Source organism: Callorhinchus milii, unplaced genomic scaffold (genome assembly GCF_018977255.1).
Source record: "Callorhinchus milii isolate IMCB2004 unplaced genomic scaffold, IMCB_Cmil_1.0 Scaffold3, whole genome shotgun sequence".
In the NCBI taxonomy this organism is placed as follows: Eukaryota; Metazoa; Chordata; class Chondrichthyes; order Chimaeriformes; family Callorhinchidae; genus Callorhinchus; species Callorhinchus milii.
In genome coordinates this window covers 27,875,521-27,986,496 of record NW_024704744.1, presented here as the reverse complement: position 1 = coordinate 27,986,496, position 110,976 = coordinate 27,875,521, and the positions used below count along the sequence as shown (strand labels likewise).

The 110,976-nt window shown below is 41.5% G+C and overlaps 2 protein-coding genes and 1 non-coding gene across 4 annotated transcripts; 2 read left to right on the top strand and 1 right to left on the bottom strand.

Moving 5' to 3' along the window:
* Nucleotides 1-5,174: 5,174 nt before the first annotated feature.
* enpp4 (ectonucleotide pyrophosphatase/phosphodiesterase 4) lies at nucleotides 5,175-26,296 on the bottom strand. The gene is made up of 4 exons (XM_007903278.2): nucleotides 25,847-26,296; nucleotides 12,346-13,237; nucleotides 8,900-9,070; nucleotides 5,175-7,338 (listed from the first exon to the last, which is right to left on the bottom strand). The coding sequence occupies exons 2-4, from the start codon at nucleotides 13,175-13,177 to the stop codon at nucleotides 6,968-6,970; spliced, it is 1,374 nt and encodes a 457-aa protein (XP_007901469.1). The 5' UTR covers nucleotides 13,178-13,237; nucleotides 25,847-26,296; the 3' UTR covers nucleotides 5,175-6,967.
* A 10,285-nt stretch (nucleotides 26,297-36,581) lies between these two features.
* Nucleotides 36,582-109,931, top strand: LOC103184988 (chloride intracellular channel protein 5). 2 transcript variants are annotated; one of them, XM_007903276.2, is made up of 6 exons: nucleotides 36,582-37,352; nucleotides 94,065-94,174; nucleotides 96,240-96,365; nucleotides 98,249-98,355; nucleotides 103,791-103,972; nucleotides 104,644-109,931. In XM_007903276.2, the coding sequence occupies exons 1-6, from the start codon at nucleotides 36,810-36,812 to the stop codon at nucleotides 104,809-104,811; spliced, it is 1,236 nt and encodes a 411-aa protein (XP_007901467.2). In that variant the 5' UTR covers nucleotides 36,582-36,809; the 3' UTR covers nucleotides 104,812-109,931. The 2 variants fall into 2 exon arrangements, with proteins under 2 accessions (XP_007901467.2, XP_007901468.1); XM_007903277.2 differs by lacking the exon at nucleotides 36,582-37,352 and adding an exon at nucleotides 72,972-73,356.
* On the top strand, nucleotides 38,167-38,238 carry trnaa-ggc. Its single transcript has one exon. It is a non-coding gene; the product is annotated as a tRNA-Ala (tRNA).
* Nucleotides 109,932-110,976: the final 1,045 nt, after the last annotated feature.

The window sequence follows — 110,976 nt, the reverse complement described above, 5'->3', positions numbered from 1 at the left end:
ATAACCCAGATAAAGGATTCAGAATGTTAGAATGAATCTTAAATACCTTAATCCGAGATTTGAGTGTGATTTTAACTCTATACTACATATTTCGTTCAAATCTAATATTTTTGTTATCTTGCTGTTAAATGCTATCTGTGCATTAATAGGTCTAATGTTTAAATTGGGGTCTGATGGTGGAAGCAGCATCATAATGGGTTGGTTTCTTAATCAGGCGCTTTTCATAGGTATTTAGGATGATTTTGCCTTGCAGTTCCATTTATGTTTGCTGGTTTCATACATAAATACGCATATACATACAATGGTGTGATACCACTCGACGTGCATAATTGAAAGGAATACATGTTTGTTGAAGGAAGTTGAAATAGTGTCAACAATCACTTTTTTTGGAAGGAGGGTTGTTTTAGAAATCACTGGGTGCAATGCACTTTAGAAGTAGTTTTGAGATATTGGCCACAAGGTACCTTGAAGTCAGCAAATGCTGAAGCCTCTCTGAAAACACCTCATGATGCTTCCATCAAAATGAGGTCAAGCTGCTTTCAGAGGCAATTTGGTGAGCGGCTTTAAGACAATACATCCACAGATTCCCCAAGTATGTAGACTAGTGGAGGTGTTTTTATAAGGTTAAGAGAGCATAACGTAGGAGCAATAGAATACAACTGATTTTAGCATTTATCCTGTATAAACCATTGTGTAATGGGCACAGAGGTTTTTATATTTTATTTTATTGGATTTGTGTGTTAAGCTTATTGTAACATTGTAAACAGCTCCAGAAAGCTTTGCAGAAAAATAAAGTATGGCCTCAACCAACAATACAAGCACAATGTTACAGAAAGGTTGTTAGTAGCTTTTAGTGTATTCATTATTGCTCATTTTTCACATATTGACATTGCTATTATTATATTATTGCTAACACACACAATTTAGATAAATAAGGTTCTACTGTTTGTTTCATTTTCAGGAGTGGTTTCTTTGCCTCTTTCTTGAGATGTAAGCATGAGTCTGCTATCTTTTAGCTGCAGCTTATAAAAAAATTCAAGCTGCTGCCTTTATATCAGTATTAATGAAAATACAAATGTGTGTGTGGTGGTGATAAGCTTATTCCGGTTAATGACATTGGCCTTAAAGTAGCTTATGATACTTGCAGTTAAAAAGTGATGCAATATTTAACGTCTGTCAGTAGTAGAAATGATTATTCACTTTGTTGTTCACTGGGTGTAAAAATCTTGGTTGTTGAATTTAATTTCTGATTAGTAAAATTACATTAACACTAATCTGTTTGTATTACAGATAATACTAAGCTTACAAACTGTAGCAATGTACTGTATGCACCATATTCAAAGTATACAATTTTAATTTAAATTGGGAATTACTGAATGTTAACTGTATTTCCGTAATAGTTCAGTAGTGGGGTGTAGATATGCTGGAATGCACTAACGATAAACTGTTCTGAAATAGTTACAGTTGGAGATCAGTGTGATACAGGATCCAGTTGAACCTACAGAGTTTGGGCTAGGGTAGCGCTTTATATGAAGTAGCAGAAATTTCTGTTCTATTAGAGTTTAAAGCTGAGCCATGATTTCATTATACATTTATGCTTAAATTTATAAGTAATAATTTCAGTGGATTTTGGAATGCATTTGGATTTGAACAAAATAAGGACTATTCATTGCTGTTAAATACTTTTGTGTTACAATGTTTCACTTTGAACAGTTTGAAGGATGGTATAAATAACTCAGGAAGCAGGAAGGGTATTTCTAGATAACTACAAGTTCTCCAGCACAGGTGTGTTGAGCCATGAGTGTACTTCACCGGGAGCAAAAACTTATTTTTAATTTGAACATGGCTTGGCTGACCAGTTACTGTATTTTATGTAGAGTACTTAGAATTTTTCTTACAGAGGGAACCAGTAATTTACATTTACATTTTTAAAGAAAAGGTCATGCTATTTCAAATAGTTGAAACTTCATCATATTGCCACCTTTGGCAGTGATACAGCTTGCATTTGTGCACAGCAATGTCCCACAAATAACCATGGAGTGAATGGCCAAATTTTTTGGGGGGGATTGTTGTCCAGGATACTGGGAGAAACTCCCTTCTCTTTTTGAATAGTGCCATGGGATCTTTAACGTCCACCTGAACAGGTAGGCGGGACTTCAGTTACCATCTCACCTGAAGGACGGCACCTCTAACAATGCAACACCCTCCCCAGCACATTGAAGTGCCAACTTTAGTCTAAGCCTTAGACGATGTGAGCTCAAGTCCCAATGTGGGGCTTGAATCCACAACCTTTTGACTCAGAGGTGAGAGTGTAATCACTGAGCCAGCCTGACACACATAAGAGTGCAACTTAAAACTAAAAGCCTTGCTAATGTTTTTAAAAGGCATTGCGTTGAGGAAAGGAGCAGTCATCTTAACAGTTAAAAGTAGCCTAGTCACCTGTTTATGAAGCACAGCCTCAGAAGCCTCTGCCACTTTTTCCCTGTAACGGATGTCAACAGCTGTTAAGATAGCACCAGCCCCCAAACCTCTCATACAGTGCTTTTTTAAAAAAAACGTTTAAACTTCCCCAATCTGGATGGTAAGAGGACTTTTACATAGCATAGCATTTCTGTCTTTGAATTTCTATTCTAGACTTTTATTTCCCTTTTTAAGCACAACTGGATTCCTATTTCGTGAGCACTTGAGTTATATAACATGGAAAACATTATAAAACACTACAATATTGGAAGATATAGGGATACATGCAAAGTGAGATGAACATATACAGGGCAAGCCTGTTATTAAGTGCCTTGCTGGAGAGTGAGTTCACCTGAAACACCTGAGATCTCCTGTGGACCTGCAGTTATTAGAAGTGCAGTACACTTCTCGCTTCTGCAGTGATCGCTGCAGCAAGCGTTTCTAGTACTTGAAACAAGAGTGGTTGTGGTTGACCAGCTAGCTTCCCATGCTGGAAACCAGATCAAAAGTGAAGTCAGTTACCATCTGAAAGTGGGACCTGTTATATTAAGGTGTTCTTTTGTTTGATCCAAGAGCCCACTCTATAATGGGATTGCACTCTACTCCACGACACAGTGGTTTTTGTGGTGGTGGGATGGATGTGAGAATAAATGTCTGGAGGAAAAGATGCCAGGTTTGAACAGTGCAAATGTGGGACTGTTAAGATTTTTTTGGTTGCTGCAGAGATCAGTATCTTTCAACTCCTCCACTATCCCTCCCCCCCGCCCGAGATAGAAGTAGTGGAGTGAATGAAGTCCGTGTGTGAATTGGGCAAGAATAGATTGGTTTGTGGAAGAAGTGAGACAAATAATAAAATGTTTCATGTTTCAAGTTTTTGACTGGGATTTGATTAGCTATCTTCTAGCAACAATTTGCATTTAAATAGCGTCCTTCATTTGGCTAGTCAGGGAGCGCTTGAAAGACAATCAAGAGTTGGTCTTTTCGTGGCTTCTATTGCCTTCATCAATCTAGTTGCTCAACTGATATGATCGGCAATGTTGATAATAGAATCCGCAGAAAAGACCACAGCCTTGATTATTTTTCATCCATAGAGCACAATATAAACCTCATTATCCAGTGTAACCGATGTGAAGTCAAGATTTGTTAATAGCATTTGTTGCAGATTTGTAAACAATTTTGCTGCAGAAAAGTTTCATGTGAATTGCAAATTTTGCAGCAGGAAAGTGATTGAAATAGTTGGATTCTTTTGTAAAATAAAGGTAAAATGGGGAAAATCTGCAGAATTTGCAATTTGAGTTGTTGAACTGTGTTGTAATATGTTTCTTGTCTATCTGCTATGATACTTTATGAAAGGTAATTGAGAAGAAAAAGCACTGCAACTTGATTGTGTGGACTACAGGAGTTCTTTCTGCTCAATGAATTGTGTAACATTGAAATAAAGTGTTTTTTTGACAGTGACTTTCTGTAATTTTCAATTTTCTCACCATGAACAACAATTTGTTATGGTATTTCATACACCCTCCAGTGTCACTTAAATTTTACAAATGTTTTCTCTTGATTTTTTCTAACTTTATAATGACTTGTCATGAGAATATCATTGTATCATGACAATCATTTTTCACCCACAAAGTGATTAGGATATAGAAAGCCTTGCAGTTGACCAGCTAGTACCGTATAGTACAATCCATCCTTTCATTGTTTCTATTTGTGATTCTTAATTTTGTGATTCTTTACAATCTTTACAATGTTCCCTACACACGTCATAACTACATTAGGTCTTCATAGAGCAATGTAAAGGTGATGGAGTATGACAATTGGGTAGCACTCCGACTTTCACTAAATTTACTTTACAGTTGTGTAAACATGAAACGTGCACACCAGGATGTCATCATGACACACTGCTTTATTTTTGTGAAAAATAGCAGAATGGATAGCAAGCTGGCTACAAGACATAAAACAGATCTAGGGGTACACTTATAAATTCACTAAAAGTGGCAACGCAAGTTAATAAGGCCATAAAAAAGGCAAACGAGGCATTGGGGTTCATTTCTAGAGGGATAGAAATGAAAAGCAGGGAAGTTATGGTAAACTTCTATAGATCCTTGGTTAGACCACACTTAGTACTGTGTGCAGTTCTGGTGCCCACATTATAGAAGGGATGTAGAGGCACTGGAGAGAGTGCAAAGGAGATTCACAAGGATGATCCCAGAACTGAGAGGTTATACCTATCAGGAAAGGCTGAACATACTTGGACTCTTTTCTCTTGAAAAGAGGAGGGTAAGGGCTGACCTGATAGAGGTCTTTAAAATGATGAAAGGTTTTGATAGGGTGGACATAGGGAAGATGTTTCCACTTGTGGGGGAGACCAAAACCAGGGGCCATCAATATAAAATAGTCACAAATAGATCAAATAGGGAAATTAGAAGAAATTTCTTCACACAGTGTAGTGGGAATGTGGAACATGCTACCAAAAGGAGTTGTTGAGGCAAATAGCATAGATGTATTTAAGGGAAAGCTAGATAGGTACATGAGGGAGAAAGGAATAGAAGGTTATGCTTCTTAGTTGAGGAAGGGAAGGAGGAGGCCCATGAGGAAATTAAACACCAGCATAGACCAGTTGGGCCGAATGGCCTGTTTCTGTGCTGTATATTCTAATATATTCTAATGAAATGGACCATTATTCCAGTAGTCAACAAAAGACAAATTACCCTTTGTAAAAGGAAAACAATTTATTACACACACAAACCAAACAAGAACTTATGACCAACGAATGAAGCGATATATTACAATCCATAAAAAGTGCAAATGTACAACCATGAACAATGCGCAATTTGATTATAAAACCAGCAGACAGCAGGCCGTAGTCCACTGAAATTTTAAATATAAACTTTAAGATCTGATCCTGTTAATTACTTAGACAATAATTTTAAATTAACTAGAGTTTTAGACCAAAAATCTCCCTGCCCCCATACCCCAAAATGGTTTAAAGCATTACCCTGTAAAATAAAGATAAAGTTAAACCCCACCTTTCCCACAATTCCATTAACATGCACCAAAAATAATGAATATGAATAAATGTGAACTCACTTTCAATAAAATAGTCTCAACTGCACACCAAGAAACCTGATGAAAATAGAGTAATAGCCTCTGTACGTATGACAACCAGTCATTTTAGCAATGTCTGTTTTTCTTATTTTGACAAGGACAAATAACCAGTGGTGGTGTTAATTCCACATGTACATTTAGAAATAGTACATCATTTGATGGTCTAGTTTTCTCACATTTTACAACACAATTTCAGTTGGTTTGGAGGAAGAGTGAGAGAGAATGCTATATACTAATTAAAAAAGATTAAAATGAGAATCCCTTATCAAGTACAGTACCACTGAGATACAACTAACCAATAATGAAAGGCTGCATTTATAGGTTTACAGGTAAAATGCTAAATTGTGCTGATCGCATTCAGAAGTTGTTTATGTGAATGTTTAAAACAGCAGAAAGCATACACAACCATTTTACATTATGAAACCTCACTGTCTGATCACAAGTGTCACATGATTACATAGCATTCAGACATCACAAATTAAAGGGTCACAGTAATCCTGAACACTAGAGACCAGAGAAAACTACTGAGGCATGCAGATATAGTGAGGTTTCAGTTCTCTAACTTCATGTGCAAAATGAAAACAACCCACTTTTATAAATATATTTATAAAGAGTTTGGTCACCTATTGCTACATAATTTTGGTATATCAGTTTCTTTGACAGTATGTGCTCTCGGGACTTTATTTATAGCTTCTAAGGTCAGACGATCCTGAGGTTGCATTCCAGAACAAAACTAAATATAGACGAGTGATATGTTAGGATTAGATTCTCCTGACAAGTCTATGGATATGTCAAGCTCCTAGGTCAGTCCTTATCTCACACAACACAATGCTGACATCAAACATTATTGTAGTAATAAAAACATTGAATAACTTGACCCTCGTAGGATCCTCATCCTTCACATACCTCACTCACACCCAGTGTACTCAGTAACATCCACCTTTAGGATATGGGGATAAAGGATTTGTGGTTTCTTCCCTCGACCTTCATCCTCTCTCTCTGATAGTTATTCCCTTTCTCATTGAGATGGGACACGTTATGTACTTTATTTCCTCACCCCCTTCAAAATCTTTAGGAATTATTCTTTACAATGCTTTAATTAGTGTGCACTCAGCCACCTATTATAGTTTATATAGAATATTTGCATAGATGGAAACGGGCAACATATGAACCTATACGATGAACTCAAAAGTGCAGGGATCTTTTAGACATTTTCCATGTTAGGAAAAAACAGAGAATAAACAAGAACTACAAGATAGGCAACCACACTTTCTGTTAATAGCTGATATTTACATATTTTTAATTTAAAAATAAACTTCAAAGCCTTTCTCCCATCATTAAAACAATGCAGAGATTCCACTATCACCAGCTATACAAGGTGTTCCACACTTGTAGGTTTAGTCTAGTCTATTAATGGATCATCGTCGTCATCATCATCTTGTAACTGGAGACGAGAAAATGGACGTGTGGGGGACACCCTCCTTTTCATTAGTAGTATAAGGCACAGCAAAGTTACCAGTACCATTAAGGAACCGATCACAATGCCAATCACATCAGGTAAGTTAATGCACAGCTCTTTCACCAATAAACACCTCACATGTGCAAATGTTCCATTGTTAGACTCCTCCTTCAGTCCCAGGATGTGGCACATCAATGGGTAGACATCAATACTGTCGATCGTATTGGTTTTGTAACCCTTTCGAAAAGCTGGTCCATGGGCTACCAAAAGGGGATGCATACTGGGTAAGTCATTATCATAACCATGGTCACCCACTGGTGGGAAAAGAATGTAAAAACATATTTTCAGTCTTTGTAGAGACAACTGCAACATAATTAGTATGAAGTCAAACAAGCAAGAACTTCAAATCTAAATGAAGCTTATTTTTATAACCCTCCCCTCCAGCCAGATTTAACATTTATGTAATACAGATTAACATTTTTTGTATCCCACCTTTCACATTAAAAGGATGTCCATACGTGCTGTTTTTAATGTAAGAACTCAACTAACTACCAGGAAAGTCTGATATGAGTTACATGGCGTGAAAGGTCACATTCAAAACTAACTTTTCTTCCTCTTTCAATGTGACTTAGTTGGCAGCATCAGTGACTGAGTCAGAAGGGAGTTTGAACTCTCATAGACTACACTGATGCAGCAATACAGTGCTGGGGGTGTCTGCATCCCTGACCTTCAGATGTAATGTTAAACCGGTCCAGTCTGCCTCTTTAAGTGGATATTAAAGTTCCCATGGCATTTTGGAGTCCTGTAGCTCAGTGGTTAGAGCACTCGCCTCGCAAGCGAGAGACTTGGCAGGGCAAAATGTTGGGCAAGTTTCCTTACTCCACACGCCTCGGTTTACCAAGCAGTAAGTAGGAACCCGGTTGTCAGCCGACAGGCAGATCACTTTTCCGGGGACAATAATTACTTTAAAAAAATTAATCCATGACTGTGTGGACACTGCTGTGCACAATTGGTTGCTGCATTTCGCTCATGAAATATACAGTCAATTCACTTTACAGTATATTCTGTGAAGCACTTTGAGACCCCTTGAAGATGTGATAAGGCGCTATATCAAATACAAGGTTTATTATTTTTCAATAAGATTAGGGAGTTTCTCCCGGTTTCCTGGCTAGCAATGGCACATATTTACTTCAATAGCTGTTTGTGAGACATTGCTGTGCAAAATTTGCTGCTGCTTTTGCCTACAGAATACTCACTTACTGCACTTTACAGAACATCCTGTGAATGGCTTTGAGACATTCTTCCGATGTGGAAATGTTGTAAGTATTATGTAAGTATTATTACTACAGCATTAGAAACAATTGGTGGATCAAAATTTTACATCAGATCAGGTATTTTTAAAAATGTGGCATAACTACTAAAGTGGAGTAGCTCAGTGGTTAGAGCACTCGCCTTGCAAGCGAGAGAACTGGGTTTGATTCCCAGGTAGGACGAAATGTTAGGCAAGTTTCCTTACTCCACACTTCTGTAAGTAGGAACCCGGTTGGCAGATCGCTTTCCGCGGGAAATAATACCTTCAAAAAATGTTTAAAAGAATAATAATAATTATAATGTGGTCACTCAATCAACGACTGTTTGTGGGACACTGATGTTCGCAATTGGCTACCGCATTTCACCCACAAAATGTACAGTCAATTCACTTTACAGTATAATCTGTGAAGTGCTTTGGGACATCTCAACGATGTGTGATAAGGCGCTATATCAAATACAAGGAATATTATCATTAAAGTGATGTTGGAAAAATAACTCAGTATAACATACACGTAGTTTTGGGGGATTTCAAAAGCATAAACATTGTTTTAACCCTGAACTTACACATATAAATGGTTCCATTCTGAACAATGGTCCATCCTTCCTCAGCAATAAGAATGATGGGCTGAATTCTTTCATTGTACTTGTAATGAAAACGATCTGGGATATCTTCTTTTAAATATGCCTTCATGTGAGGATCACACTTTGCTAACTTTTCATAGACATAACTTGTATCTGCAAAAAGAAATATAAATAAATAAAAATAGATTTACACCAAATCTTATTTCAAACCTGACCATAATTTGTAACCATCCTGTGCAGCAGTAGAATGGGTTAGAATTCCAACAGGTCCACTCAGGTCTTCTCCCTTTTGAGATCAACAACACTCCTCACGGAAGGCAGTGTCCCACAGTGCTTGACATTTGCGGACATCGCTGCAGGAAGTTGACCGTAGGCACAGTCGAAGAGGAAGGACTTCAGGCTCGACCTGAAGATGGAAAACGAGGAGCAAGGCAGGTCGGAGAGGTAGGGAGGTGCCACGGCATGAGGGATTTGAAGATGCGTGTGAGGATCTTGAAGTCGATCTGTTCAGTTATAGGAAGCCAGTGAAGCCTGGCAGGAATAGGTGTGATAGGGATATGGAGTTTAGTCCAGGATCAAATTTAAAAAAAAACATGTTCATAATCACAGTCACGATGCCTTATAGTAATTCCTGTCAAGCACTTTGAGACGTCCTCCCGATGTAAAAGGTGCTATATAAAACTACAAAAATATATAGTAGACAAACATAAAGCACTTTACACTCTTGCAGTATTTATACATGTCCCTAGATGTCACTGAAGCAACGGGTTGCAAAAAAAATATATCTATAAAGTTACTAATATACTGTACCAAAATAAGATTCACATGCCTTTAATTTCTTGTGATCTAGTCCCAATAACTCAGAACTTACACCAAAGGAATTTCTTCCATTATATTAAATATTACTTAATCCTTTCATTTGATACTGCGCCTTTTACATTGGGAGGATATTTCAAAGCGCTTCTCAGAATATAATGTAAAGTGTAGTGACTGTGCATTTCTGTAAACAACTTGGCACATAATTTTCAGTGATCAAAGTCCCACAAACAGCAATGATATGAAACTGGGTTACCAAGTTATTAACTTTGACTGAGTTAGCTAGTTATTGACATGTACTGTTCAAATATAATACTAATAATTTCAGGTAAAATTAGACAATCACCAACCCATTGGATGTCCCACAAGATTCATTCAATATATCTATCCCGAATTCCAATAACCTCTGATCATTTTAGTTCCTGACTCAATTGGTATTACTCTCATCTCTGGGTCAAACAAATATGGTTCATGCCCCATGTCTGGACTTTGAGCTCATAATAATAATAATTATATTAATAATGATAATAGTACCCTGCTAATCCAGTACAGTTCTGGGGGAGGTCTGCATTGTCAGAGGTGCCCACCTTTGGATGAATTTTTAAACTCCTGTTCTGTTTGGCTGTTCAGGTGATGACTGAACCAAGTTTCTAGCCAACAATTCCCCAGTTAAAAAAGTGGTCATGGACTTCATCATAATAACAATCCTTGCATTTGATATAGCACTTTATCACATTTTTGAGACGTCTCAAAGCGCCTTACAGAATGTACTGTAAAATAAATTGACTATATTTGTGGGTGAAACCCAGCAGCCAATTGCACACAGCAGTGTCCCACAAGCAGTCGTGGATTGAAAATGACCAATTTATTTTTGTTTTGGAGGGGTTATTATTAGGCGTGTGGAGTAAGGAAACTTGCCCAAGGTTTCGCCTGCCTGGAATTGAACCCAGGTGTCTGGCTTGCAAGGGGAGTGCTCTGACCACTGAGCTACAAGGCCGATTAAGAAAATAATGAATTGTTTCACACAGGTACAGGGCTAGGCTGTATCATGCTATTTCTTGAAACATGGTCCTTTAAACTCAAGAGTTAGATTCAATTTCAGCCCAGTTACAGCTAAGCTTTCCTGCCTGCCAATAAGAACAGACTAGTAACTTAATCATTCCCAATCCAGCTATTTTTGGTTCAAGTCCACACCACCAAATTACTCTTCTATGGTAAATCTAACCACCAAATTGGTAGTTCCATTCAAAAGACTGACAAGCATAAGCAACCAGCATGCAATAATCCCTTATGTACACATTCTGTTCCAGAAATAGGGGTGACAGCGTCATATATACATCAAACTTTCAGTCTTGTTTGGCTACTCTTAAGCACGATGTGTCAAGACATCCGTCTGACAAAAACATTTTTACATTTAATCCCTTGTTCTTAAATGTTTTAGTCAGAAAAAGATTTCTGCATCAAAATTTTCAAATCTCTTCATAGTCTTAAAATTGTTTGGAATAACCATATTACTTATATTTATTGATGATAAATAAATGCACTTCATCAGACAATGAACCCAATTCCTGACTATGTTAGGTGAGGCAGTGTGACTTCACAGGGCAGGAATGGCTATACAGCATATAGTCATTAAAATGCTCCTCTACTGGTGAATCATCTTATAGAATGCTACTAGTCTGCTATTAAGACTACACCCAATGACACTCATTTATCTCTCTGAGTTTAAAGCTCTGTACAAAAACTCTCTGAGTTGTGACCTCTCCACGTAGAAAAAGCATGGCAGCATGAAGCTGAGTTTAGCGCTCTGAAAATGAGTGCAATTGTGAAAATCAAACAGTGGGCAGATCAGCACTGGGAAAATCAGTCACCAAGCAACAACAGTGTGCAATGCAAAACCAGGAACTGGCAACAATCATGGGCAAGTGCTATCCTGGTGGCTTCACTAACCGAGCCCTCTAGACTTATGACTGGAGGCTACCTGCATGATTTTGCCCCCCCACCCCACGGCCACCCTGGGGGTTCAGCTGCCATTAGCCAATTGTACCAACAGTTCTGGTCTCCAATAATAATATTTTTATGCACATCTCAAATGGTTTGCATTTATTGTGCGGCTCTTGTTACCGTCTATGCAAGGTTTTGTGAAAAAATGGTTTTCCCAAATGTGGTTTGTCAAATGTATAGAAATAAATGAAAACCATTAGATGTCTATATTTCCTTTATTTTTCATATTGTTTTTAGGAAAAATCTAGCACTGTGGCCACCAGTAAAATTTGATAATTTTATCGAACCACTGGTCCAGTTGATCCCATTTTGAATGCGTTTCTGAAATAATGTTGTTCTGTGCTCTCTAAGTTCTGCACAACAATATCCACCATGAAGGACTAACAGTTGTTACATTATCACTTTTTGAACCAATACTGTAATAAAAGTCAATGAAACTTTCCCTAAGATTATGCCATCAGGAGAACACAACATTTGAATAACTTTACGTTTAGAATACCAAATTTCATTTTTGGATCCCTGGATCACCTACTACCCATCATAAAAATACTCAATTTGTTTTTGTGCTGAAAATACCAACTTACCAATCTGAATGTTTCACTACTTACTTTTAAGAGGCAATATAGATGCAACTGGCGATAGAGTCACCCAATTATAGTATTCACGTTGAAGACATTTATCAAGCCTGATAACTAATTTTTCAGAAAGCTGGGTCATTCCATGATCACTGGTTATAATCATGTTAATTGTATTCCAGAGTCCATTCTTGTTAAGTTGATCTATCAAATAGCCAATGTGGTTATCCGTTTGTTTGAACACATCATTCATTTGCGGACTGTCTGGTCCATAACGATGTCCACTGGCGTCTGGCTCTTCCCAGTACAAGGTACCAAAGTTGATGGGTTCAGATGAGTTGGTAAAGCAGTTTATAATATGGTCAACACGTTCATTAAATGAAATATTATGGTCATACTTCATGTAACAGGAAGGGACTGTATTATTTATCGCCACATCGGTACCAGGCCACATTGATGCACCGCTCTTGTGTCCTTGCTGTTCATTACTCACCCAAATTGGAGTGGCCTCATCCCACCAAAATGAATCATGAACTCTTCCTCCATACACTGAAAAGTTCTTGTGGGTGGCTGCGTCATACATGTCATTGGCTACAATACCGTGGCTCTCCGCGTAGCGGCCTGTGACAAGGGAGTAATGATTTGGGAAGGTTTTGGTAACAAATACATTTTTTAAATGATCAACGTAGACTCCATCAGCGATTATTTTCTGAAGATTTGGAAAGCTGTAGCGTTGAATGTAATCTGCTCTGAAGCCATCAAAGGACACCAGAAGTAGCCTAACCTCTGAAGTATTTAAGTTATTGCAACAGCAACCCAGGAATCCAGATCCAACTAGGAAAAGAATAAACCAGAAATGTTGCATTGTACGACGTTGTCTGAAGACTTCTGATCTCTTGATTTGCTAGGAGGTCAGTCTGATACACTAGGAGACAGATACAAGACATTATTTATGTAAAGAGAAGTGACTGGAAATTTGTAAGAAAACGTGGCAGATTATTTGTACACAGCAATGTTCCACAAACAACCACAATGTGAATGAACAATTTATCTGGGAGCTTGTTAGGCAGGACACCAGGAGAACCTCCTTTTCTTTTTTCAAATACTATTATGGAATCTTTAATGTCCAGGCAAACAGGACCTTGGCTTAACATCTCATCCAAGAGCAGCACTTCCAAAAATCCAGCACTCCCCAGCTGGAGTGTTTGCCCAGTGACTATGATCTCAAAGACCTGCACATTGTTGCTTCCTAAAAGCACTTGAAGGTCATGTTTTACCATAGCTGACATTGCAACAAGACATCAAGGGGTTAATGTCTGCTGCTCAGTGAATTTCAGCGATTGCAATAGCTGCATGTTGTCTCTCAGTAAATTACTGACAAATGGAGAATACCTCTCAACATGCTGTGTTGCAAACAGAATTAGCTGCAGTGCACAACTCACAGAATTAAGAAGTGCTAGAACCGAGCTGGATATGGAAGATGTGCATATGTGGAATTAAGGTGCAGACAACATCAGGTGTCCTTACAATCAAAGCTTGTCAACTTTCACATTTTTTAGTACACCTTCAGTGTGGTATCAGAGGGTGGATATTGTTGTTGGAACTGCAAGCCAGGTTCAGCTCCCTCAGGATAACATTATTGATGTACATGGCACATTTAACATTTTTAGGAAATATAACTCGTTGTACGGGCAGTGCAGGAGGTTTGAACTGTGTTTACTCCACACAATACTGACATTAAAATACTCCTTTACTCTCACTGGAGCAAGGATATTAAAGAATTCTGAAACATAATCAAAACATCTTCTACAATTGTTATTTTTAACAATTATAGTTCACAGATCTGAACTAAGGGGCATTCCACCCTGGAACATTCTATCCCCCCAAAACTTGTCAATCTGTGGTTTTGGATTACAACAACAACAACAACAACAACAAGATTACATTTGTATAGCGCCTTTCACGTCGAGAGGACATCCCAAGGCGCTGGACAGAGTACAGCATTTTAGACCTGAGCTGGGGTTGGGGGGGTGGGAAGGGAGGGGAAGGGGGGTGGCCGATGGCATGGTCGAAGAGGAGGGTCTTGAGGCGAGACTTGAAGGAGGCTAAGGAGGGGGCGAGGTGGAGTGACTGGGGGATGGAATTCCAGAGGGTGGGGGCAGAGTTGCTGAAGGCTCTCCCACCAATAGTGGCGTGGATAGGTCGGGGGACATGGAGCAGGCCAGAGCCGGCTGAGCGGAGGGAACGGGCGGGTTGGTAGGGGGTTAGGAGGTCGCAGAGGTAGGGTGGGGCGAGGCCATGGAGGGCTTTATATGTGAGGACCAGGATTTTGAACTGGATCCTCTGAAGGATAGGGAGCCAATGGAGTCGGGCGAGAGTGGGGGAGATGGCGTCACGGAGTTTGGTGTGGGAGAGGACACGGGCTGCAGAGTTCTGGATTATCTGCAGCCTGTGGAGGGAGGAGTTGGGAAGGCCGACAAGCAGGGGGTTTGCATAGTCGAGCCTGGAGGTGATGAAGGCATTAACAAGAGTTTCAGCGGCCTGAGGGGTGAGGTAGTGGCGGAGTCGGCCGATGTTACGGAGGTGAGGGAAGGCAGAGCGGGTCATGGGTTGAATGTGGGGGAGAAGAGACAGTTGAGGGTCGAACAAGACACCGAGGTTCCTGACTGGCTGGTGAGTTGAAGTGTGCAACCATGGAGGTTGATGCTGCCAGAGCCTGAGGTGCTGAGGCGCTGGCGCGACCCAATCAGGAGGGCCTCAGTCTTGTTCACATTCAACAGTAGGAAATTTGCACTCATCCAGGACTTGATGTCCGACAGACAGTCTGTCAGGACAGCAGTGGTCCTGGAGTTGAGGGTGGAGGCAGAAAGATAGAGTTGGGTATCATCCGCATACATGTAGAAGTTGACCCCATGTCTGCGGTTTCTGTCACCAAGTGGGAGCATGTAGATATTAAAGAGGAGAAGGCTTAAACCTGGACTAAACCTGGAATGGATTCTACCAAGAGGAAAGGATCTTTAGTGATCATTTTAACAAGTTTTTTTTATATTTAACCACTACCTCTACAGCAACAACATGCAGGAATATACAGGACCAGAAAAGTCTACTGTGGTCCATATGGCAGGTCACAAAGTTAAAAAGATAAAAATATCAATAAAAAAAATTACTAAAAACTACACAACTATCTCATGCTCCTCAATTTCTGTGCCTAATTCTATCTAAAATGTTGACACAAATCTGACTCCATCGCCACTTCAGGTATTACATTTCACATATTCACCGACAAAATACACAGTTAATTAGCTTTACAATATATTCTGTGAAGTGCTTTGAGATGTCTCAACAATGACAACAACAAAATTACATTTGTACAGCGCCTTTCACATTGGGAGGACGTCCCAAGGTGCTGGACAGTCAGAGTTTTGGACGTGAGCTGGGGGGCGAGATTGGGGAGGGTGGAGGGCAGTGGGGGAAGTAGGGTGATTAATCCTTGCATTTGATATAGCGCTTTTCACGTCGGGAGGACGTCCCAAAGTGCTTCACAGAACTCACTGTAAAGTGAATTGACTGTATATTTGTGGGCGAACGCGGCAGCCAATTGCGCACAGCAATGTCCCACAAACAGTCGTAGATTGAAAATGACCAATTTTTTATTATTGTTTTGGGTTTTGGAGGGATTATTATTAGGCGTGTGGAGTAAGGAAACTTGCCCAAGGTTTCGCCCTGCCTGGAATTGAACTCAGGTCTCTCACTTGCAAAACGAGTGCTCTAACCACTGAGCTACAGGACTCCGATTGAAAGCACGGTCGAAGAGGATGATCTTGAGATGCGTCTTGAAGGAGGAAAGGGAGGTGGCAAGGTGGAGCAACTTGCAGGATGGAGTTCCAGAGGGTGGGTGCAGAGTGGCAAAAGGCCCGCCCGCCTATGGTGGAGCGGGCGAGGCGGGGGACGTGAAGCAGGTCCGCTGAGTGGAGGGAGCGGGCAGAATGGTAGGGGGTGCGAAGTTCTGGATGATCTGCAGCCTATGGAGGGAGGAGTTATCAATGACATGATAAGGCGCTGTATCAAATGTAAGGATTATTACTATTACCTTCCCCCTGGAATTTTTTTTACATGGAGTTACATAGAGTGATTTGGCACAGAAAGAATGCCAACTAATCCGTGTCAGCATTTATATTCAACATAGTTTTCCTCCTCCCCCCACTCACCACTCCTACTTTTGCCTCATTGCAGTTATGCATTACGTTTATTAAGTCACAAAAAATTGCACATTAGGATACTCTTCTGTCCCATGTAATGCAGCAACAGAAAATCTCAAAGGACTTGGAGGGAATGTGTCAGAAAGCAGAAATTTCGAAATGGTGAATGTGACAAAAAAATCCCATAAATCCCAAAGAGGAGAAATTGGAGTTTAATCTGCAAAAACAATTCTGCTAAGCATTAACCTTCACTGTCTCTGCTTCTTTCTGAATAGTAAGGGATTAACTAAGACCGCAACATCAGCTTTTAAAAATCATTCAAATTCAATGCTCAAACTGTGCTGTGTTAGCTGATCACAGCAGGAGTGGAATTAGGCCATTACAATTTACCTCAGCACCCAGGCTCAGTGGGAGGAGTGATGATATAAACCAGAGTTCCTTCTTTAGTAATAATGGTCTTATTACTTTACCAGCATCAATTCTATTTTAACTCAAATGACGTTGGGAGGAGATGAAGCACGTTTGGCTTCATTCACTCTGTTCCGTACAGCAACATTTCAAAACATCACAAGATATAAATCCAGCAAGCAACAAGATAAAACAGCATAACTCCTAGAATTATAGGAATACGGGCAGTGTTCCAAGCTGGAAGCATCACAAATTCACACAACAAAATTACCAGCTGGTGAGCAAGGCATTAAACCCTGATAACCAGCTTGGTAAATAACAGCAGCAACTTGTATTTATTTAGTGCCCATCATGTGAGCGGAGTCTTGGAGCACTTAAGAGTGGCATGGGTTGACGCTGAGCCGGAAAGAGAGGGGAGGTGACCAAAGGCACTGTTGAATAGTCTTCAGGTGTAATCTGAAGATGGTCAAAGAGGGGGCAAGATGGAGAGATTGAAGCAAGGAGTTCCAGAGATCAAAGACAGAGTACTAACACCAATTATCAAGAAGAGGGGATGAGGGATGTGAAGGAGACCCAAGCCAGCTGAGTGGAAGAGGTGGGTAGAGGAGTGAGCAGATCAGAGAGTTAGGAAGGTGCCAAAGCATAAAAAAAAACGTGTTTGGTGTGGTGCTGACATATGAAAGCCAGAAGGCCCCATATTCAAGCTATGTTCTGTACTACATTACCTCTGGTGCCACACCTCCCTTCAAGATCCCCGCACTAGGAAGAGGAGGTATTAAGCAGCATCTTGGCTTTGTTGGTAGCACTTTGACCTCTGAGTATCACAAGATGTGGGTTTAATTCTGTAATCTAAGGCTACATTCCAGCACTCCAGTGCCGTATTGAAGTGCAGTCATTGTTTGTGATGCTGTCATTCCAATGATATGTTCAACTGCGATCCTACTCATCGGTTCCAGGAGTTCAAAGAAGGGCTCATCAAATTCACTCAAACCTCTTTTTAGCTGCAAGAAATAATTAACCCTTCATCTCATTGCTATTTCTGGGACATTGCTGGTGCAACCCAGATTTACACTGCATTGTCATGGTGCTGCAAAAAACTCAAAACAGTACAAAACAGCAACTGATGTAGTGAACCTTGTAAAGTCCTTTAAAATGGGATTTCTACTAGAATGAAACTGGAGGATTTGCTACACTTACAATAACAACAACAACAACAACACATATATAGTGCCCTCCATGCAGGGTAGAGTCTCAGAGCGCTTAACAGTGGCTGTTTCCATTCTAATTCTATAAATGAGCTGATGATTACACTATGAAGCAATAAGTCAAAAGCTTTGCAAGCGGTCACCGAGCGAAACTTGAGTCATTGTGAATGCGTCTTGGCAGGAGAGGGGGTCAGCATGGTTATATTTTTGAACAAGCTTCAGCCTGTATTCTTCTATAGTCAGGTACAATATTACATTTGTATAGTACCTTTCATGTCGGGAGGACGTCCCAAGGTGCTGGACAATCAGTGTTTCAGACCCGAGCTGGGGTTGGGATCAGAGAGGGTGGAGGGCAGAGAGGGATGGAGGGTGACCGGTCAAAGAGATGGCTGTAAGCACGGTCAAAGAGGAAGGTTTTAAGACGGGACTTGAAAAAGGGGAGAGAGGGTGCAAAGCGGAAGGATTGAGGGAGAGTGTTGTAGTTTCGGAGCATAGTGGCTGAAAGCACAACCTACAATGGTGGGGTGGAGGGTGCAAGGGACGAGCAGGTCTTTGAACTCATAGTCTCTAGGCCAGGGGTGGGCAAAATACGGCTTACATTTCTTACTTTTGTCACAGCATCGATTTTTAATCGCTAAAGTCGTTAGGTTTTTTCTCCACAAATTTTGCATTTGAATCTGACCGGGAACATCAGCCAATCACACTGCTTAGTTGTGCGCACGCTCCCTTAAGTGTTGAATCAGGCTGACGTCAGAAATATACGGACCGACAAATTTTCAAATGCGCACGTGGCAACCGCAGCGATACTTTTCACTGAAGAGGACGTTAATTCGAAATGAGTTTATCAAAGAAGCGGAAAGTGGACGCTGAAGGCCGAATGTTTAACAAAGAATGGACTTCTAAATACTTTTTTTTTACCAGTGTGGGTGGAAAAGCTGTGTGCTTAATTTGCAAAGAAAGTGTGGCAGTGCTCAAAGGCTACAACTTGGATCGCCATTTTGAGAGCAAACATGCTTGCAAATATAAGAACATTTCTGCCGAAGAAAAAGGAAAGAAAGCTGATGAGATGGTTGTTCGAATGCAAAAAGAGCAAAGCATTTTCACAACACAATTTGCATTCCAGGATGAGATTACAAGAGTGAGTTATGTGATTGGACACAAAATTGCCAAGAACAGCAAACCATTCTCAGAAGGAGAATTTATAAAGGTTTTGTATGAATTTATATGGTTGACTCTGCCTCGATTTTATGCTCAGACAAGAAACAAGTTTGAGAACATTAGCTTGTCAAGAACTATTGTGAGACGTGCCGAGGATACCTCTGAGAGCCTGTATCTGCAGTTACAAAATAAAGTAAGCAATTTTGCATGTTTTTCACTGGCACTCAATGAGAGTTGTGATGTCAAAGACACATCCCAGTTGATAATTTTTATTTCAGATATCACCAAACATTTTGAGCTCACAGAATTGGCATCAATGCAGTCAATGAAAGATAAGACAACTGTAGAAGACTTTTTGGAGGCAGTAAATAAGTGTATCTTAAAATTAGGAGTGGAGTGGAAAAAATTTGTGAATTTCACCACCGATGGAAGCCCAAATCTGACAGGCAAAAATGTTGGGTTACTAAAAAGAATTCAAGATCAAGTCAAAGAAACAAATCCAGAACAGAATGTTGTTTTTCCACACAGCATTATCCACCAAGAGGTCCTCAGTAAGAGTGGTCTAAAACTAAGCAATGTTGTGGACACAGTTACAAAAGTGGTCAACTATATTGGAGCAAAAGGATTAAACCACAGGCAATTTGTAACTCTGCTTGAAGAATTGGAATCCGAGCATGTTCTCTATCACACAAATGTAAGATGGCTTAGTTTAGGAAAGTTCTTGAAAAGAGTGTGGGAACTGAGAGCAGAGATTGATTTATCTTTGGACGTGAAACAAAAAATTTGGATTTCCCAGAGCTGAATGATGAGAATTGTCTCTCTGATTTTGCATTTGCTGTTGATATCCTGGGCCACATGAATGAACTGAATTCAAATCTGCAAAGGAAGATGTGCACAATTTGTATTGCAGTGTCAAGTCATTTATGACAAAATTATTTATTTTATCGCGTCAGATAGGAAACAGGCAATTCGGCCACTTTCCAACTTTGCAGCAGATTACTGTTTGCGATCAAAGCCTTAAAAAGTATACTTCGTCACTATTTGACTTATGTGCTGAATTTTCTTGCCGATTCCAGGATTTCAATTTGATTGAAAGTGACCTGTCTTTGGTCTCTTCACCTTTCCTATTTGATGTTGACAAACCCCATTTGACCTCCAACTCAAGCTTATTGACGTGCAATGTCATCCATTGCTTGCGGAGCAATTCAAATCAGTGCCGCTTCCCAGTTTTCATGCCTCTCTTAATGAACATACCTTTCAAAAAATAAAGGCTCATGCCTAGAGGCTGCTTGTGCTGTTTGGATCAACATACATATGCAAGGAGACATTTTCTGTGATGAAATTCAATAAATCAAAACATAGATCTGCGATGACTGATGACCACCTTGCGGCAGTCCTCCGCATTGCAACAAAGGAGACGATGCCTGACTTCAATTGTCTGGTTAACGCACATCAGCGCTTTCATTCTTCCATTGAGTGAGCTTCTCACCTTCTCATCAATATGTGAATAATTGAATAAATACTGAATAAATGTCTGCTCAATGAGTTGTTTTTATTTAACCTAATTTTAATGTCAATTATATAGACTTTATTTTATGCATATACAAGTGTAAGACTTGATTTTGAGCTATTATTAAGCATTTGCATCTATATTAAGTGTGTGGCCTGCAAAGCTTACCAAAACTCGTGAAGTGGCCCGCTAGCCAAAATAATTGCCCATCCCTGCTCTGGGCAGACACTCCAGTACAGTGCTGGGGAGTACTGGATTTTTGGAGGTGCTGCTCTTGCATGAGATGTTAAACCAAGGTAGGTCCTGTTTGCCTGGACGTTAAAGATTCCATAATAGTATTAGAAAAAAGAAAGGGAGTTTCTCCTGGTGTCCTGGCCAGCAAACCCCCAGAAAAAGTGTTCATACGCCGATGCCAGTCGAATCAGAGGCCCCAGGTGGTGGATTGGTGAGTGAGGAGGTTGGAGAGGTAGGGAGGTTCCAGAGAGTGAAGGGATTTGAACACGAGTGTGAGGATCTTGAAGTCGATCCGTCCGGTGTTGGGGAGCCAGTGGAGTCTGGCCAGAACTGGTGAGATGTGGGTACGAGTTTATACTTTCGATATAATTTATACATTATACATGTACGATGTAATGTACATTCGGAGGCGGGCAATATGGCAGAGGTGGAAGAAGGCGGTCCTGGTCTGGGACCGGATGTGGAGGGAGGACTTAAGAACCAAAACAGACTAACAGCAACACCAACAGAATTGTTGAATTGTTGGGCGTCGAGTTCAGTCAGTGAACAGTCTAATAACTTGAAGTTTAGTGAATAACTCACGGCAAGTAAATAGTTAGTCATTAACAGCATTGTCAAATTTGCTAAATTCATTCGAAATGTCTAAGCGCTAATACACTCTACAAGAATATTCACGGTATTAACTGGAAGTTGCTGAAAGATGACCGTTAACAAAACAAGAAGGAACACAACCAGCGATAATTTGTCAGAGACTTCAGAACTGGGAACTATAGAGGAACTGGTTTCCTCAATTTCGGCAATCTGCTGTCTGATCAAAGAGTTCGGATTTTGAGAACTGACACTGAACTATTACACAAAGGGTACAACAACAACATCTTGCATTTATATAGCGCCTCATGCAGGTTAGTGTCCCAGAGCCTTTGACATTGGCAGAACACGACGTCGAGCCAAGGGCGTGACCGTAGACACGGTCAAATAGAAAGGTCTTCAGGCGCGACCTGTAGATACTGAAGGAAGCGATAAGGTGGAGGAATAGAGGAACAGTGTTCTAGAATTTCAGGGCATAGTGGCTGAAAGCATGACCACCGATGGTTGGAGCGGAGGGCCTTGAGGGGCATGCAGAAGGCCGGAGCCAGCTGATCACTTGTTTCCTGCACACTGGGCTGGCTTTTGCACTAAAATGGCTGACTTTGCACGTGCAAATCAAATCAGGAAGCAATCTCAATTTTGATCTGGGAATCAGCTTTCACTTCCTGCTTTGCGCATACAAAGCAAATGGTAAGCAATATCGGTGATAACATTACCTAATGATTTTGAAATCGGCCATTTTTCTATTAGCAATAGAACTAATCCAGGGAGCGAGTTGGCTGGATGCACGCATGTTCAGTGAAACTGTTTTATGTCACCTTATTACAGTGCGGGTTGGGATTTTATGAATCTCAAACATGAGGGTCCACTGCATTACACAGGCGAGAATCAAGAGTTGGAATGGGTTACCACAAAAGGTGGTAAAGGCCAGGACACCAGCAACATTTAATAAACAGCTTAATGCAATCACGGGAAGATGGTCATGTTTGGATTTTGAAAAGATGAGATCAAATAATCTAAATGCCCTTCTTCATTCAGACTTCTCTTGCGATCTTAATTTCACACAATCATTCATGATCTCGTAATTATACTAAAACTAGTCTAGTTTTCAATTTCTTTAAGCTAGAGAAAACTCTAAAACAGAGCTAAACTACAAATTGAGAAGTAAACGTTGCTTTGTCATATAGACATCAAACGCCAACTTTTAACAAATATGATAATCCTGATAATAGAACTTTGCTACGGTTTTGTTTTAGTCGCAGCTAATGACGTGGGAAAATAATCCTGAAACCGAGTTAACACTATGGTTGCTGGCAAACATTATTATCTTTGCACACACAAACATTGTTAAATAATGACAGTAGCAAAATGAACAGTTTCTGTCCAGGCTTTGACCACTCTGTTTTGCACATTGTTACAAGTGCTGCACTTCACTCTCCAGTTCACAATCAGTCTGCAACCAGTCCATAACCATCCCAAATCTTAATCTATTTGAAGGGAATGTTTGACACTAGAGCAAAACTAAACACAATGGCAACTGCGAAGCACAAAACTTGTTCAGCGAGGCACCACCCTACCAGGTAGGTCTGTGACTCATACAGATAAATGCATGTCTCCCAAGTCTCACTTGACCTGTCAGTTATCAGCAATTCCTGGGATTCCATCAAACTGCTCTAGTTAGAGGACCACTTTCCTCTGTCAGAACAGCCCAGTTAGACCCCACTTATCATTCCTGCCCCCTCCTCCAAAAGGATTAAGGATTCTTTAGTCAATGCACTCATTTTACTGACCTGGGCCAAGTAAAGTGAGATTTATACTCAAATCTTTTAGGCCTCTAGCCTCAGCCAAATAAGCAACTCGAGATGCTAAGCAAACCTAAGAAGTAACTTGTTATGAAATAAATTTTAATCAGAAGCCTTCATCCTTGCAAATCAATCAATGCAATCTAATAGAAAGCACAAAACCTGAACAAGCACATGGTTTAGAGGGAATAGAGAGATATGGGAGAGCGGATTAGGAGGGGTAGAGGAAATTCATTTGGAATATAAACATTGGCACAGACTTATTGGGCTGAATTGCCTGTTTCCATGCTAATTCTATATATGGGCTGATGATTACACTACCAAGCAACAACAAGTTAAAGGCTTTGCAAGCGGTCAGCAAGCGAAACGTAAGTCATTGTGAATGCATCTTGGGAGGTGAGGGGCTCAGCAGGGTAATATCTTTGAATAAGCTTCAGCCTATATTCTTCTTTCGTCAGGTACAACAACAACAATATTATATTTGTATAGTGCTTTTCACGTCAGGAGGACGTCCCAAAGCGCTGGACAATTAGTGTTTCAGACCCGAGCTGGGGGTCGGGATCGGGGAGGGTGGAGGGCAGGGGAGGAAGAAGGGTAACCGAAGGCATGGTTGAAGAGGAGGGTCCTGAGATGGATCTTGAAGGGGACAAGGGAGGGGGCGAGGTGGAGGGTCTGCGGGATGGAGGTCCCACGGGGTGGGGGCAGAGTGCCTGAAAGTCCACCCGCCAATGATAGGGCGGGCGTGGCGGGAGACGTGAAGCAGGCTGGAGCCTGCTCAGTGGCAGTGGAGGGAACGGGCAGGTTGGTGGGGGTTTAGGAGGTCGCAGAGGTTGGGAGGGAGCTGTGGGGGTGAATGTGGGAGTAAAGCCATGGAGGGCTTTGAAAGTGAGGACCAGGATCTTGAACTGTGTCCTCTGTATGATGGGAAGCCAGTGGAGTCGGGCGAGGATGGGGCTGATAGGGTCGCGGAACCTGGTGCGGAAGAGAACGCAGGCTGCAGAGTTCTGGATAAGTTGCAGCCTATGGAGGGAAGAATTAGGGAGGCCAACGAGCAGGGAGTTTGCAGTCGAGCCTAGATGTTATGAATGGGTGTATGAGGGTCTTGGCGGCCTGCGGTGTGAGACAGTGGCGGAGCCGAGCGATGTTGGAGAGTTAAGTTTTATCCTGCCGTTGTAATTTTATCCTGCCGCTGTGCTAGGCTGGCTGTGCTGTCATCAGCAGTGCCTTAGAGTACATGTCCAACATGTAATTATTGTTGTGATAAATACAAGACGGGGCTTGGATGGGCAGACCAGTGACTGGGGGCAGGGAATTATCCTATTCAGCTCCTGTTAACCTGGCAAGCAAATGCCCTAATCGGTAGGGTGTATCAATGGCAAACATTTCGGTATTAGAAGGTTAGGCTCCAGCAGTACCCCAAGGTCCTTGGCATTTGCCAACCTACTTCTAATACTTTCCAGAATGATGTCAGCAGGATGCATCCCTCCAGGGAGGGAATGCACATTCCATTTCAACAATCCATCTCTGGGATTTCCATGTGTGTGTAGGTGGGATGCATGGAATTCTCAGTTTGGTTTGGATACTCTTAAGCATGGTGATGGGTTTTCGCATGTGTGAGACACCTGGCTGGCCAAAAAAAAACTTATCCTTCTCCCTCTGCGCTAAACTGGAGAAGAGCAGTAATTTCCCGTCACTAATAGACTGCATGCTCTCAGAAATCAGATGATTTGAGCTTGTGACTCAAGTTCACACTACCACTGTAACATATGTTTCCCTATTAACCCTGCAACACACAGCAAACAGAAGCCCAATGAGATCAGCACAAATATTATTCAAAATATATCATATAATCATCCTTGCAATTGATATAGAGCCTTATCGCGTCATCGATAACTCTCAAAGCGCTTCCCGGAATACACTGTGAAGTGGTTGACTGTGTATTTGTGGGCGAAACATTACACAACATGACACATTACTGGCTGCAGAATTACTAAAATAGCCAGTCTCCCAGCAACAACTTCAATCTCTTTCGGGCGAAAAAAAAATCCCTGACCCTAAAAAAAAAACAATTTGGAAATGCCCTCTGAATACTTTTAAAACTTTTTTTTTAAAAAAATATAAATTTTCATGTATGCATAAATAAAAAAGGGTGGGGGGGTGGGGAAAGAAAATAGCAACAGTGCATCAGGGTCAAGTGGAGATGAAGGGCTGTGATTTTAAACCCAGTTTGCTGTACAGGAGAGGAATAAACTCCAACCCACTCAGCAGGAAGATTGGATCATTTAATGGGAAGAAAACAAGCGCAGTTGCAGTCGCTCTGGGGGTTGGTCTGGTGGGAATTTGTCTCCCCTACACATCTGGTGGCAAGTGCCACAGCCTGGGTTCAAGGTTAAATATTACCCCCAACTTTCCCCCACAAGCAAACCTTACCTGACGAGACGCTTTGATTTTCAACTCGCAATCCACAAGCTGTGTCTGTCTGTGTCTGTGTCTGTCTGTCTGTGTCTGTGTCTGTGTGTGTCTGTCTGTCTGCCTCCAGCAAGAGAACCACTCTGCAAAGCAGATAAGAGAAAAGGAAAGGTCGGATTCTCTTCCTGCAATTCCCTCCTGCCAGACAGAAACACAAGGAAAAGGAAGAACGATTGCAATGCAATGCAATGCAATGCAAGGGAGGGAGGGAGGGAGGGGAGGAAAACAACCACAGCCACTGACTTCCGCGTCCCAAATCCTGGTGTGTGATATGATTGACAGATGAGCTCCACTAAGGTGGAGCTTCTCTCAACTCTGCTCCCCATGAAATTCCTCCACTGCATTCAGCTGTCAGGGCTCTACTTTCACTTTGGTTTTGCAATGAGTAACTTCTTGCCTCGTTAAAATTATATATGTAGATGTATATCTATCTATCTATTTTTTTTTACATTAAAAAAAAACATTGTGATCTTTAATAACAATCCTTGCAGACGTGTAACAAGAGACGTGTAAGAAGCTTCAAAAATGCACGTCTGCTCTTTCTGACTTTCGGATCTCAGTTTTTTTGAGGAAGTGCCAAGTGGTCAATATTTCCAGTGTAGATCAAGAGCTATGGAGGAGGCGGGGGCGGAGGGGGTGGAGTTAGGGAGGTGCCAGGGCACAAAGAGATTTAAAGACCAGTGTCAGGAACTTGAAATATGTCCATTTTGTTTTCAAGGACATTTGAGAAGTCGAGGCATGGATGAGTGTTTCAGCTGCGTTTGAGGTAAAGTATGGTCAGAGCCAAGCAACGTGACGGAGGTGGAGGAAAGCAGTCATGGTCATGGACCGGATGTGGGTAGGATCGAGGAGGGAGAGGTGTGTATGAAGCTGACTTGTAACAAAGTGTTCCAGGGCTTTGGCAAGGAAGCACAGGTTAGAAATGGGATGGCAGTTTGTGAGGTTAGAGGGATTGAGGGTGTTTTGTTTTAATACCAATTGATCATGTATTCGAGTACGGCCCAAGAGAAGACATCGAGAGAATTGATTTGAAGATACAAGGGGCATTCAGTCCCAATTATTACTTCTTATCGGTACATCAGGATCGGGGTGGACACCAACTTCAGCCTGGATACTGTCGTGAAGGAGAAGCAGCAAAGGGCACTTTTGTTATGCTCATCCCTCTTCAAGGACACAAGGTCCCAATGCAGTTCAGGCTTGTGGCAAACAAGACCTGCGTGCAAGACAGCGCTCCTTGATGGATCTGAGCTCCTGGGGATGCAGTGGAGAGGCTTCCTCCAACCCACTTGCAAAATCCAGGATCAAGCAGTGAGGTGGATTTTGTGGCAAACATGGGAAGTGGCTGCAGGGAGGGAGGGCTCCGGCCTACAATGACCTGACACTAAACACCCTGGAGGCGGAGGTGGCTTCACAGTGGACACGTCCATTTGCTAAGGCCCCTCGCATGAGGACTTGTATTAAGCAGTTGGTGCTGAATAAGCCTGGTACACGACATTGGAGTTGGACTCGAGAATATCGAGGTGGCTGTCCTATCACAAGCTGCCCTGTAAATGTCCTTCCACCACACTGAAGGCCAATGAACCAGGCTGCCGGATAGCTGATGAGGAAACTCTGAGGCTTGGGGTGACAGCTGCCTGGAGTCCGAGCTTGTGAACGCACATTCATATGTCCAGCATCTGGAATCCACCTTGCTTGGCCTGCACAGAAGCAAACAGCTGCTGCTTAAACTCCGCGCCTCCAACTGGTAGAACCATTGCTCAATGGGAAGGGACGTGTGCCTTAGCTGCAGGCAGGGTGACTGTTGCAATGCTCTTATGCATTATGCTTCTTATGCACCAGTCACTGGAGCTGAAATAGGTCCAAGGTGATATTTTTGGCAACGGAATGTCGGAATTGAGCCAGCCCTCTGTGCCAGTCTTGGTAGTTCAGTTCCTGAGCCAGTCGGGTGCGCAGTATTCCTGATGACAGTACAGCCAGCCTGGTTCATTGGCAGGACCTGCAAGGGCAGACCAGTCACTGGGAGCAGGGAGTCATCCTACTCAGCTACTGTTAATCCTGCAAGGCAAAGCTCTAGAGCAGGGGTGGGTAATTATTTTGGCTAGCGGGCCACTTCACAAGTTTTGGTAAGCTTCGCAGGCCACACACTTAATATAGATGCAAATGCTTAATGACTAACTATTTACTTGCCGTGAGTTATTCACTAAACTTCAAGTTATTAGACTGTTCACTGACTGAACTCGACGCCCAACAATTCAACAATTCTGTTGGTGTTGCTGTTAGTCTGTTTTGGCTCTTAAGTCCTCCCCCCACATCCGGTCCCAGACCAGGACCGCCTTCTTCCACCTCTGCCACATTGCCCGCCTCCGAATGTACATTACCCCAAATGCGGCTGAAATCCTCGTGAATGTGTTTGTCACCTCCCGCCTGGATTACTCGAATGCGCTCCTTGCCAGTCTTCCCAGCTCCACTATTCATAAGATCCAGCTCATTCAGAACTCTGCCGCCCGCATACTGACTCAGACCAAACTCGTACCCACATCTCACCAGTTCTGGCCAGACTCCACTGGCTCCCCAACACCAGACGGATCGACTTCAAGATCCTCACACTCGTGTTCAAATCCCTTCACTCTCTGGAACCTCCCTACCTCTCCAACCTCCTCACTCACCAATCCACCATCTGGGGCCTCTGATTCGACTGGCATCGGCGTATGAACACTTTATCTGGGGGTTTGCTGGCCAGGACACCAGGGGAAACTCCTTTTCTTTTTTCTAATACTATTATGGAATCTTTAACGTCCAGGCAAACAGGACCTACCTTGGTTTAACATCTCATGCAAGAGCAGCACCTCCAAAAATCCAGTACTCCCCAGCACTGTACTGGAGTGTCTGCCCAGAGCAGGGATGGGCAATTATTTTGGCTAGTGGGCCACTTCACGAGTTTTGATAAGCTTTGCGGGTCACACGCTTAATATAGATGTAAATGCTTAATAATAGCTCAAAATCAAGTCTTACACTTGTATATGCATAAAATAAAGTCTATATAATTGACATTAAAATTAGGTTAAATAAAAACAACTCATTGAGCAGACATTTATTCAATATTTATTCATTTCTTCATATATTGATGAGAAGGTGAGAAGCTCACTCAATGGGAAGAATGAAAGCGCTGATGTGCGTTAACCAGACAATTGAAGTCAGGCATCGTCTCCATCGTCTCGAGTATAGCCAGAAGCCATACTCTTTGGCTCTCGTCAACGTCTAAAATCACATGGTTCTCACCTCCTCCGCCTACCCGACCTTCCCCTAAAACTCCGAACCCGTACGCAACCTAGGCGTCAGATTCGACCCCCCAATTATCCTTCCTCCCCCACATCTGGTCCCTCATCAGCACCGCTTTCTTCCACCTCCGACGCATCGCCCGTCTCCGCCAATACCTCACTCCAAAAGCCGTTGAAACCCTGGTCCATGCCTTTGTCACCTCTTGGCTGGACTATTCAAATGCCCTTTTCGCCGGTCTCCCCTCCATTACTATGCATAAAATCCAGGTCATCCAAAACTCTGCCCTCCCGCATTCTTACCCGCAGAAAACTCCGCTCCCCGATTACCCCAGTCCTTGCCAGACTGCACTGGCTGCCTGTCCCAGAGAGGATCGACTTCAAGATCCTGACCCTTGTCTTCAAATCCCTCCACTCCTCTGCACCCCCCTATCTCTCCGACCTCTCTCCTCACAACAGTGCCTGTTGCCTTCGCTCCACTGGGTCTGGCCTCCTTCTTGTCCCCCAAATCCTCCGCTCCACCATCGGCGGCCGTGCCTTTAGCCACTACGCCCCGAGCCTCTGGAACGCCCTTCCTCACTCCCTTCACCTCGTCCCTTCTCTTCCTATTTTCAGGTCTCGGCTGAAGACCTTTATTTTCGACCGCACCTTTGGTCACCTTCCTCCCTCTTCCCCTTGGCTCGGCCCCGGGATCCCTTACTGTGAAGTGCTTTGAGATGCCATCCGGCGTGGAGGGTGCTGTATAAATCCAAGTTGTTGTTGTTGCAGTAATCTGCTGCAAAGTTGGAAAGTGGGCGAACTGCCTGTTTCCTCTCTGAAGCAATAAAAGAAATAATTTCGTCATGAATGGCTTGACACTGCAATACAAATTGTGCACATCTTCCTTTGCAGATTTGAATTCAGTTCATTCACGTGGCCCATGATGTCAACGGCAAATGCAAAATCTGAGAGCTAATTCTCATCATTCAGCTGTGGGAAATCAGAATTTGTTGTTTCACGCTCAAAAAGAAATCAATCTCTGCTCTCAGTTTCCACACTCTTTTCAAGAACTTTCCTAAACTAAGCCATCTTACATTTGTGTGATAGAGAACATGCTCGGATTCCAATTCCTCAAGCAGAGTTACAAATTGCCTGTGGTTTAATCCTCTTGCTCCAATATAGTTGACCACTTTCGTAACTGTGTCCATGACATTGCTTAGTTTTAGACCACTCTTACTGAGGACCTCTTGGTGGATAATGCTGTGTGGAAAAACAACATTCTGTTCTGGATTTGTTTCTTTGACTTGATCTTGAATTCTTTTTAGTAACCCAACATTTTTGCCTGTCAGATTTGGGCTTCCATCGGTGGTGAAATTCACAAATTTTTTCCACTCCACTCCTAATTTTAAGATACACTTATTTACTGCCTCCAAAAAGTCTTCTACAGTTGTCTTATCTTTCATTGACTGCATTGATAACAATTCTGTGAGCTCAAAATGTTTGGTGATATCTGAAATAAAAATTATCAACTGGGATGTGTCTTTGACATCACAACTCTCATTGAGTGCCAGTGAAAAACATGCAAAATTGCTTACTTTATTTTGTAACTGCAGATACAGGCTCTCAGAGGTATCCTCGACACGTCTCACAATAGTTCTTGACAAGCTAATGTTCTCAAACTTGTTTCTTGTCTGAGCATAAAATCGAGGCAGAGTCAACCATATAAATTCATACAAAACCTTTATAAATTCTCCTTCTGAGAATGGTTTGCTGTTCTTGGCGATTTTGTGTCCAATCACATAACTCACTCTTGTAATCTCATCCTGGAATGCAAATTGTGTTGTGTAAATGCTTTGCTCTTTTTGCATTCGAACAACCATCTCATCAGGGGAGGGAAGGGAGGGAGAGAGGAGGGGGGAAATGGTCAGGGTGAGGGGAGGGAAGGGAGGGAGCGAGGAGGAGGAAGAGAGTCGAGAGGGGAGCTGAAGGCACGGTCAAAGAGAAAGGTTTTGAGACCGGCCTTGAAGGAGGAGAGGGAGGAGGCAAGGCGAAGGCACTGGAGGATAGAGTTCCAGAGCCTCGGGGCTGAGAGGCTGAAGGCCCGACCACCAATGGTAGGGCGATTGGGGCGGGGGACGTGGAGCAGACCGGAGCCGGAGGTCAGATTCAAATGCAAAATTTGTGGAGAAAAAACTAACGACTTCAGCGATTAAAAATCGATGCTGTGACAACAGTAAGAAATGTAAGGGATGCATTTAAAACTGATCCTTTGTGGGACTGAACAAACTACAATTTTCTCTATTGCTAGACACAATGAAGGGCCAGATATAATCATTTGGTAGGACGGAAACGGCCCGTGGGCCGTATTTTGCCCACCCCTGCTCTTCCAGGTAGGGTGGTCCTAGTTGGACAAGCAGTGGACATGCAACATAGCGCCACTATTTGGTTTTCAGAATCAAGACTGAATGTGCTGGATGCTAGAAACAGCACCTTTCGTCTTCTCCAGAGGCTTATTGGGATTTGTTGGAGCATACTTTTCCCTGAAAATAGCATATCACACTTCCTCAAGTTTTGGCTTGCCAATACAGAGCTTTGTTAGAGAAACTTTGTCAGAGAAGGTTTATTGTTGTAACAGAAATGTTAAGAGGTGTTTGTTTGCGCTTTGCATGGTCTGCAACACTGAGCATAAACGAACTCCTCTAATATCTCTGTAAGCTGATCAACATTTTCTGACGTTCCAAGATATCCAAAAGCTTGACGAAAGGGTTCAGATTTTCCAACAAGCTCTAGTGGACGAACCTTTCCCTTTCAAATAAAGTCTGAAGTGTAATCACATCCAACAAATGTTTGTAAGACTGGCAGCGCCAAGCATAGATTCTGACCAAAATGTTTTGCAAGTGACATGACATCTGTGTACTATCTTCCGTTGTTCCCATCCTATCCGACATCCATCCTGAGCTTTGATTGTAACATGTTCATGTGGAACAGCAGTGACTTCCAGTGACCTCACCTGTATCAATTATATTAACACTTGCTATATTTGTGTGCATGCAGCTGTATATTTTACATAAAATAATACCATATATGTGATGATTGAACTAAAGATGTACAAGTTAAAAATGTTTCTGTACCCTACCCCCTATTCTGCCATATATCTTTGTAGAGTTAATGAGCCATAATTCATCAACCGATTCTGCAAAACTGTGCAGGCTGGTACAACTAATTCATATTCCACACACTTTTTTGTATTCAAATCCACCTTCAAACCTTTTGCAATCAGATGGAAAAATATAGATAAACTCTTGGACTAGTGGTGGGGATGGGGCCACATAGGCTGGACTGTGTTCACGAGCCTCCCAGTGGCCAATGCAGAGCAGTGTCAGCAACACATTTGGAACCAGCCCAGTTAGCCACAGGAAATAAGTACTGTACCTAAATTGAATTTGTGGTGGATTGTGTGCCTTGTGGAGGATCTACGTCCTCCACAAGTCACACATCCCACCACAAATTCAAGATGTCCTCCAAATTAAGATGTCTCCTGATGTAATATTTGCTATATAGGTGTGTGTCCCCTCCTCCCCCCGGCTCGGAGTCAGGCTCCACCACTGTTAAGCGTTCTGAGACTCTACCTTGCGTGGAGGGTGCTATATAAGTTCAAGTTGTTGCTGTTGTATTACTCTGTAATTACACTGGCAATGGAAACTACACAGATATTTATTGCCAAGCTCCACTGACTCATCTCTAAAAGGATCTTAATAATAATTATATCATTATAATCCTTGCATTTGATATAGTGCCTTATAATGTCATTGAGATGTCTCAAAGCGCTTCACAGGTAATGCGATAAAGTAGAGTGACTATGTATTTTGTGGGCGAAACACAGCAGACAGTTGCGCACAACAATGTTCCATAAACAGCCATGGAGTTGAGTGACCAATTTTATTTGGGGGCCTATTACTCTCCTACCCCCAGATCTCCCCTTCGTCACCATGTATTGGTGGCCATGCCTTGAGTTATTACACCTCTAACCTCTGGAACTCCCTGCCTCTATCTCTCTGCCTCAACCCTTCTTGATCTATCTTTAAATCCCTCTTTTAGACTTGCCTCTTGACTGCTCCCCTCGCTCGCTGTCCCACCCTGCCGTTATGCAGCACTCCAAGACATTACAATGCTTGAAGGGCTCTCTATGAATCTAGGTTGTTGCAAACTGTAGTTTTATCTGTACTCTTAAAAATGTAGGGTAAATATCTTCTCTGGATTGATAACAATAGTTAAGGGGCAATGATGTTTATTTTGGTGATAGAAGAATCGAAAAAAAACATACATGTAATTATTATTATGATAAATATTACACAAGTGACACCTTTTTATTGCGAACTAATTATCCCCGTTCTTGCCCGACTTCACTGGCTCCCCATCCCTCAGAGAATCAAGTACAAAACCCTAGTTCTCACCTTCAAAGCCCTCCACAGTCTCGCTGCCCCTACCTCTCCGACCTCCTAACCCCATATCAAGCTGTCTGCTCCCTCTGCTTGGCAGATACCGGTCTGCTTCAGGTCCCCTGAACTTCCCGCACCACCATTGGCTGTTAGGCATTAAATATCTCTGCCCCCACACTCTGGAACTCTATCCCGCAATCCCTCCACCTCACCCCCTCTCTTGCCTCCTTCAAGTCCTATCTAAAGACCTTCCTCTTCGACCGTGCCAAGTGAGTCAACGTTTCAAGTACATGGCCCTTTGTCAGAACTGGGGAATTTTGGAAGGGAGACGGTCATCTGGGTCCCCGACACCTTTTTTGTCTCTCTGGTCTGCCTATTTTGTTGCATTTTCTTTAACCCATCATCCCCTATCCTCTACCCCATTTTCTCCTTTGTCTTCCTTGCCCTGCCTTCCCCCCCTCTATGTTAGCCATTAAAAGCCTCTCCCTCCCAACATGCCCCAGTTCTGATGAAGAGTCGTGGACCCGAAACGTTGACTCACTTTCCTTTCTCCATAGATGCTGCCTGACCTGCTGAGTGTTCCCAGCGACTTTTGTTTTTATTTCAGATTTCCAGCATCTGCAGTATTTTGCATTTAGCCTGACACAGTTGTTAGGATTTGTGCCTCTGAGACAGTAGGTTATGGGTCCATGCCCCATGTTGGGCATTTGAGCTCATAGTCTAGGGCTCTAGACAGACACTCCAATACAGTACTAGGGGAGGACTGCGTTGTTTGAGGTAAGGGCTTTGGGTGAAGCATTAAATTAAAGTGCTGTCTCCCGGTTCAGGTTAAAAATACCATGCAATGTTCAAAAAGACAGGGGTGTTTTTCCCAGTGAACTGGTCAACAATCCTCCAGATAAAATTGTCCATAAAATGGTTGTTTGTGGGACATTGGTGCGTGCAAATTGGCTGCTGCAATCGCTGACAGTGAAATTCAGTGAAGCACTTTGAGATGAATCGATGAAGTGATAAGACACTATATTGAATGCAAATATTAGTATTTATTACAAACAGCCATAAAGTGAATAACCAAGTTTATTAGGGGGTGTTCTTGGCCAGGACACCAGGAGAAACTCCCTTCTCTTTTCGAATAGTATCATGGAATCTAATCATGTAGACCGGACCTTGCTTTAACATTTCATCTGAAGGATGGCACCTCCAACAATGCAACACCCCCCCCGCACAGCACAGCCTAGACAATGTGTGAGTTCAAAGTCCCAAGGTGGGGCTTGAATCCACAATCTTTGGATCCACAATCTAAGAGGTGAGAGTGCTACCAAGTGAGCCAGGCTGACATAAAATATTAAAATTGGAACAAATCTTACTTCCAAAGAGATATTGTATTCACCAGTAAAAGCATTTGGCAATCGTTCCCTTAGGTCGGTGGGTCAAAGTTGAAAGAGTGAGCCATGTGTTATTTTATCCCAAAGATGTTTTAAGTGAATGCTTGTTGATGTAAGTTCCATTATTGCATTTTATATGTATTAAACAAAGGAATAAGGTCCTGGAGTATTCTGTCCAGTTTGGGGGCAACCCAACATGAAGGCCATGGAGAAACTGCAGAGGATATTCACTAAGGTGATAACACCAATGAGAGGTTTTACTTATGAGAAGAGCCTGGACGAACTAGGGCTGTTTTCCCTAGAATAGAATAGGTTGAGCAAAAACCTGCTAGAGGGTTTTAAAATAATGAGGGATTTTAAATAATGTATACAGAGAAAAATTATTTCCATAGGTCAGTGAGTTGATAGCTAAAGAGAGCAAGAGATTAGAAGAAATTTGTTTTACGTAGACGTTGTTAGGATGTGGAGTGCCCTACCTAGAATGATGGTTGAGGTAGAATCCATATTAGCTTTCAGGTACTGTATATATTTTGTACATATAGACTCCAGCAGTACCCCAATGCGCACACCGGGTCCCTAAGCCCTTGCTCTTGCCAATCTGTGCCTAATACTTTCCGGAATTATATCCCTCCAGGGAGAGAGTGTGCATTCCATTCCAACAATCTATCTCTGGAATTTGCTCATGTAGGAGGGATGCACGCAATTCTCAGTTTGGTTTAGATGCTCTTAAGCACGGTGATGGGTTTCTACATGTGTCAGACACCTGGCTGACCAAAAATAAGTAAAAAAGTACATATAATCTGTGAAGCACTTTGAGATGTCTCAATGGAATAGGTTGAGCAAAAACCTGCTAGAGGGTTTTAAAATAATGAGGGATTTTATATAATGTATACAGAGAAAAATTATTTCCATAGGTCAGTGAGTTGATAGCTAAAGAGAGCAAGAGATTAGAAGAAATTTGTTTTACGTAGACGTTGTTAGGATGTATAATATAAGACGCTATAAGACTCATATAAGACGCTATATCAAATGCAAGGATTATTATTATATATGCATTAATTAGCAAATCAGACTACTATGTAGTCCTATAGCTCAGTGGTTAGAGTACTCGCCCTGCAAACGAGAGACCTGGGTTTGATTCCCGGCAGGGCGAATGTTGGACAAGTTTCCTTACTCCACACGCTGCTGTTTACCTAGCAGTAAGTAGGAACCCGTTTGTTAGTCGATTGGAGGATCCGTTTTCCGAGGGTAACAATTCCTTCAAAAAAATAATAATAAATTGGACACTCAATTCACGACTGTTTGTGGGACACTGCTGTGCGCCATTGGCTGCCGCGCTTCGCCTACATATATACAGTGAATTCACTTTACAGTACATTCTGTGAAGCTCTGTGAGACGTCTCGAAGATGTGATAAGGCGTTACATCAAATGCAAGGATTATTATTGTGAATAGAGCTCAAGTTATGTGCTCACGCTGCACTGCCAGCCCTGCAGAAGAGGGAACCTTTGAGCTGTGATCACACTGGCAGAAACCACATCACCTGCAGCCTCTTCCAGCGCTCTCTCTCTCTCTCACCTAGGACCTTGTGTTATTGCTGAGCTCCAATCGCAGCTGTGCCAGAGGGTTTATCATTATAGTTTTAGCAGATCACTGCCTACTTCCCTCCTCCTCCTCCCACACACTCACTCCCAGCCACACCAGCCAGCACCTTTGTCGCAGGTTCACTTTTGCAAGTCTCTCTCTCTCTGTCCCTCCTTTCTGTTGAGAGAAATAACATTTCAATTGATTTTTTAAAAAAAAGACAAAACAAAGCCAAGCCAAGCCCTCCAGGAACGAGAAAAGCCATGCAGAACGGCGATTACGAAAACACTTACGAGGTGCCAGAGATGGAGAACATCTACCAGAACAGCCCGCAGAGAGGAGAGGTGGAGTATGACCAAGTGCCCCGATCTCGCTCTCACTCCTCCTCCTCCTCCTCCTCCTCCTCCAGCTCCGAGAGCGAGCAACAGGACTCTGGCCACCAGCTGGGCTCTGAGCACAGCAGCTCTGACCATCATGGCTCTGACCATCATGGCTCAGACCATCATGGCTCAGAGCACTTTGGCTCAGACCTCCATGGCTCAGATCACTTTGGCTCAGACCACCACGGTTCAGACCATCATGGCTCAGACCATCACGGCTCGGATCACAGCAGCTCGGATCACGGCGGGTCGGAGCACGGCGGCTCAGAGCATGGCAGCTCGGAGCACGGCAACCAGGAAGTGTTCCCGTGCGGAACCGGGCTGAACCAGGTGGGCTCTGCCAACCCGAGTCACGACAACTTCACCCGGGAGTTCAACACCCTCACCTGCGAGCCGCAGCACTTCGACATTGCTCTCTATGTCAAGGTAAGGTCAGCCTCCCCCACTCACTCTGACACTAATAATAATAATAATCCTTGCATTTGAAATAGCGCCTTATTACCTCATCGAGACATCTCAAAACGGGTGTTTGCAGGTTTCACTGTAAAGTGGATTGACTGTGCATTTGGTCGGTGAAACTGTTTGACAACACAGCCCAAGCCCTCCCTGAGCAGTTTATGAACATTAAATGTTTATAGTATCCAATTCAGTGCATTTGGCTCAAGTTGACTCATACATTTAAGCAGGTGTTGATTTCCAGGTTCGCCAATGAAAAATATATTCCAATGATTGCATGTCTAAATCCTGGTTATGATGTAATTAGAAACATACAATGTGATCTTTCAGACTAACCATTGTTGCAGGATATTGTAATAGTGCTTTGCCTAACAGCCCCTCAGCATTTGGGAGCTATGTAAATCAGAGAGAGAGAGAGATGGTTACACTGTAATCTTGTATCACTGTGAAGTGGTAATATTTGGTACAGTGCTTTTCAAGTCGGGAGACCAGTAAAAGTGCAGTGACTGTGTATTTTTTGGGTGCGTTCTATAGAATCGGCTAAAGTGCATGCCCAAAACTCTGCTTTCTATTTTCTGATTTAGTAAGAATTAGATTTTTTATAGATTGCCTTGAGCTGATTGTTTAAGGTCAGCTCTTTCCAATTAGTTAAAACAGAATAATAATAAAGGTGCAACACTAAATTGGCCTAATTTACTTTCAGATTCAGCTCAATGGTAAATCCTCTGTGGTAAGTTGCCACGATAACACAGTAGATGCTTTATATCCAGCACTCCAAAATAGGAGTCCTGTAGTTCAGTGGTTAGAGCACTCGCCTGGCAAGCGAGAGACCTGGGTTTGATTCCCGGCAGGACGAAACCTTGGGCAAGTTTCCTTACTACACCCGCCTGATAATAATCCCTCAAGAAAAAAAACAATAATAAATTGGTCACTTCAATCCATGACTGTTTGTGGCACACTGCTGTGCGCAATTGGCTGCCGCATTTCGCCCACAAAATATACAGTCAATTCTTTTTAAAGTATATTTGAGACATCTAGAAGACATAAAAAGCGCTATATCAAATGCAAGGATTATTATTATTGTTATTAAATGGATTGAAAGGACAGAAAGTAAAACAACATCTCTCTATGATCATCTGCTTTGGTCTCTGGCTTTTTGGAAATTACATTTAGCTTTTTGAGAAGAAAATGTAAGGTGCACTTATCACTTTGTACCTTTTGAAGATATTGGACTCCCACCCCCTCATTGTCACATTACTAATCTTGAAAGTCTCTGAGTGTATGAAGATAAGATGCTTCCTAAAAGCACTAGTCTAGGTAAAAGATATCATCCTAACAGCTGTATTATGCGTTTGCCTACAAAATACAGAGTCACTACACTTCACAGTGATGTGCTTTGACTTGTTTTCCTGAAGTAAAAGGGGTATATCAAATAAAGACTATTATTGCTATTTCTGTGCCAAAACAAAGCTCCTCTGATGGCCTTAGTTGGTAAAATCATTGCTGCCAAATCAGGCCAAAATGTTGTAATTCAGATTTCCTACAGTCCGCAGGCTTTTACAACCCAAGCTTGGTATCACCCCTTGATTTATCTTGTTTGCATTCCTACTCTTTTCAACCTTTGTGGTGTTCTGAACTGTGGAACTTGACCCTAATCTGCACTTATTAATAAAAATTCCTCACCAAAGCTTGTGATAGCACCCAGCCTCCTACAAGGTCTGATGGAAAATGTCACTCAAAATAGAAATTTATTTCAGAAGCAAATGCATGGTGACGATTCAGGGTAGCAGACAACATAAATAGAGAAATTATTTCAAATTAATCTGCTTATAAGGTTAAATATGCAATGCAGTACAGTAAAATGCACTGGATGAATGAAATGTGAAATTTAAAGTCTTCTATTTTAAATAAAAACTGATCCCTATAAAATTACCAGGAACGAGGCAGTGAGTATGAATCCAAGATTAGTAATTAAACCTACACCAAAGGATGCACACCCGGAGTTCATTCCTGCCACTGAATTAGGGGGGTTTCTTCTCATTTTAATTATCTGTTTACTTTAAAATGGAACTATTTTGCTTCTCAGTGAACTGTAACATGCTTGTCTGCCAATCCAAATTTTCCCAAAAGAACATTGAGATCATACTGTTTTAATTCTAGCAAACTTGAAATGACTTATTCTGTTTGAGCTATCAAATGTCCAGGTACCTGCATTTACTGGAAAGTATAATTTTGCAAAAATCAATTTTATTATTTGTTTTATGGGCATTGGAGGGTGCCACGTGTCATTCAACAGCCCTGGCAAGAATAAGCAGGTGACTTGGTGCCAACCCTATTACAGTGTTGCTCTAATATCAATGGACTGAGCTCATTCATTTAAAAATCTTTCCCTACCTAATTGTTTTCTGTACTTTGCACAAGAAAGTAACAACAGGGTACAATGGAGCGCCAATGACTTGTAAATAGTACAATGCAGCTCAGGATGATTTGTTACGGCAGCTATGCTGTTTTAGCTGGTCAAGCTCTTAGTAGTATCCTAACACACATTCTAGGATCCCCAAGTGTTGGCTCTTGCCAACCTGCACCTAATAATTTCCATGATTAGATGAACAGGGTGTGTCTCCAGGGAGAGAGAATGCACATTCCTTTCCAGTCACAGGGAAATTTCCATGCAAATGTGGAACCTCAGTTGTTTGGTTTGGATACTCTTAAGCGGGGAGATGGCTTTCATTATATGTCAGACACTCAGTTGATCGAAAAAAANTGTTGAAGTCCTGAATTCAACTCTGCGGTCTTGTGGAGTGGTGACTAGATGGGTTTAGCATTGTGCTGGTCACAGAGAACTATAGGCAGAGCCTTAAAAGCACACGCATCAAATGGATTGGAGTTTCTCCATAAACACTGACTCATGCTTATGTTATTCTCCAGTACCTTGCCCAAGTGGCTATTCTTTATGCATGAGCCAAAGGAGTGAGTGTCATCAGACTGATCAGTTGAGTGGGTATGAGGGGAGGCTGGAAGAAGAAGAGGTTACTGCCAAACACCATTCTGTCTTGACCCAGGACATGAGATTTCTCATGTGTTTACGTTTAAGGCAATCGTTTTAAATTTTAAGAACGTGAAGAATTTTGGAAAGGAGCATTAAATTCAACTTGGAGACTGATTTCAGCAATCCCCAAAAGAACTGTAGAACATTAGCTTCCAACTTGAGACTGAATGTAAGACTTTTCCAAACGTAAAAATAATTTTTCCATTTGGTATATAGTACCTTTCATGTCAAAGCGCCCTACAGGATTTACTGTAAAGTGTAGCGACTGTGTTTTGTTTTAAAGTCAACGGTCTTAAACCTAAGAACAGAGGAATTTTACACCTCTGATGTCCACAGCTTCTATTTTTCAGCAGGGATTTCTGGATAACAAATAGGAGCACCCCAAGGGTAATAAAGCCATTTGTAATCCCCAACTGTTCTTTTACCTAAGATTAACTAGCTGTCACACCGATCAATGAGATCTCTACTTCACTAAACCCCGAATCTCTGCAACTTTCTACCTCAATCTCTCTGCCTTGCCCCCTCTTGGTCTTCAGATAGCACCTGAAGAGTTTCAACAACAACAACAACAACTTTCACTTAGGTAGTGTCCTCCACGCAGGGAAGGTCTCAGAGCACTTTCCTCTTCAACCGTCCATAGTTGCCTCCCCTTTCTTCCCATCTCAGAATCAAACCAAGCCATTATTAAGTGGTCCAGGATGCCACACATTATATTGTTAAAACGAAGGTCATTATATCAAGCAAGTTGTTGTTGATGCTTCAGAACATGTTGGAATCAAAATCTCATGAGTTAGCGTGAAATATGTGGAGTTTCCTGCTTTAGTGCAAGGCATCTTTTTTGCTAGCTTCAAGGTGCTAATTTATGCCACTGTTTATCCAGCAAGCGCTGTTTCACCCCACTGTGGGGCAAGTGGGAGAATGGGAAAAGAGAAAAAATACTGCAAAGAAGCAAATTGCAGAAAAAACATCAATAAGGGAAGGTCTTTATCTGGTGTATAATGGTTAATGATTCACAGACTTCAGATTTTTCAGTTATCCAGTGTACACTATAATATCCTTTGTATGTTCAGTTATCTGCTGCATTCATGTGAGAAGAAATGAGTAATTACTTGATTTGGGGCTTTTCCCAAGAGTGAAGTTGATGCTATAGTTAGATAGACTAGGGCAAACATCAGTAAATTAGCATAGTTTTATAATCCTGCCATGTGCTAAACACCTATTTCCAGCGCACATTGGTCTCTTTGCATAACTTGGTTCGTACAAAGTAGCAAATAAAGTGTTAACACCAGCTTTTTCGATGCCATGCAGGTTGAGTAGAAAATCATGAACAAAATGGTATAATGTGGAAATGTTGCAGGCGCTCTCAAGGCCATATTCTAAGTCTGTCCAGAGCAGTCATTAGTGGTGACACAGTACTTTCCTCTTGCTCAAGGAAAGTCAGTTGTAATGTTCTGAGTGCTGCCTGGCTCCGTCAGCAAGCTCAGCTCAGAGCAGGAATTCAGCCAACGACTTGCAGTCAATAGAGATTGGGATGGTGCAATAGCAGATGGTAACTTTACCCTTTAGCCTGTGGGTGGAACCCTATTTTCTAATTTTTTGTTCTCAGCATCTACCTTTCTAGTCAAGTTTCTCCTGGTGTCCTGGCCAAAAGGCCTCCAAATAAAATTGTTCACACCCTATTTCATGGCTGTTTGTGGAACATTACTGTGTTCAAATTGGCTGCTGCGTTTGTCCACGAATACATGGTCTCGACTCTTCACAGTAAAATCCTGTGAAGAGCTTTGAGACATTTCAATGATATAAGGCGCTATATCAAATGCAAGGATTGTTATTTTAATGATGTTTGAGTTCAGCCCTTCAGGCTACTGTTTTTTTTTAAACAGACATTGGAAATTTACCGCATCAGACTAATTAATGGTAAAAACAGTTTCCAATTCATAACTTTTCTGTAAATGACTTGTGACAGGTGCAAAGCTTGCTGGCTACACCCTTGCTGGCAAACATTTGTGGTTTTCTGTTTGAATCAACAGGTATGGGTCAGAGAGTTTTCTTATTGATGTCTGATTGCTGTAGCAAATCCTAACCATTTAGTCCTGATTTATACTTGTTGACGTAAGAGAGGAAGAAAGAGTCATAATCTTCAAAATACGGAGATCAAATGACAATAGGAGCAGCAGCATTTTTCTTAGCAAAAGGTAGCTGGAAGAAATAGTAGAATGGGTGTTGAAAACATATTTTCAAAAGGAACTAAACAATAATAATAATAATCCTTGCATTTGATATAGCATCAAATTATGTCGTTGGGACATCTCAAAGTGCTTCACATAGTATACTGTAAAGTAAACAAGCTCCTTATACCAAGAAAGATTCAGGGTTGAAAGGTGGATACATTGAAGGAACCCAGAGCTATGGTCAAATAGATAGTTTCAAAAGCGTCTTGAAAGTAGGGAGAATAGGAGCAATGTAAAGAGATTTTGGAAGAGACTTTGAGCAGAGTGGCTGAAAGCTCAGCCTCTGATGGTGGGGCAGAGGGATTGAGAAAACCAACAGGGCTTGGGTTCTCTAATTGGTCTCAGTCCCTGGCTGACAAAAGGGAAAATTAACTGGAATCAGTGTTGTTCGGTGGGATGAAGGCGATATTGGGTGTTTCCTCTCCCTTCTGTCAAGGTTCACATATGACAAATGAGCAGCCAGTGCCTGTATGACAGCATAGAATCATAGAATTATACAGCACAGAAGAAGGCTATTCAGTCCATCGTGTCTGTGCCGGCTCTTTGAAAGGAGCTACGAAAATCAATCCCACTCCCCCACTCTCTCCCCATAGCTCTGTCAACTTGTCCTCCCCAAATAATTATCTACTTCTCTATTAAAGGCTGTATCAAATTGGCTACAACCACCCTTTCAGGCAATGCATTCCAGATCCGAACAAGTTGCTGTGTGAAAAATTTCTCCTCACCTCACTTCTATTTCTTTTAACAACTATTATAAATCGGTGTCCTCGGGTTACCAACCCACCCGCCAGTGGAAATAGTTTCTCCTTGTTCACCCTATCGAATCCCCTCATAATTTTGAAAACTTCTATTAAGTCTCCTTTTAACCTTCTCTGCTCCAAGGAGAATAATCCTGGCTCTCTAGCCTCTCCTGATAACTGAAGTCTCTCATTCCTGGCACCATCCTGGTAAATCTCCTTTGTACCCTCTCCAATGCCTTGACATCCTTCCTAAAGTGTGGGGGCCAGAACTGAACACAGTCTCTAGCTGAGGCCTAACCAGTGTTTTATAAAGGTTCATCATAACTTCCTGAGTTTTGTATTCTATGCCTCTATTTATAAAGCCTAGTATCCCGTATGCTTTTTTAACAGCTTTACCTGTCCTGCCACCTTCAAAGATTTACTTATATGAATCCCCAGGTCTCTGTGTTCTTTCAGCCCCTCTAAGATTGTACCATCAGCTTATATTGCCTCTCCTCATTCTTCCTCCCAAAATGGATCACTTTGCATTTCTCCACACTAAACTTCACCTGCCAAGTATCTGACCATTTTACCAGTCTGTCTATGTTCCCTTGCAGTCTGCTACTATCCTCCTCACCGTTTACTACTTTTCCTAGCTTAGTATTATCTGCAAACTTGGAAATTGTACTCCCTATACCCAAGTGCAGGTCATTTATATAGATCAAAAACAGCTGTGGTACAAATACTGACCCCTGGGATACACCACTGCACACTTCACTCCAGTTAGAAAAACAACCATTCACCACCACTGTATGCTTTCTGTCTCCCAGCCAGTTCTGTATCCATGCTGCCACTGTCCCTTTAATACTGCGGGCTTCTATTTTCTTACAATTACTATTTTGCTTACAGCATGATTTACCTTCTTGAAAAAATGTACTTTGGAGATTAAACATTGCCTTTCTAAAAATGACAACAAAACGGACACTAAATTGATTTTAAATTGGATTCATGGAGACCTTAAACTAAATACAGTACCTTTGTACTTTAAACTGCAAGCTGTGTTCATTAAAGCAGCAAGCTACATCAGGAATTTAAAGGTCTCTGTTCCACGTATCTACATGCTAGTTACAAGAACTAATCATTTACTACAGACAGTCGTAGTCCACAAGCAGGAAGGTGATTTGAAGCTTAGGAACTGAATTCCATTCTTAGAAAAGTGCAGATCCTACAGTTTTCAAAATCCTTGGCACCATTGTAAATCTTACAGCTTTAACCTGTAAATTAATACTCCTTAATCCATTTATCTTCTGCAATGAAAATAACTGAATCTTTACAATGGAGAATTATTGTAGATTGATTGGTAAAATGTTGCAGCATATAGAAATCTGTCTACATAGATCCCAGGTTATCTGACAAATGGCTTGTGTAAACCTTTTTCAGTTGGGAATAGAGGAGAGTCAAGACAAACTACATCATTGTCTCACAATGGTGATAGCTTACGCGACTCATGGATGTCAACCCTGTTATTGCATTCCGACTCCATTGGTTTCCCATCACACAGAGGATACAGTTCAAGATCGTGGTCCTTACCTTCAAAGCCCTACATGGCCTTGCTCCCTCCTACCTCTGCGGCCTCCTGACCCCCTCCTAACCTGCCCGCTCCCTCCACTCAGCAGACTCCAGCCTGCTCCACGTCCCCCGCTTCGCGTGGCTCACCGTTGGTGGGAGAGCCTTCAGCCACTCTGCCCCCACCCTTTGGAACTGTATCCCGCAGTCTCTGCCTCACCCCCTCCCTTGCCTCCTTCAAGACCCATCTCCTCTTTGACCGTGCCTTTGATCACCCTCCTTCCCCCCCTGCCCTCCACCCTCCCCGATCCCGATCCCCAGCTCGGATCCGAAACACTGATTGCCCAGCATCTTGGGATGTCCACCGAAGGTGAAAGGCGCTATACAAATGTATTGTGGTTGTAAATATAGTTGCAAAAATTAGCAAATACTTTTGCATGGGGTTATTCAGCCCCTCTTTGAACCATTTTCTCCCCCTGAGATTTGCCCCTCTCAGTCTCTCAATCAATGCAGGGAAGTCCAACTCAGAGTCAAGAGGTTCACCAGACGCTGATCGTTAACAAGTATGTCTGTTTTAGGTGGGTCCAATTCTATCCTGAACAGCAGCCACATCAAGGGTGATTGGACAGTGTCCAGGAGTGGGAGCCCCGTATGATTATTCTTTTTCCAAATATGTGGCATTATGGCCCAAGTTGAGATCACCTAAAACTGCATGGAGATTGGGTTGGAATAGCATGGCCTTCCCTGCAGGATATGCACTTTATTGTTCCGAGATGGGGTTGCAGTCCCAGTGCTCTTTTGAAATCCTCTCCTGTTTTCCCGAAGTGCTTTTTAACCTTCAATTTTTATGGGGGTGGGGTGGTGTCTGATACTACGAATAATATGGCAATGGGTTTTGGTCAATGCTCATTCTAACGTCTTGTTCGCCCACAAAACACACAGTGTGAAAGGCTTTGGGCCGTCTCCTGATGAGAAAGGTGCAAACCAAATGCAAAGATTATTACTATTGTACAGCTTGCCATATTTGCTATTGGTTGACAACTCAATGTTGATTACTGTTTGAAAGCTGCATATACCCTCAGGCATGCTTTGAAGACCGAAGTACAGCATTAAAAAGTTAAGTAATCCGAGCAAAAATTCTAACTTCAAAGAATGTGAAGCTGTTCCAAAACATTCTGCTGGATTACAGAGTTAATTAACATTTACAGTCCGTTTTCCTTTCCAAGAATCAGGATTGACATTAATCGCCCCCCTTTCCTCTAAGTGAATCTCCCCCCCCCTCGCCAAGCCTCCAAGTAAGTCATTCCCTCCTACAAGAGAATGACTCCTTTCTCCTCCAAGTGAGTGACATCCCCGCAGGTTATTCCCTACCTCCTCCAAACTACCTTCTGCACTCCATTTCCTGATTCATGCTAGGTATCACAGAGTTTACTGCTGGAATTTAACCAGCTAAAATCGCACAACTTGGCATTCAGAGCACTGTCTGGCAATTTCCCACTACTTGTCCAGCTGGGATTACCCCACCCGGTAAGGCTTTAATTTGCAGAGTTAAGAGGAACTGAGTGGAAGGAATTCCTGCTTCCAATGCTTCAGACCCGCCTCTCCAAATCCTGCCAATAAGATGGGCATTTTAGTCTGTTATCAGCAGTGCCCTGGAATATTGCGGATCTGTCTGCTTCAGGAAACAGATGGTTGACTTGAGTTCAACATTTTGTTGCCAAGCATATCAGCTTGGAACTAGCTCAGATTTAAGGAGAACTTGCTTAAACCTCCTTCCCTCCCCTCCAGGAGGAAAGTCACTAATTGATCATTTGATATCCAATAATCTCTCATTAGGTGAATAGTAAGCACTAGGAACTCCCTGTGAGCTTTTTGTTCAGGAGCACAGCTCAACATATAATGTATGAGAGCATCGCCATCATCCCCTGCCTACAGCTTGACTACTCTTTATGTGTGAGTGTCAATTGGGATCCAGGCCTGATCCTGGCTTCACCCAAAATTCATCCACATAAAGTTTGCAGCACTGGCCATCGTATGGTGCTCAGGAGCAGAAAACTTGGCTCATTTTTCCCTCTCCGGACTCATCTGTAACCAGGACACGCCACACATCAATAGATGTGGTCCATAATTTCAGCTGAAATTGACAAATGTAGCTAATCAAATTTGGATACTTCTGGTCTGTATGACTCCATTTTACATTGGGGATGGCTGCTTTTACCACCTAAGAGAAGTTAGAGTCAAATATTTCAACAGCAGCCTTTTTATGTCACATAACATGTTTACTATTAAAGCAAGCTAGAGCTATGTCAATATTTGCTTTGACTCGCATGATTTACCCTTGAAATACAATCTAAAGTTATACCGAACCAAGCACACAAGCAGGATTGGAGAATCAGAACGGATGTTTATTGTAAGGAAAATTTTATCTGCATTACACCTTCACCTGGACTGGTGTGTATTTCTGCAGGTGCCCTTTTCGCCTGAAGCCAAGCACAGTTTAAGTAAACAAGACCGTTGAAACTGATAATTATGTTTGCTTTAATGTATGAGTCCACTTTTATGTAGTTCAAAATAATTGTCAGTCATCGAACACTATACTTTTTGGGGGCAAATGCTAGCAACAGAAACAAAGAGGAGAAATTATTTGGACAATACTGCTTGCCAGACTCCGCCACTGCCTCACCCCTCAGGCTGCCAAAACCCTCACCCACACATTCGTCATCTCAAGGCTCGATTACGGGAACTTCCTCCTCATTGGCCTTCCCAACTCTTCCCTTCATAAGCTGCAGATCAGCCCAAACTCTGCAGCTCATGTGCTCTCACGCACCAGACTCCGTGACCCCATCACTCCCACCCTCATCCGACTCCACTGGCTCCCCATTCCCCAGAGGATTGAGTTCAAGATCCACATCCTCACCTTTAAGGCCATCCATGGCCTTGCCCCCTCCTACCTCTCTGACCTGCTGACTCCCTACCACCCTGCCCGCTCCCTCCATTCAGCGGGCTCCAGCCTGCTCCATGTCTCCTGCCTGACCTGCCCTACCATTGATGGCTGGGGTTTCAACCTCTCTGACCCCACACTCTGGAACTCCATCCCGCGGTCCCTTCGCCTCGCCTCCTCCCTTGCCTACTTCAAGGCCGGTCTCAAGACCCTTCTCTTCGACCATGCCTTTGATCTCCTTCCCACCTCTCTGCCTTCCCTCACCCCTACACCATCCCGTTTAGTGCGGGTGAGGATGGTGAAATTTTGGATAAGTTGAAATTCATGAATGGTGGAGCTAGGGAGACCAGCGAGGTGGGCAATTGAAGAATCCAGCCGGAAAGTGACAAAGGCTTAGATAAGGGTTTTGGTGGCATTCAGTGAGGTAGGTTTGGAAGTGGAGAGATGTTGTCTTGATCAGAGACCAGATGTGAGGGAGAAAGAAAAGCTAAGGATCAAACAGGATGCCAAGGTTGCACACAGGATTAGTAAATTTGAGAGAGAATCCAGGGAGGTTGGAACTAGAAGTGCGGAGATGTTGTTGGAAGCCAAGGGAGTTGGCTTCCAACTTGTCCATGTTTAGTTGCAGTAAATACACGATACGACTGCACAGAAAATTCTGTGAAGCACTTTGAAATGTTTCAACATGATAAGGCCTATATCAAATGCAAAGATTATTATATTTAAGTAGAAGCTTTCCACAGATCACGTTTATGTTTTCAGTCATTCTGAACTGATTGGAAGTTCATTCCTCTTGGTGAATAAGCCTCATCCATTTAGCGGTTTAGCTCCCTGAGATAATGTTACCTATTGAAATACAGTACATTAATTGTAGACACAATGGATTGAAAATAACATGAAATTCATTGTAAAATCAATTATACAGTTTTAACTGGAAGCAGCCTGTACTTCAATACCAATAGAGGCCAGTATTTTGACAAAGTCCATAACTTTTCAGCATTTCCCTAACTTTCCTCTGAAATCATTGACAACTTAAAGGTGCAAAGTCAGTCAAACTCTTCAATTGTGTTGTTCTTTTTTTTAATAAAATCATGTTCAATTGCTCCTTTATTGTAATCAGTCCATTGTGTCTGCACATAATTGAGACTGACTGTCTTGCATGTGGTGTTCTGGGCCATTTGAACAGAACCGTTTGCTTTGAGGAGTGCAGGAAGCAGCCCAGATGACTTTTGGCTCTGATGTTCCAGGACATTGCTCAACACTTAAGCCCCCATTCATTTAAATAATGCTTGAAACATTATATTTGCCAATAGCCATTTTAATGGGGTTAATAATTAAACATGCTATGAAAAGCCCTGAGAAAGTGCAAGCAAAAAGCTTTTTTGAAATTCGGTGGTTTTGAATAATACAATTTGAGCTTGCAGTTTTTTTACAGGATAATAAAATAATGTGTAGTTTGAATAATTTTGAAACACATTTAGCGTACTGATCATTGTGAAACTACAAATGATATTCTAAAATGACAGCCCATTTAGCCTGGTTCATTGTTAGGACTTAGAAGGGCAGACCACTCAATGGGGAAGAGGAATTCGTCCTCTTCAGCTCCTGTTAACCCTGCAAACCAAAGCCTAATGGGTAGGGTGGTCCTTGTTATACAAGCAATTTTAGCTGGTTAGACTCTCGCAGTACCCCCAACGCACACTCTGGGATATATAATCCTTGTCTCTTACCAGCCTGTGCTTAATACTCTCCGAAACTCGGTTAGCATTGTGTGTCCCTCCAGTGAGAGAGTGTGTATTCTGTTCTGATTGTCCAGGAAGTTCCATTTATAGGTGGGATGCATGGAACTCTGTTTGGTTTGGATACTCTTAAGTGTGGTGAAGGGTGTCAGGCACTGGCTGACCAAAAAGAAAAGACTTGAAGACAAAGTTGCATATCTTTTTTCACCCCCCAGCAGCATACATGGTTAATTTTAGGAACTCAGACTGGGGGAAGTATTCACAGCAGCACAATGTCTTATCAATATATGAAGCAAAGTGTTGGGAGCTCCAACATATTGTGCCAAAATAAGCTTCTGACCACCAGATTTTCAAACCAAATGTAACATACAATGACCTTTGTTTACAACCTTCAAAATAGAATACGTAGAATTACTGTCTGATAAGGGAACCCATATAATGCTTGCAGTTGCGTGTTAATGGTTTATGTCCTTCGGATAACATGTTAAATCCAGGTTCTGTATGCTTGTTCTATTAGACATTATATATACTGACCAAGAACGTACACCTAAACATGTGAAGGCCCGTGCAGTATAACATAGACCCCTATAAAGCTCTCAGTTTTATAGGCACTGGTACAAACAGACCTTAGGTTCTTAGATACACTAAAGATCCTGTATCCATGACTATTTTTTGTTGTTTTTATTTTAAAGCAATGCAGTGAAATTTAGATGATGCAGATTGATTGTTCAATTTCCTTTTATTCTTGTCTGTCTAACTGATTTGGGGCTCTCACAGTGTGGTTGAACTTGCATAGTTTAGGCCGACACACCAATTAAGTGCTGGGGGAGCGTTGAATTTGCTTTGGTGAAGGAGATGTTAAACTGAGTACGCCATGGTGTTGGTTCAGGCTAATAATCCCAAGACACTGTTTGAAAAGAGAAGAGTTTTTCCCAGTGTCCTAGTTAACAATCCTGTAAGTAAAATTGGTTATTCCTTCATGGATATATGTGAAACATTGCTGTGTACACATTAGTTGCCACGTTTGCCTACAGAATACAAAATACACTTTAAATCCTGTGAGGTGCTTTGAGACATCTTCCCCAATGTGCAAAGTGCGGTATCAAATGCAAGGAATGTTTTTATTATTATTAAATAAATTAATGTGTTTCTAACGTGGCAGAATTGTGTCATTAGGAGTTACAGTGGGTCTGTATATTTGTTCTGGTTGGGATTATTGATGAGCTGTAATGTGGATGTAAGGTAGAACATAACATTCAGATGTGAATCAACTTTCCGAGTTGCTAGTTGCTGAGATATTTAATCACAGAGATGTGGTTAAGTGATTTATCACTGAAGTCAGTTTAGAATTTTGAGACCACTCCTAGATATCTGTTTGGAACATATATACTGTTGGTTTTATGTTATTACTGTAAATTGTAATTTAAATCTGTTGACATGAGATCACAAGTGATAGCTGTGTAGCAAACAATAACAGTGTATGATCCCAGTGATTCATTCCTCTTGCATTCTTAACAGCAGTCTGCTCTCTAAAACAGAATGATTAACATCACACTGACAGAATTGGACATTCACTTCATTCTGTTTGTGGAATATTCTAAAGTCGTATTTACAGATGAACAATAAAAACTGGCTGCCGTATTCGCTTACAAATATAACCACTTTACAGAAAAATTCTGTGAAACGCTTTGAACCGTTTTGACACGATAAGGCACTGTATCAAATACAAGTATTATTGTTGTAATACAGTCGTAGTACTGAGAGCTCTTAATCCAAATTCTGGCAAGGATTCATTCAGTCCTTCACACATTTGAGGTAAATGTAGTCCAGGTTCATTTTATCTTGCATTAGATATAGTGCGTTTCACATCCAGAAGATGTCTCAAAGTGCTTCATAGAATTTACTGTGAAGTGCAAAGAGTGTGTATTTCTGTAAGTGAATGCAGCAGCCAATTTGCACACAGCAGTTTCCCACAAAGAGCCAGAAAGCGAGTGACCAATTTTATCTGAAGGATGTTGCCCAGGGCAACAGGAAAAACCAACTCGGTTTAACATCTCATCCACAGAATGGCACCTTAAACAATAAAGCCTTTCCCTATCATTGCGTTGGAACGTCAGCCTAGATTGGGAGTTCAGATTCCTGACCTCTCTATCTGTGTCACCTCTGTGGGGTCATTAGTTAAAGGGACCTCTGACATAAACAACGTTTTCTCCTTAGATGCCCCCAGATGTCAAAAGTCTTGCCATCTGGCTCCAATGAGATTTTGGGAGTTTCCAACCAAGTGACTCTTTAAATCAGAGGTTTTGCTTGCGTTCACACTGTGATAACACAGATAAAGTGTCTTAATATCAGCATAAAGAATAGCCATCTGGATAACTGTGTCCTGTGCTCCGTATCAAAGCACAGATCACTGGGGACAGAAGGGACAAAGGTGCTGGAAAATTGTCTGCAAAAATGATTTTTCATTCCTGTTACGGATCTGTTTTCATTGAAAGCCATAGGAGACTGATAAAATAGTTTTCGTTGAAAGCCAGGTCACTTTGGGAGGTCTCCTGACAGAGACTAACTGCAGTATTGTCAATAGAAGAAAAAAATCACTAACTAGAATACTAAGGTCCTGTTGCAAGCACAGGATACAGTGAAGGCACACTCTGTTCACTGAAACACACTGTATCCTCAGCCACAAAGCAGAGTAACCAAATGCTATTGTATAGCACTGCAAATTTAGAGTTAACCAGAATGTTTTTTTAATGTTTATTATTATGCAGACTTTTTTTTGATTTTCTAATTTTTATGTCCTTGACTGTTAATGGCAAAAGACCGCATGTTGTTTCAATCGGTTGAAGTCCCCTGAAGTCTGCACATCTCCAATCGTAGGGAGCTGTAACATTACCCTTTTTGACAAAGAAGCTTATCAGCACAGAATGATGGCAGTGATCTGCTCAAAAATGTCATTTAATCTACTTTTTTCCCTCCCCACAGTGCGAAGAACAAAAGCACTTTAATAAATAAGAGCTGAAGCTTGCTGGATGAATCTCACAGTAGCAACTAATCTGCTTTAAATGTTCCCAATCTTGCTTATTGGCCACATGAATAAATGGTTTATTTCCATGGAACATTAGGTTTGAACTTCCACCTAGTCTTAGACTATAAGAAAAAATTTGTAAAATTTAATATCGGGTAGAATTGTGGAAATGTTTTCATTTCAGTTTTAATTTGGAAGCTGCTTTTTAAGAACTGCAGGACAACAGCTGGATTTAGACTGAATTTAAGATTTTCCACAATTCTGCATGAATTTGGGGCCTATTGTTCAGAAGATTTTATTTAAAAATAAGATAACTGTGAACCAATTCCTTAGTGACTCTCTTTGCACCTCTATTTACTAGTTGTCTGATGTGGTAAAGGATAAACCAATATTTCAGCGGAACCTGAAATATGATCTGACCGATTAGAGTAAGTTTATTACATAAATAAAACAATTCCAAGGTACATTTCTTTTAAGATGTATCATTGCTCTGAAACAGCATTTATCTTTTGACTATCATATGTTGCGTAATGTTATATGCTGTATTCTGCGTATAAACGGAGTGAGCTAATACACAAAACACACTAGAGAATTTTCAATCGTTGACAAGTGAATTGGGAGAAATGATAAACACGAGGAGACTCATGATTAACAATAGGGAATAGCGAAAGGGGATCTGGTTAGAGACATGTGTTGATACAAATTAGTGCAAAAAATCATGGCAACCGAAAGTGTCAAAAAGGAAAATAGTGGGTTTGCAATGAAATAATGACAGGTTGTAATATGGAGTCATAGAATAACATCATGTTGGAGCTTTGTTGGTAGGGCTAATAATCCTAATTGCAAAATTTGATATTGCACTTTATCATGTCCTTGAAACGTCTCATAACACTTCAAAGAATGTTTAGTGACTGTGTATTGTAGGCAAACGCAGCAATTAATTTGTGCACAGCAATGAACCATAAACAGCCTTGAGGTGAATGAACAATTTTATCTGGAGGATTGCTGGCCAGCACTCCGGGAGAAACTCTCTTCATGTTTTGAATATTGTCATAGCAACTACCTGACCAGGTAGAAGGTAATTCGGTTTAACGTCCCTGAAGGACGGCACCTCGATATTTCCAGCAGTGCACTGGAGACTATAAAATCCCAAGTAGGGCTTGAACCCATAAACGTCTGACTCTTTCAGCTTTTCTGAAGATTTCTTCACCCTCTAGAACTCCATCCCTTCACTTCGCCCCCTCTCTTGCATCCTTCAAGGCCCATCTCAAGACCTTCCTCTTTGACCTCGCCTTCACCCAATCTTCCACCCCCTTCCCTCCTACCCTCCACCCTTTTTGATTCCAAACCCCAGCTCAAGTGCAAACCCTTAATTGGCCAAGACCTTGGGACATGAAAGGTGCTATATAAATGTAATTTGTTGTTGTTACCATCACATGGAGTAGCATTTAAACTTGTTTCCCCCTGAAGTAAAAGATTAGCCATGCAGGCCGGGCGATATCCTGAGGATCACACTTTTAAGTATTAGTACATAAATTGTACTATTTAAGCATTTGATGAGTATACATAACAGTGATCAATGAGGAAGGCTTAGCCAAATACCAGGCATTTCTATAACCTTGTTATTTATGAATGTTTTTTTACTGTCATTCGTGTATAGTGTATTATACTTTGTCATCAGTGTGTAAGGAGATACTTTGTGCATCACACACAAAAAGGCTGAAGGGGATTTCTGTGTGGGAGTAGTGATTGTGCTGCTCCTCACAGTTCATTGGATGATGGAGCTGCTCTTCAGCGCTGCTCACTGCAGAACAACATTGCAGAGGCTCGGAGGGTACTGGGCAGCTGCTGAGCTGTAAAGGAGATCAAGAACAAATGCCGCTGTTCCCATGGAAACCTCCACAAGTGCCAAGAGATCTTTGATTAACCAATTCATACTCTGCTTGACTGTTTACTGCTTGATTGACTTGATGTTGAAAATATTTCTGAGGAATTTAGGTTTGGTTGTGTAATAGTTTTACGGAGTGGTCAACGCATGAGCTATAGTGTTGGGTAACTTAACTTGTTTTGACCTTACAGTTCTCTCTTCCAATTTTTTTTCTCTTCTCCTGCTTTATAATGTACTCCACACCATTCACTGTATCCGTGACAGATTGGTCACAAAATGTTCGTGCTCTAGAGGTGTGTAACCAAGGCAGCAGCATTGCCAGTGGAGTGGCTGCACCAATCATTACACTGGAGTACTGCAGCCCATCTGCAGTACTGCGCTCTGTTTTGGGCACCGCACATCAGGAAGGATACATTGGCTCTGGAGGGGGTGCAGCGCAGATTCACCAGAATGATACCAGGGCTTAAAGGGTTAAATTATGAGGACAGGTTACGTAAACCTGGTCTCTATTCCCTTAAATTTAGTAGGTTGCGGTGGGAGGAGGTGATCTGATTGAGTTTTTTAAAATAATAAAGGGATTGGATAGGGTAGCTGCAGATTCCTCTGCGAGGGGAATCCAGAACAAGGGGATGTAATCTTAAAATTAGAGCTCGGCCATTTAGGAATGAAATCAGGGGGTAGTTTTTCACCCAAAGGATAGTGGAAATCTGGAACTCTCTCCCTCAAAAGCCTGTGGATGCTGCATCCATTCACATTTTCAAGACTGAGGTGGATAGATATTTGTTAGGTCAGGGTATTAAGGGATACGGGGCAAGGGGTGGTAATTGGACTTGAGCTACAGATCAGCCAAGATCTTATAGAATGGCAGCAGGCTTGAGCGGCTGAATAGCCGACTCCTGTTTCTATGTTACACTGACATTCATGGACTTACATAACCGGTCACTACAAGGTCATGGAATTATTGTGTGAAGTGCTTTACAATTTATTGATGTGGTAAGGAGTATTATCAAACATAAGGTAATTTTATTATTTGTAGGTTATGCAAAAACATTCAAGGTGGTGGGAGTTGCGAGTTAACAACTTCTTATCTTATTTAATGTTATGCAGCGTATGTAAAGATAATAGGGCCTTTTTGTTGATAACTGTACTTTGTAAGGCTGAATTGAGAGCTGACTGCCTCACTGATTTCCATGAGTACAAATAATTGAATACAGCCCTTGGTTACAATAGTTGAATTCACTCATTGAAGAACCTAATTCAGTTAAAAGCATGTGACAGGTAACTGGTGCCTTCCAGTGCCTTGGGCGCTTGTGGCTGTTGTTAGTTGCTTATCAACAGCTGCTTAATCCAGGTCCTCAATTGAGGGACCCTGACAAAGAGCTGCATCCACTGTGAAGCCAACTCTGCCTCAAGAGTACTGAGTGACAGATAAGTGTAAACTGGAGTCATACCTCCCGGCCATTGCTTTCCCTTTTCACATCAAATATTTTGAGTCTTAGAGAAGATTTGTAACCAGAAATTAGTCACAATTTTTGATGCTGAAGAGATTAGTACATGTTTCTGTATTGTCGTTGGCTGACGTTGGGGTTGTGGCCTGCTGTATGAGAGAATCCCTCGAGTGCTGCAGAAATACTTCCACTTTTCGTTAATAGTATAAAGTTAACATTCTTCCTGCACACTTCCTGACAGGAGAAGAAAAGTTAGAAATGTTATAGGGCCTTATAAAAACGCTTTACTCCAATAACTGTCAAATGTAGTGACTGATTTTGTACTTAGATGCAGAAGCCAATTTATAGCAAGGTTTCACAAAACGCCATGAGGTGAATGACAAATCCAATTTATTTGGATGATTGTTGGCCAGGACATGAGCAGAAACTCTCTTCTATTTTTGTTTTCTTCTTTTTTGTGGGATATCGTGGGATCCTTCACATTGAACTGAAGAACAAGGAAGAGGAGTCCTCTGTTTGAGACTCAGTCTAAGGACGGCACCTCTGACAACACAACTGTACCCTAGTATTCCATTGGGAAAGTGACAAGTTTACCAGATTATGATCAGACCTTATATAACTTACATCTTCACAACACAACTCTTGACTTCGGTTGTTGTGAGGCAGCAAATTTTCTGATACAGATTGCCATTGTGCCTTTGAGGGTATGTATGTGTGGACTGGAGTACATGTCCTCACAAGGAACAAATCCACATAACGGTAGGTTGGTTTTGCAAATTGTATGGAATGGTAATTTATAAAATGACATTGGCAGAGGCTGGGTAGCAGGTTACCTCCCCATCTCTGGGCTATAAAGATTGTAGCAATGTCCAACACACTGAACATGCCTCAGCTTGTTCACTTATTTTGGAGCCTATTTGAATTGCCCGTAACTGCAAATAGATTTTGAAAATGCAATTCCCAGTTTTCTGTCAACTTGGATTGAAAAGACTGCAACTAATGTGTGCGTAGAGTATTGTACCATGCCAGTGAGTACAGATTGTTTTCTTAATGAAACTGTTTGATGGCTAAAGTGATTGAACACTCCAATGTTCTTTGATATCTGGAATGTTTGACGTTTTACTGTATTTTGATTTGTAGAATGACTAGTTTTGTCAGTTACTGTAACTCCTGCACTAAACAAAGCAGTTTTTGATAATTGCTGTTCAGGGAGTAGCATATCTTCACAAAACAAAAGCTCTGCACTTGTCATATCATTTCACTCATCTGGGATTTTGCAGGTACAGATTATCTGACATCTGGCTGACCAAAGGAAATTGTGATTCATGTGGATGTCAGGGACCTGTCATTTCTAATCCAAATTTATTCCTAAATGTTCTATTATTCATCCCTTCAAACAAAATAATAATAATTTTGTCACTCAATCTATGACTGTTTGTGGGACACTGCTGTACTCAATTGGCTGCTAAATTTTGCCCACAATTCACTTTTACAGTATATTCTGTGAAGCACTTTGAGACGTCTAGATGACATAATAAGGCGCTATATTAAATACAAGGATTATTATTATTTAATGTGTTGCTTATCTCATTGTTGTTTATGGGATGTTTCTGGAACAGATTACCAACTGCCTATGTAACATCACTTAATTTCTAATTACTTTGAGATTTGTTTTTATATGAAAGGCACTAAATAAATGCACATTCATATTATTATTTGAAGAATTCTGTCATTCTGATCTGCTGCATATTCCTACTTCCAGAGCAGGACATTGTCACTGCAGACACTAAAAAGATGATTGGAAAGCTTTTTGGAATTTTTTAAAAAAACCTCTCAACCAGGTCAATCATTTTAGGTCAGCCCGAGTCAAAATGAGGAGAATTCAAAAACCCTAACAACCTGTCCACTTCCTTCTTTAGTAAGCATTGGCCTTCTGTATCCCCCCCCACCCCACCTGCCCCACCATCGGTGCTTTTCTGCCTTTCTACTCCCACTCTTGGGAACTCCATCCCAGGGTCCCTCCAGTTGACTCTCCCTCGGCTCATTCAAGATCTGTCTCAAGACCTGTCTCTTTAAACATCTTTCCCCTTCCCTCAGCTCCCATCCCCACCTTAGATGACTAGACAGTACTGTTAAGCACCTTGGGATGTTCTCCCAATGTGAAAGGTGCTACATAAATGTAAATTTCTATTCCATAATTTTACTCTGGATTTCTGGTATGTTTTGAATTGTGCAAGGGAGCCTTTAGATATTTGGTAGCTGCTGGTTTCAGGGATGTTAGCTCTTGAATTAATGTTCCTGAGGCCAAAGAGATGTGCAGCAATTCACCAACCTTGTTCTGACAGCACCTCCCAGCCCTATGATCTCCACCACCCCGTACCATCGCGCCAACACCACCACCTCTGTGACTCACCTTTTTGACTTGGATATTAACTTTCATTATCTCTGTGTCAGAATCCTGGATCTCCTCCCCAGCGTCATCGTGGGAGCACCCATTGCCACAGGCACACCAGGGGTTTAAAGAGAAAGCCCCACCTTCATATTTGAGGGCAATCAGGGATGGGCAATAAGCTTGGCCACATCGTGAGCTGAGTATAAAAAAAAGCATAACTTTCACTTTAAACGAGCAGTTTGGAATGTGTAGTGTTTCCACCTCAGTAACAAGACACCTAGATTGCCATCTAGACTATAATTAAGCGTGGATAGTTAATCATGCCTGTGAATAGATTTGGTTTGTAATGAAAGAATCTACTAGGAAATTTCATTACTTCATTCTTGAAGCTCTTTACATTTGCTGCCTCTCTCTCCCTCACCATTTTTTAAAAATCAAATGTTTGCTTTTATCTTTTTTTTTCCTCTCCTCTTCCATTGGTGCCAACAAATCACTAGGTGCTTCACCCAAGTGACCATTCTTCACATGTGAGCCGATAATTGGCAGGATGTTCGACTGTGTGGGGGCATCACAGCCAATTATCCACACCCCACGTCCACAACTGGCAAAGCTCATGTTGTAAATAATAGCCGAGGAGCTGGAAGCCAGCAAGCGTCTGTAGATCGGTGCCCCAGAAACGTGCATTCAGGTTTGTAAGAGAATATCTGCACCAAAGAAAGGAAATAAATGAGGACTTAAGGAACGTTGCAGCTTCCAATTACGGGGCTCACTACTGTATGTGTTGTTTAGATGGAGTAGGAAATTTAATCTTAAAACATGTGGTATTTAGCTTCCAATAATTTCAAGTTAAATCTTTTTCGAAGATATGAAAATAATAGGGAGGAAACCAAGCTCAAGACTGATAATGACCAAGGCAGGGCTGTGAGACTTTGCAGTGACTGACCAACTACCTCTGTAGATGCCACTACAACAACAACAAATTACACTTTCACTTCAGGAGGATGCCCCAAAGCGCTGGGAACCACAGTACAACCACTGAGAAGTGGTAATACTGAACAAGAGATAGACTCCCACCAAAGTCTGTTAATGATCATTAACATACTTAAACAGGATGTTGTCAGGGATTTGGAATGAAGATTACATGGATAAGTGTGGACTCGGATGATCAAACTTAAGTAAGACTTATGACTTCAGTCCTGTTAGGAGGGTGGCAATGATTTATAGAATGCACTTGGTCAGGGCTAAATGTTGGAATGTTATTCCTGATTGTTTTTCTTGTTTGCTTTCATGGGAGAACAGGAGAAATGTTGAAGTTCTCTTTTATTTGCAAGTTTTACTTGTGGTTGATTGCCTCCCGTCTTTACATAAAAGTAACAAAATGAAAACAAAGCATATAAAAAGCTTGCATGAGACAATGGATCAAGTGTAGCTCTCCTCATACAGCACTTACCTAACCCTACATTTTTTAATGTAAAAATCAAATGCTGCTTGTGTTTCTGTTACTATTGTTTTATTAAAATTCACATGAATAATATGCAACAATGCTGCACAAAATAGTCAATATATTTTATAGTTTTTTGAGTATCGTTGGTGAAGCACCAAGGGTCATAGTCGAGTACATTATCTCGATCCTTGGGAGAGGGAGAAAGATAAGCACGGACTCTGGGATCTGAATGATAAGATTGCTCAGAGCTGCAGGGATATGTACCTGGTGAAGGGAGAGGGAAGCTGAGTCAACCTTCTGATGGATTGTGTTGCAATACCTGAGTCAGGTAGGTCACAGTACAGTGCTCCCGAATGCTATTGATAAATGACTAGCTCAGCAAGTGGATTGGCCACTTGAGTGAGCTACTGGAATACTGTTACCTGTTCTAGCGTTCCCCGTATAAATAACTATCTTCAGGAAAGGAGACACAAGGGTAGAAAAAATGGAAAAGAAAAAGTTTGATGTTTGTCTTATTGTTCGTACATCTGAGGTGTAAATAATTACAAGATCAGCTCAGGTGAAGAAGACATTTTGGTTCATTTGATTTCACTCTCCCAGAATAGCAGAATATCGTATCGTCCTCTGATTAAGCTTTAAGCCTTTTAAATAAGTCCAGCAACCTTGCTCAACCGCCCTTCCTGGTAACCCATTCCAGTTATTAAATACTTTCAGGTCTCTGTTCTAAAAATACTCTTTGCTCTCTTGTTTTGCTACCTTGGCATATTTGAATGCATTGTTTATGAAACCATAAACAAGGAAAACCATACCAAACAAATCAGGTACTGTGCATTGATAACACTGAATGTGAGTAGTGAAATCATTACAGGTATTCAAAACGTCACCCACTTTTTAATAATAATAATCCTTGCATTTGATATAGTGTTTTTCACGTCTTCTAGACGTCTCAAAGCGCTTCACAGAATAGACTGTAAAGTGAATTGACTGTATATACTTGTGGGCGAAATGTAGCAGCCAATTGCGCACAGCAGTGTCCCACAAACAGTCATGGATTGAAAATGACCAATTTATTATTGTTTTCTTTGAGGGATTATTATGAAGCATGTGGAGTAAAAACTTGCCCAAGGTTTCACCCTGCCAGGAATCAAACCCAAGACTATATTGAAATAATGTATGGATTATATTGAAATAATGTAAATGTTGCTAGTTATGTGATGTTTTTACAACCAGGTATACATTCTACTGGTTATACAAGGCTGTTGTCATTGTGATGTTGATGTGATCATTGATGAAAGCCTCAACATGCTTCACAGGATTTACTGTAAAGTGTAAAGATTTTTTTTGTAGACGAATGGTTACGATAGATTACAATACAATCTACAATAGAAATTTACATTGAAATAGCGCCATTCAGATCAGGAGGATGTCCCAAGGGGTTCGATAGTCCTGGCTAGGCACCTGAGCTGGGGGTGGGAGTTTGGGGGAGGAAAAAGATGACCAAAAGCACAGTCAAAGAGATGGACCTTGAAAGAGGTGAGGGAGGTGACGAGTCAGAGGGACTGTCGGATGGATTATTACCGATGGTGGGGCTGGGGACATGTTAATAATAATATAATAATATAATAATTATTAATGTTGAGTGAAAGGAGCGACCACGTTTGCCTACAAAAACGGTCACAACACTTGACAGCAGTTATCTATGAAGAGCTTCCTGACATAAAAAACATCAGATCTTTTTCTTCGTTCTTTGGGCTTTCAGACCAATATCTGCTGGAAAACCTCTCCATACACCAGAAGGAGAAGGGACAAAGACAGAAAATGTGACAGCGTTGTCTGTAAACGTTCAGTTCACATGCTGTTTAAATGTTCATCTGCAGAGGGCAACAGTCAGTAAAAAGTCCCAAATGCAGTTGTTGTTTTGGTTAGGGAGGTAGCTGACATGTGAAAACTCATTATCACGCTTAAGAGCCTTCAAACCAAACTACCGAGAGTTTAACTCTATGTATGTATGTATTTATATATGGTTTCTGTTTGTTTTGTACAGAGTGCACAATCACAATCTGGAGGGATGCACCATTTAGCTAATGTACAGAAAGTATTAGGCAAAGATTGGCATGAGCAAAGGCTTGGGGACCCCAGCATATGCATTGGGGGTACTGCTGGAGTTTGATTTGGTGACTCAAGTGGAGAAAAACATCAGCACATATTTGATGGGGTGAATGGCCTGTTTCCGTGTTGTAATATTTTAAAGGGCAGTCATGTTGCCTTAGGTGTGAATAGATTTGAAGAAATTGAATCCAGAATAGTCTAAAACTGTCTCAAATCAGGCAATTCAGATCATTTTGGATATATCCAGATCTCGTTAGAAGTAGTGCTGAAGGAGGCATACATCTATGTAATGATGAATGAGAAGTATTTACTATGGGCTGAGCAAGCAAGGGCTTGTTTAAGCATAAAATGAGCCAATGTGGCAGTACCTCAGTAAAAGTACGATTTATTATTACTGTTAGATTGTACTGTATGTTCACATGGGTGCGAGCACGTTCATACACGTTTATGTAAGTGCATGAAATATTTTGTACTTTGCCATTGAAGTCTGCCACAATTGACTGTTTGAAAATGTAGATTTGCTCTCAGGCAGAACAATGGGTCATTCTAAAGCGAATTGAAATTGCTTATCTGTTGTGAGTTTTACCGTTATTTAAAGCCAGAGGTTGTTTAATATTCAATTTCTAAGTAGGCATTTTCTGAGTAGACAACAAAAACAACAAATTGCATTATATAACACCTTTCACGTCAGGAAGACATCCCAAGTCACTGGACAGTCAAGGGTTTGCACCCAAGCTGAGGGCTGGAGTCAAGAGGGGTAGAAGGCAAGGGTGGTGGTGGTGTGAAGATGACCAAAGGTGTGCTCGAAGAGCAAAATTTTGAGATGGGCCCTGAAGGAGGCAAGGGAAGTGGCAAGGTGGAGAGGCCAAAGAGTGGGTGCAGAAAGACAAGTCTTGCCCTACGATGGTGGAGTGGGCAGGGCGAGGGATGTCGAGCAGGCCAGTACCAACTGAGTGGAGGGAGTGGACAGGTTGGTAGGGTTGCATGAGGTCACAGAGGTAGGACGGAGCAAGACTGTGGAGATATTATTTATAATGTACACTGGACCTCCTTGCCCTCCATCCTTCCTGAACCCAACCCCCAGCATGGGTCCAAATCCCTGAATGTCCAGCGCCTTGGGACGTCCTCCCGAAGTGAAAGGCGCTATACAAATGTAATTCCCTGGCAGGGCAAAATGTTAAGCAAGTTTTCTTACTCCACACGCCTCTGTTTACCTAGTAGTAAGTAGGAAGCCCAGTTGTTAATCAATTGGCAGATTGCTTTTCCGGCGGTATTAACTCCTTCAAAAAAATAATAATAATTATTTGGTCACTCAATTCATGATTGTGTGTGGGAGACTGCTGTGCGCAACTTACTGTCGTATTTCGCCCACAAAATATACATTTACTTCACTTTGCAGTATATTCTGTGAAGCGATTTGAGACATCTCGAAGACGTGATAAGGAGGTAAATCAAATGCAAGAATTATTATTATAATTTGTTGTTGTTGTTACCAATTTAGCAAAGAATAGAAATAATCATTCGATATTTATCCTCTTAGAACCTATCAGAATTTAGGGATGCTTCAGTAGTTCTTCACTTAATCTTCTCTATTCCAAGCGATCAGGAGCAGATACACTGGGTAATCTATTTCTTCTTAATTTAGGAACCTGAGGATAATGATAGCGTCCTGGTGCTACCTGAGCCAAGATCAGCTAGCCAAGAGCCCCGAGTCTCTTTAGTTCAGTTACAAGACTGTTTATCAACTGAACTAACTAATAATTCTTATATTTGACGTAGTGCCTTTCATGTTGAAAGGACATTCCAGAGCACTTCACAGTAAATACTGCAAAGTGTATTTTTTTGGCCAAACACAACAGCCAATTTTGAGGACAACCGTGTCCCACAAATAACCACAAAATGAGTGACCAGTTTTATTTGGGGGATTGTTGGCCAGGACAGCAGGATACGCTTTGCTTGGCTCAGTTGATAGACCTCTTGCATCTGGGTCAAAAGGCTCAAGCCACATGTTGGGACCTTGAGCTCATAGACCAGGCTGACACTCAAGTGCAGTATTGGGAGAGTGTTAAACTGAGGATGTGTTGTTTATTCTTCAAGATTCTGTTGCATTATTTGAGTTTTCCCAGTATCTTGACCAACAACCACCAGATAAATTAATCATTTATCCCAAATCTTTGCTGTGTTGCTGTGTACAAAATGGCTGCTCAACGAACATAAAAAGTGGTTACTACATTTAACAGAATTGACGACAAAGTGCTTTTGATATTATAAGTACTATAAATATAATTTTTTAAATTTTTTTCACTGACTTAATTTATATTGATTATTAAATAGACCCGGTATTTTTCCAAGAGAAGATTCCATTTCATCGACTAGTCTACAATATAAGAAAATCAAATTTACTTTGAACTGATGCAATAAAAACACATTTGATTAATAAGTATCTATTTTCTGTTTTTTAAAAAAAGTAATAGACGGATCAAAAGGCTCAGAGTGTGACATTTGTAACTGGTGCCTGCCCATGTGTTAAACTGCTGCCCTGAAAGTTATCAGCCACATTACCAGAAAAAATACAACCCCACTTGGCTTGGTCTAATAAACTGGACTGAATGGAATTTGGATTGGGGCGTGAAGCATGTGGCTTGGCAGATATTTACTCATTCCATGATTGGTCAGACACTGAGCTTTGTCAGCGGCTAAAAATAGTTTTGGTATATAAAGACTGGGCAAGTTTAGCAATTGCTCTCATTTCTTTTTTGATAGCTGAGCTCCACACTCACCTGCACAGCTGCACCTGCTGTACATTGTGTTTATTACCCTTACATTGTTACAAAGCACTGATGAGGAGCTGTGTTAGGATTAGTCTACAAATTGCCCCTGACCTTGAAGATTCTCAAGGACCCAGTAGATGGCACCAGTGCATGGCTTACAAAAAGGAGAGGCAGTGCAGTGAATTTTCCTTTGGAAAAAAAATACAATACTGAAGCACCTTCGCCTTTTGAAGGTGTTGCCTGCTTGCATTTGTAAATAAATGTTTCAGTAAAGAAAATGCTCTGCTAAATAACATTGTGCATACTTGTCAATATTTGGCAATCACCGTGCTGGAGTGCAAAGGCTGGGGACTGCCTTTCACACTTTATCGTGCTAGCTAGAGAGACAGCAAGCTCTGTTGTGCAAGTTGTGTAAAAAATATGTAAATGGTAAATCAGCAGCCACGGACGCACACTCCACCTCACCAAGCCAGTCAGAAACCTGGGAGTCTTGTTCGACTCTCAACTGTCCTTTCTCCCCCATATCTGTGTCATGACCCCCTCTGCCTTCCCCCATCTCTGCAACATTGTCCGACTCTGCCACTGTCTCACCCATCAGGCCGCTGAAACCCTCATGCACACATTCATCACCTCAAGGCTTGACTCCAGAAACTCTCCTTAGAGGGAGAATAGAATTCAAAATCCTCGTCCTCACTTTCAAGACCCTCCACGGTCTTGCCATCTCCTACATCTGTGACCTGCTGACTCCCTATCAACCTATCCGTTCCCTCCATTCAGCAGATAAGGCCTGCATCGCTTGCTCGAATTCAAGATCCTCACCCTCACCTCGAATTCAAGATCCTCACCCTCAACTACAAGGCCATTCACGGCCTTGCTCCCTCCTACCTCTCCGACCTACTATCCCCTACCTGCCCGTACCCTCTGTTCCTCTGGCTCCAGTCTGCTCCACATCCCCCGCCCCAACCGTCCTACCATCGGTGGTCGGGCCTTCAGCCTCTAGGCTCTGGAACTCCATCCCTCAGTGCCTTCGCCGCCTCCTCCCTTTCCTCCTTCAAGGCCGGTCTCAAGACCTTTCTCTTTGACCGAGCCTTCAGCTCTCCTCTCGACTCTCTACCCCCTCCTCGCTCCCTTTCCTCCCCTCACCCTGACCATTTCCCCCCTGCTCGGGTCCTGACCCAACTGTACAGCGCCTTGGGACGTCCTCCCGATGTGAAAGGCGCTCAATAAATGGAATCTTGTTGTTGTTGTTGCCGGGCTTTCAGCCTCTCTGACCCCAGTCTTTGGAACTCCATCCCACAATCCCTTTGCCTTGCTCCCTCGCTTGCCTCCTTCAAGGCACGATTCAAGACCCTCCTTTTTGACAATGCCTTCAGCCGCCCTCCTACCCCTCTGCCCTCCCTCATCCCAACCCTGTTCCCCACACTCAGCCCTGTTCCCTGACTGTTCAGCGCCTCTGGACGTCCTCCCGACGTGAAAGGCACTTTACAAATGTAATTTTGTTGTAAAGTATTGGAAAGGGGACGAATTCAGAATTAATGCAGTTTCATGACTTCAGCTCCTGTCTGGAACTACAAATGTAGCATGTTTTAGTTCATTCAAAATAAACAAACCCTGCCTTTTTCGGTGAGTTTCATTTCTTGTGAATTGGGATACAACTCAGTAGACCTTCCACGGTAGGGGAAAGCACTTCAAATACAACAGCTTGCCATTCCATTTTGGAAGCAAAACACTTCAAGGCTGTTTGTGGAACATTGCTGGTTGCAAATTAATGCCACGTACTCAGACAAATACACAGTCACCATACCTTAGAGTAAACTCTCATGCGTTGTGAGATGTTTGGACCATGTGATAAGATGCTATATAAATGCAAGGATTATTTTTTTAAAAATGTACTAGATTTGTGCCATGTGCAAATTTAGCAGATTTTTCATCAGAAAAAAAATCTCCACAATTTTAATATAAGGACAAGTCAAAGGCAAGGTTGGTGCTAATAGAAATACTAAGAGGAAGGGTGGGAGGCAGGTAATGCTCATCTCTTTGTGACCCTACCCTGCAGTATAATCAGGGAGGTTTTACAAACAGAATGGTGGGAGTGAATTTCTGCTCTGAGAGTCAAAGTGTATGAGCAATAAGGGAGTTCCAATGTAGCACAGGTCACTACCAGCACATTAATAAAAATAGATAATGCTGGAAGTGAATAGCAATTCAATGAGCGTCAGCGAGATATATCTTGTTAGATTATGTGGAACTGAGACAAGGGTCACGCCCGAAATGTTAACGTTTCTGTGGCTTTTCGGGTGTTAAATTGAAGATTAGTAAAATTTGTGTATTTTTTCTCTTTTACCAGCAGTAGGAAAGTAGGTGGATACATCATTTGAGAGAACTGGCGCTATTGAAACATGCCTGTTGATGTCAATTGTTAGCTTCCTCGCCTAGCAACATTGAAGTGCAGAAATTTGAAAAACCAGTAACATGTGCATACAAAAGCCTGCCTCAGGCTGGTGTAAAACTGTTTGAGAATTATTCCACCAAACTCAGAGATTCCACGTCCAGCTTTGATACTTTGCCCTACTGTTTATTATTATTTTCAGGGTACCCATAAATATGATGACTTTCTGGAGGAATATCATAAAAAGTAACTTTTTTTTTCCTTTGATGGCCAGCTGTATGATCACCCCTTAAATTCAGGTTCTTCAGTGGGTCAGTTATTTGAGTAAGCCATTCCATTATACTCTATACAAACCTTCCCTCCTCCCAATCCTCTCTCCCGTACCCCTCTAATCCCTTCTTCCTCATGAATGCTCTGCCACAAATAGGTAACCCATAACAAGATTAATATTGGAGAGTTATTTAAAGAGGAACAACATAAAAAGATCCAAGGAACGATCAAAGAATTGGAATTCGAGTATATGAAATAATAATATCCTTCTGACATGAAAGATGCTATATAAATGTAAATAGTTGAAGCCATTATGGTAATGATCCTTGCATTTAATATAAGGATTTTCACATCAGGAGAACATCACAAAGTGCCTCACAGGATTTACTGTAAAGTATAGTGACTGTGTACTTACGTGTAGCTCCTGTGGAGGAGATGGCATCATGTAGTCTCAATGCTCATTCTGTGTTGTTATTCCTATGACTTATCTGGCTCATTGGCTCAAAGCTCAGTTCCAGTTTATGCTTTTAGAGTTGCAAATGCAGAAAACCGTGTTGTGCCACTCACTGAAATTCCCATAGGAAGGACACCAAGGAATGTTCACACTCAAGAAATTTTGGAGTGACGTTTCTGGAATTTTGCTCATTTAAAATTGATCAGTCAGTGTCTGATCCGCCATTCCAGGAATCATTTTGTTAATGAGCTTGTCACTGAGCAGATCACAGGCTTGCAATTAATCTCTGCTGAAGATGTAACTGACACCCTGGCCTGTTTACAACCAGCAAGCGGCAAAGAAATAAACAACATCCCCAAAACAGAAATTGCCCTAAAATCCAGGCTGACTTAGTACCCTCAGATAATAGGGAAATAAAATGGGGCTGAACTACCAAATAACATTTCACTTCATTAAAAGAGCAGGAAGGTAGTAGCAGGAGAATGTTGTGCTTCGAAACGTTAGAGGCTTTTGCTGAGATAGTGCAGTGACTGCATTATTTATAATTAGATTAGTATTCTAGGTGATTCTGTGTCTTTTGAACAGGCTTTTATTGAGGCAAACTTTATTGACAGACAGTCTGCCACTGTACTGCCAGTGTACTGTATTGAATATGTAGTGCAACGTGTGTGAAAAATATGAGGCTGCAATGTTTTATCAAAAAAAACAATCTATTTTCCTCTTCTGTGTTACATTCAGGTACTACCTATTGAGCATTTATTTTGAAAAGGATCTGAAACGAATTGAGGATTTATATCAGATGTCGAGTTACTCAGTCATTCTTAGCAAATATACAGGTTTCCTTCATTGAACAGCTACAGATGCATTTTTTTCAAAAAGCAGTGTTCATTTTAACAATGATCTGGAAATCAATGCTAGTAATTTACAATCATCCAACTATCTTGTCCGAGATGGGTTCATATTGTGGACATCCCAAAACCACAATGGCCTTGAAGTTCTTTTGTCTCATGAATTATTGTAATAATAATAATCCTTGCATTTGATATAGTGACTTTCAAGTGGGAGGAAGTCTCTTTTCAGAATTTACTGTAAAGTGTAGTGGCTGTGCATTTTATAGGCAAATACAGCAGGCAATTTGGGCACAACAATCTCCCACAAACTAACCATGAAGTAAGTGACCAAATTTATCTAGGGATTATTGTCCAGGACACCAGGAGAAACCCCCTTCTCATTTTGAATAGTGCTATGAGTTCTTTAACATCCACCCGAATAGGCAGATGGGATTTTGGTTTCATGTTTCATCCAAAGGATAAAATAGCTGCCATGATAAATCAAACAATCAACACTGGTTGAATTGTTTTAAAAAATATCATTTGTTTCAGTGTTAGTCCCCAGAGCCTGTTTTGCCATTCTATTAATCAAGGCAGCACTTTATATTTCTCATCCCATCTCCACACCTTTTTTCACATCCCTTAATGTCCTTACTCTCCAAGTCAGACTTTTAAAGACTTACCTCTTTGACTGCAACTTTGGTTATCTTTCCGGCCCCCACCCTCTTTAGCAACCCCCCCAACTTGTGTGTCCATCCAGCTGTGTAAAATGAGTTGAGATGTTCTCCTGATGTGAAAGGGGCTAAATAATGTTGTAAATGCTCAACTCTCTGCCACTTACACATTGTGGCAACAGCAAAGTTAAAAGCACGGCCACATTCTGAGACTCCCTCTTTGACATTACCTCTGAACTTCCAGAGAGGAGAGTACTTGTGTCAACTGATGTTTCAGACACTCGCAAACATTTTGAACATCAGTTTGTAAGTATAATAACAGTCCTTGGATTTGATATAGGGGTTTATCATGTCATCAAAGTGATGGTTCAGACTTTCAGGCTTGAGAGAACCTACTTTAGAAATTTACTCATCTGATCTCTTAATGCAAAAATAAAGGCAGTGGGCGAGACTTTCTCAACATGCCTTTTTGCAGCTCGGCTATGCACAGAGTTTTTAGGATATACCAGGAGCAGGGGTTGAGGCAAAATCCATATTTGCTTTCAAAAGGGAACTCGATAGATATCTAAAAAGGAGTAAACTACAGGGGTAAGGGGAAAAGGCAGCTAAATGGGATTTTAAAACAGTCCAGAAAAACACATGATGGGCCGAATGGCCTTCTCCTGTGCTGAAAATTAGTTATGTGCTTATGGAGACTGCAAAAATAAATTTCTAACAATTTGTAGATGCCCCAAAATCTGACAATACTGCTATACATCCACTGTCAGGGAGGTGCCTATTCATAACATTTGCTGTCATTATCATTGTTGATTACTGCTCAATAAACACCCTGCAGTTACATCATGATCATAAAGATTTTATTTTGGACGCTGTCACTTAGTAACCACTTGGAGAATTCTGACCGTTGGTGTGATTCATACTTCCAGACGAAATGAGTCTTAGTGCAATAAAACTGTTCCTGAGAATGCCGCCTTCTATTCCAGAACAAAATAATCATTACGGTAAAATAGCGCCTTATCACATCATCGTGATTTCTCAAAATACTTCACAGGATTTTACTTTCAATGTAGAAACTGTATTTATGGATGAATTTGGCAGCCAATTTGTCCATAGCATTGTCTCACAAACAGCCATTAAGTAAATGAGTGACCAGTTTTATTTGTAGGATTGTTGGCCAAGACCCTGGGGAAAAACTCTCTTTTTGAATAGTGCCATGAGATTTTTAACATCCACCTGAATGGATGGGATCTCAGTTCAACATTTAGTTGGAAGGACAGCACCTCTAACAATGCAGTACACCCTGAGTGCCACATTGGAGTGAGAGTGTGTAAATTTGGGAGCAATTTTGTGATGTGGAAACTACTGCTAGTTTGAGTTTGGTTAAACTCATCACTTTGGATCCTTACAGCCCGCAGAGAGATGTTTCATCCCGTCCATCTGGATTCAAGGTCAGATCCCCCAAAAGTTAAAGTGCAATCTTCCAAATCACCTTCGTATCTAGTTTGTGAAGATATTATATATAAATACTCAGGAATGGAAAGGGCTGTTGCAATCCAGCTAGCTGTACCCAAAATGAAAAAAAAACTTTACCCTATGTGAAGCACACTGTAAAATTATAAGTGTAACATTTTTTGTTTTAGGATTCAGTTTACTTATCATCTTTAGAATCTTAATTAGCTCAACTGGCATAATATTGCATCCAACTAACCTAAGTAAAATATTAGGATATCAGGCTTAGAAGAAAAGTTTGGTTTTGATTAGAATACAAATACCATAATAAGTGCCTCTGGTGAGCCCTTCAGTGACTGGCTACTGAAATGATGGCTGTGTTCTGACCAGAACTGTTAACCCATACTTAAGGTTAGCTTTCATGCTGAATCCTCAGATTATTTTGTTAAAGTGTTTCTGAGCTGTAAATGTTTTAACAAATCTATTAATGGTGTAGTGTAATGTATAGTCTTTCCTGTACATTATTTATCAAATCTCACACTAATTTAGAGCTATCACAGGCTTTAGAACAAACATTTTACTAGTTCATTGCCTACATTATATTGCCTTGATTTCTGTCTACAGTCATTTTTTTCTCAATTGACTTTATTGATGGAAATATATGTCTGTTGGATTGTTGAATATCGCAAAAATGGCCACTATCGATGGTTACCAATTGTTATTGAACTCAAGGAAGCCAACTCAGTGTACTACTTGATCAAACACCTTTTAGAGTACACTATTGTCACGTCATCTGGCTTCCCAGAGTCGGTCTGGATATCACTAGGCAAAAGTATTTGTTTCAAAAAGAGAGAAGAAATGTCTAGAGAGAAAATATTAAGAGAAAGAAACCTTCCCACAGAAGCCAAGGGATTCCTAGGCCTCAGTTGCGTGACTTCCGGCAGCTTGACAGAGGGTTGGAGCAAGCTCCCTTCCTGGTCTCTCATCTGCAGGTGCACTTGTGTCCGGGGAGACCAAAAGGGTTCAAAAACAGCAGCAGGTGGATTTTTATTTCCATTCGCCCAATGTGATATTAATAGAAAAATTGAAACCAATGTTTACTGGAATCGACATCATTTCTCTTTAACTCAGGGTTGTCTTTTGAATTACAGCTAAAAAGGGAATTAATAATAATAATAATCCTTGCAGTTGATATATCGCCTTATCACGTCTTCGAGGCGTCTCAAAGTGCTTCACAGAATATACTGTAAAAGTGAATTGACTGTATATTTTGTGGGAGAAATTGCTGTGTTAGTGTGATCTGTTCATAATCTGCGTGTTTGAGAACAGAGCAGAAAAGCAAAGCAGAGTATTTCACTGTCACTTGATGGTCCGAACAATGGAGCTCGTGGTACAACTCATAATTCTGTCCTTTTAGAATATAAACAATGAAAATATTGAGCATTGGAGCATTTACTGCACAGAAGGAGGTCATTCAGCCCATCGTAACTGTGTTGCTTCTGGCCCCCACTGGAGCTATTTATTCTAATGCCTTTTCTCCTGTTCTTTCCCCTACCCTCTGATATTTTTCTTCAGGTCTTTATCCAATTTTCTTTTCAGACATTGGCATGAACTCTGCTTCAAACACTTCTAACACTTGTATTGAGACATTCCATGTTCTCACAACCTTATGTGTGTAACAAAATAAAATTCTTCTATGTTCCCTTTTTCTTTGGTGATAAGCAGCAATATATGCTCTCACTTACTCACCCATTAGAGAAAGTACCCACTCTTTATTTACCCTATCAATACTGTTCATATTGCTATAAAATCTACCCCTTAATCCCTGCTCCAGTGGAAACAGTACCTAGTCTTGATGTGGGGTTTCATTAAGTGCACAGGAGATGGAGATGGGAGGGAAACCTAGGGCAATCTTTTCAATGTTGTGTGTTTGTGACTAGGGCAGAAAAGGTCAGAGTCACTAACACTGTCAGTTTCTGCAGATGAATCCAGTGGGTTCCTATCACAGTGTGACAGTGTCACTTGAACATTAACCTGCCAGATGAGATGAGCATAGCTGTCAGCCTAATCCACTCAAATTGATAAATAAAAGGAGCCCAGTGGCTGCTGACAGAGGCTGGCTCCTCCCTCTGCCTGTAACCTGGCCCCTCTCACTCCCACAAGCTATTTTTATCAGCCTTTCTCCCTCGGTCAGAGTGTGTGCAGTTAAAACAAGTCATCAGAGAGCTGCTCTACACCAGTGGAAAAGCAAGAGGCAAAGGGAAGGTGGCACTTGTGGCTTTGTTTTGAGGAGCCTTCTTCCAGTAAAGCCTGCACATTGTCACTCAGATGTTCAGAACATTGTGTTTCCCATGAAAGTTTGCTCTGAAGGGAAGAGCAACGTCAGTCATATTCAGCTTGACTGGGTATTTAAACCCTGCTGGAACTGTCCAGGTGGGGGAATGTGTGAGTGATTCCATATGGATTATTGAAGCCCTGAGCTGAAGGACAGTAGGGATCCATAGGACTTGCACCCACTTTGATATGGCTGGATTGGCTCCTGTCAACGGGATAGACAAGGATCCTGAAATTGAGCTGTTTGTGAAGGTAGGATGTTGTTTCAATTTGCTCCTTCATCAAACTGGTGGGTGAGTGTTCTCAACCTACATGTTTGCTAAAAGATACGAGGAAGATGATAATAATGCCATAAACTGGTAACATTCTGTGTCACCGAGGGACCATATGTGTAGTGTAAATATATCAGAACTATTTGCAGGCTTTTTATAACCTGGAAAGTTTCTCTGCAGTAAAACTCTAGACTGACATGCATACAACAGGTGGGTCCTCCAAAGCACTGTTTTTACTGTACAGCCAAGCAACCGCTGGCACTTTTTTTGTGGACAATATTGCGTGTGGGATGCACTGGCAGTACCGAATGCAAGGAAACCAGTTGCAATGACATTGAACGCAGCAAGATGTAATAATAATAATCTTTGCATGCGATATAGCGCTTTTCACATCTTCTAGATAATAATAATAATCCTTGCATTTGATATAGCGCTTTTCACGTCGGGAGGACGTCTCAAAGCGCTTCACAGAATATACTGTGAAGTGAATTCACTATATATTTGTGTACACCTCATACCAAAAGAGAAACTGAACCAGTCACATCAGGACACCCGTCACTTTGTTAAATATTAATCTGTCACTTTGTTAGACTTTAAAAAGGAGTACACTGACATACTTTTCAGAGATCAATAGTTAAATAATAATCCCTACATTTGATATAGCACCTTTCATGTCCGGAAGATGCCTCAGAGTGTTTCACAAGATATACTGTAAAGTGGAGTTTACTCTGTATGTGTAGACGAATGCCCATTTACACCCAGCAATGCCCCACAAACAGCCATGAAGTGAATGATCAATTTTATCTGGGCAGTGGGTGGGCAGGTGGGGGGTGGTTGGCCAGGATACCTGGAGAAACTGGTTTCTCTTTTTGAATAGTGCCATGGGATCTTTAACATCCACTGGAACAGGCAGACAGGATGTTGGTTCATCCGAAGGACGGTATATCCAGCAATGCAGTACTCCTCCAGCACTGCATTGGAGTGTCAGCATAGGTTATATGAATTTCAAGCCTCGACATGAGGCTTGAACCTGCAACTTTCTGACTTTTTAGTCAGCCGGGTGTCTGACACATGTAAATTCTGACTCAAAGGCAAGAGTGCTACTAACTGAGCCAAGTTGACACAAAATAATATTTTCCTTTGATAGAATGCCTTATCAGGCATTCAAAGTTTCAAGGTTTCAAAGTGCTTCAGAATGAAGTGTACTGATAGTATTAATGGTTTTAATGACTGTTTTAAGTAAGTTGATAGGTAATCTGTGCCAGTATCATCCAACAGATAGTGATGAATGACCAAATTGATTCTGTTTTGATGGATTTGGATGAGAGAGGAATATTGAGGAGGACACTAGGAGAGTTCCTTGCTCTTCAAAATCACAAGATTACAAGAGAGATTCAAATAAATAAGGCTCTTCAGCCTATTTGATCTCAGCCTTCCAAAATAATAATAATAGTCATTGCATTTGATGCAGCACATTTCATATCAGGGGGATATTCCAAAGTGCTTCACAAGGGTATCTGAAAACTGTAATGACTGTATTTTTAGGGTGAATGTTACCAACTTTATTGCCTTCATGTTACACCGAGCTGTTTTAAATAAACCTACTGCTTGTCCTGTAACCCACTCCAGCTGTTGACTGCCCTCTTAGTAAAGAAATACTTCCTGATGTCTGTCTTTAACCAGCACAGCCTTGCGGCCTCTTGCTTTGCTACCTTGCTGCATCTGAAAGTATTATCCTAGATTTACTTTCTTTCCTTTTAAAGTATCTTTTTACCTCCACAATGGCCCCTCTGAGATTCATTTTAACGACAGAAGAGCACTAGCTTAACTAAATCTTCATCATAATTTATCCTTCAGCTCATTGCATTCCTCTGCACAGTCTTTAGGGCCTCATGTCACAATGACCATAAGGCTACTCAGGTGAGCCCTAACTATAGCTATGTGCAGTTTGAGTGTGACTGTTTGAATTGAGCTCAATTGACAATGTGGTGTAGCATCTAGTTTACAATACAATATAAATTTACATTTAGATACAGTACTACCTTTCAAGTCAGGAGGATATCCCAAGGGGCTAGTTTCCTTTTGTTTAGTGCTGCCTCAGACTGTTTGAACTTGGTAAGCACAAGACAATATTTGGTCTCAACCTTCAGTTTTAGTTATCAAGTATAAAAATCGCAAGTTCCTGTTGGACTCTGTACTTAAAAACCCACAATTAAATAAAGAGCTCTGGGATTCAGCAAAGCCGTGTCTGCTTCAGTATTCAGATATGCCAACAGGTTAAATGAACACTATGCCACAAGTGTCATTTGGGATGAAAAAGCATTGATCTCCAGTGTTGGAAGAATGAGCTATGAGCATTGATTAGACAAGGTAGGGCTCTTCAGTCTTGAAAGGTGACATCTCAGTGGAGACCTTATATAGGTGCATAATGGGATTGAAAATGTAATTGCAAAACAATATTTTAGGATGGTTGAAGACAGTAAAACAATAATAATAATCCTTGCAATTGATATAGCACCGTATCATGTCTTCGTTATGTCTCAAAGTGCTTCACAGAATATACTATAAAGTGAATCGACTGTTTTGTAGGCGAAATGCGGCAGTCAACTGCACACAGCAGTGTCCGACAAACAGTTGTGGATTGTGTGACCAAATTATTATTTTTTTTGGAAGGGTTTATTAGCCCTGGAAAAGCAATCCACCAACCGACTAACAGCTGAGTTCCTACTTACTGTTAGGTAAACAGAGGTGTGTAGAGTAGGGAAACTTGACCAACATTTTGCCCTGCCCGGGAATCAAACTCCGGTCCTCTCGCTTGCATTTAGAGTCGCAAAAGCAATTTCAGGACAGACACCAGAAGTTTTTCTTTACCCAGATAGTAACTAACAGGTGGAAGAGAAGGGTTGGGAAGGGTGATTGAGGCCAGTATACTGGACTCAATTAAAAGCAGTTTGATGCTGTAATTGGGGAATGGTAGGGTGGGTGTTCTGGAGAGAGGAAATCAGATGGGCTGCTGGACCTTCTCCATTCTAACCAACTGTGTGATCTTGTGAGCCGAGAAAAAAACACTCGTATGAAAAATGGATGCTTGGGTGAGATATAGAGAACCATCACTGGACATTGAACAATGTCCTAGTGTGAGCCCCTACCTTCAGCATAATTATCCTGGTATATAGAGTTACATAGAATAATATGGCATAGATACAGGCCATTTGGCACAACTCTTGCTGATGCTTATTCTCCACATGAGTCACTCAAACCTCCAATTTTCCTCACCTGCTTCCCTCTCTTCCCTTTTTCCTTATGCATGTATCAGGTTTACATTTAGATAACACATTGATTCTATTTTCGTCAATCACAGCTTCCAGCAGTGAGTTGCACACTCTCATTCCACCCTCTATAATAAAGTCAATTTACTATAGAGAGTTCCACCCTCTATAGTAAAGTCAAATTCGTCTCAAGCATTTAATAAAGAAAATGAAGCATTTCACTGTTCTTTTATGAAGAATGTGAGGCATTTTAAGAAGTGGAAGAGCTTTGTGGTGATCTTGTCTATCTACTTTTTTGCCTCTGAAGACTATAAATATATGTATAATCTGAAGACTATGACTAAGCAAGAGAGGCCATGGGTTTAAGGCGTTTTTCTGTTCTGAAGTGCAATCCACACAGGCCACAATACACAGAGCCTGATACAATTCAATGTTTTGGATTCAAAGCTTCTTCAGCTAGATCTCCTGGATGGGGGTCGGAGATAAACGGGTCTCCTTGGAGCTGAGCTGGCTGCAAGATGAGATGATGAGCAATGGAATGTAGGAATCATCGGAATACACCCACTTGACTGCTATTAACCCTGCAAGCCAACTCCTTAGTGGTTTGGGTGGTTCTAGTTGGACAACCAGCAGGATATTGCCAGACAGTACTTTCAATGGTAAGTTATGTTAAACAGCAGTACCCCAAGGCACTCTCCAGAGTCCCCAAGACTTTGGCTGTTGCCAACCTGCACCTGATACTCTTCAAAATTATGTAAACATGGTGCATCCCTCTAGGGAGAGAGAGTGCATTCTATTCCATACACGGAAATTTCTATGTATAGATGGCATACGTACACTTTGTGTAGCTGGCATAGTGGAACTCTGTTTAGTTTAAATACTCAAGCAAAGTGATGGGTTTCTGAGTTTGTCAGACACGCAGGGGACCAAAAATGTAAAGAGGACCCAGCCTCAAACATTGTCCTAAAAAAACACCTACCTGTTCCCAGTAATGCCAGATTTATTGTATTACACAGTATATGTGGAGAAATGCATCTGTCAACTCATTTTTATAACTAGGCGAAAATCCTACAAGCCTGGATCATGGTTAACAGTAACCCACAACTTGCTGTAAAAAGAATTCCTAAAACTAGTTTTCCCTTTTATAAAGCCCAAATGCATACAATTGATATCAGTTTTGCTGTGGACATTGGAGATTTCTTTGCATTGTGGGTTCACACCCCCCACCCTGTACTTAGGGTTGCCACCTCTCCTGGTGCTACAGGCACCATCTTGGTAAAAACATCGTTCACAATGTGGACGAATGGAGAGGGCGTCCATCTTGGTAAAGGCAGTGTACGCAATGAGGTGGGAGGGGGAAAGAGGTTCACACAATCATCCTGGTATGATCCCTGTTAAAAAAAAAAGGAACCTGTTTTCACCAGCAACTGGCAAGGCAGCAAGAAAACCAGCCTGGCTGGATAAAAATGGTCAGGTGGCAACCCTACCCATACTAACTTCAGGGCATTTCCAAGGCTGAAGACAAAGTGGCTATTGAGTTAATCCTGCTGTCAGAGATGGCAGAATGTACTGCAATGGGTCAAACAGTAGACCTATCCTGGCATAAAGCTGACTCTGAATGGGGCCAGAGGGTAATATGCACTGTAGAGCGGTAACCTGATGCACCAGTGTTTGGATCAATTACCAACAGTGGAGAGGTAAAATACACATTGCAGCTCATTTGATTCCTTTTTTTAAAAAAAAACTGAATAGAACTCCACATGATGACTCAAGCCAAGTTTAATTTTCTTTGCAATCAACAACAACAACAAAATTATATTTGTAAAGTGCCTTTCACATCGGGAGGACGTCCCAAGGCGCTGGACAGTCAGTGTTTCAGACTCGAGCTGGGGGGTCGGGATTGGGGAGGGTGGAGGGGAGGAGGGAAGAGAGTGATTGAAAGCACGGTCGAAGAGCAGAGTCTTGAGATGGGTCTTGAAGGAGGCAAGGGAGGAGGCAAGGCAGAGGGACTGCGGGATTGAGTTCTAGAAGGTGGAGTCAGAGTGGCTAAAAGCCTGCCCGCCAATTGTGGGGTGGGTGAGGTGGGGGACGTGAAGCAGGTCAGAGCCCGCTGAGCGGAGGGAGCGGGAGGGAAGGTAGGGGATAAGGAGGTCGCAGATGGACTCGGGAGCAAGGCAGAATGACTTTGAACAACATCTTCCTGAAGCAGAATTACTTGTTGCAGATCCCTTGCCTTGGCAGGGATAGTGACAGCAAAGGGGCCAGGCTGCTGGTTCATGACATGACTCATCTGACTGATTCTGGAAAGTTTTGCAGAACAGCAAATGTCATGAGGATTAATTGACATTTGCTCCTAAAATATACCAGTAGCAGCATTTGACTGGTACACTGATACTGAAATAAGCTGAGCTCACAGTCACTGACAGGTTACTGCAATGCTGAGCCTTTCCAGTAAGCCTTTGGCACATGTGCTGGACAAATGTGCCTGTTTTATCAGAGACTGCTGGGCATTAAAACTAAAGCGAACCATGTCCTCTGCTATATTATCAATGAAATTGCGGAAAGATAATAGTGAAATCAAATGACATTTCTTTTGAATTCAGAAAGTAGTTGAATTGTGGAAGTGACTTCCTCAAAGGACTTAGAGTCGATGGCAATGTTTAAGAAAGTTAGTAAGTGTATCAGAAGTATTGAGAAAAGCCAAACAAATGGGATTGAGTTACAGATCAGCCATCATATAAGGAGATAGCAGAGAAGATTCGACGGGCCAGATAGCCTATTCCTGTTTCTATGTTCGTATATCATAACTATAATGGCACACTAATGCAGTTGATGTTTTAGTCACTTGATTATGTAAACACCTTGGTGGGTTGAACAATTCAAGTTCACAAGTCTCATATCTGAAATGTTCATGAGTCTCATATCTGAAATACTGCTATATGATAGCTGTCCTTTCTCCCTCACATCCGCACCACAACTGGCACCGCCTTCCATCACCTCCGGAATATCGCCAGACTACGGCACTACCTCACCCCTCACGCCGCTGAAACCCTGGTTCACGCCTTTGTCACCTCAAGGCTGGACTATGGGAACTCTCTCCTCGCCGGCCTTCCCGCCACCTCCCTCCACAAGCTGCAGGTCATTCAGAACTCTGCAGCTCGTGTACTGTCCCGCACCAGGCTTCGCGACCACGTCACTCCTACCCTCGCTCGCCTCCACTGGCTCCCCATCCCCCAGAGGATTGATTTCAAGATCCTCATCCTCACCTACAAGGCCATTCACGGCCTTGCTCCTCCTACCTCTCCAACCTACTGTCCCCCTACCTACCTGCCCGTACCCTCCGTTCCTCTGGCTCCGGTCTGCTCCACGTCCCCCGCCCCAACCGCCCTACCATCGGTGGTCGGGCCTTCAGCCTCTCAGCCCCAGGCTCTGGAACTCCATCCCCCAGTGCCTTCGCCTTGCTTCCTCCCTTTCCTCCTTCAAGGCCGGTCTCAAAACCTTTCTCTTTGACCGTGCCTTCAGCTCCCCTCTCGACTCTCTTCCTCCTCCTCGCTCCCTCCCTTCCCTCCCCTCACCCTGACCATTTCCCCCCTCCTCTCTCCCTCCCTTCCCTCCCCTCACCCTGACCATTTCCCCCCTGCTCGGGTCATGACCCAACTGTGCAGCGCCTTGGGACGTCCTCCTGACGTGAAAGGCGCTCTATAAATGGAATCTTGTTGTTGTTGTTGTATGATCTATCTCCACATCATTGTTGACATTTGCAGTCCAATTACCAACTCAACCTTGATTATTAGTCAGGACACTGGGAGAAACTCCCTTCTCTTTTTGAATAGCTCCTTGGGATAACTGAAGCCTACTGAGGTAGACGGGACCTCAGGTAATGTCTCATCCTAAGGACGGCATCTCAGACAATGGAGGGCACTGCACGAGTATCAGCCTTGGATGTAAACTCAAAGACCTGGAGTGGGGCTTTTGACTTTGTGCAAAAGTGCTACTAGCTAAGCCAAACTAACAGTACCAAGGTGGCAAGAATATCTGGAAAAGATTCCATGCAGGTGTGCTGGGTCACATGAGATGATAATGTGTTATTCGAATTGAAGGAGGTAAACAGGTTCTCTTTGAGGGCTAAATTGGCTCCAAGGTGACATGACTGAATTGGAAGATTGGAATTGAGACAAATGTCAATAGCAATTTCATGAAGCCTGAGCCAGACTGGTTCAAAGCACTGTTAATGATGGACCTGTCAGCCTAGCTCATTGACAAGGCTCCAGAGGGGCAGACCACTCACTGAGAACAGGGATTGTTCCCATCCAGCGCCTATTAATCCTGCAACTCAAAACCTAATAGGCAGGATGGTCCTAGCAGAAATTTTGCTAGGTAGCACTCTCAAGCTATGCAGTGTTAGCTGATTAAACTCCAGCAATATCCCAACACACACGCCACACTCCCAAGTCTCCAAGCCTTCCTTGACTGTTGGGAATCTGCAGATAATACTCTCTGGAAATTTATATGTGTGGGTGGGATGCATGGACCTCTCGGTCTGGTTTGGATACTCTGGTGCTGAGTTTCTGCATGTATCAGACACCTGGCTGACCAACAGAAAATGGGAGGAAACAAAATTGGAAGATTGGGAGAAACTCAAGGACTCCCTCAGTTTTGTACTGGGAATGCCAGCTTGGCTAACTGGTCGGCCTCTCACCTCTGGGTCGGAAGGTTGTGGGTCCAATCCCCCCATCGGTACTTGGAGTCATATAGTCTAAGCTGAAACTCAAGTGCAGTGATTAGGGTGAAGTGCCGTCCTTCAAATGAGATGTTGAAATGAGGTCCCATCTGCCTGTTCAGGTGCACGTCGAAGATCCCATGGCACTATTCGAAAACAGAAGGGATTTTTTCCTGGTGTCCTAGCCGACAGTCTCCCCAAAATAAAATCGGTCATTCATAGCAACATAGGAATTAGGAGCAGGAGTAGGCCATTCGGCCCCTCGAGCCTGCCATGCCATTCAATAAGATCATGGCTGATCTTCTAACCTAACTCCATCTTCCCGCCTTATCCCTTAATCCCTCTATCCTTTAGAAATCTATCAATCTCAGTCTTGAATTCATTCACAGGACGTTGCTGTGCACAATTGGACTTTAACGTTTGCCTATAAATACGCAGTCAATCCATTTCACAATAAGTCCTGTCAAACGCTTTGAGAAATCCTCCTGACAAGAAAGGGGCTGCAACGAATGCAAGGAGTATAAGGATTATTATTACACTATAAACTCAATATATGTAATAATATAACATCCTGACTGGGGGGCTTAAACCCTCAACCATCTAATCCAGAGGTAAGATTGCCACCCACTGAGCCAAACCAACTGAACCCAAAGTATGGAGGGCAACTGTTGGGCACAACAATGCTCTACAAAAAGCCATGATGTGAATCGTCAATTTTATTTGAGGGATTGATGGCCATGACACTGGAAGAAATTCACTCTTTTTGAATAGGGCCATGGGATCTTTAGCATTCACCTCCCGGGTGAGAGTACTATCAACTGAGCCAGGCTGAACTTTATTTGGGTTTAGCAGTACCATTGGAATGTACGCACTTAAGAGCTACAGCTTGGCATTCATTTCTGATTAACGTTGAGGAGTCAGGCATGTATGCATTGGAAAAGAATTACGCCTCTTGTTATTTGTTTCAGGTGCAAATACATTCTTAAAAATGTTAACCCAATCTAATTCAGCACAGCTGACAATACTTGTTCTGAGTGCTTAGATGGAACCGATATCCACGTGTTCATGCTGGAGAATAGTTTCACACCCGATAAGAATAACTGCATAACTGAGGAACAATTCAAGTTTGCACTTTGGAAATTATGTCAAGGCCATAGAGAGGGTGCGAGCAAATTCAATAGGATGGTACCAGGCATGAATGATTTGACTGATCAGCAGTGATCAGAGGAATTGGCACTATTTTTACTGGAACAGAGAAGGTTGAAGAGAGATCTTATAGAGATTGTTTAAAATAAAAAGAATAATAAAAGAAAAATATTTTTCACTGGTGTGACTAGAGGGCATCACATTTTAAGATAATTTGCAAAGAATCAAAAGGGGAGATTAGGAGAATTTTATTGACACCGAGGGTTGTTGGGATATGGAGTGCCCAAGTGAGTCAGATTGTGTAGCCAGGACCCTTTATTAGAATTCAAGGTAGAACGACAGATATCTGAAGAGTAATTTGAAGGGTATGGGGAAAAGTGAGATTGAATGATTTTCTCTTTCAAAGTGTCAGTACCGACACAAAAACTGAATGGTCTTTTTTGTGCTGTGAAATTCTACGATAAGGCAACAACCACAGATACTAAATAACAATGATGGGTATAATTAAGAGCTGGGTACAATAGAATACAGATTGCATTTAAATAGCGCCTTTGACATTGGAATGATATCCCAAAATGCTTGACAGTTCTGGCTGGGTACAACAGAGAACAGTACTTTCACTCACCTAGATTGCAATAATAAATAATTCTTACATTCTAAGATTGTAAAAAAAGTCGAGAGAATGGGAGAGAAAGTGGAGGACAACAATCGGTTGTATTTGTTTTCTAGCCCATGTATACCAGGTGACCTGAGGGCTGAAATTGTTCATGCTTAAGAGCGTCTAAACCAGACTGAAAGTTCCCACGTATGTATGCCATTTACACATGGAGATTTCTGTGTGTCTGGAATGGAATCTGCACCTTGCTTACCTAATCATGGAGAGTATTAAGGCACAGGCTGGCCAGCATCCAAGGCTTGGGGACCCCAGAGTGTGTGTTGGGTGTACTGTTGGAGTTTAACAAGCTAAAACTGCATAACTTGTCATTGAGAACACTGCCTGACAATCGTATGTTGGTAAGGATAGTAAATCAGGCATTGAGCATAACTAGGGTTCAAGCTCATGATCCACTGACAAGAATTTCAGTACTTTACTCCTGTGCCATCAATTTCAGTGAAACTGGCTATAGAGGAAAATAATTTAACAATTGGCTTTTGCAGTGTAACCCATTGCTCACTAGATGTCACCTCACACTTTTTGTGCTGTTTCCGGTTATGTGAGGATGATAACACTATATAATGTACAATATAGTTTACACTTTATTCCCTTCCAATACAGTCCTATAATGTGCAATATATTGTACTTTATTACAAAATACAGTAGAATTAATGCATAGTCACTAGATCTGAGTTATTGGTACCAGTTATTTTCTAGATCTTTATTCCATTGTAGGTACATTGTATTGTATTACTGTTGTGTTTTGTCCTTTATACACTTGATGAAAAGCTCACGTCAAACACAACACAATAACAAAGATAGAATATCAGTGGTTGCTTGCTTTATTGCATCTGACTATTGTTGGGTGGCTATCATGCTTTTGGATGCACCTATTATTGTTTTGTTAAAACTTGCTTACTTTTTTTAATGAATGAATATTGCTTTAAAAGAGGAGATTGGCCTGGTAGTTTCAGCAGCTTTATTTGGAGACAGTGACAGTAGATTATTGCAGGAAGTTCTACATTCCTAAACGAGAGGGAGCATTGTAGCACTCTATAAATGCAAGTTGTTGTTGATGTTTGTGAGACATGGGTGATATTCAGGTCGTGACTTGTTTGACCTGCAGTGCTTTCTCACCCCTCTCTAATATGCTGCCCATAACTACACCCCACAACTGATTACTATCATCAGTAAATAAAATGTTTAAATGGTTTGCAGTTTACTTCATGTTAAATAAAATAGGCGGTGGAGTATTTAACCTTTGGGAAGCCACCAAAGTGGTATCTCATTCTGATAGTGTCTGCTCTCCTGGACCACAGATAACTCATTGTGTGGCAGAGTCACCTGATCTCATACTCAAATGTGATGTGCTTTGACCCGGGCCCTTCAATGCTCTGACAATCTGTGTTAGCTGCTTGAGCAAAATGCAAGAATTATTATTATTTATAGCCTCAGCCTTTATCCTGACAATTGGAGGTTACTTTATGGGAAAGTGCATCCCAGCGAGAAAGGATGGGAAAACATTGAAGCCAGAGAAAAAAAGTCTGTTTAATGTGCAAATTTAAAACAATTAATAATAATAAACCTTGGATTTGATATAGCGCTTTTCACTTCTTCTAGATGTCTCAAAGCGCTTCATAGAATATACTGAAAAGTGAATTGACTGTATATGTGTGGGCGAAACAAAGTAAATTTAAGTAAAATATACTTAAAGAAAGTACTGAATCGAAATGTAAAGTATAGTGTCTTAGAAATAATGAAAAATATACAATATCAAAATAAGAAATAGAATGAGGAAAATGGATCAGGGACAGTTTGGGATATGAGTTTTTAATATTTTTAACAAATTAAGTACGTTCCCCACCCCCGGAATGCACTGACTCTTTTCTGGGGTATGTTTGATGGGTGCTTGTTTGGCCTCTGGTGCCTTGGCTAAGTGGTCATTCTTCATGTGAAAGCCTGAATGGTGCATACCAACAGGCTGTTTGACTGTGGGAGAGGGCACAGTAAGGGCATTGTAAAGTGATTAGGGATGGAAATCTGACTGATTTATCTGCTTTCCAGCCCAGGGGAGCTGATGCCAATCGTAGTCCTCCATCAGCCACTTCTCCTGAGATCAGCTAACTCGGCCCAGCCTGGGATTTGAAGCTGCAGCCTTCCTGTTTGTACCAATAATCATGCACCAGGTGGTGCCTTTACAGACCAAGCCATTGGGGAGCTTAAGTGATGATTATAAATAATATGAATATTACAGTAACAAATACCATGATATCTCTCTGGCACTAGTACCATAATCATTCAATGCCTTCCACCCCCACCAACCCCACCACCCCCATTGGTGGCTGAGCCTTCAGTCATTATGCCCCCAACCTCTGGAACTCCCAGCCTCTAACCCTCTGTCTCACCCCTCTCTATCTATCTTCAAATCCCAAGTTAAAACCTATGTCTTTGACCCCTCCAATGGTCACCTTCTCTTCCTCCTAGATTGGTGTCCAAATCCATCATTGTGAAGCTTCCAGGATGTTATCCTATAATAATAATAATTCTTGCATTTGATGTAGTGCCTGGTCACATCATTGAGACGTCTCAAAGCACTTTGCAGGATACACTGTAAAGTGAATTGACTGTATTTTGTGGGTGAAATCCTACCTTAAAGACATTATATAAATTTTGCAATAGGGTTTATTTTAGAAGGGTGTATTATGCAAGTTGTGCTAACCATGCTAACCTGAACAACTATCTTTACTTATGTAATTGACAACTAATGAAGAGTATTATAAAATATTGAAGAGGTCTAGAATATAAAAGTAAGAAGGTGCTGCTCCAGTTATATAGCGCTCTGATCAAACTTTATTGGAGAACATGGTTCGGTTTTGGGGACCCAATCTTAGAAAGTTTTTCAAAATGTGGGTCTTTGCAGCATGAAGTAGTTAGCAACCAACCCTCTGAAAAGCTATTCTGCATGAAGGTGCTATATCAATAAAAGTTGTTGTAATCTGAGCGTAGAATCCATAAACCTTTTCAAAACCATGTCCAAGGTTAAACCAGTTCAAAATGATAATGGTTTAATGTTACTTACAGCACAGGTTTGCCAGAATCCTGTGGGGATAAATGGGAATTTGGTCAGCCTCATTTCTGAATACAATATGGCTGGCGCCTGAGCGACAGTGAGAGACAGAACTTTCCTGACCGATTGTTCATTGTTGGGTGCCTATTAATGGCATTGGGTCTGTCGGAATGTTTCTGTCTATCAGTAGAAATTCAGCTCCATGGAACTTTCCGAGAGAATACCACAGAAGCAAACAGAAGAGCATTGTAGATGACGGCTGAAAATGTTCCAGAGTTTAAAAATTGGCGAAAGGATGAACATTTTGAAACAAAAACAAGCTTTTTTTTTGGATAACCTAACTTCCAATGCATTTCAAAAGGGAACTAGGTAAATACATTAAAATGAGTTAACCATAGGGGATATGAGGAAACGTCAGGTAAATGATTCTGAAAGGATTGCTCTTGAAGGGGTCAGCACAGATACGATGGGCTGAATAGCCTTCTTCTATGCTGAAACCTTCTGTGGGTCTAGAGTAGAATGGAGCATAAAACACAGGTACAGGTAATGCCAACAATTACCATATCTCTCATCCTCCTGTCCGGGCAGATGTTATAGATCTCATCTTGAAAATCTAATCTCAGTTATAAGATATTTTTGCCTTCAGTTTTAAGACTTCACAGAATTGTTGGAAAATTCTTAATTTGGAAGCAAGTTCTTTTAAAGAACTGCGGAAATAAAATGCTTTCAGATTAAGACTGGATTTAAGAATTTTCCATGATTTTAAAACATTTAAGATAAGATTATCTAATTGGCTAAAACTAAGTGGAATTTTGGATCTCCCACTCATTATTCAGAAAGAGGAAGGAATTTCTCCTGATGTCCTGGTTGACAGTCCACCAAATTAGACATTCACTGTTGTATGTAAGATGTTACTGGGACAATTTGGCTGTCACATTTGTTTACAAGTACATGCTTATGAAATACTTTAAGAAATGGGAGGATTATAATACTTTACAGGTAATTACATATTGTATTCTGTGAGTTAAATTGTAGTTTCAATGACAGAATATTTATGATTTGAATACAATATGTACACTATTTACTGTTACTGATTCTAAATCTGGAATATCGCTGCAACAAACCAAATGCTTTACTGTACTATGTGAATGGCTGTGTTTCTCTGTGGAATGTAACAGGCATATGACCAATACTTAGTTCTATATCTGAAATGTTAGTGTGAATCGATGTAAGCGCTGCTCAAGCTTGATGCGTCTACCAAAGAGTCACCTGTAAGGTGCAAAATGGAAATTGGTAAATTATTATTTTATTGATTTAAAAAAAAACATTGTCGGATGTCACTGTGTAGGTTTGCCACTCAAATCCAGCTGGAGCACTGGGGCTGAGCCTCATTATTTCTCATTTACACTGGTCTGGCCCAGAGCCTTGACCAAGTAGAAAGAAAAATAAGAGATTGGGGTTTGTGTTTTACATTACTTAACGGATTTCTTAACTTAGAAACCTGAATGAGGAATGCTTCTGCTGGAAATACATTGTGACCAATGTATCATTGTGATCATCATTCCGACCCAATGAGATTGGATGGGCTGAAGGGCCTTCTTCATCCAAAACAATTTTGTGATCTTGTGATCATTGGAGGGGAGCTGGGCGTGTTCTTTGTCTCTGTTGTTTTGTTGCTTCATTCTTGCGCTGTTTATTCCTCTGTTTCACATTGATTTTAAACCATGTTTAAAGGGAATAAAAAGGGTTCATTTGTCTCACGTCGATGATTTGCAGACAGGACTTTTGTTAGGTTGGCAGAAAATTGGCGATAACAATAGCATGCTGTTTACCTGAGGTGCTTGAGAGCTTTTATTTTGTGGTGAGTTTGGAAGCAGTTAGTCTAGTGAAGCAGCGATGGAATTTTCATCAATATTTCAGCTAAGCTAATAGGTTTCAATTTCAGTGTAAGCTTTCACCACCTGCCTCACATTATAAAGTCTAACTGATGATGTCCAATGTTCAGAAAAGCTAGGATGGAAATTTAACTAATATTCACTGCACATCGGAAACAGTATTAGAAGTTCACTCCATTGACTTGGAATGATGTATGGGCAGTAACTCTGATAGGCTGAGATGAGGCACTCCTTAAATATACAACAATGTGCACCAATGTGATTGCTTGTCAGTGTTGTGATAGACATTAATCTGTTTGGATGAATTTTCTGCATGGTAAATAAGGTGAAGGCAAGGATGAGTGGTAACAGTGGGTTAGAGCACTGCTTCAACCTGGACAAAATAATGGGGAAGTGTCCTCTCTCGGAAAGATGAGTTTAGGAGGGTTTTTTTATATAGGGTATTGTTTGGATGTGGAATCTTTTGACATGTACGGTGGTTGAGGCAGAAACCATATTAGCTTTCAAGAGGGATTTCTTTACAGGGTATGGGGAAAAGGCAGCTAAATGGACTGTTCGGATTGCTCCATGAAATAGTTAGCACAGACATGATGTGGTCTCTTTGGTTCTATGGGCTTTACACGAAAATGGATAGTTTCAGCCAAGTTGGTAGTTAATGTAGGTCCATGGAACAAAAATGCAAACATACATTAAAACTAAAATTGGTCACTTCACTCAAGATACTGTAAGGATTGCTGGTGTGGGAACATGGTTGGGGAATGCGGAAGTAATTGTACCTCATATCTGGGCTGTGATAAACCTGACCTGTGAGTCCTTAAAGTTGCCATTAGATGGCAGAAATAAAACATTTCTTGCATTCAGCAAGACAAAGCATCAACAACAGCAAATTACATTTATATAGCAGCTTCCACATTGAAAGCACGTCTTATACACATCGTCTAAACTGAAAGACTGGAAGATAATAGGAACACAATTAAAGGAAGAATTTGCATTTTTATGGCACTTTATCACTTCAAAATGTCTTAAAGAACTTTACAAGTAATTTCTATCAAGTGGAGTGACTATTTTTACAGGCAAGCATGATCCCACAAACAGCCATGGGGTGAATTGACTGTACTGGACTCCACTTTAATCCCTCGACTGTACAACACTCCAAAATGTTATACTACGTGTGTGTTGTTATCCTGGCACAGTGGTAGCACTCTCACCTCTGAGTCAGAAGGCTGTGATTTCAAGCCCCACTTTGGGATCACATAGTGTAACCTGACATTCCAATGCAATGCTGGAGGGGGGTTTGCATTGTCGGAGGTGCTGTCCTTCGGATGAGACATTAAACCGAGGTCTTGGCTGCCTCTTCACATGGGTATTCAAGATCCCATGGCACTATTCGGAAAAGAGAATGGAATATCTCCCGATGTCCTGGCCAACAAATCCCTCCCTAAGTAAACTTGGTCACTCACTCCATGGCTGCTGTGGGCAAACTGGCTGCCATGATTCACCCACAAAATACACAGTCAATCCATTTTAGAATGTATCCTCAGAGATGTGAAAGGCCCTATTATCAAATGCAAGGAATATTATTATTAATATTATTATATAAATGCAGGTTGTTGTTAACACACCTCTGGACAGGCAGACTTTGCATTTGATATAGCGCTTTACACATCTTCTAGAATCTCAAAGCGCTTCACAGAATACAATAACAACAACAAGATTACATTTGTATAGTGCCTTTCACGTTGGGAGGATGTCCCAAGGCACTGAATATATTGTAAAGTGAATTGACTGTATATTTTTAGGCCAAATGCAGCTGCCAATTGGGCACAGCAGTGTCCCACAAACAATCATGGATTGAGTGACCAAATTATAATTTCTTTTGAGGGATTATTATCCCCGGAAAAGCGATCCACCAATCAACTAACAACTGGTTCCAACTTACTGCTAGGTAAACAGAGGCGTGTGGCATAAGGAAACCTGCCCAACATTTCACCCTGCCAGGAATAGAACCCAGGTCTCTCGCGTGCGAGGCGAGTGCTATAATCACTTAGCTACAGGACTCCATGATGTAATGATACAGCTGAGAGACATCCCCTCTAATAATGCAGCCCTTCCCAAATACAGCACTACATAGCAGCCGAGACTATGAGCGCATGTTCTGTCATGGTCTTAAACCTACAACCTTCTGACCCAGAAGTGAGAGTACAATCAAGTAATCCAAGCTGACACTCACGCAGTGTGAATATAGTGAATCATGTTCTATTTAAAGAGTAAGAGAACAAACCAGGAATACGCCAGTATTGTTCACTTTGTGGTGACATTGTGCATGAATAACAGTGAGATTTTAGCATTGCTGCCATGTTATTTTCATGTTAAACATTCTATTTAGGTCTATGCTGCTTGTTAAAAAAAAAATTTTTTTATTACCTCTTAAAGTAATGGCCCAACAGTAATAAACAAAATCACTCCTGTTCAAAAGAGTAGGAGAGAAGACAAGATAGATGCCAGACTTTGTTTCACAGATGACTGCATTCACCCTAAAAATACACAGTCACCATACTACATATAAAAGTAAATCCTGTGAAGCACTTTGAAACATCCTCATTGTGAAAGGTGTGATGTTAAATGCAAGGATTATTTATTCATCAATTGTAGATTGCAGGAGGAAGAGAAGACTTTACATGGCGAATCAATGCTTCATAAGTTGATAATAGCAGTGGAGGGCTTTTCTTTTGGTATACATGTTCGCTCATTGTGAATTGAAGTCTTCCGGGGTATTTGCTAATTGATTTGATATGACACCCAAATCTACTTTTCCTCCTCCAACCGTGACCTCAGATCCACCAACGTTCTTTCTTGTCAGACATCGAGGCCTGAATGAGCGCAAAGTTTTGGTAGCTGAATGTTGACCACACGGAAGCCATCTTCCTTGGCTCCCGTCAATGTCTTCTGCGGCTCTGACCTCCTTAACCTCCCCGGCCTATACCTCAGACTTACTGTACCTGTGTGTAACCAAGGCATCAGGTTCAATCCCCAGCTGTCCTTCCTACCCTACATCTAGCCCCTGACCAGGACCGCTTTCCTCCACCTCCGCCATATCGCCTGCCTCCAACCGTACCTTGCACCTGTGCAGGTGAAACGTTCATTTTTCCATTCCTCACCTCCCACCTTGTGTCCTTGTTTCAGTGTCCTCCTTACCAGTCTCTCCAGCTCTCATCACCCAAAAAATCCAACTGATCCAAAATTCCAGGCACCCCCACCCCACCCCCATCAGTCCAGTCCTTACCAGACTCCACTGACTCCTTAGTGCAGAATGGATCAATTTCAGGAACCTCACATTTGCTTACAATTCAATTCACCCTCGTACCTCCCTAACTCTCCGATCTGTTTACACCCCACTCCACCACCTTTGTACAACTGGCTCCGGCCTTCTGCACTTCACTCGTCCCCTCTGCTCCACCATCAGTGGCCATGCTTTGAGCCACAACACCTCTAAACTTTGCAACTTTCTCCCTCAATCCCTGGGCCTTTCCCCTCCTGTCCTTCTTCAGATCCTATCTGAAGATCTTCCTCTTCGATCGTGCCTCTGATCACCTCCCTTCTTGCCCCAGCTCGGTTTCGAGGTCTGCCACCATTAAGTGCTCCGAGACTCTACCTGTGTGAAGGGCGCTATATAAATGCAGGTGTTTGTTGTTGATTTCCAGAGACCATGTGTATTACATCTTGAGTAATATTGTTTATTGAACAGTTACTTCAGTTTGCTTTTCTCTCTATTGCTGGATGTAGATAAGTTTAGATATCTCTGCTGGATGTAGAAACCATCTTTCAATTCATGTATAAACAAGCTTGTTGTCTTGCACCCACTTAATACATGGAATGGCACCATAACACCTTCCTGTTCACCTAACTGGGATAGCATAGACTTTGAACCAAAGCCACATCTCCTGAAGTCCTACAGTGGTTTGTCATCAGTTGAAGTGCAGGGTTGGCAATACAGTATTTGTGCCTTGGTTCAGATGATCATGCTTTTACATACACTTTTCTATGCAGCTTCATCAATGTGTCTCCTTGTTCTTGTGTTTGATGAACATAAAATGGTAATGGCTTTCAGGTACAAACCAGTGATATAATTCCCACAATGTATGCTCAAGGGGAGGAGGACTTGTTTACATCTCTAAGTCATATAGCTGAGTTATGTAGGTTTGTCAACTAACAACAATGCCTTTGGTTGATAATACCTACTCTTGCTAAGTCTACTCAGAGGCATTTCACTCCAGGGAGACAAAGCTTCCTTCTTCTTCTCCTTCAATCCTTTCTCTATTCACCTCTCCTTTGTCATCTCCCCTCTCTTCTTCTCCTTCCTTCTTTCCCACCCCTTTCAACACCCTTCTCTCCTTATCCCTCCCCTCTTTACCTCCCCTCTTTTCTTTCCTCCCCCAACCCTTTCTCTCTCCCTTCTTCCCTTCCCTTCTCCCCTTCCCTCTCGTCTTTCTTCTTCCTCTCCTCTCTAATTTGCTCATTGTAGGAAATAATAACCTTTCACTCCTGCAATGGCTCTCAAATCCAAATGAGCTTCATTACAGCAATGTAGAATTTGAATTGTGTTGGGATTCTTATATTAATATTTCATTAAGTTCACAATTTGTTCCTGCGGGATAGCCGCAAAATCAATTAAATTAGTTCAAGCTGTATTGCCCAGTATGACAACTACCTCCGCCACAGTCTCCAGTGCTCTGATATCTGTGGGGAGTAAAGGTTTCAGCTGCTCTTCAGCAGATTGAAAATGGTGCTATAACAAGGACTCAGCTGTTCCTTATTTCTGTGTCCCCTGTCAGCCCGAGAGGCTGTAGGTCATGTGATTGGCACTAACTGTGTTATTGTAACTTGGTAAATCAATCAGATATGTTTACGTTGTTACTTTCCATAACTAACTGAAGTGTCCACTATTCATTCACCCATTCCCCTCTTCACCCATTCAAATGTGTGGGATCACATGACAGATCACTTTAGGGAGAAATACGGTACGTAGCGTGCTGAAGTTAGCTAAGGATGTGTGTTGTAGCAGTTGTATGGGTTTCAAGGGAATAAAGGCTGTAGTCCAGAGATGTTGAGATCAAAATTCACAGCTTTTAATAAAGATATTTGTAAAACTGTATGTTGGGAAGGTCAAGCAAACAAACGTGAAATTCACCCAAGTATCCTAATCTGTGTTCCAACTCTAGAAACCCCATGTGCTCCTCTTATAGCCCACACCAACTAGTGCTCTCAGCAGGCAGGACCCGGGTTATCCATTGGGAAGAAGGATGTTGGGGGCATTGTTGAGGAAGACCAATTAACCAGCCCTCACTTTTGCCTCCTTCCCTGCTTTGCACTGCCATACTGCCATGTGACATCGAGCTCCTCCAGGGTTCATTGCGGGATTAAATCCCATCCATGGATCAGTTGCCTGCATCCTCAGTGGATCTTGCTCCATGATCCTCAGGACAAACCTGCTACAATATAGTATTAACAACTGGACGACTGGAATTCAGAAAAGGGGTCTTATCTTCATGAAAAGGATTTTGCATTGAGATGCACCGTCCTGTAAGCTTGAGATGAGAGTGTTGCACTGTTCTTCTGTACCTGTGTCCTTGCCAAGCAGCAAAACAAAGTGTTCCTTTAACATGCCTCCCCTTTTTAGACCTTTTCTAGCATTTTAAATATTGAAGATATTGCCACTCGAAAATCTGCACTAAACCTTGGAAGGCAGAGTTAATTTTAAGGAGTTCATGAAAGCATTTTCTAATGTAGTATAGCGAGACATGCAAAATGGTTATGTTGACCGGGCTTTTGACTGATTGCTGTGAATCTAAGTAAATAAAGTTAAGGCGAATGTTTCGCCTGTTCTGCATGTTGTATATAGACGATATAACAAAGTATTGCTTTCTTTTCTCCTGCAGGCTGGGAATGATGGAGAGAGCATAGGGAATTGCCCCTTCTCTCAGCGACTCTTCATGATTCTGTGGCTGAAAGGTGTTGTGTTCAACGTTACAACAGTTGACCTGAAACGGTAAATGGTTAAATTTCATTCCATTTAATTTGCAGCATGGAGTATTTCACGTCACACTTTTTGATATATGTGGAGAATTTTAATAGTAGATAGAACATCTTTCACGTCAGGGGGGATGTCTCAAAGCGCTTCACAGGGTTTACTATAAAGTGCCATAACTGTGTAAATTGTAGAAGAACGTGACAGCGAATTTGCACACAGCAATGTCCCACAAACAGCATAAAGTGAATGATCAATTTTATTTGAGGCATTGGTGGCCAGCACATCGGGAGAAACTCCCTCCTTTTTTCAAGTATTGCCATTAACATTCACTTGAATAGGCAGAAGTAGCTTCAGTTTAACTTCTCATCCGAAAGATGGCACCTCCAATATTGCAGCGTATCCGCATTACTGCATTGGATTGACATCCTAGACTTGAGGCGACAGTGATCCCAACTGAGTCAGTCTGACACCTTATAAGTAGAGCTTCTGTTTTCAGTTTAAACCGAAACCTCCCGACAAAACATCCCCGATTCAAAGATAGGAATCGATGTTTAACCAATAAACCAATTAAAAGTAAGTGGAAAAACCCTCAGTTTTACAACATAAAAATGCTAAAAATCAACTAAAAATAAACCCTGAAAACAGAAGCCCTACGTATAAGATATATGGAAGATGAGCACTGGAGATTCTGTAAATTAGTTTTGGCTGTTTTTCTGAACTCCTGTCCTTCTTACTTTAAAACGCACTATGTGCATCCACAAGAATTGAAAGTAACAATAAAGATAAAAAGCTGATGTGGAAGCACCGACTTCATAGTACCAGCAAGATTCAAGATTTCCAAGGGTCTGCCTGCTCCAGTGTGGCTCTCAGCATTGTCCATAGGACTCGCCACAATAAATCTTTGTTAATTAAATGGAGTCACTCCAGTGATTGCTTCTCGTAGCATACGTTATTGTATGCTGAAGATGTGGGTCCCTAACAAGGAGGAATGTAAAAACTCATTTGGTGTGGGATTCCTATTACAACATGTCATATTACGACTTTATGCTTTTTATTATACATAGCATCCATGCCTGTACACATTGTCGCAATGCTGACATGACAAATTTGCTGGAGGAATAAGAATCATTTAGAATTGAATTGAGAGTCATGACCGGGGTTAATTATTGTATTGTGAAAGGATCATAATTCTGGGTCTCAATCACATCTGCATGAAATGGAGTTTAAGTAAAGGGAAAAGTCACACCTCCCAGTTCTCAAAACTTTGCTTCAGTGCTGCCTAAAGTCTCCGATTAGCTTTAACTTGAGAGCACTTGACACGTGTGTTAATTTATTTTACTAAACAGTTAGTTTATTGGATGTGTGGAATTTTACAAAACAGAGCACTGTGAAAAGTGATTAACATAGCAATGTAACTTCCATGATTAAAGTGGTGCAACTAACTCTAAAGGCACACTTTTCCACTGGTTGATAAAGTTATTGATCTTGACAGTGTTTGTTTGTATTTCCCCTTTATAGGCAGGACCTCTACATTTTCTAACTAGCAGAATTCGCCAAAGCAGAATATAACTCTATTTAATACATCAAGCCTGCTCCTGGAGCTACATTGCTAATAGTCGCTTTGGTAATATGAAATTCAGGATTGATATATTTCTTAAAATTACCAAATCCATCTTCAGTGTTTTAGAACAAATCCTGATCTGAATGGGACACGGTTGAAGTCACAGACAAGGTCTCAGTCAGCCTCAGTTTATTGTTTCTCAGCCGGGCAGCTTGTTGGAATATCAAATGGTGGCGAGACATTCCATCAGCTGGGTGTAAAGAAGGGAGCTGAATCTCCCTGTTACAATTTCTACCTTCTGTCAATCAGTCATAGGATGCATTTGTTTCTGATGAAAAAGAAATCTACAGCTCAGATAGTTCCATCCTTCTGACTGGAGGGATTTACTGATCTCTCCATCATAGCTCAGTCTCCACCCCACCCACCCACCATGTTTCCAGCATTATTGATGGATTTGTTGTTTTACTGTAGTATCAAATGCTTGGAATGTAATGTATGAATCATTTTACTATTTCTCTGCAGAAAACCAGCTGATCTGCATAACCTGGCTCCTGGTACTCATCCCCCGTTCCTGACTTTCAATGGAGAGGTTAAGACAGATGTCAACAAAATTGAAGAATTCCTGGAGGAGATGCTTTCGCCACCAAAGTAGGTTCTAGAAGCTACATATGTTTGCATTTTCTTAAGTGAAACAAAAACATCACCACTTCCTTGTTATTCGGCCTCCATTACTTGTGTTATGTCAACCACAACTTGCAGTTGTATAAGTAACACTATCGTGCATGTACCACGCTGTATAAAATGCAAGTTGTGTTGCTGGTATCGGAGCCCTTCACAGGCACTGTGTCAGCAGCCAAGCAAAGGAAGATAGAGTAGTTCCCTTGTCCTCTCCGCTCTACAATCGACGGCCGCACTTTCAGCTACTACGCCCCAAAGCTTTAGAACTCTCTCTCCCAATCTATCCGCTTTCCCCCTCGTCTTTTACACCACGACTGATGACTTTCTTCTTTGACCTGCTTATGGTCACCTCCTCCCTCACCCCGGCTCGGTGTCAGGCTCCGCCACTGTTAGGCGCTCTGTGACACTACCCCGCTTGAAGGGCACTATATAAATGCAAATTGTTGTTGTTGTTGACCAAGCTGCAATTGAAGAGGTAGGTATTTAGGACAAAATGAAGACAGATGAGGAGGGGATAAGGACAGTGAGGTAGAGAGTGTTCCAAGGATTAGGGATCTAGTTGCTGATAGCTTGGCCAACAATAGTGGCATAAAGTACCAAACAGCTGGGGGTGGGGGTAGCAGAACAGTGGGGAAGGAGAAGATAATAGTGATAGGCAGGTGCTAGGATATGAGGGGATTTATACATAAGGATGAGGAGTTTAATCTGTTGAGAGACAGGGTGATAGTTAGAGCCTGGTGATGACTGGGGTGAGAGGTGTGCAGACATTTCGCCCACAAATATACAGTCAATTCATTTTACAGTATATTCTGTGAAGCACTTTGAGATGTCTAAAGCCGTGAAAAGCGCTATATCAAATGCAAGGATTATTATTATTTTGGTTCAGGTGAAGATGTGGGGATTTTATTGTGTCACTATTACTATGATTCAGACCAAAGAATGCACCAACTGTTACAGGAATGATTGCAAATAAACCAAACCGTTTTGCTTAATAAATGTGAAAGAAATGGAAGCATGACACTCATTTTAAATGGTTTAAAAGGTAAGATGTTGAGATAAAATGTTGCACCGTGTATACGGTGTTACTTTAAAGTACAACTCAGAAACAGGCCATTCAGCCCATCCAGTCCAGCTGGCATTTATACTCCACAAAAGTGTTTATAGCAAATTTCGCTGCCAAGACTTTTTGTAAAAGTTGAAGCAGTTTCTCATATTTTTTCAGATGTAGAATTTCAGACAGTGTTAAAGACTCCAGAGATCCTGAGATTTAGCCTTAAGACTTACCTTTTAAGATTGTGTGGGATTTTTTGGAAAAACATCTGGAATTCAATCAACTTGCAAACCAATTTTATGTGGTTCTTTAAAAAAAATTACATGCACGTCCTTTTGAATGTACAAAGAAGCCAAGTTGCTTACAAAACACCATTATGAAAACAACAGGTTGCAAACTGAAAAGAAAACAAATCAAGATTGGATGAAACATGTGCTTCAGTGATGTGGTAATTATTACCTGTGATAATTATCACATTATCACTGGTGGTAATTATACCATCGCTGGTGATTGTAGATGAAAACAGGCTTTAATTGTTGACAAGTTTGGATGTGAACAGCCCCTCATTTTTCTCCCCCCTACCCCCCCACTTCAGCACAATTCTTTGGCTCCAAGATATGATAGCTATCACTTACAATGTTGCTTTTCTCATCTAATTATTTCACATTAGATGCAGTCTCTGTGTTGAGATAATAATCTACTTCTATGTATTTTCTTGGTTACTGATTCCTCAAAGGTGAAGATATGAGGTAAAGGCATACAGTATTTTGCACTTTCTGAATTAGGATCTGTCCAATTCCAGGTACCCCAAGCTTGCAGCAAAGCAGCCTGAATCGAACACAGCTGGGAATGATATCTTTGCAAAGTTCTCGGCGTACATTAAGAACACCAGGGTCACTGCTAATGAAGGTGAGAGTGCGAGGTCACGCTATCAGTATGCTTGTCATTGCTGCAAGATGAATCTTCCTGGTGGGTGAGTTGTTACAGTGTCCAGGAAAGATAAACTTCATGTTTTTTTGTGGGACATTGCTAAATTGAATGCATTGTTTGTCTATAAAATACACAGTCACTGCATTTCACAGTGAATCCTGAGAAGAGCTTTGAATTGTCTTTCCAATGTGAAAGGTATTATAACAAATGCGAGGCTTATAAGAATAGTATAAGAGGCAGATTTCCTAGAGGAGTGCTGCGATATGGAGGGAATCTATTTAAGGTAAAGCAAGTATCAGGCTTGTCAAGTTTCACTCAAAGTGAGACTTATTTATCTTGATTCAAATATGTAAACTATTCTAATGTTTCTCACTCTGAAAAAGGAGCACTTTCCTGTGTCTGTGGGGGGTTGCGAGCCTCAGTCTATGTAATTATGAATCGGAGTCCTGCCATTTCCATAATGTTGACAGCTCTTATAGAGCATTCCAGTTAGTGATCAGGACCTGGAGGAGACTGAGCACATAGAGACTTGAGCCCTCTTATGAGTGTTGGACTCTGTTGTAAGTGGAGGAAATGGAAAATATGTTCTCACATGAGGAGCTCTTGAGTTTTGCTCTGATTTGAAGTCCTTATGTGCTTGAGTTTAAAACTGGCGAGATTATCAACATCCCAACCAGACAGTTGGCAAGTATTCCTTCTGAACCCAGTGAGACTTCTGTCTGTCTTCCACAAAGTGTATTATATTTGTCCTTTATCGTAACACTATGTGGAATGCAACTACTCGTGACACGAATAGAACCTGACACCATGCCCCAGTTTAAAGTGGCTTTCAGTAACTAGTTGTGATTCTTTGTAAGGTTGCTGAATATAAAATTGTGTTGAATACTTCATATTACTGTGTTACAGCGCATGCAGTGACTCACAACTATATGCAGATTTCTTTTGCTCTTTGTTATAATTTCTTGCACCGTCAGCAACATAGCTTTTCACAATAGAAAACATTTCAGACCACTTTATTACAAAGATTTATTTTCTGGTCAGCCTGACACACGTGGAAGCCCATCACCATGCATGCTTAAGATTATCCAAACCAGACAGAGGGTTCCACATACATTCACCATCTGCACATGGAAATTTCCCTGTGTCTGGAATTTACAGAGATGGAGTGGGAGCAGAATGCGAATTAGGGGAGTGAGAGGGAGCTGACTAAAGGAGCTGTCAAAGAGAGGTATTTAGACTCATTTTGAAAGCAGAGAAGGAGGGTGTGAGGTAGAGGGATTTAGGAGAGTGCTTCAGTGGTCGGTTATTAATGTTGCTTTGATACCCTGCTTCAGAAGCTGAACTGTGGTGCTCAACTAGAGATATTCCAAGCCTCTGACACTTTTATAACGTCGCTGGACTTCTGGGAGCTCTTTGCAAAAAATTACACTCTACGCATGCGAGACTAATAGTGTCACTTTAAGGCTCATTGCTCATTGGAAGCATAATCACCTCAGAGCCAGAAAACTGTGGGTTGAAGCTCCAGGTTGGAACTTTGAACTCTTAGTAGTCTAAGCTGACACTCCAGGATCATTGCGGTTGCGTTGCATTGAGGTGGCGCTGTGCTTCAGATGACGCATTAAAACGAAACTCCCATCTACCTGTTCAGGTGGATGTCGAAGATCCCCTGACACTATTCAGAAATAGAAGAGTTTTTCCCAGTGTCCTGACAAACAATCCCCAAAATAAAATTGATCATTCACTACATGGCTGGTTCTGAGACTATGCAAATTGACTGCTGTGTTCACCTTAAAAAATACTACACTTTACAGTAAATACCGTGAAGCTCTTCAAGACGTCCTCCTGATGTGATGGCACCATAAGGATTATATTATTACAGTGTCAGGTCCAGTTGCTATGGGGTGGTTATTTTCTTTACGGAATGGACAGGTCTGTCTGCGGAGACAGCAGGTTGTTTTTCATTATGTTCCCCCAATGACAGTCTCGCTCAGGAGACAAACGCGTCCTGTGAAAAAGCAGCATAGATCATCAGATCATTCATTTGTCCCGTTGCCACCTTTATGTGTGCTCGCATAAATCAAAGTGCTGAAGCTAATGCTGAAAGATGTCTCTTCACAGCTTCTTGCTAATGAAAAGATAACCTTCAGCTCATAAATGCAGTCTGGTCAGCATTATTAGTTTTCAGAACAATCTGTGCTGTTCTGAAGTAACCATGTTTAATGGCCACTAACCTGCAGCCAGACATCTGCTGGAGAGACACAGAGGGTGTGTGCTTGAACCTTTGTCATGCTGCCACACACCTTTCTGTTCCTTAGCAACTGTAATTTCGTAACTCCCAGAATATTTTTGAGCCTGTTTTATAAGCAGTTCAGTATCCTCAAGTGCAATGCTTAAAGCTGATATTGCTGTATTGTGCTGTTCAATGTGGAGGGCAACCCTTGGTTTGGAAGGTCGGAGTGAGGGAGCGAGGCAGAGGGACTCCAGTTTAGAGTTCCAGAGAGATGCGAAAAATAGTGAGAGATGTGAAACCAGCTGGTGCTGCTGAGCGGAGTGATCGGCCAGGGTAGTAGGATTGCAGGAGGTCACAGATTTATTGTGGGGTGAGGCCATGGAGGGATTTGAACTCAAGGACAAGGATCTTGAATTGTTGGGGATGAGAAGCCAGTGGAGCTGAGCAACAATAGGAGCGATAGGTTCAGAGTCTGGTGCAGGAGAGGACATGAGCTGCAGAGGTCTGGATGGATTGCAGCTTATGTATGGAGTAACTGGGTAGCCCAGCGAGCTAATGGTCTAACATGATGAAGGTGTGAATGAGGGTCTCAACTGCCCAGGGAGGGAGGGAGGTAGTGGCAGAGGCAGGTGACGTTGTGGAGATGAGGAAAAGCAGAGCAAGTGAGAACCTCAATGTAGGGTCTAAAGGACTGTTGAGGGTTGAACAGACCATCGAGGCTTCACACTGACTATGTGAGATGAAGTATCCATCTGTGCAGATTGATGTGGCCAGCGCTTGAGGTGAGAAAGCCAAATGAGGTCTCTTTGGTGCTGACTTGGCCACAAACGGATATGTCCTGTAGCTTAGTTGTTAGAGCACTCGCATCGCAAACAAGAAGACCTGGGTTTAGCGAAGCGTTGGACAAGTTTCCTTACTCCACACAGCTTTGTTTAGCTAGCAGTAAGTGGGAACCTGGTTGTTAGTTGATTGGTGGATCGTTTTTCCGGGAGTAATAATCCCCTAAAAAAAATTATAATAATTTGGTCACTCAATCCACGACTGATTGTGGGACACTGCCGTGCGCAATCGGCTGCCACGTTTCGCCCATAAAATACAGTCAATTCACTTTATGGTATATTCTGTGAAGAGCTTTGAGATGTCTCGAAGACGTGATAAGGCTGTATATCAAATGTAAGGATTATAATTGTATTATTATGTCTGGTAATGTAAGAACGAAGTTGAGTCATTCTTCTGTGACAATCTTGGTAGTCTTGTTCCTGAACCAGGCATTTTGTTTATAATAAAACGCTTAGCTTTAATTCAGTGGTGGCCAATGTGGTCGTCAAGAAACTGCCCTCCGAACATTTGCAGGAGTCTGGGTAGTTCGTGTTCGATTGGTAGTGTTGATAGTTTATGTTTTTTTCTTGATGAAAAATATTTATTCATTTATGGGCATAAATCAAGAAATATTCAATCAGTAAGGTTATTTTGTTGGCCGTCTGTAAAAAATTTTGGTCACCACTGCTTTAAGTAGACAACAATGTTGGCTCTTCCTACCGTTGTGAAATAGGATTCATCAAGCGTTGGATTGTTCACCCACTAAATAGGGAATGTGAGCTGGGTTTAGGCCCCCTTAGGTTGTTATAAGGGGTTAGCAGCTCGGAGAGGTAGGAGGGGCCAAGGCAATGGAGGGCCTTGAAGGTGAAGAGGATCGAGTTCAAAATTCTCATCCTCACCTTCAAGGCCCTCCATAGCCTTGCCCCCTCCTACTTCTCCGAGCTGCTAACCCCTTATCAAACTGTCCACTCCCTCCTCTCAGCAGGCTCCGGCCTGTTCCATGTCCCCCGCCTGGCCCACCCCACTATCGGCGCCCTCAGCCTCTCTGCCGCAATCCTCTGGAACTCCATCCCACGTTCCCTTCGCCTCGCTCCCTCCCTTGCCACCTTAAAGGCGCGTCTCAAGACTCCTCTTCGACCGAGCCTTCAGCACCCACCTACCCTCCATGCCCTTCACCCTCCATGATACAACCCCCCCATTCAGTTTTATAATAGAAATTGATTTACAGACAAAATCACATGATCTCTTGTTTTCTAGGAGAGTGAGAATTTAATGGACAGGAAATTTTGTTTTTTAATTCTTAAATCCTGTAATTCAGTGGTTAGAGCACTTGCCTCACAAGCAACGGTTGTTTTTTTAATCTAAGAACAATCCAACATTGCTCCCTAGTGGTATGGGTGATAAATGCAAATGAAATCCTTACTAACACTCATGCTCTGAAGTCACATTTAGATAAGTGCGGATGGGAAAGTAATCCAAATAACATAAAATGCAAGCAATACTTTGAGTTTCACTTCAGCTGGTTAGACTCCAGCAGTAGTCCAATGCACACTCTGGGGTCTCTAAACCTTGGCTCTTGCCAACCTTCACCTAATACTTTTATGCAAGCAAGTAAACAGGATGCATCCCTCCAGGGAGAGAGTGCGGATTCCATTCCAACTATCTATCTCTGGAATTTCCATGTGTAGATGGGATACATGGAATTCTCAATTCGGTTTGGATACTCTTAAGCATGGTGATGGGTTTCCGCATGTGTCAGACCTCTGTGGTGGTCACCGTAGTCCATCCAGTTACTGAGCCAGGTAGGTCCACAGTACATGTCCATGATGGGGCTGCCAGGCTGGTTTGTTTGCAGGGCTTGGACGAACAGACCAGTCATTGGGGTTGGGATTCTTTCCACTTGAGCGCTGATAACCCTACAAGCCAAAGTCCTAATGGGCAGGAGTGGGGTGGGTTCTCACTGGATATAAGTATTAACTTTGCTAGGGTTCACATTGGTAAGCTGTGTGTTTTAGCTCATCTTTTAGTTCCAAGAAAACCCTAGTGTGCACTCTGGAGTCCCCAAGTTTTGGCTTTTGCCGAACTGCACCTGTCGTATCTACGAATTGTCATTTTTTTCTCCTTTTTCTTGTCAGCTGGGAATGTGACATGGAAGAAAACCCATCACTGTACGTAAACGTCTCCAAACCAACTGCTGAGAGTTCCACAAACCTATGGTACTTGTTTGTCTGGCACAGAGTGTCTGGCACTCAGTTCCCAGAGGGAGGCACCCTGTTTATCTAATCGCAGTGAAGTTAACTAGAGTTTCATCCTGAAGGCAGAATGTTGGAAGCATGTTTTTGACTGGAATGTTCGGCTTTTTCAGGCTTGGAGAGACAGTTGCTCAAATCCATGCAGAAGCTGAATGATTACCTGAACAGCCCACTGCCTGAAGAGATTGATGCCAACAGCATGGATGATGTGCACTTATCCCATCGCAAGTTCCTCGATGGAGATGATCTGACACTCGCCGATTGCAACCTTCTACCCAAACTCCACATCGTGAAGGTAACCTAACCTTTAACATGAAAACTCTATGCAATGCATTTATTGATAGAGTCAACAATGCCTTCTTATGTTGATCATTAAAAGGAATGAATAAAAATGGTGAAGATCATTGGGACTTTCCTTTATAAAAAGGCAATGCAAAGTTCACTATTTTTAGCAACGGAAATATAATGGATCTCACAGACTGAGCTCCTGGGGTGGCTCAGTAAAATACAAAACAAATTTACATTTATATAGCGCTTATCACGTTGGGATGGCTTGGCACCTGAGCAGAGGGTGAAAGCCGAGAGGGGCGCAAAGGGAAGGATGATGGAAGATTCGGTCAAAGAGGAAGGTCTTGAGATGGATCTTCTCCTTTACGTAAACATGTCACATGACTGAAGAATAGGAAAAGACTGAGACTGGGGCAGAGATGATGGCCAGTGTTCTAATAATCCTTACATTTGATACACAGCCTTTCACGTCATAAGAACGTCCCAAAGCTCTTTAAGATATGCTGAGTATAGCAATACACTTAACCAGTCCCAGCCCTGCTTGGGAAGCAGGGTGTTTTGTTAGTTTTCAACCCTGGCATTGGGATCCCTTCTTTCAATGAGAACAAAGTGGGAGGAGTAGGAAAAGGTCTGTTGCAGAAGGAAGCTTTTCTGATGAATGCTTTGGTCACTTTGCAGGTTGTAGCAAAGAAGTATCGCAACTTCGACATCCCAACAGAAATGACAGGCATCTGGCGGTATCTGAAGAACGCCTACGGGAGAGACGAAGTCACCAACACGTGTGCGGCAGATGGAGAAATCGAATCTGCTTACGGGGACGTGGCAAGGAGGCTCTCGAGATCTTAACTCAGAGACGGAAAGAGAGAGACACACACAGGCTCATTTCGAATCAATGCTAATGACACAAAATGGTCCTAATATCACTGACTGCTTTCTACCTTGGTTTTTCACTAAACTTTCACTCGCACCCTGATGTTTCAACCATCTCAGCTTTAGTTTATTTCATACTTGTAAATAACAAATTCTAATTAAGCACTGATCCTAGATATGAGTATGATTTTTTTTTGTAATGACTTGACCACTAATTCATTCATTATGAAGGCTGTTTCCAAAGCCTTGCTTTATTTCAGGAATTTGCATGGCATTTACATCTACATGTTCATGTTGGCAACTCTGTGGGCAGAATTCTCCTGCCCTCTGTTGACTTGTGTTCTCTTGTGCATTCATCATTGTCCACATTGAAGCCTGGAGCTCTCACTTGTCATTATCTATGTCAATGGAAAGACTCAACCGCTTTGAGTCCTTACATCTTTTCCCAAGTTCACTCTCTCTCCTCCCTCCTTCCCCCGCCCATCAACTTGCATTCATGTAAGATCCTTTACACAAGGTAGCGCCTCAGAGAGCTGCATTAAGGAGTTCCTAGTTAGTGAAGTCTCTTACGCAGGAACATTTGGAATTCCAATAATTTTATTTCACGTGATTCTTCACACAAATAAGGACTAATCAGCCTTATAAAGTTCACATATGACCACTCCTGGTGAGACATATTATGTATAAAAGGCCAAAGTATTTAGTTATGCTTTTGAATATTGGTCAGTAACCAAAATTGAGCCAGTCTTTCGTACTGGGGCTTTCCATTGCCTTGCCCTATCAAGCTTATTGCTGAGTTCTGAACACTTGAAATAAAGCGACTCTTTAAAATAAAATTAAATATGAATTAAAAGATCTTAAGCTTCCAGTTCCAGCATTGTCATTGAGGGATGGTCCACTGCACCCACACCAACAGCTACCAAAGTGCTTTCTATCTAGGATTTTCTTCGCTGCTTTGGCAACGTTCCCTGAGATGTTTCAGGTTTATTTCAAAATAAGTTAAATCTAGGTGCAAATGACAGAAAAATAAGTGCATGGTATTTTCCTGAGTGCAAAGTCATTTGCACGCTTATTCACTTTGCCTCTTTTACTAATTCTATAGTATTAACTACATTTTTCTAGTTTATTTTTGTGATTTTTAGGTTATACAGCTAATTTTATATTTCCTGTAATGTGCACTGTCTTCATTGCCTTCCTGAAGGAAATGCATAAAACTAGCGTGACTCAAGAAGTCATGCAGGTTGACATTGACAGGATTTTCAGGTGAATGAATAATTTGTAGCCTGGGACATTGTCAATAAAAAACAGTGAATACAAAACAAAAAACCTTATTCGTTTGGCTCAATGAAAAGTAAAATGTAAATCGTAAACTTCACCCTCTAGTGTTCTATTCAATAACTACATGGGTAAGTTTGTTCCTTGTATATAACTCAACAGCAAAAGCAATTGTGTCAGAACAAGGAGCTCAATGACTGTGTAAACCTAAAGCTCACTTAAAGACTGATATTTTAATATTTTAAACAATCATTTTTCTCCCATGATAATTTCCAATTTTCTCCTTTTTAAAAAAAACTCATTGTTTTTATATCACTGGTGCTTAAACATAGGTTATATCCAGAGGTTAAGCAAAATGTTTTGTAAAACCAACCTAAGTGGTTGTTGAATGGACATAAAGGCCAGAGAACCAGTGGTCAGGCATAGTGTCAATGACTCAGCCTATAATAGCTTGTTAAACATGTTGTACAGTATCCAAAGCACCCAACAATTGAAGCAACATTGTGTTAGATGTCAATGGTAGGATGAAAGCAAAGAATAGATAACGTTGGGTAAAGTTAACCAGGTAGTAACGCAGAGTTTTGCTACTGACCACCGCATATGCAAAATATTGTATCAAATTTAATTTTTCACAAATTCCTTTCTTGCACCATGAGAGAAGAAACCAGTTCAGTGTGAAGTATGTGGTCTAAATAGTTCGCAGCAGAGATAATAGCTGGTTTTTGAAAGCAGTCATCTATTCCACAGCACCCATTGTAAACTGCTGACACAGGAGCAATAACGGTTGAGATGCTGATGTGCCTTTAAGTACTTGATGTTATTTAAATCAAATACACTATTTAATTTGATTCCTATTTGGTTGATCCTAAAAAGGATGGAATCTGTTGATTATTAATAGATGTTTTTTTATCATTAAGTGTTGTGGCTCATATTTTATGAATCAAAATATATATTAAGGTTTTAAAATTCTATGACGTGCTAGCTATTTGTTCCTCAGACATTAATGAGGTAAATGTATTCACCAAATACACTTTTGCATATAGCCATTTTAGGTACTCATGCTAGTTTATTGTTATTGTTATTATAATTGATATTTTTTCATGGCTGTACTGATTTTAATTGCTTTAATGAATACTGTGTGAAAGTATATGGGTGGGATCCCAAACACAGAGAAAGTTGACTGACTGAGCTGTTTATATGACAGTATCTGGTTAAGAACTGCAGGACTGATGGCCTCAAAGGTAGGTCATTCCTAATGTAACAAGACATGCCCATTGAACAGTTTTATATTCAGGCTCCAGAAAAACACAAACATTTGTCTTTGATTAAAAATTGACCCATATAACCTTAAGAAGACCTTGAATACCCTTCACAGGAATTGCTATGGATGATGTGTGAGGCACCTGGTCATCTGTAGTTTGTTAAATGAGAATAATATTCAGCAGATCTACAGCATCAAACTGCACCAATGTCCATGCTTTTGTATTGTAGGTAATTATCAGTCTAATTCAGAACTGGTACAGCTTTGTGCCTTGTCTGCAAGTCCAGTGCCAGTCTATTTCTCGGTTGCCATTAAAAGGAATGGGTAAAATTCATAGGTGCTTTCCTAAAGTGACTCTTCTGTTCCAGGATAACGTAGCATGTCAGGCAAAATGATGCTATTTCAAGTCAGTAGAATCTACTGCAAACTAATTGCTAAAAATAGCAATGCATTTGTTACTTCTTTATAATGGGACTTCTCTTATAATCGCTTCTCCCACATTTTCTTCCATTGCGCATTCCTTTGATTATTTGTTCCATTCTTGCTCATGCTTTGCTTTTTGCTGAGCTTTTCCTTCCTGTTTGTGGTAAAGCTCAACAATTTTTATTTTCTATGATGCTTTACATTTTTATTGCTCCCCCCATCTCAGCCGTAAGCTCTTTCATAATCTATTTTGCTTGTTTTCCTCCTTTGGGTTCCATAAACCAAACTTTGCCCAGAGAATGGCTCTGGGCTCTGTTGCTAGACCTCAGGCTATGCTGTCCTACCACCTGCCACTGAACTAGCATGAGTGCAGACTGAGAGTGACTGATGCACTGAGATTTCTGTACTTGGTACTTCCCATTAGTATTTCTGCAAGATTGTTAACACCGTGGACAACACTATATTGCCCTTACATTGGGAAAGTACATTGTGCAGCCAGCATAATGCTCTCTGCACTAAGGGCTTCCTTGAGTGGTGGTACCTTCTGCGCTCAATGAATCCTAAATCAGTCACAACCAGATATCACAGACATCACAAGCCCCAGCCTCACACATCCCTCTCTGCCACCTATTGCTGCCATCTACTCATGGTATGCAGTCAAGCCTTCCTGTACATGGTCACTCCAGTGAGCTTCAGCGTCCAACACAATCTTCTCCATGCTTCCCATCAATGTACATCCAAACAAAAGCAAAAATGAATGGTAGATAAATGAGGTTGAAGATCCCTGACTCTGAATGTGGTTAGAGATTATTCACAACGTTGTGACAACTTGGTTCAGTTTGTGCTGCGACAAGAAATCTCAGTGTGCAATTCAGGCATCTATTCCTTGACCTCAGTGGAAAAGATGGAGCTGTATAATGTATTAAAAATATTGAAAAAAAAGTCAAACTGCTATGCTTGATATCCCTAACAGGCAGTAGTGCACAGACTGAGCAAAACAACTTCTGGTGTAGCATGTCTTGTATACATACAGAGGTACCATCGTGGGATCAACTCCTTTTGGGGAATTGAGCTCATAGCTTACACTCCAGTACAGTTCTGTGGGAGCAATGCATTATTCGAGGTGTTATCTTTGAGATGAGATTGTTTAATTGACTTTAAAGATGTCGTGACACTCTTCAAAAATAGAAGGGAGTTTCTCCTGGTATATTAACCTACAAATCTCTAGCTTAATTTATCATTCACATGAGAATCTCAACACAAATGTTCACTACATCTAAAATGACTTTTGAGATATTTCAAAGTGTTAAGACAACTTCATAAAATAGCAACTTTTTTTCTTATCGACTCCTCTGTCTGGATATTGCAAGTTGATTAAGTTGTTAGCTAGGAGAGCAAAAGAGCTGCGTTAAAGTGAATAGAGTAAGCTGCAGTAGTCATGGAGAAACCAGTGATAACTTGCCTCCCATCTCGGTAGATATGTCAGCCATAAATGCTGTAGCTCTCCCTTGCAAATGACTTTTTGCTTCCTTTCCTGTTCAGTGCAAAATGTGGAAAGCACTATCAACACTTACGCAACAATCTTCTGTAAGTAAAAGCACAAGTGTTTGAATTGCTCAGAGTTGCAATAGATACTTGCAATGTTTGGTAGGTGTCAGAAACTAGGTGCAAAGAGCATTATACCAGCATTGCATTGCGCCATTTGTCATTTAATACAAATTGAGATACTTTCACAATTATCTCAAGTGAGCATCAGACTTATTCAAATAAAAGTCTTTGCTGCCAGTCATTGTTAGCCAAGCCATTATTAAATGGGATTCAGAACTAAGAGCTTTATTTTGTTCGATGAATGACATAAAATAGTGAAAACTTCTCAATTTATAGTAAAATAGGATTAGTTTGCTAAGAGCTTGAGCCACTGTTGTAATTGAACCTGCTTTTACTGTACATACATACGAGATTAAAGAAAGGTTGTCTCAGAGCCTTAATCATTGTGTACAATGGAAAGAGCCACTGAATGATGTAGCTGTTGCTGCAGTTTAATAGTTTGCTCAAGATTACTTGCACAGGTTGAAGAATGTTTCCCAGCTTGACTGGTAGCTTCTGAAGAAATAAAATTGTATATTTTCACAACGCAGATTGAAATGTCTGTCTTTTTACTACTACTCTATTCTGTGTTAGGACAAAATGCACAACACTGCGGTCCACTTTCTGTTATTTGTGCCAGTATTTGTCGTAGTCAGTACTTGGAATAACAGGGAGCTGTTTTCACAGGAACACTTGCCCACACGATGCAGGACACTTAGCAAATCATAAGACACTTTGCCTCTCATCTTGTGTGACTTCCTTGTGTTTTCTGCCACCAGTGGTTAGAGAATGCTAGACAGCTGGATAGGTTTTGAAATGACTTGAAGATCACTCAAGCTTCTCCCAAGTTGTAATTATAGGGATGGTGTTTGCCAAGATTCAAGTCAAAAGCTTAGCTGCTAGAACTCGTGCAAGTCTTTGAAACATGTAACTGCTGTTGCTGATGTTCTTTCATGAGGATTAGGGATCAGCTCTTCGTCTGAACCAAAGCAACAGAAATACAATCAGGGTAGGGAATAGGAATTAAACTGAGCCATGCTCAATGTGAGGGAAACCACTTACTTGTAAGTTTGTGGATAATCATAACTTCCCGTTGGCCTATTAGTGGGTAAAGATACTGCAATGCAGCAGGAGGCTAAAGATAGAAAGTTACAGGTTCATAATCCTGGCCTACACTGAGTTAGCTGATCTCAGCCTGTATAACAGTGAAGTTACTGTTCTAGGGAGGAGAAATATCCACAAAGCTTCACTTTATCCAGCTTATCTGTGGTTGTATGGACGTCAGAGAACAGCAGGAGTGGATTTGGCTGCAATGCCTTCTACGCCCCTCCTTGTCAAACAGCCCAATACTCACTAGCAAGGCTCCACAGCTAATTGGGTAGAGTACCAGCGGGTGTTGATGCCCTTGAAACCACTCACAATGGGTGGAATAATAATATTAATATTAATAATAATCAGACGTCAGGAAGTTAATTGGTTGGAAAAAATATATATTTTTAAACTGCAGGATATATTTGCAGCAGGAGTCTTGTAACTCAGTGGTTAGAGCACTCGCCTTGCAAGCGAGAGATCTGGGTTTGATTCCCGGTAGGGCG

Coding starts and splice junctions, on each gene's coding strand:
- enpp4 (XM_007903278.2), bottom strand. CDS start 13,177: ATGCAACATTTCTGGTTTATTCTTTTCCTAGTTGGATCTGGATTCCTG. Junction 9,071..12,345: donor ATCTATATTGCCTCTTAAAA/GTAAGTAGTGAA, acceptor TTCTTTTTGCAG/ATACAAGTTATGTCTATGAA. Junction 7,339..8,899: donor GAATGGAACCATTTATATGT/GTAAGTTCAGGG, acceptor TTTTCCCACCAG/TGGGTGACCATGGTTATGAT.
- LOC103184988 (XM_007903276.2), top strand. CDS start 36,810: ATGCAGAACGGCGATTACGAAAACACTTACGAGGTGCCAGAGATGGAG. Junction 96,366..98,248: donor GAGATGCTTTCGCCACCAAA/GTAGGTTCTAGA, acceptor GTCCAATTCCAG/GTACCCCAAGCTTGCAGCAA. Junction 103,973..104,643: donor CCAAACTCCACATCGTGAAG/GTAACCTAACCT, acceptor GTCACTTTGCAG/GTTGTAGCAAAGAAGTATCG.